At 36.3% G+C, this 144179-nt stretch overlaps 2 pseudogenes; both read left to right on the top strand.

Moving 5' to 3' along the window:
* The first annotated feature begins 50286 nt into the window (after positions 1–50286).
* Positions 50287–126848, top strand: LOC149138595 (transcription factor MYB1 pseudogene; annotated as a pseudogene).
* Positions 57615–58124, top strand: LOC149138596 (uncharacterized protein At1g03900 pseudogene; annotated as a pseudogene).
* Positions 126849–144179: the final 17331 nt, after the last annotated feature.

Here is a 144179-nt window from a genome sequence, read left to right as displayed (position 1 = left end):
GCAAAGTAGAGTATTATTTCATGCTCTGTTCTTTTGTTTTTGAATTATCGGAAATGCCGAAAACAGAGTATTACTCTCTGTTCATATTTTTTTTTGGTTTCGGAATTTATCAGAAAATTCTCAACATTGGAAACAGAGGATTTTTTCCACTGTATTTTGTTTGGAATAACCAGAAATTCCCGACATGCTATCAGAGCTTGTCCAGGCTCTTTGAAGACATCAAAGAAGCTGAAAGAAGATTTCTTGGTACAGCAAATTATCTAGCAAAGTGAAAATGTTGTCAAGGTATTTTTCAGATTAATTTTCTGTGTTGCTGTTGAAGAAACAATCAGTTATTTTAAGATACTCAATCAAATGGCAAGTTCAAAGAAGAAAGTCACAAATCCTGGTAAGAATGTGTCTCCCTCTACTCCCAAAAGAGAAGACAATCAACTTGAAAGCATTCTATTTGAGGCTTCAAGGTTTAATGGAAAATTTGATATGTGGGAAATAAAAATGAGGACTATCTTACAGTCTCAAGGGATTGAAATTTGAGAATCAGTAATTGATGATAGCAAGATGGATAGAGAATCTAAGGAGCACAATGCAAAAGCAGCAAAGACAATTTTGGATGGACTGCCTGATTCTGTAAAGAAGAATATAGGAAAATATTCATCAACAAGGGACATATGGGACAGAATTCATGAACTTCATGCAAAGGGAGCACTGACCACGACAATCAGTCAAGAAGGAAATTCTGAACCCATCATAGAAGCTGAAAATGAGAAGGTTGACCTCATCAAGCTTCAAGTAAAAGAAATGGATGAAGAGCTCGCCAAGCTTAAGAAGGAACTTGATCAAAGCAAAAGGAAGCATCATGAAGAAGTCATATCCATGACAAATCAGTTGAATAAAGCAAGGAAGCAGGAAGATATCTTGTCAAATCAACATGAACAAAGGCACAAGAGAGTGAACAAACTTGTAGAAGAGATTGGACAGTACAAGGCAGAGGTCTCCTCCCTTAAGGCTGAATTACAAGAAGTGAGGAAGCAGGCACAAGAAGCTGAGAAGAGAATGGAGAGCAGTCAAGAAAAGAATGAAGAAATATCCAAAATGAAGTCAGATATTATCTCTTTTAGAGTAGTAGCAGCTGAAACTACTTGTAGCGAGGAAGAAACTGAGGAACAACTTACAAAGAAGAATGATGAGTGTGAAAGATTGGAAGAAGAGATTGTCCTCCTTAGAAAGAAGGTTGAAGGGATGAACAAAATCTTGAAGAGCTCTCAAGCCTTGGATGATATGCTCAGCTATCACAGATCTCCATATGATAAATCAGGACTCGGGTATGTATGTGAACCCTCAAACAAAAATGAAAATGCTTTAAGCAAAGGAGATGTGAAGAAGGCAGAAAGAAATTGTGATGCCCCTAGTTCCAGCAAAGGCAAGGAGCAAAATCAAGGCTACAATAGAAGAAATCCTACTCCAAGTAGAAAACTAGCTCCAAGAAGAAATGTTGATGACGACAAAGATGCGAGAGGCAATGGTTATCAGCAAAGAATTTCAAGGTAGAAAGGCTTCAGAAGTACATCAAGGAAACCTCCATATACCAGGTATCAAAGTTCATTTTTGGTTATTGTTATTCCTGTTCAAACTTTGGTCATATGGCAAAAGACTGCAGAGCATTTCATAGAGATAGATGTTGTAGTCTCCAACAATCTCCAAGAAACAATTTTGCAAGAAGAAATCATGAATTTTTATTCATGAACAATGTTGAATGCTTCAAGTGTCATAACATTGGGCATATGGCACGTGACTGTAACTTGACATGGGCCTTTACACAAGCTAGACCCATGCAAAAGAACAAAGTTACACAAGTATGGAGAAGGAAGAAAATACAGTCCGAAAGTCCCTTGAGCTCTCCAGCCGATCTAAGTTTCTTTTGAGAAGATTCTGCCGAAAGAAGATAATGCATACACTAAAGGGGAGCCTGTAATTTTTTATCATTATTGTTGAACTGTATTAACAGTCATTCTTTGATGAAGATCTTCTTATAAGGAAGAGATATGGAATTAAATCTCCCATGACAACAGAGAAGGAGCAGGCTGCTGATATTCTGACCAAACCATTAGATCAGAAAAGTTTTGAGTTTTTTATGAAATGTCTGGGTATGATTGAACGCCCAGCAGTTGAAATTAAAAGGAGAGTGTTGGAATATTAATTCCAATTGCTGTGTAGCAGCATCAATGCGGGACATCGCCGATGAGTGATCGCTGATATCGCATCAACGAGCCGCAATAGAGGACTTACAAAAGAGTCGGCGTATCTGCGATAGAACTGCAGTGAATAGTTGAACAACAGAAGTTATTTTATTCATTTTTCCTGATCCGGCGCCCCACATTTATTCCTGATCTTTTAAACCACCGCCATTACCATGTTTTCACGCTTTAATTATTTTTGAGTTCCCGAAGGAGGAAAGATCAGATCCAGCACTACACCATTACTTCTCAACAACTGTATTAATGAGCAGAACGGCTGAAACAGAAAATAACCAGCCTCGAGCCGACGCAGCGTTTATCAGTTATGGGTTTCCACATAACTGACTCAAGAAGTACAGCAGGATGTCAAAAAGATCAGATTTTATTCATTATGAGTAGCAGAGTACAACAGAAACTTCATCAGCAAGTTAAAGCAGTGATGACACTTTCCCGCACTATAAAATGTAGACGCAACGGTGAAGAAAGAACAGAAGCAGAAATAGAAATAGAAATAGAAACATGGGAAATATACAGAGAGCAGATGAGAGCACGCAGCAGCATGAAGAAAAATATTTCCAGCACAGTGAAATGCACAGCAGTGCAGATTTGAATGTTTTTTGTTTTGAGATTGTTTACTGTGAGAAACGGTAGAAACATCAGTGTTGAAATAGCAGTGCTAAGATAGAGTTGCTGAGATAGAGTTGCTGAAACAGAGTGCCGAGACAGAGATGTTGAAACATCAGTACTGAGACACAGTGCTGAGACAGCAGTGCTGAGAGAAAGAGTTGCTGAGACAAGAAATGCTAAGACAGTTGTATATTCAGCAGCATAAATGTATTGAAAATTTTACACACGGCAGTGTAAAATATCAAGCAGACACAGCAGTGTCAATCTGGACAGATTGAAGTGCCTCTGAAGCAGGCATGTTGGAATTCCTCTGTTAAGAGGTAAATGTTATTTGTGTGGAACAGAAGCGTTCATTTGGTGAATCCATCTATCAAGAGGAAGGTGATTTTTAAGCACAGTGTTTGGTGAATCCCTCTATCAAGAGGAAGATATCTTTCAGCATAGACTAGTAAATCCCTCTGTTAAAGAGGAAGATGTTTTTTAGCATAGATTGGTAAATCCCTCTGTTAAGAGGAAGATGTTTTGTAATAGGAGTTGTGGAAATCCCTCTATGTGAAGAAGACTTAGTTTTATCAGTTAGTTTATTTTTATAAATAGAAGTTTCTTTCTGAGAGTTGCTGTTACACCAAAAGTCAAAAATAGTGTTGACTTAAAATCTCCGTTGCTGTTACACCAAAAGTGATTGACATCAAATCACCGTTGCTGTTACACCGTAACTCAAAAAAATACTTGACGTCAAAAATTTACGTTGCTGCAACACCACGAACAGCGTTGCTGCAACACAAGTTACAGCAATTGAAAAAAAACTGTGTTGTTGCAACACCAGTTACAACAAAGCGATTTTTTTTTTCTGTTTTCGCTATATTAAAACAGAGTATTATTTTGATCAGTTTTTGATCCTGAGGCAAAGTAGAGTATTATTTTATGCTCTGTTCTTTTGTTTTTGAATTATCAGAAATCCCGAAAACAGAGTATTACTCTCTATTCATATTTTTTTTGTTGTTTCGGAATTTATTAGAAAATTCTCAACAGTGGAAATAAAGGATTTTTTCCACTGTATTTTGTTTGGAATAACCAGAAATTCCCGACAGTCTCGAGCCTCTATAGCTATGACCATATCAAAAAGGATTGTTGAGGCTTATTCTCTGCCACTATAAATGGAGCATGCATGTGTAACTTGTATGAGGTTAATGTTGAAGTGCACAAACTGTTATAGAGGAGAGATTATTGTATATGGTGTAAATTGAGGACCTATGAGTTGTCTAGTGAATTGTGTATGTTTCTATGGAGCTTTGAGTCTATTTGGAAATGGAAGTAACGACCCGGTAAAGAGAGTTGAACCTATAGTGTTCCAACCATTTGTGAAGCAATCATCATCAATTTTTTGCTAGCTAAAGAGTGGAGGTGTATGTACCATTGAGTGCAAAAAATTCCGTGTGGAGCGGTCAGCATCTAAGCAGTGCGAATTTACTCTGGTCTTATTTATAAATTTCAAATTTTGAATTCTTGAAGCAAAACTGGATAGCAATATTCAGTGAAGAGTCACTGAGGAAAAGGCTAGTGATTATGAAAGAAAAAGAAAAATATGTCGTTTTACAACAACTTTTATATTTAGTGAAGATTGTAAAATATAAGGTGATTAAATAAATGGGAAAATCCAAGAGGTTGAGATATTAAAAGCAATAGTTAGAGTTTCTAGAGGTCTATTTGAGAGTTTGGAAGTGAAAAGGTAGAAAAATGCCTTAACATTGAAATGCATACAAGAATGCATAGATGACAACATTCTTCCCCTCATTGCAGATGCAAAGACTACAAAGGAATCTTGGGATAACCTTGAAATGACTTTTGGTGTAAAGGCGAGTAATCAAGTCGAAGATACTAGTATCTTACGATGTGTTGTAGAAGTGTTTGAAGTTGAAAATGAAGATGGATTTATAGCAGCAGATCTACAAAGAGATGAAGAGTTTGGCGATTCTCACTTGAAAGTGGATCACAATGTTGATGGTGTGTTACGAGCTGGAGTTGTTTTTGGCATAGATAATGTTGACATTGGAGAAAAAACTAATTCAGTGGATCCTGAAATTGAAATTTCTGATGTTAACTTTGATGAAGAACAATTCACTTGTGATGAGTGGCTTCAGATGATGCAACATAAACATGTTATTGATATGTTCTTATTTGGTGAGATAAGTCCACTCGTGTGTGGAAACCAAGTGGAAGAAAAAGTATTTCCAGACGCAGAGGTGTAGAATCGATATTATGAGGCATCAACAAAGTTGAAGATGGAAGAAGAGGAGAAAGCTCTCATTCAAAAGAAGAATGAACAAAACCAATATAGCACTACTACACCAAGGGCACTTTTAAGACATTTTTTTAAGACAAAAGAAATCTTTTGTCTCAAAAAGTCAATTTTTATTTTAGTTATTTTACATTAAAATTTAATATCAATTTAATTGTCTTAAATATAAAATTTAAGACAAAACAATTCGAGATAAAGACAAAACTTTATATTTAAGACAAAAAGAGTTTAAGACAAAAATATTTTAAGACAAAATGAATTTGAGACAAAAACATTTTAAGAAAAAACTTTGTAAGACAAAAATAGTTTAAGACAAACTTTATATTTAAGACAAAAATAGTTTGAGACAAATATTTTAAGACAAAATTTATATTTAAGACAAAAATAGTTTAAGACAAAATTATTTTAAAACAACTTTATATTTAAGACAAAAACAGTCTGAGACAAAAATATTTTAAGACAAAACTTTATATTTAAGACAACGGTTACTCAAGACGAAACCCATTTAAGACAATTAACAATTAAGGCAAAAACATATCAATTTAAGAATTGACTATGAGCATACCTTTGCTCCTGTAGCAAGGTACTCATCTATTAGATCAATTCTTGCTCTGGCTATGCAAATGGGGTGGAAGATCCACTAGATGGATGTAAAAACAACATTTCCAATTAGGGTTACTGAGGAGGAGGTGTACATCAAGAAAACATAAGATTTTGAGACATTTGAATGAGAGTCTCATGTGTGTAGACTCAAGCGAGCATTGTATGGTTTCAAACAAGCACCATGCCTTTGGTACACCATGATCGATAGTTATCTCACTGGTTTGGGCTTCACCAAAATTGAAGCAGATGCAAACCTCAATCACATCTTAATAGAAGGTAAATTTCTTATTATTGTCTTATATTTTGTTGATTTGATTTTAGTTAATGATGATAAGTTGATCATATCTTGCAAGGAGGACCTTGCAAGGTTATTTGAAATGCAGGATGTGGGTTTCATGGAGTGCTTCCTCTGGTTGGAAGTATGGGAAGACTACAAGGAATTTTTGTCTCTCAAGGAAAGTATGAAAATGAGATACTACAAAGATTATGCATGGAGAGATGTAATCCCACAAAGACACCTCTAGCAAACAATTGGAGGAAGGAGTATGTCACTTCAAGTGAAGAAGTGGATGCTACCATTTATCAACCACCGGTTGGCTCACTCATATATCTTGTGAACACATGACCATAAATGTGCTATGTAATAAACCAGCTAAGCCAAGTTATAGTTAGGCCAACCAAATTATTTTGGAAGGAAGTTAAGAGTGTTTTACGGTACCTCAGAGGCACTACCCAATTTGGACTATGGTATAGATGGGTAGAGGGAGTGAAGTTGTGTGGCTTCATAGATGCAAATTGGGCGCAAAGTCCATAAGATTGAAAGAGTACATCAGGTGGAATTTTCAGTGTTGGGTTTGCAGTTGTTTCTTGGTACAACATGAAGCAAAGATATGTGGCGCTCAGCTCGGCAGAAGTAGAATACATGGCTACAAGTCAAGAAACATGTGAGGCGATATGGATAAGAAAGATACTTGTTGGACTATTTGGTCAAATGATGGATCCAACTGTGATCTACTTTGATAATCAGAGTTGCATCAAACTCTCTGAGAATCATGTATTTCATGATCGATCCAAGCATATAGATATCTGGTATCACCATTTATTGGACTCTGTGCAAAGGCAGATAATGTTGCTACACTATATTCCGATGAGGAACAAGATGCTCGCATTTTGAAAAAACCTTTGTGAAGAGGGAAGTTGAGTTCCGTAGGTGCGGGATAGGGGTGGTTGATAATCCCTTTCTTGCTGATAGGGAGTGTTGAAAAATGGATAAATAAATTCTCAATTTGGTTTTTCCTTGATTAAATTGATAAAATTTGAATTTCCACATCAATTGACAACTTGGATGCAGTTAACTTTTGTGACATGGCTTGTGTCACTCAGTTTACTCGGTAAATTTGAGTTGGAGGAGATAGAGTTTAGTTAAGCATGTGGGATTTCCAATTTGTAGCAACCAAAATCAGTTATCTCAATTTGTTTTCAGTTAAACTAGTTCCAATTATTGGAGGATCTAGTGGAAGGTCAGTTGTGCAGTGGGATTTCAGTGGCGAGACACATGTGGATGGTGACTGCAAAGTGAGTTATGAATTGATGAATCCAACAATAGACCTAGTTGATGATGGTGAATCTTCCAATAAATAAATGAATAACATGTGTGATTTAGTTGGTATTATTATAGTTGATGATGGCCTCTTTGCATCAAAGATCAAGGCATTTAAGTTTGAGAATATTTTCAAAGAATGATATTATTGGTATTGACTGCACCTTATTTGGAGACATCATTTGTGTTGTAGGGGTTGGTACCTTTCCATTGGATGTGGTTGGTGATGTGGAGAATACTCACCTTCTATTAAATATTAATACTAACTCTAACAAGCCTATGGATGCTTGTTTACAAAGGGATAACCCTCTCAACTCAGCTCATTGGATTCTTTGTTTTCTCATGCTAGTTTTTGTTTTCGACCTTCATTCTCTAAGGGCTTGAGACTATTTTCTTCATTTATGTTACATGGTCCAGTGAAATAAGAATAATGGAGCTTGTCTCCACAACTTTTCCATTTCGGTAAGTTACAAATAAAAAGAGTCCAATTCTATAGCCAATAGAATAATAGCCTCTTGATACACCTTTGGTGAGATGCATAGCTCTCACCTATCATTGTAGCTCAATGAAATGGAACCTAATAGCTCTAGTGGGAAAGAGTTGAATTTTATGCCTAAGACACTAGTAGAAATAGAGTAGTTTTGAAGGCAACGATCTCCACTGGGTATTTACATTTTTATTGCAACAAACAAGAATAATCTTGGTGTTGGAGGAAGAGATGAAAGATCTTTACCAGAAACATAATATCATCGCTATCCCAGTGTCATTAGTTTTTGTTAACTCATTCAAATGCAGGTAATGTATAAGGATTTGTTAGTGTATATGAAATTTTCTCTCTTTCCAATAAAAAAATAGGCTCATCCTAGTATTAATATATAAAATAAGGTTCATTAATATGTATGGTTCAATGTCGTTTGATGATCCTATATCTTCAAAGGATATCCTTTTTTTTTAATTTTGTTTGGTTTAAGATATGGTGATACCTTTAAATATGAGGTAATTTTGGGTAAAATTAGAAGTGGAACCACAAGTTGGGGTTTCAATTTCATTTGTAGTAGTAGGTTACTTGAATTTTCCATCGAAATGTTTTTTTGTGGCCTAACATAGAATAATCTTTGGATGGAAAGGTTTGCGATGAGTCGTATGTTTTTTAGCCCTTCAACTCATTTTATTCTTTTTTTTTCATGGTATATGTTTTTCTCAACTTTCCTTTTCCTAGGGGTTGATACTATTTGCTTTATTCATTTGTCATGGCCCAGTGAAAGAAGAAGAATGCGACTTGTCTCCATAACTTTTCCATTTCTCTGGGTTACAAATTAAATAGTGCAATTCTATAGCCAAGAGACTAACAGCTTCATGATACACCTTTAGTGAATTATGCATGAGGACCTTGGATGACAGTATAACTACAATCTAGGTTTTTGAACTCAAGAGTTGGTTCTTACACACATTTAAAATCTACCGCTCTTCCCATTTGATCATTGTTTTCATACTAATGTTTTATATTCTAGATAATTTGATTAAAATTTCTAAGTTTGTCTAAATGTAGAGTTGAGGCTTCTATGATCCATAACAAGTTTATGATAGATTTTTCGGCGAAAATATGTTTTCTCATGTGATTTTCGCCGAAAAATCTATCATAAATTTGTCTAAATGTATTCATGATTTGGCAGGCATATTTTGATGTAAATGAAGCTTCTATATCTTGAAGAAAGACATTTCCTAGAGTGGACAATGAGGTAGTGCAAAAGTTTATATGTTGACAAATGCTCTATTCCTAGTGTTTGGCTTATTATCTTCAATTTATTGGTTATATCATTGTTTCCACTTCTTGGATCTTAAATTACTTTGTTCACATTTTATGCTCATATTTATTGGGCTATATTGATCTCATTTTTTTGGTTTTGCTCCAGATATCTTAGTGAATTATTGTCACTATCTTTTAAATCAATGGTTGCAGATTCTTCATAGGAATCATAAAGTGGAGGAAAATAGCAGCAACTATTTTGAGAGCCATGGTTATAATGTTCACCATTGTATAAGCACTTGAAATATCCAAAAACAACCCCATTATAGTTGGAACCAGATTCCAACAATCTAGCTAAGCTAGCATGATCAATAAGATCAAATGTTTCCCCCGATTGGGGTGAGAAGGAAGGAAGGTAAGGGCAGAAGGACAGCTCGTGGGAGCATCTGGACAGGGCGACCACTTACTGCCCGCATCATCATCCAAAAGGCCATGGTGGCATCATGCATGTCAATGGGAGTCTCAAGGCAATGGAGTGGAAGGAGTGGGAGGAGAGAGAAGTATAGAATTGGCGCCGGTAGTGGGATGGGAAGTCGAACAGGTGGGCTGAATTACTTGAGGGTGGCAAAGAGGAGAAGGAAACTTAGTATGCATCGAAAGGAAGAGGAGCACGATGCAGCGCAGGCATTGGGAGCTTTGACAGAAAAGCGTGAATTCGGGTATGTCTCCTTTGGCCTTCCTTCTGAATTTCTCTCTGATTTGCATGGTATGATGGAAGAGAGAGGTATGTTGGTAACCTTCGGGGAGGAAGGGAGTATGAGCGGGGTAGTCTTTTACTCTACCATGCAAAGTAAAGCAGAAGAGGGGGTTAAGCAGGGTGTTACAAAAGATGGGCGGAGGATGAGTGAACCAGAGGACTGCCCAGGGAGAAATGCCAAGGACCAGAGCGCTCATACTACGGTGAATAGTAGTAGGGGGCTAGAGATTCAAGCTAAGAAAACTATGAACCTGGCCCAGGCGATGGTTAGTATGACAGAGGGTTTACTTACCTTCCTGTATCCAGGAGAAGAAAATCAATGGAAACCTCAGAACAATGGAGACGATTGGAGTAGGGTAGGAGGGATTAGGGATAAGGAAGTGAAGGATGATGGAAAGTCTGTAACTCATAGAAATCTAACTTATGTTGATGAAAATTGCAAACAGGCAACAATAAAGGGGAAAATGGCACGCTTGGGTAGAGGCAGGGGGTGTGGAGGTAGAGGGCGGCAAACCCAGCAGAATAGAGCTGACCAGCCAACCTCGATGACTACAAGTCAGTGGCGAGGGAGGAGATCTATGAGGACCGCAGTCTAGGAAGTAGCGAGAGCCTACCGAGAGGGGACGGATGAGGACATCTGCCAATTAATCCAAGAAATGGAATAGCAGTTAGATCCTGAGATAGAGGAATGGGCAGACATCATCCATGACCCAGGCAACACCAGAGGACGTATGACGCTCTATAGGCAAGCCCTTCATGTGTACTGGGTGTTAAAATAGCTTCTTGCGAAGGCTCTTGAGCAGGTGGCAGGAGAAGTGGCAGCAATTGCCCAAGGAATGCTGAATCTCAAAAAGGAACTGAAAAATTTGCAAGTCATCATGATAATGCAGGACAACAAGTTGGATGAGATCCAACAGAGGTTGATTCAGATGACTCAAGCACCCAAGGACTCCATGGCAGCTCCTGTTAACGCAGATTTGGTCACTGATGACCAGAAGGAATAATCCTTCACTGTTTACTCTGATTTTTTGCGAACAACTCTTTTTTCAGACATTTATATGTTAGTTTTTAGTATGTTAAGTGTTTTTAAATGCATAGTGCATATAGCTTGGATGGAAAGACTGGTTAAATTTTGTTACTGGATGGCTTATAGCAAACTCAAGTGGCCAACAGACTTGGTTTCCCTTTTGGGCAAGTTGAGGCCACCGGAACACTGTATTTGGTTCAACTGGCTATTATAAATAGAAAAGGAAGGTACTACCACTGCCTACAAAAAAAAAACAAGATGCAATGTTTCATGAAGAGAATAAATTAACAGTGCCAAATTCGGGGATCTCATGTAGCCACTCTTATTCATGGATGATGTAGTGTAAGTCCATTACTTTTTTCTGAATTTGGATTATGACAAAAGGAACCTTCATTTGGGTTCAGGTTGTTCTAGCCCTGCAACTGGGAGTCCTTGAACTTGTAGAACATTGTACCATTGTAATATATATTGCAAATTATGGTTCTTACATTTTTTGTTTCTAGAGATGGTTAAAATTCTTGAATTTTTAGCAGCTTACTCTCATTGTTGAGAGATGCAGATTCTTTGAACAAGAACTATGGAAAATTAATATGTACCTTGGAAGCCTCAATATTCTTTGAGATTATCTCACCCTTAATAATGTATTTCTTTATCCAAGAGTTCTAGTAATTTTAAATATCATTATTTATTCTTCTAGGTGGATGGAATGCTATGTATTCCCACCTGCACATATTTAGTCCATCAAAATATATCTTAATGTCAATCCTTTAATGCACCACCAAGAACTAATAAATCGATGAAACTTAAACCAACCTGTTTCTAAAAATGGTATGCAGATGAATGATAAGCTTGTATTCATTTGGACTAAAACTACCTCACTTGATATCAACTCTCAAGTAGTTGATCCATCACAATCTGTAGCTCTTTCCACAATTAACATTGAATACTTACCATGAAAGTAAATATGAATCAATGCACAATAATACTAAAAAAATCCATATTTTTAGTTGTCGTTATGAATTTTATTGTTGGGTAAGGAGGATTTATAGTAATAGGCATTTTTGGTCCCACATTTGTTCAGCCAAGATTTGCGCAAGAATGGATTTTTGGGAGTCTCTCGATTTATTGCAGATTTGTCAAAGACCCACGGCCTTACCATCTCCACACTGGAGGAACCCTTCCAGTGGACTCACTATGCAGAGCTTTGAAAAACTATTTTCCCTATTAGACACACTATGCAGAGCCCCAAAAATCTATTTTCCAAGCTATGGGTGTGATAATTAATTAAAGAAACTTTGCTGACTACATTCAGTTGTTATGTGCTTAAACCCCATGATGGGAGAATAACAATGTTCAAAGATGATGAGTGAAGCCCAGTAGATTCCATATGGCCAAAGATAGATCCTTAGAAGGAGAGTCCCAAAACTGACCCTATCTTCCTGAATCATCATTCTCACTCATGGTTGAGGTTGCATCCACGCTTATGTTGAAGGGGTTATTTAAAATAGTCTATTAGATTTTCCACAACATCAATCAAACAAATCATGTTGAAACATAGCAACAAATTATGCTAGTGGGATAGAGAAAGTGTTAAAGAGTTGCCACATGTAACATCCCTCACTAGGGATTCCACGAAAACCCTCAGGAACACTAGAGATTTTTTTTTAAATAACATCTTTAGAGTGCACTGAACACACACTACCTGTAGACAAGAAATAACATCAACCATATATATAAGTAATTACAAAATTCAAAATATTTCAATAGAGCAAGAAATTCATTGAGAGTTGTTAATTCATTATAGTTCATAGTCTCTCTTTAGAGTTTGGACTTTAATCTATGAGACATGAAGAGAGGAGTATTTTTCTTATTAGTCCTTGTCATCTATGACATGGGAATATAGTAATCGATTGTATTAGTTAGCATTAGTACTTGTGCATATTAATCCAAAGTTTTTTTGAACTTTACCATGTTCATAAAATGACCTTTGTTTTCAAGCTATAAATTTATCAATTTAACTTTGAGGACCAATAAGATATTTGATGGTATTATTTGGCCTCTTGCCAAGGAATACAAACCATATCATTGATATTATTCATCTAATATCTCTGTTCCATGCATTTATTTGATTTGTATTCCCATTATTTGAAACTAATGCTAACATTAGTTTATAAACATTAAATTCTACCTATAACCATGGAAACACTGAAGAGGGCTAGATGGATGTTTGCATGTTGGTGTGGAGTATAAGGAATGAGACACTTTTTAGTCTTCTTATTCTTCTCCTGAGAAAAGTCAACGACTACCTTCATATTCAGTTGTAGCTCTAGACTTCTTAGTAGGGTGCACAACCTCTCCTCTGCTTTAGCTTGACAACCCAACTTCAACTCTAAATGCTTTAGCTTGAAAACCCAAATTCAGCTCCAAGGCAAATGATTTTATCTTTGAAAATGGAGTAGCTGTTAGAGTTGGTACCAATGGGATTTAAGACTCATCCAAGCCACCTAACATCTACATCTAAGCTTTGATCAGTGCATCTCAAACAAACTGCAAACATTGGTGGTGAGACGACATCCAAAACCATGATTGATAGAAACATCATTTGGAAGTATGTGATGTTGATTTTTGTGTAGCTTGGTAGGTACTCCAATCCCTAATGTTTGGGTGTTGGAGGTTAAAGCGCCACAGGCAGGCTTGGGGGCTTGGAACCCAAGTATGGGGTTTTCCGCCCATCAATGTTTGGGCCAAAACCATGATGATTTTTTGACATGTGATTGATAAGGATGATAATTCTCGTCAAGATGATTCTAACACAATGAAAATCATCTAATTCAAAGTTGTTGTTGAGGAGAAATGGATTTTTGAATTTGACAAGTAATTATTGGGTTTTCAAGTCATGTATATATTGTAACACCCTTGCACATCTTGGCATGCCTTAGAACTTGGAACATTTAGCATATTTGACATGAATTTACACTATCTAGCACATGTTAGAATTCCCTAGCATGCCTTGGCACTCACACCGTCACATGTAGCCTTACATTTTTTCACAACTTGGGAACCCAATCAAGTCCCTAGCTACTGCAGTTCATGTGACATTGGGAGAATATTATATGCTACCAATACTTTTTTACAATGTTTCAAATCATATGTGAATGGAGAGGACTTTGCAAAGGTTTTCTTTGAAGTGTCGAAATACTTCCAAGATCAAGTTGGCCTACATCAAGAGCCACGTTTACCCTTGAAAGATCTTATATAGAGAGAGGAACTTGTCCTCCACTATACACACTCACTCAACTCATTCTATGTGAAGAAGAGGAAGAAGAAAGGTCGAAGAAAGATTGAATGAAGAGGAAGTTGAAGAAATTGAAGTGCTTGGGCTAGTTCTCTCTCTTGTGAAAGTCGAAGTTAGGGTTTCTACCCTAGGAATATCTTTGGTTCGATCTTGAAGGAAAGAGAGAAAGAAAGGCAAGTGTAGGTCACTTAGGGCATCTCACTATCTCTAATTCTCAAGGAAAGGAAAGTGAAGAGAAGAGAAGGTTATACGAGGGATATCCAAGTCTGTAAGAGGAGGAACAACAGTTGCAGCAATTGTTGGGAGACAAAATTTCGGATCTGCAATAGGAGCTCGAAGTCCTTTCAGTAGGAGGCGGAGTTCATCTTGATCTTGGATGGTATTTATCTAAGTCACTAGGTCATGGTATCCGTTAATTGAACAATCTGTAAGAAGAGAAGAGATTTAAGGGTTTTCCCCTAAAGGTGAGGGGTTTTGGCCCTGGCTTGCAACCTATATACTGTGTCATTGTTCTTGTTGTTTATGTAGTTGTTTGATGTATCTCACAATGTAATAATAAGGAACAAAGCTAATAAGGGAAAAGGTAACACAAAAAATTATCAATTTAAAGAGAATTAACATATTCACTGACCTATTGAATTCTCAACACCTTTTTCTTTGCTTATCATCTATTGTGCATTGTTGGCTTGCATTGGGGTGGCCATGGTTACGGCTTCATGATCATTTTGGTTCCTATCAAATCTGCTCTGAGTTATTCTATGGCGACTCCATTGGCAGCCTTGTGCCATTTTCTTCATGGTTATTTTCAAGGCCCTCATCCTCCTCAAGTGGAGCACTTCCTTTTGTCTTTTGAATGAATAAAATGGGTCCATATTTCCACTTTCCACTTTCTATTTCATGAAATCCTCTTAAATCATGAATTTAATATTCATCTAAGGGTTTAATTGTGTCAACAACCTCATGGTATCTCCTCATGCAAAATTTCTTCCAGATACGAAGAAAAGGTCTCGAACAATATTCACATTGAGAAATGTAGTGCAAGCAAGAACTTGTACATGTTTCAAAAAAGCATAAATAAGACAATATAGGGAGGTATTGCCCAAATTGAACAACCGAGAGAATGAAATGCACAATAAGGATGAACTTACAAGTTTTCAATAGGTTGAAAGGAAATTGTGCAAAGAATCAATACAATCCTACGAACATGTATGGCCATATGGAGCAATACAACGGTTGTACAACTTCTGCCTTTATTTTTTGTGTAGATCATACACCTCATTTCGAGATGATTATGATGTCCATGAAATTGTTATTTTAGTAACTTTTAGAGGTTTCCTTGAGGTATGAAAAGCTGATTTTGAGAATAAATTACTTATGTATATGCAAAACTCTTTAATTCTCCCACTGCTTAAATCTTCAATTATTGTGTAATTGATGTTATGATATGAAAGTAATTTCTACATTATATTAAATTTAGCAATTGATCTATTTAACTCAGATCATATGGATAATAGTCACCTAGGGTTGAATTTTTGTAATGTAATTAACCCCAAATACCTCAAAAGGTGAAATGTGCCTCCAAATATGTGAAAATGTGTCCTTACCCTCAAAAGCTTCTACTTGAGGGGGAAACACACCTTCAAATAAATGGAATCTCTTCCATTAGGGTTATTTCTCACCCCTTCTTACATACAACATCCCCCAACCACCTCCTTGAAGAGGGTGTGCAACCTCAAGACTCAAGTGGGCCTTTGACCAAACCCATGTGTAACTTAGTGCTACATGGCATGATCTCAAGTTGGGTGTTCATATTGTAAAGCTCCCTTTTTGCTTAGATCCTTGATACACATGGTCTTAGGCCCTAGTTTTAACCTAAGAACAAGTATATCCATCAATGACATGACAAAAGAGAATGTAATACATGTAACCATTCCTCCAACTACATGTAAAACATGCCCGAATGGATCGTCATAGTGAAATGCATCTCTAGAAGAAACTTCATCAAACCAACCATACACCTTCTATATGCTTGTTCTTCCCTTAGATGATGAAGAGTTCTCATGCTTGATGAATTTCAAATGTGAATAACATCCCAAACTAGTACAACATCCCCAATAGTATTTTTTCCCTGCGCATCGTAGCATACCTCTAGAAAAAATGAGTATTTTTGTCACCCGCCTCTAACCATATAACACGGTTTTTTAGTTGCCATGTCTCCTCATTTAGTCTAAGGATGTATCATTTACGAGCCTCCAACTCCCATAAATCGTCAATTTGTGCCCATGAAAGAAATCCGACATCGAATAAAGTAATTTATGTGAACCATCTTTGCCTTAATCTCCTCTAGCTCTTTCCGATGTGCAACCATTTTTCTCATTCTCATCTCTCTACCACCCTCTTGAGGATGTCAAACTTCAAGGAAACTGCCTCCATCTAAGATAATCCATCATCTACAAATAGCTGGGACCATGATTTACGAACTATCTTGCAAAAATCCTCGTGAGCCAGCTAGGTTTTGTTGAACTTGAAGATCAATCCTTTCCACATCGTATTTCCCTTCCACTGTAAAATGATCAGAGCATGGCCAAAGAGCACTGTTGGAGAGACCGAGGATCACATATATCCCATCATGTCCAGGAGATTTGGATGAACTTAAAATCGGTTCAACCTTGTTGCAATGTGTTCAATACCAACCTTGTAGTTCCTCCAAGTCAACACAATGGGCCGTGGATATATATATCCACCATAAAATTTGTATATATAAATTTTTTGCTATGCATATCACATTAAAAAATTAAACTAAAACAATTTATAAAATATATCAAAGAAAATATCATTTTTATTATATCCATATAACTATATGTATTATAAATGTTTTAATATGTAATATAAATAATATTACAAAGATTTATCATATATCTATTTTAATTCTAAATCCACAAAGTGTTGAGGGGTTAAATTTATAAATGTGTAACATTTCTCAAGTTATATACTAAAAAATAGAGGATAAATTTCTACGTGTAAACATTTCTTAAATTATATACTCAAGAAGAGGTTTACATCTTTAGTGATTTGATTTCTTTTGATACTTGGTTTATTTATAATTAAAATGGATCTTTGTTGGTTTAGAAATTAACTTAGATCCATTTTAATCCTAGATATATGAAACTTGCAAAATAATCAAATCTCTTGTCAAAATATTTTCTCAAATTTTACACTTCAAAAATAATTTATACCTTTACAAATATCACTTTAAATGTCAAATAAATTTAACTTTAAAATAAATATAAATTAAATATACAACTTTTCCATTTAAATCTTTAAAAATATATTCTTTTTTATTACAACTCTTTTTTTTCCTCTTTAATAGTAATACAATATCTCCTGAAAATATTAAAAGTTTCATTATTTCAAATTTTATTTTTAATAAAAAATATAAATTATATATATTCTTTACTATTAAAAATATTATAATAAACTAATAAACATTATATTTTTAATGTACAAAAAATAAAAATAAAATTCGAACCCGCAAAAAGTTCAAACCTCTTAAAACTTATATACCCACTCGCAAGGAAAAAGCATCTATTTATCTTTTGCTTCCTATGAGCGCCAAAGTCATGACACATCGTTTCCCTCCCATCCCCTCCATGGAAACCCTTAGCTCCTACAATTAATTTGCTGGCATGCGCCCTCCACTCTACGAAAATTCCAATTCATTCAATCGATTTCATCTAATCTTAACAACTGAAACATTTGAAATATGTAGCTCCCACTGAACCTTTTGTATTCATACCATTCTCAACTGGTATTGCATTCGAACCCTAACGAGGGGAGCGTGTGGGCCTTTTCCTTTGTGTTATATCTAGAAAATATGATGCATATGTTAGGGTTTCGAACTCATACATGGTTGATTAAGTAGAAAGAAGCTGATCTCTCTCCACCAAGTCCTTTGACTCCCACAGTCACGGCTCCAACTGGCCCGGTCAGGCCCCTGAGGCTAGTCTAATGAAATGATAAGGGAAAGTTTAGAATGGAACTCATGGCCATCCACTCTGCAGCTCGTGAAAGGGCCTCTCAACATTGTTTCCATTTGCGGCCCAGGAAGAGCTTCATTTTAAATTAGGTTGGACGTCAAAATATTTTGTGGAAGATTTTTGTTTCTTTGCTGGAAAATACATAGTAATATATATCATTAAATTTGAAAAATAATAGTGTGTTTACTATGAAATACTCTGTAGAGAAATAAAAGGCTATGGTGTAGAATCTAGGGCATTTAAGATCATGTAGTTGATAGGCATTCAAGATGGTGTAGTTGATGCAGGCCAAAAGCCAAAACCCTTTTCTGATTTAATACCCAAATGCAGAGCCACATTTTTTTAGGGTCAAAGAGGGGATTCCACCTTTTCAAATACACGGGGGAAATGTCAAGGTCCTTGTGAGAGCTAAGGTGAGGGCAAGGTATCAGAGAAAAATGAATATTCAAAATTTTATCACCACTAGTAATAAGAACACCTCGGCTCTGTCCTTGCACTAGAGGAACTTTAAGAAGGTACCTTGATGCATCTTTCACACCTCAGCTCTATCCTTGCACTAGAGGAACTTTAAGAAGGTAGCATGATGCATCTTTCACATGTAAGTAGGGATTTAGAGCACATCCTTCACTCATGGATATTTGCAGCTGAATTGCCATTGGTATATAGTCTTTAACACAAACCTTGGTTAAGGGCTTTGATAAAAGAGTTTTTACTGTTCGAGCAAAAATAGTTATTTATACATAGCATGATCGTGTATCAATGATTTAAATTGAAGTCATAAGCTCTACTGAAGTCAATCAAGTGAATCTTTAGAAAAAGTATTTCTTATTCAATTTTCTTCCTGATTTAGTGCATTTCCCATCTGTAATAAGGCTATCAGTAAGATGAATCAACCTTTAAAAAAACCTGTTTGCTCATGTTGAACAAGTACTGCAGCCATGTATTTGATTCTATTGGCTAGGACTTTCTCTGATTCCTTATAGGAGAGATTAAGCAAAGTAATTGGTCTCCTATTGTACTCTATTTCCAAGGCCCCTTGGAACATGATTAAGAGTTCCTCATTAAGCACAAACCAAGTGATTAAGTAGAATTCATAAGGTAATGCATCCAAACGTGACTAATCGTCTTTTAGCCATTCTTCTTAGAGCTTCCAATAGTTCATGATCCTTGGCTTCATTTCTATTAGCATCACTCCTAAATAAAGATTCTTTTTATTAACGCTTAAAAATATCCTTTATTCTATTCCTATATTTTGTCATCACCCTACTATCCTCCTAATATCTTTAGTTGTGATGATGATGATCCAAGATCTCCTTACCAATCATTACTAGTGATAAGAACACACATAAGGAAAGATGTAGACACAGAATGGAAAGAAAACACTCTACTCATTACTTCAGACTCTGAGAGAGGGCTAATATAATATCAAAAACAACAGTGATTTCCATATTGGTTTCAGTTGGGTTTTCCTTGGTCAATTAAAATATATTTAATAATAGATAAACTAACTGCTCTAATTAAGGGCGGGATCTAGCTGCGTTAAAATAGTGAAGACATAGGTAACTAGCTATGAATAGGCTTCAAGGGTCATCATACATGGTTCTCTCAAAAACTTGTTTTTATCTTAAACATTGAAAACATTTTTTTGTAGTGTCATTTTCCTTGGTAGCAACTTTTCCTGAGTCTCTTTGACATTATAACTCTTAAAACTGAAAGTGAAACTTGATCTGTCAATACACTTAGGATTTCAAATATCCATTGTGGTAAAAATAACTGGCTGGACACTAACGAAATCCTGCACTAAGATAGATTGTCTAGATCTACTGGTGAAGCTATCATAAGGCCTATCCATCTGCGCTTACAGTCTAGCTGTTATTCTTTTTTGATTGGACCATACATGGCAACCCACAGTTTCCAATAGTTTTTTCTTGAGATTGATTTCTAAAATTTCCGATGTCTGAAATCTCCAAAATAGAATTCAAATGTTTCCTATTTTTCCTTTTCATGGCCTTGAGAGTTTTGGCTCTATCCCTAGTTCAGTGATTAGTCCAGTGAACAAATATTTAAATCATCACCAACCATTCACTGAGCTATTGGTAAGGATTGGTACATCCAACTCCACAAATGTGTTATGCCAACAAGTCATTTGAAGTGTACACAGCCAAAACCACATACTGTTCTAGCAATCAAAGTTGTCATTTAAGAACATCTTGCAAGTGGGCCTTACCCACTAAAAGTAGGACAAACTGAAAATCCATTTGCAGGTGGCTGCGGTGTATTTTCCATATCGGTGTGTATCAAATCGTAATAAAGCAGGCTCGGGCTGACTTATCTATTGGATGAAAGGGGAGGTGTCAGGTCCATTCTTTTAGTCTAGAAAGCTTATTAATGTGATATATTATTAGTGGACTATGTGGGCTGTGTTGTGGAAATTGATTACCACATGCAAGTTTTAATATGTTATTAACACTTTATATCAAGGTATTAGGATTATCTACACCTAAATAGTGTGTCTAAACTTATGCTTTAGATATCACATTTTAGTTCTATTAGGGAGTAACTTGTTTCTATGGAACATTTATTCCTTTGACAAATAAAATTCCCAATCAGGGGCTTAATTGTAATTCTCTCCTATGGTATGGCTCTTACCATCCTCACGCAATTGGTTTTTCACCTTTGACATTCAGATTGTATCAAGAATAACATCCTTACAATTATTGTTTTCTTGTTGTCTCTATTATTTCCCACCTACAGATTTGTAGTTCTGATTGTTTTTTCTAGCCCCATATTGAACTACTACTCGTAGACTCTGCAATGATTGAGATACTGACAAGTGACATAGTGGGAATACCAAACAACTCAAACAAAACACCACCTTTCCAGGAGCAATATCAGAAACCTGGAGGAGCTTTTTGAATGGAATCATATCCAGGGTGTCCAGCCTTCATACATATTACATAAATTATCAATGCTTGTAACAAGACGAAGAAGATGATCCACTTGTTCCGGAACACTAAATTGTCTGCCAAAAGGGAAAAGAAGAATAAAAGGCATTTTATTAAATAATGACTAGAGGAACCAACAAGTAAATCCTCTCTATATTACATAAATATTCAGAATTGTTGATAGAAAACCTTTTCCCATCAATGTCTCTGCCATCTAGCTTTGCTTCGACTCATTTCAGCACTGATACTGCGTAGGCATTTTTCCCTGCCAATGGATCAGCATTACAAAAAATTTGTCAGCATTCCAAGCTCCAACTATCATCAAATGAAATCATCACAAATTCATTCACCTACCTCTAATACCATGACTTCTTTTCTCTGTGTTCATAGAAGAAGACAATGTGCATAATTCATTATAACTTTCAACCCTTCCTTTAGCTCGAGATGTGTGAGGTTCCTTTTCCTTAATACTTGTTCATATATCCCCTGTCTGATGTCTTTTAGAGGCATTCAAAGAGCCCAGTCCCATGTCTAACAAGTTCCTGTGTGAAACATTCTAACTGTCAGAACTCACCTTATTTGAAATTATTGATGCCTGTGAGCCTTTTGTCCTTTGATTTGTGTCCTTAGCAGAATGTGTTTGATTGTTTCCTGTAAAAATAATCCCATTATCACTATCCTTTGTACCTTCAAATTTCATGCGTGTTTGAATATGCCCAACTAGCAAAGGATCTTCCTGGTTGTGGGCATAAAAGGGTGGAGAATTATAACTAGTATCTTCATTCATTGTAAACCCTGAAGCATCTGTCACCGCTCCCTCATTAAACTTATCCTTGTCAGTTCTAGTTATATGAGATTCCCAGTCATTGGAGATGGTCAAAGAGTCATCCTGATGTTGTGAGGTTGAAGAAGTCAAATTTGACTCAGAATCATTAGTATACAAACTATCAGGAGGTGAGATCCATGAGTCTTCATCACCTTGTAGCAGAAGTTCTTCATCTGTTACCGACTCCCTATTATTTTCATTCATTGTCTACAGCTTCTTCTAGAATATTACTACTTTGGTCTGCAGAAAACACTTCATCTTCCGCAAGTTCTGCCCTAAGTAAATCTAATTCTTGAGACCGTGCTTCCTGACTTTCTCCAACACCTTCAAGAGCCTGTAATAATAGGTTTAAAAATTTTGGTGTCAACCATTCTTAGACTAGCTCAGACGTTACACATAATAAGTAGCAGCATAAAATTAAAAGAGAGTAAAGTTTTAAAATTTGCATTTACTTTATGGAGAACACCAACATCAAAGCTTGCAGTGCGTGCAAGTCTGATTAAAGTTATATGCAACACCTTTACATTGTTTAGGAGCACTGGAACTGTGGTTATCAAAATAGGACAAACCTCTCCAAGCTTTAAATTAAGTGATTGGATCAACGCTTGACCCTGACCCACAGAGGTTTCCATCTTTTTTCCACCTTCCTTGTTGATAAGACCAATTATTGCATTTGATGCAGAAGCTAGCATGGACTCCAGGGGAAGAAGTAGCATGTTAACCTGCCAATGTCCAGATATGATGTTACAACATATTCCAAGGCCCTTTTGATGTTTGAACAAAAAAGCATCATTTATATTCAAATTTAACCTTTCTTTCATTTATATAATATGAATACAAGGAACTTGGAAGTAGAGTCTTGGCTACATACCCAAAGCTATATTACTTATCTAAGGTTAGTAATTCAGTTTGGATGAGTTGTCACAAATTTCGACATGATTGGTCAACTCGTCCTTTGCATCTCAATAGTACATTGAGCGGAACATACCAGTGAAAATTGATGCCAAATATTTCATTCCTGTTGTGATATCATGAAAAAATTTATAGTCTCTACTATTATTGGAAATAGTCTAATACCAAAATGCAAGGGAATCAGAAAAATATCAACAGTGTAGTTTACAAATTCACAGAGACAAGAAATGGTGGAGAAATGTCTTGTGGAAACTATAAAAACTATTAATTCATAGTTGTGCAATCATTGGGAATGAAAGCCTCTAGTCAACATAAGCACCTATGCAAGCTATGGCATTCATATAAATAGCCAAATCCTATCAAATAGGATTAAGGATTTGTAATTCTGATATGCTGGCGTTGGAAATCTGATTATCCAAATTTATTCTCGCTCGAATGGGTTGTCAAAAGAGAAGCTTCAATCATAAATATACTAACTTCTCTCCCTTGCATGGGTTGTCAAAAGAGAAGCTTCAATCATAAATATACTAATTTCCAAATCGTAGTTCTGTTGCCTAAATGTAAGGCTATTTTTGTACCCAAGGGATCTTCAAAATTAAAACTCATTTAGGCTTTCAGGCATAGCCACATCGTGAAAAATTCTGGAAAACTCACTCCCCTCCTTTTAAGGTTTTTAATTTAGAGAAAGAAAAAGATTTTTCATTTATATAGTCACATGATATCATTATGGATACAAATAGAATGAGACTAGAGAAAATATTTCTTTTAAAGCATAACCCCCTGCCTTCTCAAGGATCACTGCTATTTTGCTGAAATTACTTAGATTGAACATGACCTAAATGTTTATCTATAACTTTATAGGATTAAGGCTTTGCAATTCTGACATGCTAGCATTGGAAATCTGATTATCCAGATTTATTCTCCCTCGCATGGGTTGTCAAAAGAGAAGCTTCAATCATAAATATACTAATTTCCAAATCGTAGTTCTGTTGGCCAAATGTAAGGCTATTTTTGTAGCCAAGGGATCTTCAAAATTAAAACTCATTTAGGCTTTCAAGCATAGCCACATCGTGAAAAATTATAGAAAACTCACTCCCCTCTTTTTAAGGTTTTTAATTTACCGAAAGAAATTTTTTTTCCTTTATATAGTCATGTGATATCATTACAGATATAAATAAAATGAGACTAGAGAAAATATTGCTTGTAAAGCATAACCCCCGCCTTCTCAATGATCATTGTTATTTTGATGAAATTACATAGATTGAACATGCCCTAAATATTTATCTTTAACCTTATAGGATTAAGGCTTTGGAATTCTGACATGCTAGCATTGGAAATTTGATTATCTAGATTTATTCTCCCTCGCATGGGTTGTCAAAAGAAAAGCTTCAATCATAAATATACTAATTTCCAAATAGTAGTTCTATTGGCCAAATGTAAGGCTATTTTTGTACCCGATGCATCTTCAAAATTAAAACTCATTTAGGTTTTCAGGCATGGCCACATCGTGCAAAATTCCAGAAAACTCACTCCCCTCCTTTTAAGGTTTTTAATTTACACAAAAAAAAAAGATTTTTCATTTATATAGTCATGTGATATCATTACAAATATAAATAGAATGAGACTAGAAAAAATATTGCTTATAAAGCATAACCCCTACCTTCTCAAGGATCATGGGAATTTTGATGAAATTTCTTAGACTGAACATGCCCTAAAAATTTATCTCTAACTATATAGGATTAAGGCTTTGCAATTTTGATATGCTAGCTTTGGAAATCTGATTATCTAGATTTATTTTCCCTCGCATGGGTTCTGACATGCTAGCATTGGAAATCTCATTATCCAGATTTATTCTCCCTCGCATGGGTTGACAAAAGAGAAGCTTCAATCATAAATACACTAGTTTCCAAATCATAGTTTTGTTAGCCAAATGTAACGCTATTTTTGTACCCAAGGAATCTTCAAAATTAAAACTCATTTAGGCTTTCAGGCATAGCCGCATGATTCAAAATTCTGGAAAACTCACTCCCCTCCTTTTAAGGTTTTTAATTTACAGAAAGAAAAATATTTTTCATTTATATAGTCACGTGATATCATTACAAATATAAATATAATGAGACTAGAGAAAATATTGCTTGTAAAGCATAACCCTTGCCTTCTCAAGAATCACTATTATTTTGATGAAATTACTTAGATTGAGCATGCCCTAAATATTTATCTTTAACTTTAAATATCAAAAAATACCATAGAAAGGATTTTTCTACTCACTTTTAGTATAAAAGCAAATATCCTAGTGTAATCCCTTCTTCCCATTGGCTATCTAGGATGCAGTATTTTGTCCCTTTATTGATGAACACCTTTTTTTCTATTTACTAGGGTCTCGGCTACATTCCCAAAGCTATATTAATTATCTAAGGTTAGTAATTCAGTTTGGATGAATTGTTACAAATTTTGACATGACTGGCCAGCTTATCCTTTGCATCTTAACAACACATTGAGAGGAACATACAGGTAAAATGAATGCCTCAAGCCTTGAATAATTCCTCCAAACTCCAATCTAAACACATAAATTCAGATAACATTAGAATTCCTATTAGCATGAGGATGAGATAGATGAGAATTACTAGTGTGAGAATGGGAAAGAGGAGAATGGAGAAGTAGAATAAACATACTACAACTAATTTCATATAATAAAAAGAACCATCTAATTTAAAAAACAAATATTTAAAATAATTTATTTATTTTTTCTATATAGTTTTTCATATTTTCTCTAAAGAAACAAAAATATAATTAAAAAACATTTTAAAATATTATTAAAAAACTTTTATAATATATATATATATATATATATATATATAATAAATGTATTTCTTCATATTGTTTAAGAAAGTCAAAAAATAATGTCTCTAGAGAGAAAAATAAAATTGTCTATTAAAAAATGTAATTAAAAAAATAGTTAAAATAATTTATTTATATTTTTAATATATTTTTTCATCATTACTATGAAGCTTTTAAGAAATTTATTTAACACAAAAATATCTTTTGATCTTAAATTCAATTATTTTAAATAAAAATTTGCTCATCTTTTCCAACTTCTCCTCGCTAAGCATCCTTTCATCTTAAAATTAAATTTTTTCTTACTGGCTGAGAATCCTTTCATCTTAAAATTAAATTTTTGTCTTAACTTATTCACGTTTCAATTATTTTAAATTAAAAATGGCTTGTAGTTTCCAATTTCTGGTCTCTTATTAGCATTTTAGGGCTATGGGATTTCATTCTTTGGCATGGGAGTTGTCAGGGCATGGACGGTTAAGAGGGTTATAGAATTTCACTTTCTTCACACCAGAGTTATCAAGGCACTAAATGGCAAGACGAGAAGAACAACGCTACCCATAGCTGGGGTCAACACATGATTCCTGGTGCGTGACTCATATACATTTATTCATAGGCAAGCAAGGGAGGGTTGTGAGATGCATCCTTATGGAATCGATGTCCAATCCAAGAGGCACTCCTCTGTAGCCTCGTCTGTGGCAATCGATAACTGTAGATGTGAAATTCATTTGGACTGATTTTTCTTTTGATTCTTCTCCTTTAATTCTTTAACTCAAGAGACCTCTTTTCTGATGTAGAATGTGGTTTGGCTCCTTTCAACCACATCTCTCATGGGGTGTCGCTGCCAGGGAATGCCCTTTAAGCGAAGGGAGGTGAGGAGGAGGAAGCTCTCCTTTTCACAATCTATGTTTAGGTAATGTTTCTAGCAAGACAAAAGAGCATATGCTCATCGAAAATTTCATTAAGTTTGGGGAGATCAACAACATAGTCATTTACCCGCAGTGGAACCATGCATTTGTGTATTTCAAGCCCATTGAGCATGCCAAAGCAGCCAAGGAGCATTTGAGCATGCCAAAGAAGCCAAGGAGCGTTTGCATGGCTTGGTCATGAGAGGAAACTCTTTCTTAATTGAATTTACCGAGGCAGTAGGGATTTTACATTTCATTCCTCTTTGTTTGTTCCTCCTCTGGTGGAGGTATTTCTGTTAATTCTCCATACACCCTTAGCTTAGCTCAATATGGTGATAAATGTTCTGCAAACCCTTGATTATCTAAAGATATTTAATCTAAACACTATTTCCGAGGGGATTTTATCAAATTTCCTCTAAAATTTTGTTTATTTAAAGTATATGGGTTGATTTCTTTCAATTTCTTGTTTGGTTGTTTCCTCTTAATTCTTGTTTGCACACAAATTTGATTTATTTGCATATTTCAAAATTTATGGAAAGACAGGAAGATGCAATGATATTTCTTCTTTCTTTGGAGTACAACCAGGAAGACTGGTTCAAGCACTTATACATCCTAAAGAGCATATATTCTATGATATCTCTCATTAAATGTCTTCTCAAATATTAGGGCCCGGAAATGTATATTTTTGGAGACACCTACCAACACTTGTTGGCGGGTTTAGAAAATGAAGGTCTTCTTGCTCACCATGAATGAGACTATTAAAAAACCTTCTTGTGATAAATCTACTACTTTGAAGGATAGCATAGGCCCAAAATTTGACTGAACAATGTTGTTTTCTTTAGGGATAAATACTCTACTAAAGAAGTTAGCCTTCACCATTTTGAGGATAATAATGTGCCAGATCTAGGAGGAAGCTACTAGGGTTGTCCTACTCGTGAATGTGAACATAATGAAGAATCTGATTCTCAAAAATCAAATTGTGAACCATCTCATATTTTTTATTTTGACGGACAATTGATATTTGATCATGCAATCTCGATGAGTTCATTGCATTCAACTTAAAGAAAGGCCCCTCTATATTTTCTGATGAGAACTCATTTTGTGATGTAGGCAGAGAACAAGAACGTGTCACAGATTTGGAAAGGGGCTTCAAAATTAAAAAAAAATAATGAAGACTATTGGGGATGAAGTTTAATCACATCCGTATCTAATGTTGTGATAGGTCTGAAGGATACTTGTGCTATCATGAGAGGGACGAAAAATGAGACATGTTCTCCTTTGAATGGCAACGTTGATCCTAATATTACCCAAACAATTGTCTAAAATTAAAGGAGTTTGTTGTGATCAAGATTCATGATAGGCGTTGCAGTTCGTATGTCGCAATTCGACCTTTGTCAATTTATTTCATGAATCTGATGAGGAAGACAACATGAAAAATCTAGCAAGTGTTAACAGAGGTACACTACACCCCTTTTATGCACAAGAAGTTTAATTATCAAATGATCAATGAAGGTGGTGTTAAAGCTGCTGCCCAGTTCTATATTATAGCGTCCACCTAAACAATGAATGGGAATATGCCTTTGATTGCAAGGGCTAGATGTTCCCTAGATTTACAAAAGAAGAAGGCACACTAAAGGCCTTGAAGACAGAGTAACACCTATCCCTCAGCATTTATGATATATCACGAGTACCACTGTGTGTAGAATTAAAGGAATTTATTATGTGAGATATAAAGGATGATAATCTATGTAGATAATACTATCTTAATGAGTAGCTATCCATAAATTGTCTTCTAAGAAAGGCATATGACTGGTGAAGGAGAGGATCATCATCTTGTTGGATAGACAACATCAATAGTTGTATTTAAACTTCATAGTTCCCTTTGAATATCGAGAATGCAATCATTTGCAGCCTGCTATTAATCCAATGATTTTATAGCTTCATCTTAAGGTGATCATCTGGCCTTAAGTCATGATACAATTGATCCATAGTGAGGAAATATGTTTTGCATTCAGGTGTTTATAACACTATTCTACATAAGATCTGGATATGAAAATTAGTGTCCCCTGTACTTACTTCTTCAAGGCACCTCTGATTTCGAGGTGAGAGTTGCCTCAAAAGAGATTGTTCCACAATGCCATGAAATTTCTTCTTAACTGTTCTTCAACGTGGAATCTTCAGGTGTGTTGCATCTCTTATCCAAATTGCTGCAAAAAATTTGTTTATCACTGAAGATCCCTGTAGATTCTTCATAATAGACCACCACTATGTGTAGAATTAAAGGAATTTATTATGCTAGATACTGAGGAGGATAATCTATGTAGATAATACTATCTTAATGAGTAGCTATCTGTAAATTGTCTTCGAATCAAGGCATATGATTGGTGAAGGAGAGGATCATCATCTTGTTGGATAGACAACATCAATAGTTGTGTCCAAACTTCATAATTCCCTTTGAATATCGAGAATGCAATCATTTGCAGCCTGCTATTAATCCAAATATTTTACAGCTTCTTCTTAAGGTGATCATCTAGCCTTAAGTCATGAGGCAAATGATCCATAGTGAGGAAAGATTTTTTTCATTCAGGTGTTTATAACACTATTCTACATAAGATCCAGATATCTAAATCAGGGTCCCCTGCAGATACTTCTTCAAGGCAGCTCTGATTTCGAGGTGAGAGTTACGTCAAAAGAAACTATTCCCCAGTGCCATGAGCTTTCTTCATCTTAACTGTTCTTCAATGTGGAATCTTCAAGTGTGTTGCATCTCTTATCCAAATTTCTGCAAAAAAAAAATTATAACTAAAGATCCCCATAGATGCTTCATAATATGTTACCGTTGTGTGTAGAATTAAAGGAATTTATTATGCCAGATACTGAGGAGGATAATCTATGTAGATAATACTATCTTAATGAGTAGCTATCCGTAAATTGTCTTCGAATCAAGGCGTATGATTGGTGAAAGAGAGGATCATCATCTTGTTGGATAGACAACATCAATAGTTGTATCCAAACTTCATAGTTCCCTTTGAATATCGAGAATGCAATCATCTGCAACCTGCTATTAATCCAAAGATTTTATAGTTTCGTCTCAAGGTGATCATCTAGCCTTAAGTCATAAGGCAACTGATCCATAGCGAGGAAATATGTTTAGCATTCAGGTGTTTATAACAATATTCTACATAAGATCTGGATATCAAAAACAGGGTCCCATGCAGATACTTCTTCAAGGCACCTCTGATTTCAAGGTGAGAGTTTCCTCAAAAGAGACTGTTCCATAGTGCCATGAACTTTTTTCTTCTTAACTGTTCTTCAATGTCGAATTTTCAGGTGTGTTGCATCTCTTATCCAATTTGCTGCAAAAATTTTGTTTATAACTGAAGATCGTTGTAGATTCTTCATAATAGACTACCACTTTGTGTAGAATTAAAGGAATCTATTATGCCAAATACTGAGGAGGGTAATCTGTGTAGATAATACTGTCTTAATGAGTACATATCCATAAATTGTCTTCGAATCAAGGCATACGATTGGTGAAGGAGAGGATCATCATCTTTTTGGATAGACAACATTAATAGTTGTATCCAAAATTCATAGTTCACTTTGAATATCCAGAATTCAATCATCTGCAACCTACTATTAATCCAAAGATTTTATAGCTTCATCTTAAGGTGATCATCTGGCCTTAAGTCACGAGTCAATTGATCTATAGTCAGGAAAGATGTTTTGCATTCAGGTGTTTATAACAGTATTCTACATAAGATCCGGATATCAAAATCAATGTCCCCTACAGATACTTCTTCAAGGCACCTCTGATTTTAAGGTGAGAGTTTCCTCAAAAGACATTGTTCCACAGTTCCATGAACTTTCTTCATCTTAACTATTCTTCAATGTGGAATCTTCAAGTGTGTTTCATCTCTTATCCAAATTGCTGCAATTTTTTTTTTTTATAACTGAAGATCCATGTAGATTCTTCATAATAGATAATTCTTCAAAGGATAAGTTATTTGTCTGTCTTGTTCACAATTTCGATTGTGAATAAGACTGCAATACTGTCATAATTTTGCAGAATTTTCTACACCTTGTAAAAGGTCATAAACGATGTTGAGTTGTATATGATGAGTTGTTATACCTAGAGTAGTGCCACATGTAAGGTATCTAAAAAAAACTTTACTGCATAAGATAGCTTTAGGTCTCTTAGGAGAACCATTTTCTTTCTTGAGAGATCCAAGATCTGATTTTACTCAGGTGATTTCAACAGAATCTCAGTTCTGCTAATAAAATACTCTAATCAAAAGCTTTCACACTTTCACTTCCTGAAGGTACAAAATTACAGAGGAAAAAATCAATTTCCTTCATGGCTCCTTTGCTTTGCTTGATGGGGAGGTAGGAATAGGATTAATGAGCAATGAACGTGCTCAAACAAAAACCTTGGTACAATGAGCCTATTCGACTGTGAAATTATTGCTCTTGTAGATATTTATGCCTAGAGATCCAATAATTATGACAATATGTATTACCTGTGTCTTTCGTCATGGTCAAACGATGCCATAAGATGAAATAGATCTAATATCTTCATAATCCAGGTGACAAAAAAACAGTTGTCATAACTTCACTAAAATCACACAAGTTTCTAGAGAATTAAAGATCTTAAGCAAAAATGACTAAGTGGCTATTTTGCAACAACTTTCTGTGACAATTGGTATCATGCTGGCATATCTGTTTGGGTTGTTCCTTTGTTGGAGGGCTCTAGCCATTTCATGTAAGTTCCATTTTCGGTTGTGTTGGATGTTGGAGATTACTTTTACTTGAATGAAGGGAAAGTTTCCTATTAATAGATATGAATTTGCAGTTGAAGGGCCAGTTTAGATGAACTTTATAAACTGCTTTAAGCAGTGATTGGTCATCCTCACTCAACTGTGCTTCCCAGATGGTATTATGCCTCTCATTTTCCCAAGTTTCTCAAAAATCTTTGCATTCCAATTGATAACTATTTAAAATCATATTTCCTCTATGTTTTTTTCTCTCTATCTGATCTTCTTTCTAAGTGGGAAGTTGTTGAAATCATATTTACCCTAGAAGCTGTTGAAATCAGGGTAACATTTCAGAACAATTGCATTTTTATCATTTTCCATGTCAAACTCATGTATGTTTCTATTGTACCCTTCTTGACTGATTGCTTATCAGTCACATGAAGTTGCTGAGTCATGGATATCTGATACTGTTCCAATGGAGTTTTATCTTGTTTGTTTTTGAGTCTTTTGCAGTGTGCAGTCTGAATGTTTTGCATACAAAGTTCCAACAATGTATATGGATTTCCCATCAAGGTAATTTTTGTCACTAATTTGAATTTTTTTTCCTTTTAGAGTGTAGTGGAGACAAGAAATCAAAAACCCAGAATATAGTTTTCCAAGATCTTTGAATGAAAATATGCAATGCCTCTGACTGTAAGTCATATGTTTGCATAGTTAGGAATATGATAGACTTATATGATTTTTATGAGTGCAAGCTTCTGCGATTCATAATGTTTATAAAAAAAAAAATATCAGATAAATCACATAGATAATTTCCTAGTCGACGCATTATGAATCACACAATGTGGTTCATCATCAAGACTAAGATGATTTCGTGTGTGTTGGTGAATTTTCATAAACTGGTTGCTATTTTATTGCTTACTTGGCAACAATATGATTACAAAAGTAAAGTATACTTGCGGTGTATTTATTATATGCAGATTGGGATTGGGCTTCTTCTTTTACAACAGTTGAGTAGAATCAATGGTATTATGTTTTACAACAGTTCCATTTTCAAGTCTGCTGGTGAGTTTACCATCAACTTCCTGTTAGAAAGTATGGTACTTTTCATCTAGATTCATATTGTTCTATTGGTAAAAACATGATGTAATTGCAAAATACATTGGCATCATGGACTTCTAATTTGGATGGAAGTTGAACACAGGGAATCCTTTTTGTAGCTTTATAGCCTTTCATAATTAGAGGGTTTTAATTTTTCACCAAAGAATCAGATCATTCATGTGATCTTTATGACCCTTTTGATTTTAATTCTTATTGTCTATCACATGCTTGACTAAGAAAATTTGTATTGATTTCAATGTTTTATCATTTAAAATAGGAATTTCATCCGGTAATGTTGCAACCCTTGGACTTGGTGCTGTTCAGGTTGCTTTCTAATCCTGGGGCCCTAGTAATTGCAATGCATGCTAGGAATGTTTCACTATAATAAAAGGTTTGTTGTTCCTCATCTTAATCATGTGAAAGTTGTTGGACTGTTTATGTATAGGTTGTTATGACTGTTGTTAGTGTTGTGCTAATTGACAAAGCTGGTAGACATCTCCTTCTTATGGTGAGTAAACAACCTATTTAGAAGAGGATCTTTTAAGTTGGTCAATTCAAATTTTTTAGATATGACAGACGAGTGCTTTTCAGTTTAAAGATCTCACCTAACGGGAGAGTCACATCTAGAGCCACCTAACGGGAGAGTCACATCTTGTAACATTCACCAGTATTTTGGCGGTCACAAGTTTGTTGGTAAGCTCCACGTTTGGTCACAAGTTTGTTGGTAAGCTCCACGTTTAACTAGTAAATAACTTATTGAAATTTACATTATTACATTTATGTCTTTGTTATGTTGAAGTTTTGTATAATTGTATTTGTGTTTTCTTTTTACCAGTTTACATTGTCTGTTTCTCCCTCGGATTGGGGCTGTCCCATGGGTATACTAATATAAGATTTTGAAATCTTTTGCTAGAGATATAATCCACCTCCCTTTGCACCTTTTGGGGAAATTACAAGTTTTAGTAAGTTAAAAATATGGTCTGCATGATTATAGTTTTTATAAAGATTATAGATCATGTGTGAGTTTTTTTTTTTTTTTAAATCAATGGCTATAAATGTAGTTTTCAAGATTGCCATAACTCTTCACGTAATTCTTTAAAGTGTGCTAGCTCAATGGAAGAGTGTCTGCCTTACAAGCAGGAGGTTGGTGGTTCGATTCCACTGTGTGCTAACATGAATTAATCAACGGTTTTGTAGTTTATTTTTAATTAAATGTTTTTTATATCGATTTATTTCAATGGTGAGATATTTATGGATTCATTGTTTTATATTGTCTCTAGAGAGACAAAAGTGATCTTTAAATAAAAAATTATTGTCTCTAGAGAGACAATAGCTAGTATTAAAGACACATTGTCTCTAATCCGAGTGTTGTCTCTAGAGAGACAAAAATGAAATTGTCTCATGAGAAACAAAAATGAAATTGTCTCATGAGAAACAAAAATGAAATTGTCTCAACAGAGACAATAATGCTTGTGTTATATATTGTATTTATAGAGACAATTTTTTAAGACAATAATTTTTGAGGCACCTGCTTAATGACAATATTTAAGACAATACACAAGTTATTTTTTGCCTCAAGTTAAGACAATTTACTAAAAAATTGTCTTAAAACCCCCCTTTATGTAGTAGTGTAGTTTTGAAGATGTTTTTTCATATAAAATGAACATTGATTTTGTGTGTGCAGATGTTAGAATCAACCGCGAAGAAACAACAAAATATGAATACCAATTAAAGTTCCTTGAAGCATGGCTTGAAACACCATGTGTTGATAATGTCTGCATAGAAATTGCAACAATGAATATTGAAGACAACATGGACAATGTTGAAAACTAAAATGTCACTGAAATTTTCGTGTATTGGAGTTCTGAAGAGATAAAATTCTATTATGACATTATGTTGCAACAAATTGATAATCAAAAGAATGATGATAAAGAACAAACTATAGAATATGTCATGTGACAACAATCCACATACAAGCACATTTTTGAAGACGTAGAGGACATCCATGAACAACCTGAAATGACTTTCTCTGTATTTATGATAAACAAAGATATCGCAATAGAAGGGTTGCAACATCAAATGAAGAAACTAAAATTTGGAACCTACAAAAAAAAAAGAATAGATGAAACAATTCAGAGAATACATAATCTAGAAGAAAAGGAAAAACAAATCTAGCTAAAGAGCTAATGTCAAAGTTTTTGAGTAATTGTAAACCTATATGAGACATAGGCCAACATGCATGTTTAAATTATGTTAAGTCATAGTTAAGTTTCCATTCGTAATTAAAGGGGAGTGCTGAAAATAATACTCGCTTGTCAACTCACCAAACACCGCCTCACCCAACGTGGCCTCGCCGCCACTGCCATGACCTGCTCAGGTTCAAAAGACCACCACTGCCATAACCTTTCAACTCTTCATGAGCATCACCACCATAACCCTTTCGAATTGAAGGGGAAATAACCAACTCAATTTTGTATAAATGTAAATGAGACATAGAAGCCAGACGTAGAGTCCATACGCACGGTCAGAGTAGTTGTATGCAATTTTAGCTGTTGTTTTGTTGTTTCAATATTATGAGTAGTTTTTTGTTACCATATGAAAATGCGTGTTTGAATTATGTACGCCTTATTTTACTCTGATCCATCTCACAGTCTTTGCTTATAATATCAGAGTCTTTGCTTATAAATTGTATTATGCATTTCGTACACTCGTTGTAATATTTTAAATTTGATAATGAAACAATTGTGTTAATTAAATTATATTAAATTTGGTAACGAAGGAATATAAAAATAAAATCGTGTCCTTGTTTATTTTAATCTGCTCTAAACAATGACATTTTGGATTTTGTGCACCGTTATTCTCTCTATTTCGATTTTGTGCACTTTTGTTATTTTTCGTTATGTTCTCCGTCCGCTGGAGATTCGATGACCTACTATTTTATTATTGCCATTGCTTCAAACACACTTCATTTCCGAATTTGTCAACTGAGTTTAGACACTTCGATAAGGAATCCATCATCGATGTGACCAGCGGACAGTTGATGCAATGGAAGCAATGATTCGGAAACCATAACGAATCCGTCATCGATGTCACCAGCGGACGGTTGATGCAAAAGAATTAATGATTCGGAAACCATAACGAATCCGTCATTGATGTCATCGATGTAACCAGCTGACGGTTGACCCAAAAGAATTAATGATAAGGAAACCATAACGAGTCCGTCATTGCTGTCACCAGAGGACGGTTGATGCAAAATAATTAATTATAAGGAAGCCATGCCAACCTTACCTTGGATTCCATTTGTGCGTATTAAAATATTTGCATCCAAAGAAAATTGCACAACTCCTCCAATGGTGGTGGGAGGCCTTCAAAACACCTAGTTTATATATATATATATAATTTTTAATTATTAAGTAAGATAATTATTATTACTGAAATGCAAATTGATTTATTATTTTTATTCAAAGAAAATTATTCTACTTTATTTTAATAAGCTTTTCTATATATGAGAAAAACTAATTCTCACCTAAACAAATTATATATATATATATATATATTTTATGAGATTGACCACTGTCTTTTACGCCTAATTTTTAGCCTAGTCTAAAGAGGTTTCAAATTTACCTAGAAAATAATAGAAATTTAGATATGATTTAGTTAAAGTTTGGAGAGATTATTTAGAAATCTCAATTATATTGGTTACATATCAAGATTTTAGGTGTTTAAGGTAACCATTTCAAGATTTTAGGTGTTTAAGATTTTGACGATGCTAAATGCATTTGCCCTATATTATTAAAACTTTTGGAGAAAAAAAAACAGAAAGAAAAATTTGATACTCGGTAGATGCCTTGATGTTTTACTAGGCATCACTTTCATAGTGGCAAATAACCAAAGTTGCTCTGCTAAACTTACTAATAAAAAACCGATAGTGCCAGCTATATTCACATACACTAATCAGATATCATATCATATATTTACAAGAGTATTGTCTCAAGATAAGAAAACTATCTTGGACATACAATTTGTTGGTTGAGAGAATATCTCAACCACACACCAAACTAGGGAAACCACTCTTATAGAATAGGAACAGACTCTTTACATAGAAAGTCACAACTGAGACAAGTGCAATTACGTTTTCCAACACTCCCCGTTAATGACTAATTGTCTCGATATTAATTTGCAAGATCAACATCTGGTCAAGTCTCATAATTACACCTTGTGCCTTGCTCATGCAATTGTCGATGTCCATATAAAAGAATAACCATATAATGGAATCCATGGGTTCCCAACAACTGCAACTACTAGTCTACTAGTAAGTCCTTCACATACATGGTTCACCCAACCTTTCGATGAACTCCCCTTAGCTATATAATTGCACCTCATGGAGTCTAAAACCAATATGGCCCATGCAAGTGTATCCATCCAGCATGACACACCCTTCGAGGGTGTTAAAACTCTCTTACAGAGGGAACACATAACAAAGGGTATGAATGCCTCTCTGCGTCTTACAACAAGTACATAAAACATTTCAAGGCCACAACCTAACCATTAAAAAAGAGTATATGACAAGTATATTTGTTATAATTACAATATGTGACTCATACTACACTATGAGTGTGTTCCAAAAACTCACACTAATTCACACAAACTCGATTGTCCATCATCCTCCAATCTCTAATGCTTCCATTTTCAGTATCATGTTTTCTCCAATCTCTGATGCTGCTTTTCAATATCATGTCTTCATCATATCTGGTAATCAATAATTCCTGTAAATTTGTGTATTGTTGGAATGACCAGTTCCAACACACACTCATAATTGTGACAATAGTTGGTCAAACCATTATCACTTCAATGACAACCCAAAATACTATGACATTAACACACACAAAAATGAAATACCATATCATGCCATGACATACCAATACACACAACAATGCCTTTTAAATTGTAAAATCCAGCTAATTGTTGGCATCAATGGTTTTGCACCGAACAATCTTGTAGTTGTATGGTTTCCACGCACCAATGCCCCCTTTCTTATTTCAGAAATCTGCAACCAAAGGCAATCTTGCAATCTGAAAGAAGCCATGGTTTCTCATGTTCTCATTTCCTCATTTAAATTACTCAACTAGAACAATAAAATTTTTGGCGTGGATTGAGAATAGACAAGAAAATCTTGTGCATAAACACAAGCTTATTTTGTGTTATGACAACTCTAAAGAATTCTATTATAGTACCAGGTATTGCCAGAATTATCCATGCTGAAATTCCATTTTCCCTCAAGGAATTGATCGCCTTAGACAACCCAATTTCACGGCACGAACAACATATGCACTAGTATGAAGTAGAGAACATTGATCTCTAGTACTTTTCCATAACAGTCCACAATAAGACAAGGGATCAATAAAAAAAATCATGTACCCAACCTTAGCTAGAGGACTATGTCGCCTCTTCCTCGTTCAATTCCTCGATCTCCTATGCCTCATCCCAGTTTGATAGTGATTTCGCAGAGATACAACAATTCAACGTGGGGGCAATGTGCTTCAGAATTGATTGTCCTCACCATACCAATCCTTAATGCTGGCAAAAAAAGAATGATGCCATTGCGCCTCACTAATCGCTGCACATATCCACCAAACTGCTAAAAAAACATAAGAGGATGCCTTGACTCCCGTACTGGAAATCAACGTTCATAGGGCCACTGAGTGACCTAGATCTGCCACTCTCCTCTAGTCAATGCCCTGCCTCCTTAGAGTCATGCCTCCCCAGGTTTTGTGCAACCACCAAGACTCAGCCTCCCACATGAAGGCACCACCACCAGGATTCCAGTACGATGGGATCTCATCACTCACAGATCTCCACATAGACTCACAGATGTGCTGCTCCTCCACGATGGGTAGACTCACCATTGCTTGATCGCCCTCTGATCATCCACAGACCCACCAATGGATCGAATGTTGATGTTGCAGCCACGTCATGCCTCCTCTGATCAACGTCGTGCCACTCCAATTATCTCCATGAGCGGATACAACCTCAATTGCTACACACTGTCAATCCATGTTGGATCACCACTCTTACGCTGCACTTCACCATTGGCTTTAGGATAGCTCACGGAAGGCAGATCACTCACCAACATCACATCCGAAACCACTGCCACAGTGACCTCACTAGCACATAGCACGGATCAGCACTCACTTAACGACCTCCTGTACGCCACCGTTCGGCCCTTGCTCCTTCGCTGCCATAGTCCATTCTCTTCCAGGATGCATGCACAAATTTAATACACAAGGCATCTCACACAGTCCTTGCAGCTACACCACAACCCTTGATGCGTCCTCCACTGCTTGTTGTTTACAATATCGTCGTCTGAATTGGTTGCACCGCCCATTTGATTTCAACCGTCCAACACTACTTCTCCAAACAATTTTGCACAACACCATAAACCAAATGTCACCACACAGGCACAACAACGTCGGGTTGTGAGATCAATCAAAGCCTCACTGTCGATCTGTCATGATATGCGTTCTCACAATGATCACAATCTGCGTTGTCACCATCAGATGCCTTCGAACTAGGTAAAATGATTGTCACGATCATCAGGCACTTCTTTGACGCAACACTACCACGATTCTCATGGTCTCGCCATGATCGATCCTAAAACAGTTTCAAGATTTCCCCGAGATTCAAGAATCGCACAACCAGGATTTCTGAGTCCCGCATTGTAGCTCCATGCCAAACTTAATCCACACGCCCAAGTTGTTCGGTGGTCAAAAGTAAGTTCAATAGATGATGGACGAGTATTACCAAAAACACATTACACTATGCTAATTTTATTTACCTCAGTCAAGGATGGGCCAAGCTTCCTCATCCCACGATGGGCAGGAACACAAGGGGCGAGGGCCTCAGGGCCCTGATACCATGTTAATTTTCCATGAGGAAATTTATTTTTCATTAATCAAATATAAAAAATAGATTGTGATGGGGAAGCTTGGCCCGTCCTATGATGAGGAAGCTTGGCTCGTCCTGGGCTAAGGAAGCTTCACTTGTCTTGGGCTGAGGGAAATAAAATTAGTATTGTGTAATGTGCTTGAGGTAATACTTGTCTATCATCAGTTGAACTTACTTTTGACCACCAAACAACTTGGGAATGTGGATTAAGTTTGGCATGGAGCTACAATGTGGGATTCAAAAATCCTGGCTATGCGATTCTTGAATCTCGGGGAAATCCTGAAAGTGTTTTAGGATCCATCATGGTGAGACCAAGAGAAGTGTGGTAGTGTTGCGTCAGAGAAGAGCTCGACGATCGTGATAGTCATTTACCTAGTTCGAAGGCCTTTGATGGTGATAATGCAGATTGTGATTAGAGCCCTGAGGGCCCTATCCCCTTGTCAGCTTAGCCCATCCTGGGCTGAGGAAGCTTGGTCCATCTTAGGATGACGGGAGATAAAAAGTTTGATGATTGTTTTTTTTTTTTCCTTTGTTTGCTTTCCATCCTTTCTTGTTGTTGCGTGAATACAAATAGAAGTGTAGTTGTTGAGGCTCATTGATAGGAGTGAATTGTGTTAGCACTACAAGGAGTGCGGTCAGTGAAAGAAAAATTACCAATGATGTGCTGACTTGTGGATCTGACTAAGCCTGCTACGTAGCGAAAACATTTTTTGTGCCTTTTTGTGCATTGTCTGTGCCAGCTAAACATCAATTGTCCATTGACCAGTAACGTGGCATCATTTGTGGGAGTTGTTGTGTGAACCTGTGGCTTGGAGGATTGATCGGTTGCATAAATCCATAGAGGTTTATCTGTTGCTATTAATGGAAATAGATTTTCATTGGATCTATTGTGGTGTGGATTAGAGGGCAGCCGGTGGTACTGGTGTACATGCATGAAGCTTTGTGATTGGGCCGACGGAGTGGTGTGGTGTTATGCTCTTAACCTGCAAAATGATACCCAAATACAGAATATGCAAAGAAAAGATACCCAGAACAAAAAATAGCAATGATTTTATTATTCAAAGAGTAATGTTCACTTGCCTCTTCGAGGGGGCAACCTCCAATAGAGTAGAGCTCGATTACAAAATAAGACCCGATGCTCCTCGCAGGAAGTCTCTATCCTTTATATATGACTCAGACATGAAATACCATGGGCCAATACCGTGTGTTTTATTAATACCATCTATCTAATACTACGACCCATTTGCAACTAATTGTGGTTCCGTCATTAATTGTGGATTAACCACTTAAAATTATTAATATGGGCTTTATTGGCTCTTGACTATGACGTGATCCCATTACATAAATAAGGGGGTTAGGGTGGGACCCTAAAATGCCCTCCCCCTTAAGACTAGCCTTGTCCTCAAGGCTGAAGCTGCAGAAACTGATGAAGAATAGTGGCTGGTTCCCAAGTTGCATCTTTCGGAGAGGTGTCTTTCCATTTGACGAGGACTTCCTTAATCATGCGGCCACGCAGTTGCTTATCTCGTGTGTCTAGGACCTATTCGGGTTGAAGCCAGATGGACCCTTCTTCGTCCAATGCAGGTAGACTGGTCTAAATTCTGCAATTGTTCCCAATCACTTTCTTGAGGCATGAGACATTGAAAACTTGATGGATTTTTGCAATAGGTGGCAAGGCCAACTTGTAGGCCACTTCTCCAATGCGCTGAAGTACTTGATATGGTCCGTAGAATTTGGGAGAGAGTTTCTGACACCCCTTGTCTTTGAGTGTTGTTTGCGTATATGGTTGGAGCCGTAAAAAGACCTAATCCCCTTCTTGAAATTGGCGCTCTGAGCAATGGTGGTCTACCTGTTGCTTCATGCGGTTTTGAGCTTGATGAAGATTCTCTCAAACATGGGCGAGCATGGTTGCATGGTGTTGTAGGAGTTGATCCACTGCTTGTACTTTTGAGCATCCCTTGAGATACGAAGTAGGTGAAGGCAGGAGTTGACCATATACTGCTTCATAGGGAGTCATTTTGGTGGTGGCATGATAGTTGGTGTTATACCACCATTGAGCCAGAGGTAGCCATTGTACCCAAAGGTGTTGCTTTTCTGAAGTGAAACACCTAAGGTAGGTTTCTAGACATTTGTTGATGGCTTCGGGTTGACCATCTGTTTGCGGATGATAGGAAGCACTGAGTTTTAGTTGAGTGCCTTGTATTCTGAAGAGTTCCTGCCAAAAATTATTGGTGAAGATCGGGTCACGGTCGGACACAATAGAAGTGGGCGTGCCATGCAATTTGAAGATATGATCCATAAAAGATTGAGAAACCAAAGTTGGTGTAAACGGGTGGGGTAGGGCGCAGAAATGAGCATACTTGGACAGTCGGTCCACAACCACCATGATGACTGACTTGTTCCCTGAATTTGGAAGACCTGTAATGAAATCCATAGAAACCTCCATCCAAATTGATGTCGGAATGGGCAATGGTTGTAATGTGCCTGGTGTGTTGATGGTTTCCCCTTTGTGGCGTTGACAGACATCACATTCTGCTATGAAAGTAAGGATGTCCTTTTTCATGCCTGTCCAAAAAAATGATCTTCTGGTGCGAGCATATGTCCTCTGAAAGCCCGAATGTCCTGCAATGGGAGATGAGTGCAATTCTGCCAAAATGCGACTTTTGAGGGTAGATGTTGGTGATATTATGACTCTGTCCTTCTAGCGAAGAATATCATCCTGCCACGAGTAGCCCTTGGTGGAATTTGGGTCTACCTGCAATTGATAAATGAGTTGGGAGAGCCCGGGGTGTGAAAACCATTCCCTGCGACCCTCTTCAATCCATTCTGGAATGGGGAGGGAAATTGCTAGCAAAGTACTTTCCTCCTCAAATTGGCGAGATAATGCATCTTCTACACTATTGTCTTTCCCTTTCTTGTAAATGATCTCATAATCATATCCCAACATTTTGACTAGCCATTTATTTTGTTGTGGGGAGGATAGGCGTTGCTCCAAAAAATATTTAAGACTGTGATGATTTGTGTGGATTTGGAAACGTCGCCCCAATAAGTAAGGTTGCCAGGTCTCGACTGCATGTAAGATGGCCATCATTTCCTTCTCGTAGGTAGATTGGCCAAGATTCCTCCCACTGAGTTGGTTGCTTGTGAAGGCCAACGGTCGCCCTTCCTGCATTAAGACCGCCCCAATACTTGTACTCGAAGCATCACATTCAATGACAAAAGATTTGGTGAAGTTAGGTAATGCTAAGAATGGAGTGGAACACATGGCATTTTTTAGAGCTTTAAAGGCCTATTGTGCTTCCTCATTCCAGAAGAATGAATTTTTCTTTAGGAGTTGGGTGAGGGGCTTCCTTAGGTTGAGGCCATTCCTACATTGCCTAGATCTTTCTGGGGTCCACCTTGACACCTTCACGCCCCACAATGTGGCCCAAATACTCTACTTCTGCCATGCCAAATGAACACTTGGACATCTTGACAAATAATTTATGCTTGTGGAGTAGTTGCAAGAGTAGATCTACATGATGAAGATGTGTGGCCCAAGTGCAACTATAGATGAGGATGTCATCGAAGAAGATAAGGACAAGCCTGAGGTATGGTTTGAGAATGTGGTTCATAAGGCTCTGAAAAGTAGAGGGGGCATTACAAAGACCAAATGGCATGACCAGGAATTCATAATGGCCTTCATGAGTTCAGAAAGCAGTCTTGGGGATGTCGACTTCCTTCATGCGAATTTGGTGGTAGCTTGAGCGAGGATCCAACTTATTGAAGAATTGAAACCCATTGAGTTCATCCAGCAAATCATCAACCACCGGGATGGGAAATTTATCTTTGACTGTCAACTTATTGAGGGCCCTGAAGTCGGGACACATCCGCCACTTCCCATCTTTCTTGAGCACCATGACCATTGGGGATGAATAAGGAATAATGTTGGGACGAATGACACCTGCTTCCAAAAGTTCCTTGATGATTTTTTCTATTTCATTCTTTTGGGTGAACGGATATCTGTATGGGCGCACATTTGGGGGTTGGGCCCCTGGAACCAAGGTGATGCTATGATCATGTTCCCCTCGCGAGGGTGGAAGCTCATGAGGCTTGTCAAAGACCGGCAGATGGTTATTTAAAATCTGTTGCATCTCAGGATGAATTGGCAGAGGCTTGGCTTCGACTGACTGGATGGCATTAAATTGAGCTACAACTCCATGATTGCCCTTTTTAAACAATTTTTCCATCCTATGCGAGCTGATGATAGAGGGGGCTCCCGCCTGGAGTCAACGGAGGGTATGTGTGTAGTTGTTCTGCTTAAAACTCATATATAACTCTTGGAAATCCATTGTGATTGGCCCAAGAGTGCGGAGCCATTCAGCACCGAGGACAATGTCACAGCCACCCATGTGTATCGCAAACATTTGAGTTTTCAACTGATAATCCCCCATTTGAAGTTTGACATTTTCATAGCGGCCTTCGCATTTCATTGTACCTCCATCCGCAATTTGAACTTGGAAGTTAGAAACTACTCGTACAAAACAATTCACTGCTTCTGCGACTTTTTGATGGATGAAATTATGTGTACTTCCACTATCAATCAAGACTACTACCCAGTGATGTTTTAATAAAACCTCTGATTTTGAGAGTTTGAGGGGAAAAAATCCCTGCCAAAGCATGCAACGAAATAACTGGTTCGTTAGAGACATTGTCCTTTTGGTTGTCTTCTTCTAGCGGCTCATGTTCCTCCAGTGGTGGATCTTCCTCTGTTTAGCTGTAGTCAGTGGCATCAATTTGAAAAAATTTGGGTTCCTTGCATTTATGACCTAGGGAGTATTTTTCATCACAGTAGTAACATAGGCCTTGCTTTCTTCTTTCGGCCATTTCCGTAGGTGACACCTTTTGGACCTTAAGTGTTTGAGTCGTGTTGTGAGCCTGTGGGGGGCGACCTTTAGTGAAGAAATTTGGGCGATTGTATTGGGCTGCTAATGCACGTTCCACGTTACGAGCTACCTTGCAAGCCTCCATCCATGTGGAAGGGTGGTGCAGTAGGACTTGGGCTTTGATAGCTTCTTTAAGACCGCTGATAAAACATTCCATGTAGAACACATCTGAGAGACCCCAAGTGCGGAAGGCTAAGGCTTCAAAAGCTATAATATATTCATCCACTATACCACTCTGTGGGAGCTTAGTAAGATGACCCAAAAAAGATGATTCTTGGTCAAAGCGGTCTTGAAGACCTTTGGTGAATTTGGTCCAATTCTTAAAAGGTCCAGTGCAACGTTGATGACATTCCCACCATTGCCACCTTTCATTTTCCAAGTACATGCTCCCCAACATAACCTGAGTCTCATCATTGAAGATGCGATTCAGTTTGAAATACTGCTCCATTTGTGCTATCCATGCCGATGGGTGAGAACCGTCAAATTTATGCATATCCAACTTGGGAGGTCACTGACTGGGTTGTGGGTGGGTGTGCCAGATGTGAGGAGAGTGGCTAGACTCACCCTCATTGTGTTCATTGCCATTATACGCCTCCTCGTGGGCTTGCTCCTTGCCCTTCTGGCCTATTTTCTCGACCATGCTATATAGTCCGGTAAGCTGAATGTGGAGGTTTTGCAATGATTCTTCAAGTTTTTCCATCCTTTCATTGGCCATCGCTTGAGCTCTAGTCTGTACCATACACCAACCGGATTTTTTGAAAATTGGGACCGCCTTAAAAAAAATAAATTCACTAAGAAGTGAATGGTAACACCGTGCTCAGCTCGTCGTCTTGATTCTGATGGGCTAGATCATCAATAAGCGCCCCGAAAACTCCTAACGGAGTTTTACTCATCAATACTGCAATGGCCAAATCCTCAAAATGTCAATGCGGCCAAAAGTCCTGCGAAAATTATACCCCGGTATAGGAACCCTTCACAACGACTCCGATTTGGTGGACCTGAGAGATCTGAATGGCGGATCTGATAGCTTTGGGTAGAGGAGCAGACTGGTTCTGCGAATCTGATGGATCTAGAAGATCAGAATGGATGATCTGTGAACTCGAGACTGCGGGACTGATGTCTGCTGTTGCTGCACCCCTTTGCACAAGCGGATCTAGAAGAGATGATGTGTGATCCCCCGATAGAAAAGGGAACTATGGTCTTGACGAGTGTCAAGTGCTACAGATCGCAATATACATAAGGGTCTGGCAGTAGTACTTGGCCCAATGTTTCAGGGCTATAACTAAGGAGGATCGACCGTACCCTTAGCCGTACAACCCGATTACCCTATTGTACGAGTGAGTAATCTCTCTGAGTGTTGTTCTCGGTGTACTGTAGCCTCGAGACGACCGATGGTTTATCTATGGCGAGGTTTCAAGGGAGCCTAGGGGGCTTCCGATATACCCAGAGGGTACATGGAAGACAGTTCGTGTGCGGTTCTGTCTAATGCGCTACTACTCGAAGGGGTACCCACAGGGGTTACAAGGGAGTCCAACAGACGTGACCACCTCTTGTATTTCCTGTGTGCATGCCTCCCCAAATCCGCAGGTTTATGCGCTCAACGACAGATCCCATGGTTTAAAGATGCTGGAACATGTCTCTAGCCAAAGAAAAAAATTTTGCGAAGAAACGGAGATCCCACCAGCCTTGGAAAGTGCTCTGATACCACTTGTTATGCTCTTAACCTGCAAAATGATACCCAAATATTGAATATGCGAAGAAAAGATACCCAGAACACAGAATAACAATGATTTTATTATTCAGAGAGTAATGTTCACTTGCCTCTTCGAGGGGGCAACCTCCAATAGAGCAGAGCTCGATTACAAAATAAGACCCGATGCTCCTCGCACGGAGTCTCTATCCTTTATATATGACTCATACATGCAATACCACGGGACAATACCATGGGTTTTATTAATACCATCTATCTAATACTACGACCCATTTGCAACTAACTGTGATTCCGCCATTAATTGCAGATAAACCACTTACAATTATTAATATGGGCTTTATTGACTCTTGACTATGACGTGATCCCATTACATAAATGAGGGGGTTAGGGTGGGACCCTAACATGTGGAGACCTAGTGGAAGTGGAGTCCAGTTCGGGCAGAAGGTTTTGTGTTCTATTAAGTGAAAAGTTGTGGAGATTGCGTGCTACATGCATGAAGGTAATGAGTTGCATGTCGGTGTGAAGGCTGAGTGGAAGAGTGGTCCGACATTGCTGATGTTCTTGGTGAGAGCTGGCTGTGATTGTTGTGGATCGGTGTGGAGGCCAAAAATGAAAGTTAGAGTCAACAAAAGCTGGAGTCAAAGAGTTGTGTTGCTCCAGGGGCGTGTTGCGTAGTGCTGGGTAGAGAAACCCACATGACCAACAGGGTCGATGCAACCATAAATAAACAATTGATGCACCCAAAGTAAAATCATGATTGAGGTGCTTGAAATTGTTGGTGAGAGTGCCGTGAGTGCGGCGTCTACCCTCTCATGGAGCTGTACATGTACTAGGCTCTGTTCATAGTTGTGTGGAGGCTCTGGAAAATAGATGTCAAGAGACAGTGTGTTGAAGCTCTTGGTAGATGCATCCACATTGAGCGCAAGAGACTACAGATCAGTTGATCGTGGTAGCAGAGCCGATGGACTGCAGATCGCAGGCTAAGTGGATCGCTCGTGTGCTGGTCGGATCTGTTGCTGGAGTGGATCGAAGACTCCGTATGGTGATTGAGCAACAAATATTATCCTGTGTGTTGTGATTGTTTTGAACACTATTTGTGTTTGTATTTGGGGAGCTTCGGTGAGAGCTTGTGAGGTAGTAGTTTGTCGCTTGTGTGGAGAAGGCGTAGACATATTCTATGCATATTGATTGTTGGGTTAAATTATGCATTACAATATAGTGGAGTTGAACCAAATTGGCGAAAGGAGTGGAGTCGTGGAGCATTCAGTGTCAAATTTCTGGGTGGTCGAGCAGTCATTGGCCTCACATATTTCTGGTAAATTCGCATAGAGCATTATGCCTGCAGACTTGTGCTATTAGATTATTTGAGTTGTTAGTGTTGTGTTGTGTATTGGTGGTGACCTCCAACAATTGCTGCAAAGGGAGGTGTGAACGTCGTTTCCTAGAGTGATCTATTTGAATTTTATTTACACAGTAATTCTTGACGAAAGAGTGTGGAGAGGCCAAGTGCAACAGTAAAGCACTACAATAGAGCACTAGAGGTTGTGCCTTCTTAGAGTCGACTTGTGTTGAGTCATTGTTTGAAGTCCAATGGGATTAATGGGGCTGAACAGCGAAAGGAAGGAGTTGGATTCCTTTAATTTTTTCTGAAGGGGATCATTCTCTATAGGGGTAAGGTTACTTTTGTCAACTACTATAAGATCAAGGAATGGCCAACCGGCGTTTCTAGGAGGGAATTCACCCCTTTTCTTTCCACCCGAGCAAGATTTGCAGTATGCAGTGTACCGAGAGGTGGACTAGTGCTGTGAGGAACTGGTGTGGTAAATTACTCGAGGGGCTCCAGTATGTGAATATAGTTGGCACTATCAATTTTTTATCACTTACCTAGTGAAACTTGGTCTTGTTGATCTTACCAAGTAAAAGTTACCATTAAACCCCATATCATAGTATATCATAGTTACCAAATTCGGCTCTATTGCCGAAAAAAATTCGAAAAACTTCGCAGGTTCAATTCGATTTGTGAATTAATACGACAATTTGGGTTCGGTACAGTGCACTATATATTAGGTTCATTGATTAATATATTAAGACTATTGCATATTTCTATTCGAGATTCTAGCTTCCAATTTACGGTTCAAAACCCTTTCCAATTTAGGAAATGGCATAAGATTATGGTTACCAAATAATAGTGTTGCATGTCAGTTTGTGAAATAAGAAATTTACGGAAAATTTCTTAGCAAGTTTTTAATGAAATATGTCAAAATCTATAATTTCTGCCATAATTATGTTTATAGAGTAAAGAAAAAAATATATATGATATATGTAATCTATAAATTTGTAAATTGTAGATTTATCAAATTTAAATGAATATATTTTAAAAGTAGAAATATTGAATGAATTATATTAGTAAATGGAATTTTTTTAAGATGGACTTTCTTGATTAGGATTTTGACTAAGTATTAAACTATACCTATTAACATTTTGTATTATTTTGAGTAAGTATTAAGTATTAAATTACACAGATTAACATTTTTTATTATACAAAATAATAGATGTTACTCTATTATATAAATTAGAGGTGAGTTTGGTTTGAAAAATAAATGATTAGCAATTGGTAATATAAGTGTATATTTTTAAAGAATGTTTGCAAACACTTAATATACCATTTTATTATGAACATAAAATATTTAATAATCTGGAATTTATTTGATTCATTGTAATATATAATTTCTTGGAAATTCACTGTATATTAAGTATCATAGTTTATGGTGCAAGAGGGTGAATGAATCAATACAAAAATTCTTAAAACTTACTATTTTACTTGTTATTCCAAATATAAAACTAAGCTAATTGATCCAATATATAATTTTATTTGAAATATTTATAGTTCAAACAATTTAAAAAGTTTTATTGTTTTCATTATTATAATTGTACATTTAAATGATTTAAAATATTGGAATAAGAGGTATATTAGATATCATTTTTTGGGATTCAACTGCGTTAAGTCATTCATGTATCACCATTTCCATTAGAAGTATTCGTTCATGTATGACCATTTCCATGAGAGGTAGTCCTAATCATTGCATCTGGTGTGCATTTTTGAATAGTCCACTTAGCACTCATTGATTTTTGAATAGTTCGCTTATCACTCATTGCATCGGATGATGCTCAGAGGGCTGAAGTGGGATTGGAACTAGTGAAATAAATCACATAGCGTGAATCATCACTTTCAGAGCTTGCACCTGTAACCAGGACTTCTTGGGAGGTCAACCATACCAAATCACCTCTGGCTCAACCGCGCTTAACTGTGGAGTTTTCCCCACAATCAAATACACCTAACTTGCCACCCTATTTGCAAAACCTTGGCAAGTATTGTGCCTCATGAACCATTCAAGTAGAGTTCCCTTCACTCTTTTGAATTAAGTATTGGGAGTTTCGCAGTGCATTATATTAGGTATCATTTTTTGGGATTCAATTGCGTTAAGTAAGTCATTCATGTATGACCATTTCGATGAGTAGTCACAATTGAAATTTCTCATGATTTTTGAATAGTGCACTTAGCACTCATTTCATCACGTGATGCTCAGAGGGCTAATTGACTAACTTCTCATGATTTTTGAGTAATCCCCTTAACACTCATTTCATCATGTGATGCTCATAAAAGTGATGTGTGATGTTCACTGCAAATTTTTAAGTAATCAAATTTTTTTTTGTACCTAATTGAATTCGAATTTGAACTCAAACTTAGTAACTATGCTATATAACCAACAATTATGTTTAGATATTGGGAAAGAAACTCAAACTTGATAACTATACTCAATACCGCAACAATCACGTTCGATATTGAGAAAGAGCGTGGCCCAATGGTAGAGCGTCTCAGAAGAGATATGAAGGTTGCGTGTTCGATTCATGTTGGTTTTAATATCAGAAAATCTGATAGCGCACCTAACCAGGAATTGCTTTTCTTCTTGGTTTCAATGAGAGAGGAAGTCACTTTCGAACCCAGATTCGCGGAATCCCACGGTGCCGTCTGAAGCGGGAATAGTAATATCTTTGTCAAAACACAAATGCCCTCACCAAACAACACGTAGACCAACTATATATACAATAATCTATAAGAATACATGGATTTTTTATAGGAGGCTGCAAGAGAAAATAATTGGGCTCAGTCGTGGACATTTGTATAGGAAGCTGAGCTGATATGGGACGGGCTCCCGACTCTAGTAGAAAATACCTTCGCCGCAAGGCCTGGACAATCGAGGAGGATTCTGCTTTAACGGACTATATCAACACCCATGGTGAAGGTCAATGGCCATCTCTTCCGAAGCGAGCAGGTGATGAAATGCTTGTCCAATTGATTTTCTACTTCGTGATTTTGTGGCAGAATGAGAATTATTTCATTAGAAGAGACTTTAACAATCCAGGTTTGTCGTACCATACATAATATTCACGTTGAATACAGCCAATGTTAAATTCAATGAATTATAGTGATTACAGAAGCGACGTGTTCTACACATTCAGAAAATGTGAGATTTCCCCAAATAGCTTTAGCGTGAGAGTGTTCTATGATTATATATTTCAGGTTAAAAGTGAATCTACGGTAGTCACATATACATGATTGGTTGGTATACAAAGTGGCCGGTTGAATGCATATGTACCCGGGATAAGGTCACTTTAATTAAAGACAGCAAGTTAATTGCAGGTTTGGAGCGCTCTGGGAAGAGCTGTAGATTGCGCTGGGTGAATTATCTTCGTCCAGGCATCAAGCGTGGAAAAATTTCGCCCGAAGAAGAGGAGCTTATAATCAGCATGCATCGTCTCCTTGGAAATCGGTAAGTGCAAAATCCTTGAATAAATTTTCAGCGAGAGTCTGATATATGAGAGCCATCATTGAATTTTGATGAGAGAGCCATAGCTTCATTTAAATTAGGGTTTCAATTTTAATTTTGATGAAAGTAAGAAATGGTTTCAAACTACGATAAAGTTACCATAGCTTATCCAGATGAATTTAATAATTATTCTTTACCTCACAAGAGTTATAGGATTGATGAGCTAGTATGAAAATTTGTAATATAAAAGTTAATATATGCAAATTTTTCCTATTTATATTTAAATCTCTTTGAGAGACGTGAGAGATGTGTTGAGTATGCTTATTTTCTTGAAGTTCTAGAAGGCTTTTATTTCAAAGATGTTTCTGATATATTTATTTTTAGGGTTTTATCAAAAAATTTAATTATCAGTATATTTAATAAATTTATTTAAAATACATAAATTTTCATGTCAAATTAAACATTTGATGAAAATATTAATGTTTGAAAATTATCTATACAGTAAGTTAGTGAGTGTAAAATTTGTAAAATTATGTTAAAAATAAGATTGATTTTAAACATGATTGAAAATATAATATATATATTTTCAATGGTTTAAAATTATTTTTAATACAATTTTCATATATATATATATATATATATATATATATATATATATAAATATGTTGGTGGATGAAAGCAAATTTATTAGGTAGTACATAGTTAAATATTTAAAAATGTTTTGTGAGTTATTTTATATATTTTTTCACTCAATAATAAAAATGGAGTTTTGTAGGTATATAACTTACTAAACTAATTCACTAGAAAAAATTACATCTCATATTATAATTGATTGATAATGCAATATGCAATGTCAATCTATTTGTCGCTAAGAAATGGAAGGCGTCATTGATTTTAAAAGGTCCCAATTTTAATTTGCACCCTTCATTATGATTGAGATTACAAGGAACATGGAAATATACTATTTAAGAGAATCCCTTAGCTACTTTCTTAACTCTTTTCATAAGACTATAATTTTTTGTCTCTTGAAGAGGACGCCTTTACCGAATACTAAATAAGAATGAGAGAGTCTCTCGAAACAATGAGATAATTTACCCCTGGATGCGGGTGATTGAAGAGATGGGACAGGCGATCACCGACAGCCACCTGCCAGCCATGCGTAGAGGAACTGGTCACACATGGGGGAAGGGACACTCTCAACTGCGCGGGCTTGGAATTAAAGGCACTCAGTAGAGGAGCATAAATGCTCCGTTCACCTCCGCACGCAAAGCAGGGTTCGGCTCCTCGGCTCCCATGAATGCCACAGTAATGGCGGGAGGGCCTCGAGGCATAGGCAGATGTGTTATATATGGCTGTGGGATGGGATTCACAGTGCAAATTCAGGGACTATTCCGTTTGTTTATGCAGCCTCTGGCGCTGCTGGCCACTCCAAGCGTTTGCCTTTCTGTTTGGGCTACTCCCCTGCCTGCATATGGTCTTCCCGTGAGTGTTCTGGAATTCAATTTAGCTTTGAGCTCTATCCAGGCCTCAGGCATAGAGACTCTGTTTGGCCCTGCAGTCATGGTTCGGCCTCGACAGTGAATGCTCAGCTGTCGAGGCACCTCCTGAGGTGGGTCCTCGTGCCCCCCCTTCAAAAACACTCTTCCCATTGCTGCCATTACCATTGCCATCGCACTCATGGTGCAAACCCCCTTCGGTCCAGTCAATTCCTAGATGCCAGTGCTCCTGAGTCCTCTTCCTCGCCTGCCTTTGGCTCTGCAATTTTCAATTTCAACAGTTCTTTGAACCGTCCCGGATCAATGCCCATGTTTCGGTGCTCTTCATTGAGGAGACCCATGATGAAAGCGATTCCAGAGACAATTGGGGGACGATGCCAACTGATGGCTCCGCGAGAGCCATGGAGACTCCCTTTAGAGATACTGTGAATATTTGGGAAAGCCCTCTTGCTGGTCACTCGGGATCAGCCAGAACGAGGATGTCAAGATGGAGCCCGTTCCGATAGCTACGGAGGAGGCTCATGACATGGTGGAATTCGGGTGGTGCAGGGTAGTGGAGGAGGATCCTAAAGACTAGACACGACTTCTTATCAGGTCTCTACGGCCCGTTAGTGAGGGAATTCAGTCACTCTTGTTGTTTTCGGATATGCTCTTGTGTCAAAACTGTGGTGTTTTTGTCTCTGTGTCAATGCTGATGAGATATTGTCTATGTTTGGGTTCTGGAATTTTTTCTCTGTGGCTGGGAAAGTTTTTGGCTCCCCTGCGCAGGATTAGTTTGTTGTTCCACTGGCGCCCTTGCGTGGGTTGGTTTTTTGGTCGGGTTAGTCCACTGAGACTGCGGTCTCTACTGTTCCGTGCTTCCATTACCTCCAAGCAGCTGGTTCTTTTTGTTATGTAATGATGTAATTGTTCTCTGATAATGTAAATAATAGAATAGTTTTAACGAGAAAAAAAAACAATGAGATAATTTTCCATTTTTTCTTTGGCCATGTATTACTCCCTACTACCCCCATGGAATTTTCGAGGTTGATGGAAGTTTTTTTTAACTAACGCAACCTCATAGTCTCAATATAAAAATAAGGTTACAAAATTTCTTCTTTCCCAAAGTTAATGGAATTAGCTTTGAATACTTCCAACTCATCAGGAGTTTTTTGCTAATATAAGTTTTGTCTCAATGTGACCTATAGGTTAAGAGGTGTGCTCCTTCAAAGTCTAACCAATTAGGTAGGGCCATGTGGCACCTGTGTGGCCAATGGTTAAACCCTTCATCACCCTACCATGAGGCGTCCTTTGATAGTGCTATGTGTCATCCAAAAATTGGTCACCTCACCATTAGAAAAGGCCATTCCTTCATGTCGTGTGTCACAATCACAGTGTGTCATTTCATTAGTCTTGCCACACCATTTTATCTATTTCCCTTGTAATCCACCCATGGAATCCACATAGTCTTACCATAAATTCGTGGCATTTACCACTTTAGCCTAGGTCGTAGAACCCACTGGGCTTGACCCCTTTAGCACAATTCATCAATTTCCTTTGATATCCAGATTTAGAGGATATTAAGGTGTACATGCATTTTGCATTTTGACAAATTCGCAAGAGCCCCAGATTTTGACATCTCATAGATATATCTATACGTGGAACACCATTTGGGATTTTCTAGACTTGTGCCAAGCCATTTTTCTCAGATCTCTCAATACTTCCATGAGCTAAGATATTTGACTCTCATAAATTAATTTAGAGCATTGTGGCCCTTCCATATCCTTTGAATGTATTAAAAAATTTGCCTTGAACCTTATCTAAGCCGTCAACATTTTCCCAATTGGCATGACTTCTCATATTACACAGGTCCATAAATGTACTAATACCTAGTTGACATTTGAGTGCATTTACAAAGTACACATCTACAAATGAGTTGATTCACTCATATGCTTGAATGTTTGTCACTGCCCCCACGACAACTTCCTTTTACGAGTTGACTTCACAAATCATGTATTTCTATCCCACCATACTCCTTATGAGTGAAGTTCACCCTTCCACCTATGATTCTTCCTTGCATTCTACTTCTGAGGATGCTCTCACAACTCCCATATGCATATCCTAGCATACTCTTCACACATTCCATATCTATATTCCCAGTTTAGTTGACATCCCCCTTTCTTTATTCCCATCAATCTCTTTTGCTTCCAACTCCTCATTTGCATATTACATCTTAACCACACCAACATTCTCCATGAGGATAGACATAGTATGGGGTTTTTCCTTCACTCAAGGAATCCATATTCCACCTCCGTACATGTTGTGAAAACCATTAGACTGAGTTTGAGAACTCGTGGCATATTAAATGAAGCACCTTGAGTATATTGTTTTTAGTTACTCCAGCTTATATCTCTGAATCTCTGTCCACTCCTCATAGCCTAGCCACTCCGTTTACAATTCCACAATTTTTAAATGAATTAAAATTCATATTGACTTCTACAAGAGGGTTAGCAGAAACAGTTGTAGTTGGCCAAATCAATCCCATGGTAGAGGGAATAAGCTTCAACTTAGTTGTTTCTTATGCATCGTAAGCCCCGTGAATACCATGAATCTTTAAATTCTTCAAGGCCATATAGCATGCCTCCCCATCCTCCCACCCTTAGTCATTATATTTAATTAAAAACTTATATATATATATATATATATATATATATATATTAATTAATTATAATATACATTTGTGTACTTATTTACGTCGTAAGGCGTTCCTCTGGGAAGAACTCCCCTCCCATGCCACTTTGTACCTTCCTATGTCATCGGTGTTAGACAATTAAGTTATTGTCTGCCATCGAATGATTATTACAGCCCTAACCATCTCACGAGTAAACTGTTTGTTGTCAAGGCTTCCATTTTTTAAACTCATCCCTATTCATCTTCTACAATTGTATCCTATATAGCATGTGTTCCATTTAACCAAAAGTGTAGTGACAAGGTCAATTCGTAGACCTATGTTTTACAATTTATCATTGGGTTTTCTTTGCTTTCTTTTATAACATTGAATTGTAGGTTTTATTTTACACACGTGGAATTCGAGTACAAGAAATCTATAATATCCACAACCGATTGACTGATTGGACCAAATAATATTATTAATAATAGTAGTAATAAATAAATAAATAAGCGGTATTAGTCGATGATTTTTTTTTTGCGCCAGGTAATTTCTCATAGTTTCTTCTGAGAAACCTAGCTATAAAAGGAAGAGGATCAAGAGGAAGGCATGGAATTTGGTTATCTCTCTATCGATAGTTGAAAGCTCAGACGAGTTTTCGAGTGAGGATTTTCAGGTGAGATCCTCAACCTATATTTGGTGGGATTTTATCTCAGCCTAGTTGACAATCCAACTTTTGTGGTCCCTCCGATTACCCTAGTTGGTCAAGTTTTTATTTTAATTATGAATTTGGAAGGGGTTTCATGGATATTTTTTATGCGGAATTCAGAGTATGGGCTTGAAATTTTATCTGAAAATCCATTAATAGTTTGTAGCCAAAATATTTGATCAAGTTGACTAAAAAGAAAGACCTTTGCATTCTATCTAAATACATTGTAGTGTCGAGGGATTGATATTTGTATGAGCATATCTCCAGAGTGAGGATTTAAGGAGCATTCACAGTATTCCCTAAGAACCAGAAGGAGATATAAATAGAAACAAGGTCGAGCACCTATTGGCCAATCAACAAACTCCTCAGAGCATGCATATCAACCTCCTTGTTGATGCAAACTCATTGCATGACTGACACAAATCAAACCACAGGCCCCTACTTCTCGTGTCACTCTATTGGGTTGGCTCCCTCAGCACAGGGGAAGACCAAGAAATGCAGATTGCAGACCTGTGTCATAGAGATCGAAGTAAGGACTACCCATGTACAATCTTTCCAATACTCTTGGTGAAGGACGCACCTGCAACACTATCTCCCACTATGTTTTCACCAAGCCGCTGCCATTGTATGTGTTGTAAGCCATATTTATAGTTCAAAATCCATGGTATTGTTGACCCTTCAGTTTAGACATATCCCTGGTCAAATTTTGTAATGTTGGACTTAAAGCTTAATAAAATTATAGCTCGTGGATTCCATGTAGTTTCGTTTGATATTAGTATTGGAATTTACTTATTCAGAATGGAGTTGAGGGTTATATTATATGTGAATATGATGTTGTGAGGGTCAAAATATTAAGTTTATTACATTGGAATTGTTATTTCGTATTAAGCACTATAGTTTTTTATTTATTAAGCCTATTACAAAATCAATTTATGACCTTCTACATGTTGGAATATGTAATTCCTACTTGTCTAAGTTGTGTCTTTCTAACTAGAGGAGTTTGTTCCCAACTATGTTCCTAGATTTGTGTGTGGTTGAGATATTCTCTCAACCAACAGATTGTATGTCCAACACAGTTTTCCTATCTTGGCACAATACTCCTATATATATGTAATATGATAATTGATTAATGAAGGTGAAGATAGTTTGCGCTATTCATTTCTAATCATGATATCAAAGCCCTGAGGGATTGGCTCCTCCTCGGCTTGGCCCGTCCTGTGCTGGAAAAATAAGATAATATGTTTGTATTGTTTTAATATTTTTTTTGTCCATTGGATATCTGTTGTGAGAATCGATCACTTTTCCATAAAAGACATGCGCTCAAAGTAATAAGGTTTGTTGATATATCCTCAGGTGTTGCAATTGAAGTGACAATTAGAATTGTAAAGAGGAAGTGATAAATGAAAGATTGGAGATCGATGCCTATCACATTGATGAGGGCTTGTTGAAAAATCTAGAAGGCATGGCGTGCCATGGAGAGAGGTGGCTTTTTTCGTTGATCCGATACTTGAAATCCCACTGTTGCAATTGAGTTGGAAGATATTGCAGGTCTAGGTTTCTCTTCCGTAGGAATTCTGTGATTTTAATATATGTCCTATTTCATTTTACTTCATCTTTTTAGTGGGCTTTAAATGCCGGGGTTTGTTAGAGTCCTGTCGCTGCGGACACATAGTGTTATAATTTCTGGATGATTTCAATAATCGAGCTTCCTTTCTTCGGTAATTATATTGCCTGTATCATGTGAAGAGTGGTTTAATTTAAAGAAAAATGGCTGGGAATGACTGGATAAATGGATATCTCAAGGCAATACTAGATGTTGGTGCCATATTTACAAAAGTTGAGACTTGACCTGCGCTTACGGTTGGTGATGGCAGAGGCAAACATGCCTCATCGACCTTGAATTTACAGAGAGGAGTGAAGCCTTCGACTTCAATGTTTCCCTTTCCGATCACGAGAAGTATATTAGGAGGGAGCAGAAGAAGGAGGAGGGCGAAGAGAACAAGGATGGAAAAATTGAAATTCACCCTCTTGTAATGAGACTATTTGTATAAATTTCAAGAATAAAGCATATGCAGGTACAGACATGCTTTTAGCTATAGGATTAGTAGGGAGTGTCTCAAGCATGGGTACATAAAAAGCATCTCTTGCCCCTCCCTCGGGAAGTGGGAGAATCAGTCCCCTCTATCTCCCCCACCTAATGATACAGTGATAGCCAAAATTAGCTCTACGATGATTTCCAGACCAATTCAAAACACTGGACGAAAGTTTTCAAGGGACACCTCAAGGCATAAGCTTGAGATGAACCTACCTTTAAGCATTTCTTCTGGTTCAACAAAGACTACTTCTGCTTCTGGCTAGGCAACATTCTAAAGAATCTATTGCAGTTTTCTTCACTTTATGCAACCCCTCAGATCTTCTGTAGTGATCAGTTTCTCATGGAGTTGACACAGAATGGATTGGGCCAGTGGTGCGCCATGAAGATTTGTTGTGAAGGCATGAGTTTGAGGCATTAAACATTGATCTTGGCAGAGGAAGAGCGTTCAATTCCCGGATTAGTATGGGGAGTTAGCAAGTTGGCGATCTCGTTAGAAGTATTTTAGCTCAATTCTCATGGAGGAGATTCGAGTTGTGTTAGATGACAGGGTGAATTCTAGGCCTGCTGCCAATGGGGATGTGGCCATGGCCCTTTCTGGACCTTGGGAATGTGTGTTTGTTCTACCTTATGCACAGTGCTATGGAGGCCATCAATTTGAAATGGGGGCTGGTTAGCTTGGTGATGGACGAGCCATAACACTTTTGCAGTTGGGTTCTAGTCTCTTTAGTAATCTTCTGCGATGCTAAAATGTGGTATTTATAAATTTTTTGTAATTAGAAGCATTGAGCCTAGTGTTATCACTCTAAAATTTCCCTATATTTGTTATCTTCTGTCAAAGAAATATTAGAGGTAACCACAAACCTACTTTTGAGATCAGGATCTAGCCTTTCCAATGCTTAGAGATGGTTCTCTCTTTATGATTTAACTTTGTTTAGTTGATGGATTTTAGGCTAGTTATCGAAGCTTTGATGGGGTTTTGATTTTGATTTGGTGGTGGAATTACTGACTTAGATAGATAGAGCGATTTCCTTTACCATTAGGCTATGGGGTCAAGTGTCAAGAAAACAGGACTGAATCAAGTTCTAAAGATAATGTTTACAGGGCAATGTGGCTAAGTGAATTCCAATCTTTTAGGCTGGATGGTGAAGTGGTTTTTAATCGGGGTCAAGGAGCAATTAAGGTTTCCTCAAACCGGATTATGAGGGAAATGGTAGAGGTCAATCGAAACTAGGGAGCGACGAAGGATTCCCTACTCTGGATATCAGAAGAAAATATTAAAATGATTAACTGTTCAACATAGAGTGTACTTAAACAAATTATGTAATAATATTCCAGTTACTTCACTGAATTTAGATAACATGCAAGTATGTGAAAAAATTAAGAAGATAAAAATTTGACAAACAGAAAATACTTCACTGAAGTGTCCCAACACATGAATCCTGTAATGCAATATCTTTATCACTCAGTCCAGTCTACTGACTTGAAAAAAGGGTACAGTGAACCCTTAGGTTTAAGATCAATACAACTATAAAAATATCAAGAAATCCACCCTCTATACTTCAAATTATGAAGTATTTATACAAAAACTTATTACAAAATATCCCAAACTGCTTTGGGAACTATTATAGGAAAAATAAATATCTTCATGCAAGAAGATAGAGACAGATATGTAACTGCTGCAAGCTGAACTTGTATATTAGGCTCTGTTGTGACATTTTTTGTTGCCTTTTCACCTTTGCAGTTTGTCTTCCACACTGACTGTTCTTTTTACTTTTCCCTTTGACTGATAATCCTTCATCTGATACTCTTTAATCTAGCTGATTTTTTGTTTTTCTTTCACTGTTCTGTATTTACTATTTACCTTGCACCTTTACAGTAGATCATTTACTTTTTTCCAAGTCTTTGTATCTGGTAATTTAATATTTATCATTCTTCTGTAGACTTCATCTGCTTCTGTGTATTTTTCAAAGGTGGGCTTGTTTACAAAAAGGTGTTTTACCTCATGTTGGAGGTAAAATAGGTTCTCAAAACTATGGTACAAAATTTTTCCTATAGGCATCCATTTCATAGAGGAATTATTGGCTCGATCTCTTGCCACTTCTCTGATTTTCCTGTTATAGTCTTCATGTGCAATTAATCTGTCATTTATTACGAAGGGATTTGGCAGACCTTTCTGCCTCAAAGCATTAAATTCAACCATGAACCTACCTATAGTCAGCTCCATGGTTTGGCATTTTTCCTCAAGCTCATCATTAAGTTCCTCTTGGTTTGTACCTTCTTCACGTCTAGTATAGTGCCAACTGTGTTAGCTATGTCCAGATCCTACAATTCATATTTATTCTTTGAGTTAAGGAATTGGATTATTCTTGGGGCTTCTTTTGGCATATCTCCAAGTTCGGCCATAACTCTTTGAATTGCTTCTATAGCCTCTTTGACTAAATCATTTTGTTCAAAGATAACTTGTATAGATGGCCAAATATCATTGACAGAGTCAATGATATTGGCCCATAGCTATTCTATTGCTTGGGCATGTGGCTCCTTCAATGTTAATTCTTTTTCCAAGTTTTTTATTCTCTTAGTCAACTTGATTGACTTCTTTACTTCATTTTTATGCATAATCTGAGCCAGTTTCTTCTCATCCTCTAGACTTGTTATATGTTCTTTGAGTTTATTTATTTCATTGGTCTGAATGGACATGTCCTTCATGGCTTTGACCAGTTTACTGGCTTCATCACTTAGATGAGTTGGTGTTGTTGTTAAACATGTTGCTGATGTAGTTGTTGTTGCAGCTCGAAGTGTTGTAGATAGTGGAGTTGTGGGGGCCAATGAAGTTGCCAAAGTTCAAGGAACTTTTCTAGCAACTATAGGAATAACAGTGGAAGTGGTTGTCTCAAGGCTGGCCTGTTTCAGCCGTATCAAATTGTCCAATTCATTCTCCATTTCGTTCATTTGATCATTTAGCTGAAGAATGAGATCCATTATTTCCTCCTGCTGGGTTTGGCTCTCTAAGGCCACCTTGGTTTGTGGATGTTTAGAAGGAGTCAACCTCAGTTGTTTGTTCAAAGCAACAATATCCTCATTTTTCTTCTTTATTAGTTTTTTTGCTGCCTTGATGTCACTTGCATTATATCCAATCTCAATCACAAAGTCTTCTAGTGACTTGATTCTGTTATCGTGAGGATGCCTTTTCTAGCTTAAGTTGTGCTAGATGTTATCCAGTTTCCTTTGAAGTTTGTGCATAGTCATTGCTTTATTAATCATTGTGGAGTAAATCATTTCACCTACCTACTTATGGAAATCAATTTGGTCATTTGGGTGAACATCCCTAGCCAAAACTTCAAACTCTGTCTTTATGTAGTCTGTTGATGATCTAGGCTACTAGATTGTAGGCTGCATAAAGGTCATTTACATCTTACCAGTCATAATGTCAAAGGTTGACGTTTATCTTTTTTGATTGGCAGGTGTTTGCTTGAAGTACTAGGCATATGTTTCAGCTTTTAATGCCTCGTTCCTCAACTTTATTTCCTTGTACTTATCTTTTATATCTTTCTCTTTATCCACTAGTTTATTGGATGAAGAGACTTCAATGCTTAGTTGTTTTTCAATGATTTGAGTGTTTGAGGTGGAGGGCTAATGAGTTTCCTCTGAAACTGTTGGACCTTTACTCTTTCCAACCATTGTGTTAGTATCACTCATTTCAACTGTCTCAATGGTGTCTTCTTGCTCAGTTATAGGATTAATCTTGGGTCTCTTCCTGTAATTGATTTCAAACATGTCATCTGTAGTGTCCATCCCAGAGATAGAACCTTCTTCCCTGGTTCTTTTTACATTTCTGTCCTCATTTGCTGGAGTCTATAGAATAGGAGTAATACCCATCTATTCCTGTAGGGCTGGAACCTACAAAAAGGAACTAGTATCAATCTGCTTTTCCACATCTGTTAAAGTATTCTCCACATCTATTAAATTTTTCTCCAACCATTCTGGCTGGTTGGCATATCTTTCAATTTTTGGCCTTGGCTGATGTATGAAAGGAATTAACTTGAATTTGAGCCTTAGTTTGTTTATGACTCCATTAAGGTCATATTGCCACATGAAACTGCTTTTGAAGTTCATTTGCTATAAGATTTTCTTTACCTCTTGTCCAACTTCCCTAATATTACAAATAAAAGGGCCAAATTGGTTTTTGATCTTAAACAGAGTTTTCTTCCTAGATGACAAAAAATTAACCTCATTAGAGTTTATGATCTACCTGAAATACTCTAATGAAAATATCCTCATGGGGAGGTATTTGGGCAACTTTTAGGGAGTGAGTTGGCCTCCATGTATCCTCATTTCTGTGTGGTCTTGGTGTGAGGGGAGACTATGGCACTTTGATTGGGGACATAGCAAGCTTGGAAGAAGTGGATGATTTATGGGAATAGGTGTACCTGTGGGAACAAGTATTTGGGTGAATCTGATTCCCATAGGTGAATGTCATCATTTTGGTTCAGGAACTTATCTTTACTCAGCAGTGGAGTTTCAGTAGGTGGCTAGGGGAAACCATGTCTTTAATTTGAAATTCTATGTGGCTAATGGGAGGTGGTCAATATCTAGGTGAGGGGTTTGCAGGGATCTTACATCCAGAGTGCATTGGGAAGCCATAATTTGGTCTATTCAACTAAATTACTTTTTCTTTGGATTTAGGAGTAAGGTTTGAAGGTCTGGAATAGTGGGGAGGGTAATTATAGTTTGTAGAAAAGGCCTTTTGGATTGACAACAAGGTTTTCTTTAGTCCAGCAAGGTTCTTTAATTAATTTAATTAATTAACATTTTAATAATTACTGTGCATAGCTTAAATTACAGGGTCGTTTTGGTTGTTTCAAGAATACCTCGAAATTGACGATTTGGTACGTAGACAGGGTTTTTTGGTAGCAACAGAGGTTTTTGAGGCTTCAATTATCTATTTGCTTCTTCAATTTGGCATCTGCAGCATCTTCTGGTTTCAAAAAGTGGTTAAAATGGTTGCGCAGAGGTTCAAGGTGTGAGAATTGGTTAACAAAGGTTTTCAGCGAAAATGAGTAAAAAGAGAAATGGGGGCTTTTTCAGCATTTTAAACAAAAACAGTTACCTTTTGGCGCGAGATTTGATAAATGAAGAGTGGGCAGTTTTCATTTATGCAGGGAGGTGGTTTTAGGCCATATCACGCCGCTTTTGGGTGGAGCGCGATATTTTTCGCGAGCATGCGATATAACCTGGTATCGCCACGTAGCAAAATAGTGTTCAGCCAAAACCATGAATCTCGCGTGCTTTTGGACTTTTAACTGTCGGATGATGAACTGCACAATATGGATGTGTGCCATTGGATCTGGAGGTAGCAGATTAAAGGGCTATGGCATGACGAAGTTGCATGGATGGACCTGGGGAGTGGGGTCGGGTTTTAATTACAATGAAATGTAATTAAGTAAAAAGTAATCATGGGATTTTAATATAAGCAATTGGTTAATAAAGGGTGGGGACCATGGGTTATACGGCGGAGGTTTTAACTATACACCAAGGTTTGGTGAGTTAAAAGGGTGTCGGGGAATTATAACGTGGGGGACTTTAAATACATAAAGTGGGAGTGTAGGAAATAACTTAGGATAAAGGGGTTTAATGGGTTGTTAAGGGAAAAAGGAAAATTAATAAAGGGGGAATGTATTATTTTGTGATGGGAATGGGTTTCACACTAGGGAAAGGGGTTTTGGGAAGGGGGAATGATTTTCAAAGGGTAATGTCTAGGGAAATGTGTGAAACCAAGGGAAAAAAGGTGAACATGAAGGGAAAGGGTTTTTACAAGGGGAAATGAAGAGGGAGGGGTGCTTTAGAACAAAGAAGGGGACAACATTAGGGGATGGAAACTAATGAAGGGATAATGAGGGGAAATTAATAAACTAAGTATGTGGGGATCTAGTGAAATGAGTGGAAATTAGTAAATAAGCTTTAGTGACTATCCTTTCTCTTTGACAATTCCTCCTGCACATGAAACATAGGATTAAGCATGATGAAGGTGCTTTTGACTTAGCAACCTTGTGCACTTGCCAAACTTCTTCTACCTACCCTTTATTTACCCTGGCATTTTCTCTTCATTCATTGGGTGCATTTGAGCTTGCTAACCCTTCATTTCATTTTCTTTGATAAGAAAACTATCTAATTCTAACCTTATAAATTCCAATGGCTTAGATTAAACTGATGAGCTCATTATTATTCTCTTCCTAGTTACTAATCTACCAAGATTAAACAGTTTGGCTAGATCTTGATTCTATATCTATCAACATGAAATTTAAAGAATCAATGAATCAAGTGTAAAATACTTTGACCATCATGGATTGTGGCATTTTTGACAAGCTACACAAATATTATTTTTCAAAGCAAAGTAAAAAAGAGTGGCATTTGAATTTGCACACTTTCATGATCCATTCTTATCTATTTTTGGGGTTCATATTTTATACTTTTTTGATCTTTTTCTTTCTTTTAGTCCTTTGATTATTCTTTTAGTACTTACCCTCTTTACATTTATTTATTTATTTTTAATATGGGAAAACATTTTTCAGAAAGAAAAAGTATGTACAATATTACAAGACTAACCATAGCCAATTCAAAATTATGAATCCTATTATTATAGGACCCTAACACCTATCTAACTCAATGCAATGTTTTTTTGGTTAGAATTAGTTACTCTAACAAATCATGCAGGTGAATCCAAGACAATTAAACCAGAAAAAGAAAGAAGAGACCAAAAGTGCAACAAATATTGATTTTGTGCAACAATGGCACTAAAAATTAGGTGATGATGGACAATTACGTTAAAGTGTGTGTGTGATTTTATGGAATGTAATCATTAGCATGATGCATTATGAGTCACACATATTAGTTGTAAACAAGTCTAGGATGTTTTGTAGTGGTCTTTATAATGTATGTACCTGGTAATGCCAAAAGTTGGAGTTGTGTTGTAAGCCTTGTAAGGCATGTGTATCCCCATACAGTTTGTTGTGATCTAAAAACCACTTTTTATTTGCAGTGTCGGTTTGTGGTAAGCCAGAAAACACATGTAAGAGTGAAGTGGGACAGATATTCCTATTGGCATGGTTTAGGGTTAGCCGAGAAAACCCTCGGCCTGATTGAGTCAGGTCTTTTTTAGCCTTAGTGGCTAGAGTGCCCTAGTGGTAGGTTTGTGGCCCAGAGTGGTTGGAGTGCCGTAGTGGCAAGTTTGCAGCCCATAGTGGTTGGATTGCCCTAGTGGCAAGTTTTGTGCCCAGAGTGGCTGGAGTGCCTTCATGGTTGAGTTGAGCCTTCGTGGTTGTGTAGAGTCTTGGTTGTTGTGTTGAGACTTGGTGGTTGAGTTGAGTTGTGGTGGCTGAGAGCCCTTGGTGGCATGGTTGAGGGTGATCCGATAAAACCCAGAGCATGGTTATGGGTAACACGATAAAGCCCATGATGATATTGGTGGGGGATTTATAGGTACAGGTATATATATGTAGTTATAATGCTTGACAGAACCATGTATGCGAAGGGAATCCTAGTACACTAGCGGTTGCAGCAGTTAGCACCCATGCATTACGGTGGATTGTTTCTCCTTTATATGGACATCAACATATTATTTTGTTATGTTTGACCACAACTAGACTTTGCAGATTGATATCGAGACAAGTACATATTAAGCGGGAGTGTTGGAATATGTAATTCCTACTTGTCTCAATTGTGTCTTTCTAACTAGAGGAGTTTGTTCCTAACTATGTTCCTAGATTTGTGTGTGGTTGAGATATTCACTCAACTAACAAATTGTATGTCCAAGATAGTTTTCCTATCTTGAGCCAATAATCCTGTATAGATGTAATATCATATTTGATTAATGAAGGTGAAGATATTTTGAACTATTAGTTTCTTATCAGTACATCATTGTGTTTGAACTGATAAGGCATACAAATTTTAGGGAAATAGTAAATTGTCAAGCTTGGCATTGAATTGCTATGTATTAGAGTTTTTACGCATAATTTTCCCCTTTTTATGTATTTTGAAATCCTTCTCTTGTGCAGTGGGACGAAATTCTCGCTGGAATTGTGCTTTTAACCTTCAATTAGGCAACTTCAAATCCACTAGGAGGGTTTCTTAGGAGTTTTAGAATGTTTTGTTGGATATTCTACATGAAATTTTATGGCCAGGTTGTGTTCCATGAGAATGGGGTTTGGGTTCAGTTAGTTTTTAGGTCGATTACCCTGGAGAATCACCCCCAGTGGGGCTGAGTGAAATGGATGAAGAAGATGGCTATATTGTCAGATTTGCCAAGAAAGTTGATTATGCTATGCTGGATGATGACGAAAAATTTCGGCGGGGTTTTAATGTGGGAGTGGGTGTTCATGTCGCCATGAACTAGGCTTCTTCCAAGCAACCATTTTTTTCAGGACAATAGTAACAAGAAGGTATGTTCATGGTTTTATTTTTTTGTTGCTTTTGGTTTTATGAAATCCTGGAATGGGTTTGTGATATTTTGGGCTTTGTTGAACTCTATTTGAGTATCAATTATCGAGGTTGTCGTAGTCTACATTAAGCATTGGGTTGGGGAGGAGTCATTGATTATCTACAGAGGGATTTATATTTTCGAGCAACGTTACGGGTGAAGATGCATGGGAATTGTTCCATATGACTATAGATCAGATTGTTCGACTTAATATGCTAATTCCTAAGAACTCTAATCTATATAAGTCACTAGTGAAGGACTTCACGATAGCTGTTGAAGGAGGGGAATGCCAATTTTAGTGGAGTCAAAATGTTACAGACATTCAGAACAGTGGATCAACCTTTTCCGCCTTTTATTTTGGTTACAATAATTCTTAGCACTACTAGTACCGGCCTTGGAAGCCTCATCCAAATCCTAAGATTACAAAATTCCCACTCACCAAGTTCATTTTTTCTGTTTACACATATTTCATTGTTGTCTTTTTTAATTTATCCTCTGAAATATACTACTATAACAATATTATTGTAGGATGCTATCAAGCCCCAGTATGAAAGAGATGTTTCCTTTACTACCTTGTTACGTAAAAAAAATAGATTTTGACTTTGTCAAATTACACAAAATAAAAAAAATAAAATTAACTGATATATATTCCTTTAAAAGTGCAAATACAAAATTTTTAGTTTTCTTTAATTTAAATGAAAAGAAAAGTTACTCATATCAATTTTACATTACAATTGATAGAATTACACCTATCATATGTAAATTAATAAGGTTATAAGGCTATGGATCATGTCAATAAGCCTTCAAATTTCTCTAGTACTTTTATTCTGTTAAGCTTCTAATAATGTAGAGCATATGAGAAGCCTCTAAACTACAGAAAATTGCATTTTAAATTTATCAAATATTGAGAGTATAAAAAAGCATAATTCAATAAGCCTTCAAATTTCTAGGATACTGGAAATTGTTTTTTATGTGCTCTTATTCCGTTAAGGTTCTAAGAATGTATAACAAATTTCTAGGATACTGGAAATTGTGTTTTATGTGCTTTTATACTGTTAAGGTTCCAAGAAGGTATATAAAATGATAAATATTGGAACTTATGTATAGCAAAGGCTAAATCTTCGAACTTTTCGGCTGGGAAACTTGTGTTTAATGTTCATCAAATATTCAAATTATAAAAGATTATAATTTATCAAATAAAAAATAAAAATTATGTTGTTTCTTTTGGTTGTGTAATATTAAAAAGATTTTTATTTTTAAGGGTATAATTTTATTTTTTAAGTGATTGGGTATTTTTAATTCATAATATATTTGTAATGGAGATGTTTTTAGTGCGACTTTTTTGACTTTCGAGTGCTGGAAAAATTTGAGTGTTATTTAAACTAGCTTTTTTATTGTATAAATGGATTCAGCACCCTCAAAAATCCATATGGCACCTTGATTGTGCTGGGGTTACCTACAAGAGGCAACTCATATTTGTAATTGAGATAAATTTATATTACTTACCTAAGTAATAGATTTAGGAAAGGAAAATGGGAAAAAATATTTATGAAAGAAAATTGGAAAAAAATGAAATGAAATAAACAAAAAAAGAAATTTGGATTTTTCAACAATTAGTAATTAGTGATTATATAAAAATTAAAACAAACAATAGATTTCCTCTTAAAATATTCAATAATCTTGAAATTAATTTTTAAATAATTACCTTTTTTTTTTTTCATAAATTATAATAGAAAAAATAATAACATACCAAAAAAACATATTCAATTAATAAAGTTACATATAAATATATTAATGTATATTTAAGATAGATACATTATTTTATTTTCATGATCAAGTTAGTTGAGTTAATCTCTTAACCATATCAATCCCCGAAAGGGGTAAACTCTCTTGAGGTGCAAACCACTTTTAGAGTGAAAAGAGATTTGATGGTAGATCCGAAGTTAAAATAAATTTAAGCTAATATTATATGAATTTCACATCTTTATATATAAAAGTGTTCACAATTTTAATTGTGTTAAAACTTTGATTTAATATCAAGAGAATAAGCCTGAAATATTTTTCGTAGTAATGAGAGAAGGTTTAGATATATCTCAAAAGTATAACCTTTTATATTTTAAATTTAACTAAAAAATGTTATAAAATTAAGTTAAAATAAAATATGTATAAAATAATTTGATTGTAAAATGAATTGTGGTTTTTGGGCTTGTAGTATTGGTAAGCCATGTTATTGGCACATGGTAGTGTAACAAAGCCTATTTACAAGTTAATAATATCTATGGTAAAACATGAAATGTTATAAAATTAAGTTAAAGTAAAATATGTATAAAGTACTTGGATTGTGCAATGTGGTTATTTTTTTTGTCATATTGTATGGATAAACCATTGTATTGTAACAAATAATATTTTTATGTTAATAATATCCATGGTAAAGTGAGAGTAAATATCTATGGTTAAGAATATTGTTATATTGTATGTTAATAATATCTACGGTAAAACGGGGAAATGTTATCAAATTAAGTTGAAATAAAATATGTAGAAAATGTTTTGATTGTGAAATGTGTTATATTTTTTGGGCATATGGTATTGCAACAAAGTATATTTACAAGTTCATATTATCCATGGTAAACTGGGGGTAAATATCCATGGTTAATTTTTTTTTTATATTGTATGTTTATTGTAAGTATTAAGCTTTTATTTGTTTATTAATTAAATTTAAATATGGTTACAAAATTATTATTAGTCCTTGCCCAAGAAGGAACTAGAATGTATTTTCCCATTGACCATTATTAGTTTAGCATTAATCACTCCATCTTCTAATGTTCAAGTTTGAAAAAAAAAAATTATTTTCAATAATATTAAAGAAAAAATTCAAGAGGGTTGAGATATTTTCGGATTGGGATTTTTTGAGATCAGGCTCTGCAACTTGATCTAGGGTTGGTGCTAGGGTTTTGGCGTTGGGCACCATGGCGAGATGCACAGGGCGGAGTGTTGCTCCCTCCTATAGTCAAGTTGTTACAGATAGAAGCAAGGGCATAGGAAAGCAGAGTTTCAAGAAACCTATGGAGAAGGAAATAGAGGCAAGAAACATAGAAACATTGGGAATAAGCAAACCTCATGAATAGGAAGGGGAGTAGTAGGAAGCTAGTAAGGAGAAGGAAAAAGGGGGTAGTAGTAAAAAACCTACTTCAATAAGGACAATTGGGGTCTGCAAACCCAAGTCGAACATCATACCTCGGGTCATCTTAAGCGACCCAACGCTACAAGCACATAGGGATGATATGACAGAATATGAAGCCATATGCAAATTCATGGGGATATGGCCGACGGAGAGGGAGTTGCACATATGGATAAGGAGCCAATGGAAGCCAAAGGGGAAATACACCTTCATCTAGGATCTAAGGGCTTCTTCACAATAATATTCACAAGCCTAGAGGATAAAGACAGAGTTTTTGAAGGAGGACTACATTTCTTTGTTGCGGCAGGCCTCTACATGCGACCATGGATGATGAAATTTGTCCTGGAACGCGAGACATTCACATCGGTACTGGTATGGCTCAGACTATACTCCCTTCCTCTAAATTATTGGCTACTAGAATCTCTAAAAACAATAGGTAACAAACTGGGGCATTTTATAAAGATCTCAAATGCCACTCTAAAAGGAAAATATACCTCCTTCCCCGGATAGGTGTGGAAATGGACTTATCTAGAGCACTTCCGGACACGATAATTTTAGAAGTATATGATGAAGAATGGGTGCAGGCGGTGGACTATGAGCACATCCCATTTAGGTGCTGCAAATGCCATGAGCATGGGCATCTATATAGAGACTGTCCAACAAACAACATGGAGAGAAATGTGAAAACCACTGTGGATAAAAATCCTGAGGGTTTTACCAAGGTTGGGGGAAAAGGGAAAGGCGGAAGGAGACCGTAAAAGAGGACCAATGAGGAAAGACAACTGAGCCACAATAGCTTTAAGATCCTAGAAGAAGAAGAAGGAAACAAAGAAACAAACCAGGAAATGGAAAACATTATAACTGAGAAGGAAAGGGATGACAACATGGAAGATATCATAGATAACAACCAACAAAAGGAGGATCTGCCAAGCAGTATGGAGATAAATAGGGACCATGAGGTGGCACCAAGTGGTGCAGGAACGAAGGACCATCAACTGTAGGAGATTCTAGATAGGGAAAATCTAGATCTAGAGAAATTTCTGGAATAAGGGATGACCAAAGGAGTGAACTCCCTACCAAAAGAGGATTATGATAGGGTTCAACAGCTCTTCCTATGGAGATCATAATCGAAGGGATCTAGAGTCAAAAGAAACCATGAAATATAGGAGCATAGAGGGGTCAAGATGATGGAGGAAACATAGGCACAATCTCCGAAGAACCCAAGCAGGAAAAGAGGAAGAAAAAGACAAAATGAGTTGTTGAACGAATGTGGGAAACTATTGATTAACTCATTTAAGATGAAAGAACTCACCAGTTATTCCTTTACAAGCCTTTCTTAATGAAGCTCACAACCTGGAATATTAGAGGCATAGGAAATAGAAGGAAACAAAGAAATCTCAGTAATAGAATAAAAGAAGAGAAAAAAGATATGATTTTTATCCATGAGACAAAATGTTCAATGGATAAGATTAGAGAAATTCATAATAAATGGCTAATGAAGTATGAGTATCTAGAGGTTAAAGAAAAAAACTCAGTGGGGGTGATTCTCACATTGTGGTTATATCCTCAGAAATTTGGAATCCTTGATGTTGAGGCATCTACGAAATATCTTTCTTTGTTATGTCAACCTTTAGATGATAAGGAGATATACACGGTCACAAATGTCTATGGACCTCAAAAGCAAGAAGACAAACTCAAGATTCTCACCTCCCTTGAGGAACTAAGAGTAAGACACCCTCATATGCCCTGGATTGTTGCAGGAGATTTAAATATGATAAGATCTCTTACAGAGAAAAAGGGCGGTATCAGATATCTAGGCAGAGACTCCATGGCCTTCCAGAACTTCATAATGAACATGGGGTTAGTGGACACTGAAACAATAAATGGGACCTTCACCTGGAACAAAAAGAGGGGAGGGGCTTCACAAGTTGCCTCTAAACTAGATAGATTTATTATTTCAGAGGACCTCTTTCTCTCAGGCTCTGCCATGACAGCTTCTATTCTTCCCTTTGAAGGTTCGGACCATTGGCCTATATAGTTCGAAGCCACTTTTATGGGTACACCAAGAAACAGACCTTTCAGGTTTGAAAATGCCTGGCTTTCTCACCTTGAATTCACTAGAAGCTTAGCAGAAACTTCAGGAGATTAATCAGATCAACATCATAGAGGGCTTTACCGAGGAGCGGAAAAAGCTAGCTGATTCTTTGCAGGAAGAATGGGAAGATAGGTGCTTGCAAGAGGATATTTTTTGGAGAAAGAAATCAAGGATACAGTGGATTAGAGTGGGAAAAGAAACATGAAGTTCTTTCACAAATCCACCATGGATCACAGGGCACACAACAAAATCACAAAGCTCAAAGATTCTCAAGGGAGAGAACTAGTCTCTCACAAAGACATGGAACCTGTCTTGGTACAACATTTCCTCAGTATAGCAGAGAAGCCTCTAGAGGATAGATCCAGCTTCATCAACCATTTCACTCAGTATATCCCTCAGCTGGTTACGAGAAAGGACAACCACAATCTTAACAGGCGAGTGTTGGAAGAGGAGGTCAGTGAAGTGATGAATGAAATGCAAAATGGAAAAGCTCCAGGCTCGATCGATTTAATGTAGACTTCTTCAAAGCCTGCTAGAAAACAGTCAAACAGGATATCCTTCAGGTGGTGGAAGACTCACGAAGATCCAAAAAGGTTATAAAGGCTTTTAATGCTTCCTTCATAGCTTTAATCCCAAAATAGGAAAAAGCCATGACTATGGATCATTTCAGACCCATAGCTTTATGCAATGTGGTGTATAAAATCATTTCCAAAGTGATCGGCAATAGACTCAAACCCCTCTTACCAACTCTCATCTCAGAGGAGAAAACGAGCTATGTGGAAGGAAGAAAAATCCTCAATAACATCATCCAAGCACATGAGGTGGTACACTCTCTCAAAAGAAACAAGCAAGTTGGTATGATCATTCAGCTGGACCTAGCGAAAGCTTACGATAAGCTAAATTGGTCTTATATAAGGGTAGTTCTAAGAGCCTATGGCTTTGACCAAAACTGGATAAGATGGGTTATGGCACTAGTTACCACGACCAGTTTTTCCATCCTACTTAATGGCACTCCTTTATGATTCTTCACACCCTCTAGAGGTCTCAGACAAGGGGATCCGCTCTCACCCTTCCTCTTTGTTCTCCTGATGGAATGGATAGGAAGGGCGATTAAAATGGAAAATGTTGAAGGAAGAATCTAGGGTATCAAACTCAACTTGGATGGAGTGACAAACACTAATCAACAACTTGTGGATGACACAATATTGTAGGGCATGCCCACAGTCAGGGAAGCCAGAAGGATCAAACATATTTTGAATGACTTTGCTATGGCAGATGTCACAGAGGTAAGCCTCAACAAATCATTTTTTTTTCTTTAACACTGACATTGCTATTTAGAGAAACATCACTAGAATTCTTGGGTTTCAAAGGGACTAGCTACCTTCTAAGTATATGGGCATACCTCTCAAAAATAAACTTGTAAGCGAGGAAGTGTGGGAGCTAGTAATAAATAAACTTCAGGACAAGATCAAAAAATGGACATGCAGGTCTTTAAATTTTGTGGGGTGCCTTGTACTCACACAGGCTGTCCTGCAGGCAATTTCCATCTTCATGCTCTCAACTCTTCCTACTCCTAAAGGAATTAAGCAACATATCAGGAGCATATAAAGGGATTTTCTATGGGGTAGAGGAGAAAAGAAAAAGAAATGGACTTTAGTTTTCTGGGACAAGATCTACAAACCCAAGAGCCATGGTGGCTTGGGGCTTCATGATCCTGAAACCCTCAGCAGAGTTTCAGGAGCTAAACTCTGCTGGAGGTGGATCAAGGAATCGACAACTACCTAGGCTAATCTTTGGAAACAAAAATATGCCAAGAATTGGAAGGAGAAGTGTGACATTAGAATGTAAGGGCATATTAAGGGCTCCCACATTTGGAAAGTTGCCTGGGAAAATAAAGGCATTGTTCAGCAACATAGTTTCTGGAGATTCGAGCTAGGAACCTAGCACGATTTTTGGAGGATAACTAGAAACAGGAACCCAACTTGTACAAGGAGGAATTAGTAGCTCTCAAAAATGACACGGAGCACAAAGGTCTACTTATGGTAAATGAATTCTAGGACCAGGTAAGAAACAATGAAAAGTGGAGGATTTGGAAGGATCTAGGCCATAATGAGGAGAGCCCTATGAAGGCCTAGTCAGACTCTCTTGCTTAGGATCTAGAGCATAGGAGGATTCTGGTATCCTCCTTGCATAATCAACTAAGATGGGGAAAGAACATTGAAGGAAACTTTAACCTCAAAGAAGCTAAATAGGTAGTAACAAGATTTAACTGCCTAAACCCTGATCAAGTTTGGAAGAATCTTTGGCAAAGCCCCCACTGGATGAAAATAAAGTTATTTATTTGGCTAGCTCATCAAAGGAAAATTTTAACTTCGGAGAACCTCCTCAAAAAATTCTTCATTGGACCTTCCAAATGTTACCTTTGTGGCTCACAAGAGGAGACAATGGATCACCTTCTCAAACTCTGCCCTTTCACCTCTACCGTGTGGGAATGGGTGGCCTCAATATTTAGGCACACTGAAAGGGATAGACTCAACATCTCCAACACTTTGAAGAATTGGAGGAAAAAAATCTTAGGGAATGAAATCATTAATAAAGCCTGGACTTTGGTTCCAGGCTTTGTCATCTGGGATGTTTGGAAAGAACGCAATAATCAGATCTTCAAGAACAAAGAAAGCAAGCCCCAACATATAATTGACCAAATTCTAAGGCAGCTCAAAGACACAATCAGTAGCTCGTTAAAGAAACCTTTTAAGGACACTGCCCTGTCCAAAGATGCGTATATTCTACTGCATTTGGCTCTCCAGTCTATAGACTGGAAATCTTGGTGGATTCAAATTCACACAATGTCATCATTGAAGCAGATTCAGAATTGATTATTAGAGCAACCAGGAAAATATGCAATGGTACATCACCAGATAAAATGTTGAAACACTAGAGGCTATCGCAGGTCTTTCGCTGTATCTACACTCACCTGCAAACCTTAAGAATTTTAAGCTTTGTCCATGTGAAAAGAAAAGATAAAATGTTAGCTGATCGTTTGGCGAATGAAGGAGTGATTAATAAGGAAAGGGACACTCGACATGTTTGGGAGTTGTTACCACCAGGAAAACTGTTAGAAGATTGTCTCTGTCAGGCTGCCAAAGATAGGAATTGATGGATTGACAGGATGGATCGAGGAGGCTCAGGAGACAGGCGGGAGGATAGGGAAGCCTATACTATTTTCCTGTTGTGTGGCAGCAGTCCGCAATTGGTATTGGCATTAGTATTCCATTGGATTTGAGTGGTTGGTTGTGATCATCGAAGGAATACCAAGGATGGAGTGGCGTGAGGCCCGATTCTGGAAATGTTGTAGGTTTGATTGGCCATCGATCACTATAAGGATCGATGTTGATCCTTTGATTAACGAAGTATGGTTATATATGAGTGTATGTGAGTTAAATTGAGTTTGGCAAAGAAACTGGGGTTTAAGCGTAAATCCATTGTTAAGTAGAAGATCAGTGGTGTAGGTAGAAAGGAACGAGAATCGTCGAATGGGATAGATCGACGATATTCGTATGGCGGAAGAGCGCGAAAGTTAATTCGAGAGGGAAGTGGTTTCTGGAACCTTAAGTGGTATTTCGGGCGTGGTCTAAGTGGCAAGTGGTTTTTCAAGGAAGGGCTTCGATTCCACTCATCAAGCGAGATGTAGCAGTGAGGAGGAGAGAGTAAACCAATTTTTCGGGCGGTTAATCCTTGTGCTACTTGTCCACCCGAAATCATTGTGGACCGTTGGATCCACGAAGTGTAGATTAATGGTGGAGGTTACGTCGTGCAAGTTGTTTAATCGGTAATTGGAGGAAGGAGAAGGAGTTGGATTCCGATACGCTGATTTGCAATTAAGTCAATGAAAGAGATGGACTACAGGGATCAGGCCGATCGGAGATCGGTGTTTGGAGAGTGCAGTGATAAGGCGATGGAGCAGAAGTGCAGGCCCGCCGATTTTTATGTTTGTGGGTGTAAACCCTTAAAAAACCGACCTCTATTTTTTATCAAATGCCTACTTATCCTTCTGAAGCGGACATTCCCCATTGGTTCAACTTCGAAAATCATATCATTGTAGTATTTCATTCCCCAGAACAATGCATTGTCATCTGTAAAGGCACCATCAAAGACATAAACAAGATTGGCGATATCTTAACCTATTAGCATTTAAATGAAAAAATTATAAGGTGCCGTCAGAAACAGTGAAATATGAAAAGATAGGGGAAAAGGTTTGAGTTAATTATTCAGAGATGCATATGGATCAAGTAGCTTATAGTTGAAGCTGAAAAATTGGGTCAAGCTGTTGAAGTTTCGATGTTGAGCAACAATATTCCAACCATTGTAATTCATCATGTAATTGAAGTTTGTGGTAGGATTTCCACTCTCTAATACTCTTTGTAGTTGAGCTCGGCATGCCATTGTATTCTAATTGGGCACATGTAAGAAGTGCACTCTACGAGAGGAGATGTATTTCTATTAGTGGGTGTTTGTACACCCAAACTCATCAGATGTGTGGAATATCTCGTGTAATAAATTGTAAGTGCCTGATATCTGTATCCTGTCAATTGATTCAATTAAAAAAGAAAAAATTAAGAGGACTCTTCCAAAGTGGATAGGGTTGACATACTCAATACAAGCCCTAGAAGAATTGATATTGTTGTGGTAGCCACAAGAACGTCTAGGGAAAGAGACAATAGTGTCATATTTTTGACATAACAACTGAGAGTCCTCTTAGCAAGACACTATGAATATATACACATCACATTCTAGGTCAATGCAATAAAACAAAATTCACCACGTTACATTGATTTCATAGGAACTCCAAATTGGAACTAATCTGAATTTCATTGATGAATTAATCATTCCAGCTTTATTAATTACTAAGCCATAAAACATTGGATAGTCATTATCGAGTTTTTCTCGAATTGTCAACTACACATAACATAGGGATTTCCTTTTTAAGGAATGTAGATCTAAAATATTAGATTTTCACTGCATACTTTCATTTGGAACATTATTTTGGAGTGCGTTAAAAATCACCACTAAAATTCTATGAGAAAAATCATAAACTTTAGCTACAAATGACATGGGAATGAAACACCAAGTTCTTCAATTTACAGTAGCAAATGGGAATGTGTTTCCATGTTTGTCGTCTTTGGTAAAGTAGGATTACGCTTTTGTGATGAATGAAGACACGTTGTATATGGTCAGGGTTAACAATTCTTATCCTAGGCTGAAAGGAGTCTACAAACCCCACTTTGTGTCATAAGAAGACATGAAGAAAGGATAAGCTAACACACTCTACACATGGCATCGCAATCTGAAAAAACATTCAATTCCATAATTGTTGCATATTTCAAAGTGGGATTCTATACGTTGAATTCATCTTCTATGAGATTTGGAATTTCTGATACCATCAGAGAGGAGGAATGCCTAAAATATATTCCTTTTTTTTTTCATTGGGGTACCCCTTATAGAGGATGGATGTTTAGAGAAACAACGTGATCTGACCTAGAGTGATAATAAATCCCATAATGAAAGCTTGGCTTTAGCCATGTGCCATTATCATATTCATCTCGTCCCATGCTTATATTTGATCACACCTACTTTGGCTTCACCTACAAAACAACAAATATTTCCAGACCTTGACATGTCTACAATCGAATGAATTACTTTGAGCATACATACTAAACATAACAAGAGTTAGAGGAACATATAGACGTCATTTGTCTTTGTCATAGTAATGTTTGTTCATTTGGATTATATTACAGGGCTCACCAATGAAGGATGCATAAGTTTTGAAATAAGGCTTAAGATCTAAAAGTAAATGTGCTTCAAGCAATGTTAAGTACATGGCGATAATATGTAATCAAAAGGTGAGGCTTCACTAGGCACTGAACTTGACATAGAATGTTGGTCTCAACCAAGAACTGCATTAAAGTCATTGGATACAACAACGACCTAGTCTAGATAAATGTATATAGGAGTAACCTAGTTAGGGTAACTTGATATAATGGTTATCCAGTTCAGATAATTGCATATACTGGTGACCCAGTTGGAAATAACCTTGCTTTAGAGGAATCCAAGCTTGAAAGATATAGTAGCCATGGATCCCCAAATGCCAAAGTTGAGAGATTTATATGGGAGGAGGATGAAAATTGGTTGAACAATTTGCTACTTTTGGAGGCAAATATGACATGGAATTTTCTTATTGGATGTTTATAAATTGACACCAAAAGTACTTAGACTTTAATGAGTCATCTCTGCGAAGATTGAATTTAAAATTGTTTGGCTGGATTGTTGCTACAAATGAGAAAAAACTACAGTCCTACTGTATTAGCCATAAAATTTGGCAGATTCATTGTATCAAATAGTTATGAAGCCATATATTAGTTGCACCCATTGTTTTCCTATGACCTTTTTTAAGGAAAATCCTCAACTAATATTTTGTAATGGGAAAGAATTCACAACTGACCAGTATGCACGTCCCTCCCCCTAAAGTCAGGTTGAGAACATGGGTGGGTTCTTAACACATAGTTGAGAACATAGGTGCCATATATGGAATTATGTTAAACGTGGTTCCATACATGGAATTATGTTTTAGTTTTACCAAAGTTTTTGAGGACCGATTTTGATTATTAATCACATCCTTGATTTTTGCTCCAAATGTTGCAGTTGACACTTTCACTGTCAGTGCTACTCTTTCCTACGCCTTATGGCGACATTTGGTGCAATTGCTAATATTATTATTATTTGCACTACATTTATAGATATATGTATTTCTTTCTTAAAAATTCAGTGAAATTAGAAAATTAGAAATTATATGTTGCATAATTTTTTATTTTTTTTTAATCTAATTGATATGATTCTTTACACTTCAAAAGTAATAATTTAAGTGATTGTTGTTCAATATAATATCACATTTTCAGCTCATGAAAGTATTATGTAAAGAATGAGATTCAAGTTTCAAATCCCCTAGAAGTAAGACCAAGAAAAAAATATACAATATCACTTAAACATTCTTAAATATTTTCAAAATAGATTCCTTAATATTAATCTCATAATTCAAACCATTATTATTTTAAAAATACCTTAAATTATTTAAACCAATAATTTTTAGTTTAATATGTATTATAATAAAATTTGATTTTATTTAAGTTAAATTATTAATTTTTTATCTATATCATAATATAATGGAGTGATCGACAATAATATATTTTCTTATTTGTTAATTTTTTATAGTCCTTTTATCTTAAAATAATGATTAATCAGGCACATTTAAACAGAATAAGTGCTATTGTAAACTTTATGTTTTATTCAAGTAAATAAGACCAAAAAATAAAATAATTATTAATATAAATTTAAATTGAACATAGTATATTTTAAAATATTATTATAGTTAAATAAATAAAACCGCTTCATATAATATAAAAGTATTATACGTGCAAAGATGGCATCTGAGTTCCTTCATGCAACAACTAGGGTTCGGCTTTAGGCACTGTTGCATCTGCACGGATTCAGTTGTCTTCTCCAGATTCCTCCTATTAGCTGCCATGGCAGGCTTTGTAGCCACATGTTTGGCTTGTTTTGTCTTTCTCCAGCTTCCTCCTATTAGCTGCCATGTCAGGCTTTGTAGCCACATGTTTGGCTTGTTTTGTCTTTAGTCACAGATGGTCCTTTGCCAGCTAATGGCAAGCCGGATTTCAGGCCCCTTAACTATATCCTAGTTTCAGGTCCAGCCATTGTCTCTCACGGTCAAGAATGATATATTCAACAGTTTTCTTATGTTTAGGTTCATGAATCTCCCACCCTTTCCTTTCCCATTGGCTCAAAGGTTGATGAGCAATCAAGTTTCCTTATTAGTTTTTTTTGTTTTGTTTTGTCCCTGGCTTGCGGATCTTCACTCCAGTATAGTGAAAATTTCCCTATGGTGATCAGGAAAGAAGTTTTCGTCCAAGCTTATGCTAAGGGATTTTTTTCTTGTTTGGACATTGTTGAACATAAGGATCTAATCTTTGAAATCGATCCATGGCTTTGGGGTGATGATTGTTTGTGTATGAAACTTCGGTCTTCTGCCTTCGATTCATTGACAGAAATCCAAATCTCTAATCCTATCTTGGTGAGGGTTCCAAACATGTCAGTGCACCTATGGAGTTTGCGGCTTTCCTCTCTTCAGACAATTGGGGCTATTTTAGGAATGTTCTCTTTTTCCCTAGTTAGACTCAAAGGAGAAGCGCATTGCTACTTGTCCCAAAATGGAGCTTAACCTTGGATTTACTAAAATTATTTTGAGTAGAAAATGTTTTTTTACTTTATTTTTGCTTTTATTTAGATTATGAATGTGTACAGTTGTTCATTTCCCAATTGTGATATAAAACTGTTAATATGAAAATCCTTCCACCGAGGATAGTCTTGAAACATTTCCTCTAGCTCCTCCCCCTCCTCAAGTAATTTTAGTGGTGGATCAAAAACATCAAAATTAGGTCTCTCAAATCCCATATCATGCAGAATTGGCCTAATGATAAAACATGCTGAATATTGAAGACTAGAAGAATGTTCAGAAAATTCCGGACCTAAAAACACTAGAAAGAACTCCGCGTACTTCAATAGAGGTATGATCAATAGTAGGAATGAAGGAGAAGAAAGTCTGGCAATATGCCAGCCAACGGTCCCAATGAGTCACATTGAAAAACTAGATTCATTATGTATTGCTTTTCATTATGTATTGCTTTTTCTTATTGGGATGCAATTTGTTCACGAAAATAAATACATTCCTGAAAGTTTGAGTAATTCTTCCAAGAATCTCACAAACTAATATATATATATATTTTTGGACATGTCCACAACTTCTAATTAAACTTTGTTGCCAATGTACTAAACTCAGTTTTCACAGCTTTTAGCCCCACAAATTTTCAATTCAAATTAAAATATAATAGATATTAATGTATATCTGATATATTATTTAAATAACAAAACAATTAATCATATAAATTTATACTTTATTTAATACATTCAAACATATTATTATATTTACATATTGATATAGAATAAATTTTAATCTTTTCCCAATTTCATAAATCATATGATATCAAGTATTTTTACCATTTATAATATTTAATAATGTATTCAAAATAAATATAATTAATGTAGATTCATATTAATTTTGGATCTACTAAGTATTCATAAAGATCAAATTTCTAAATATGTAAATTTTTTTAAGTGTAAAATTTGAAGAAGTATTTTCAATTTTAGAGATTTTTTTTTCTTTTTTCTTTAGTAGATCTAGAGTTAAGATGAATTTATACCAAATATTAATAATATTATTATATTTTATAAATTTCATATATATATATATATATATATATATTTTTAATTTTATTAATGCACATAATTACAAATATTTGAGGCATTTTTCCTTCACATATTTTATAATTTAAATTTAATAATTTAATGTGATATATATATATATATATATATATATATATATATATATATATATATATATAGACCCCAAAAAATTTGTTGTGAATCTATATATATTTATTAATTGAATTTTAATTTATATGTTGAAATGGGTCTATATATATAAATGTGTGTGAGACATTTTATAATGAAATTAGATATTAAGCAACATCATAGGATAAAATTTTTTTTATCTATATAATCTTAAGAAAGTTGAAGATGAAAATTTATGTATCTTAAATTTTCCATCTTATACTGGTAAAAATGAACAATTTAATATTTTCAGTAATTTTACCTTTCTATTATTTTTTTAAATAAACTTACTTTGTATTTTACTATTATACTTATTTAATTTAGTATTTTATTTTGTGCTTTATTATTATACTTATTTAATTTAATATTTTATTTTAGAGACACTATAGCATCTCTTTTATATTAAATTAACATTTAAATATAAACCGTTATTGCTTTACAACAACTGCAATATCTCTAACTACGATGATACATCAAATGACTAAATCTATATAACTTTGTTAAAATATAAAAAAATACAAAATTAGTAGAAGTTTTTGTTTCCTTTTCCGCAAAGCCCAAAGTCCAAGCACTAGCCAACTCCAACGTAAGATTGGGAGAACAACCAATCTACTTAGGATATGTTTTCACTATACCTGTAGCACAACATTGAATGGAAGTATTAAAGTTAATTAAATAAATGTATTGTTCGAACACATTCTTTTAAATCATTAATATTTCAATGTTTTATTCTAGAGAGTGTTTGTGAGTTGTTTTCTCGTCTAGTTGCAAGAATTTGTTATGGTTATGTATTGTACGTACCCATTCCTATAAATATGGAATAATATTTTGTATTGTTTTAATAATAATATCTCTCTTGTGGAATGTTATGCATTGTTTTGATATGTTTTTTTTAGTATTAGAGTTCGTATGAACCTTGAACTCGACTCCCTTATATGAGGGCCTAGGTTCACGATGAGAGAATTGTAAACGTATATTTCAACAAAGAATACTTTGAAGTTAGTGTAAGAGTTGCAATGTATTTCATGTTGTTATGTTGTTTGTCCACTATATCTTTATAATTTCAACGTAGAGATGGGAGGTAATGTAATGTTTTTCCTAGTGTTTTGTTGTTTGTCTATTAAATCTATATAATTTTATCTGGGAAGTAATGTTTTTAGAATTTGGTTTATAATTTTTTCAATTCATTATATTAGATAATTTATTACATTAGATAAGAGATTCGTAAAAGTCTCACAAAAATAGTGTTTGTTAGTGAAATCATTAGAATTGAATACAAATCTTGTAAGGATGATACTTATATACAAAATCAAGGAAAAAATCAGAGTGGGCACACCTAGTAGTGTTATTGACTGAGTTGGTCCAAGTCGTTAGTAATGATCTAGGATGTGTGTGTTGAATTTTCTTACTGGTGGTAAAACTTCTTAATGTGGATTGAATTGATTCTAGTATGAAGACCATCCATGCACTTCATTACATTGATAATAGACTAATGGTAAAATTGAACAATGTAAATCACAAAAGGAAAGAATGTTTGTTGAAGCTACTACTCTCTATCAAGAATTTCGAGCTGACAACTAAAGTTAAATAATGTACAGATATCTTCCTCCATGGTTCCATATAAAATAATGATCTTACAACAATGTCATAATGAAGTTAATGTAAATGACTAAACAGTCTGGAGATTTAAGTAAAAAATAGAATAATTTAACTACCTTATCTTTCTCATCAATTTCTACATTCATTTTAGTTAATTAGCATATAACAATACTAAATATGTATAAATAAGCAAAAAATTCAATACCTTTTTCATATGTATGCTAGCTACCTCTTCAAGTATATTGTGATTGTGAAGGATTTCATCATATAATTGCATTTCATTTTACTACATAAGCATGATTTGTTTCTTGTTTAATAATGTTAAATAAAAAATCAACTACAATACGTTAGGGTGGAACAAATTAACTTGACTCGATCAAGTGACCAATGGTTTTGGACTCCAGGTAGATAACATCCCATGGTTTTGCCTATCGTATTTATATTTAATGTATCCTATTAATAGGACAAAAAAATCAATGTTAACTTGTCCCAGTGGCCATTGATAACAAAATAATGGTGCATTTAGACACCACAATTTATTTTGGTGTTCTATGATCTAGACTAGTGGTATTAGAGTGGGTGTGATAATTCTTGTTGTATGTATAGTTTTGTTTCCAATATGTGAATTTTGATTTCGGAGACTTGTTGTGTGGAGTTATTGCGTAGATACCTTGTGAGAGGACTATTGTGCTACATATCTACATGTAAAGTTGTGTCAAAATGTTGAACACTTGAAGGACCAATTAGAATGTGACCTGTGGAGAACTCTTCATGTGAAGAAGCGAGGTTAGCATAAATCTGATCAAATCTAATGTGGACCAACTATTCAAAGTGAGGTGGCATGTGAATAGACAAGTGAACTATGAGTTGTTTTATCACATTAGATGGAATAAAAGTAGTAATCCATATCCAATGATATTTAAGTCAGGCGAGGAAAAGCCAATCGAGGTTTTGATGAGACAAGGACATCAAGTAATTGTGTTGGAGTATGAAAGAGAGGGGTTGCTGGAATCAACAATCGTGAATGTTAATAAATATGCCCACCACACTCGACAAAATTTTCTAACATGCAACCTCCTAGGTCTGAAAAAAGATGAAGGATGTTGGGGGGGGGGGGGGCACATCATCGTATTAAATGGGGTGCTAACAAGATCATAGATAACATCAAAACCAACATTTCCAAGGCCAAGGATACTATTAAAAATAATACTGGTAAGACTTTTGAGACTTTCAAAGATGCAACCTCTTTTTCCCTCAACATTGCAGTGACTATGAAACATAGAGTAGGAAAGGCCATGGAGTATCAATCATATCATATGTATGATCAAATTTGATAAGTGTATGATTAACCCAAGGACAAGGTATCAAAAAAATTGGGCTCTATCAAAGGTGCTAGCACTTCAATGAAATAGGTTGTTTCTTTCCATATCCCCAAAAAAAGAAGGGGAAATGCCAAGTATTTGAAAGATGGAAATACTAGTAGATGTAGAGTGTGAGGTTCTAGAGTGTTAGGAAGTGATCACTGTCAAAGTCCCAATCCTTGATACTAGTGCGTTCCAAGTTAAAAATGAAGCCGTGGCATATGGTGCAGCAACAAAGTATGTCATTCTTGGTGGTGAAGACAACAAGAAATGTATAGGTAAACTAGAACAGGTAGATGGGTTATTTTAATATGGACATCAATGTCATACGTGTATTTGATCGAGGAGGTTGAAACATCAAAAATCAAAGTACTCAAAATTTGACAGAATCTACATCATGTTGAAGAGCTCGATGGCAAATTTCAAATGGTTTGAATGAGACCTCAAACCGACTTGTATGACAAAGATATGGATGTATGAAGTTTTGAATAAATAATTAAAATGGATTCAATGAAGCTACTATGTCGAAACACCAAAGAGTGCCACGGGGAACTATAGGATCTTGACATAATTGTCTACGTAATGGTCTAGTACTATAGTACAAATGTAGCAAGTCGACATGTGGAACAACAAGGAGATGACATTTGGCACTCATGAAACTCATGTGGCATTGCGTTGCCAGCTGAATCATGTCACGCGACATCTTCACGTAGTGTCTATGTTAGTGATTGACTAGTGATGTGGCCCAAAAAGGGATGTCATGTGAAAGGCCTAGTTGGTTGGTTGGGGTCAACATATGGTTAAATAAGTCCATACAAGTTGTGTTTTAAGAACCTTATATTTAAATATATATATATATATCAAAAAAAAGTATATATAACCAATGCTTTATATTAAATCCAAAATGGGAGGTCCATTGATTTTACTTTAGGACCTCCCTCACATCAAATGAACTATGTTTAACATGCAAACCAATTTTTCTATGGATAATCTCGTTAAAAATGTCCACGACTACGTTATTTAAACCATTATTTTATATATAAAGGGTGGTGACCCATGCCTATCTAAGGACTTAGTTGTTGAGGAGAGTCACACAAAAAAAATTGGGGGGATCTATCGACCCTGTACCAGCGAATTAATTTCAAGATAATATGAATATAATGCAAGGAATCTTCAATCTTTGTAGCATGTTTTAAGACAGGGGATCTTAGATGGGTTCATAAATAAAAGTGATAGAAACCTATGGTGTTTATAGTCATGCTTTAAGATTTTTTTATATGAGTCCATTGGTGAAGATAGAGTTTGCATTTGAGAAGTGGATATTAGCATCATGTTTAAAGCCCATATATTTCATTAATTCTTTGAAAAAATTTGAGATAAAGATTCACTTTTAAAACTTATTCTTGTTTACTGTCAGAAGTTGCAAAATGACGAGAGAGACGTACTAGCATTGTGTTTTTTGGGATTTCACTAGATGATTTGAGGGGTCATTGTTTTAATCTTGCGTGTGTTATCAATGTGTTGAGGAAAATTAATTACCTATCATTTAATTTTCAACCGGGGGTTTCGTAAAACTTGCAAAGCATGCGTGTATTGTATATGCTACAAATTAACTTCCAATTTAGATCAATCTAACTACGAAACCAAATAACGACAAACAAAATTGATTGATTATAATTCAACAATAAATTCAGAGGAAATTATAGTACAGTGCATGGAATTGAAATCTTAATCTATCACACTTGTAGGAATTGAAATCTTGATCTACCACACTTGCAGAAATGAAATAGCATGAAATTAAATCTACTCTAAGGGATCATGTGTGCATTATCAAATCAAGATCCTATAAAATGAATAATCAAAAACACATGATATGAAATAAAAGCAAAAACAATCATTCTTAACCTCTAGATATCAAAGAGAATAAAAATAATAAATCTTAATCTATAAAATCATTAAATCTTAATCTATGAAAACAATAAATCTCACACATTATAAGTGGCCAATGCAAAAACATGAGGGATGGAAAGTTGAGTGGCTCCAAATACAAGCATAACCAAATAAAAGTGAACATCACTCATGGGCATGGTGCCAAATCCAAATTCTATATTCAAAACGTAAGCATTTCCCCAACTTTACATGTGTTTGAAAGGAGGAGACTCTCCTATTTATACAACAACATAAGAAGCTACTGCATTAATGGAGGTCCATTATTCTCTCCATAGATCCCTATAAAATCTCATAGAGTTACAACTCAAATAGATAATGATGAGACGCATGTCCTCTTTGACCTTTATCCAAATCGTGTTCCATATCTTGAAGGAAATTCGAATTTGAGCATTGGAGGCAACATAAGGGTGCCTTGGAAGCTTCCAAATGACCTACACATGTCATGTAACTCAAGACACTTTTAAGTATTAGCAAGTATATTTCATTTTTCTAAGTTGTAACCATTTAATTCACTTATAATACTAGAAATCATTAGCTTTTGGAAAAAACTAATGAAACCCATATAATTATGAAAACGGAGGGTAATGAAAGGTTATATGGTCAACGAGTTGTGACGTGAATGAAATGGTGGCAATAAAGGTGAAAGTGGATGATATTTTGAATACATTTTGGATACTCTACATTCCCCAAAACTGATGTTATTGCATGTCCTCATGCAGTCTATTGCATTGCTTAATCATGAATTTATTTTGAATGAGCTTGGCTTATATCAATTGTCCTTAAACTTTTCATTTGTCAATTTCATTTCTTTTTAAAGAGTATTCCTTGTCATACATTGAATTACAACATGTTTTGTTTGTCCTTGTGTGACAACCAAATCTTAATTGGTATTGGTTCTTGTGCTTCAATACCTTGTTTCTTTTTGTTGCAACAAAATTCATTGAACATATTTAAGAATGCATATTTGAATTAGCGATATGATATGCTCATCATTTAGGCATTTATTTGAAAATCACATAACTTTTGAACAATAATGCAATCATAATTGATTAGGAAAAGTATGTTAAGATGAAATTAAGTGAAATGGAATGAAGTGATATGGATGTGATAATAAATGGATGTCCCTTCCCCCAACTGAATGTGTTTATGGGTTTTTCAAAAGAGAAAGGAAATATGGTGAAGTATTTTCCAAAAATTATAATTTTAGTGTTCAAGGAATTCTATGTTTAAAAGCTAGAAAAGAACATACCTTTACTTACCTAGGAAGTGGAAAAACTGTGCATATGTATAGGAGTTGTAGCTATCGCTGGATCATGGAATAGAATGTAGAATTTCATCTTGTTCTTGGTTGCATAAATGGTGGATGAGGTGGTGAAAGTGGATTCTTTATTGCTACTACTAAATCTATTGTATCTACTGCAAAATCGTGAAATGATATAGTCTCCACCTACTTTAAACCTCAATGGTACAATTCTAGTCATGCGAATAAATGTGTTGTTATCAAGCATGAAGAGAAGTCATTGGATTACTGATCATTGATGAATGTCATTAACTAATGCAAGGAAACTTGACATTAATGTCAATGATTGCCAAGGTACCTAAGTACATCATGCAGAGTGTGAATAGATGAGCTGATCTCGAGCCACTTGCAAGATCTAATAATCAAGGGACATTGATGTATTCCCATGATTATCAGCGAGAGAACATGGCGTTGATGCATACAAGCCTCAAGGTACTAATAAGGACTCTAGCCATGAACCTAGATAATATGTTGATGTTGATAGGTTAAGAATTTTTAGAAGGGAGGCATTTAATGAGTCCCCCGTCATCTAACATGAGTATGGAATAATGATATTGGAAGGACTATGGATGGAAAATTTGAATCAATAAAGGTTTATTTAACGGAAAGGAAAATGACAAGAGGGTAAATAAGTGAACGGAAAGCAAAAGGACCAATCAGCATGTAAGTGAGTTGAATATCTCTATGAATGAAAATTTTGAATGGAAAATTTGAAGGAAACATGCGACTCTTTTCAAGGAAAATGGTGATGACGATGCTTAGCAGAAATGCTTAAATAGCTTGTGAATTTGGAGAGGAAAATTTATGGTATTTATGGAGGATAGAAATGGATTCAATTGGTTCATGTTTCTTGAAATTAGTCATAGAAAACCAATCGTGCACAAATTGGCCTCCTTCAATTCTTCGATTGTCCTAGAACCTGAAAACAAACATGGCATTAATATTGCAATAAGATGTAAGTGTGTTCAAAGAGAAGTGATTAATTTCTCTAGGTACATATGAAAATTTTTCATAATTAACAGGTTCATGACGTGTATACATTTCAAATGGTTAGTACAATTTCACAATTGCGATAATAAATCCAATTTCTAAAAAAACAATTTCCTCAATTTATGTTTGAATCATAACATTTCATAAAAAAAAAGAAATATTATTTGCAAATGCATAATACTTCCTGCAAAAAATCCTCAATAAAAAATTCATCAATTGATCCTACGGATAAAGCAACTTTATAGTTCTTCTTCTTTCCTTCATCATGCTTGAAAACATAGTCATTAGACAAATCCAATAAATTTTGTTCATGATTTTCTGATTAGAATGCATTGTTGACAAATAGATCACTGAGTTAAATACAGAGCTGTATAATTCTTTTATAGCTACAAAATTGTTGTTCAGCTGGAGAATTGCACAGTTTATGTAACTAAAATCCTAAACAGAAGTTAAGTACACACAATTATGCATTATTTTATGAACAAATAACCAATCCACTCTTCAAATTGATCAATGCTTCTTCTAGCTCACATCAGGGCAGTGCTCAGGGTAAAAAGGATCATCCCAAGGTCAGTTCATCTACATGCAAGCCAGTAGCTACTGAGAGGCCAAAAGTAGAGTTTCCAAGCCATCAAATCAATGCCAGGATATAGTTCATGAGGGATCATGCATTAATAGGCAAGTTTATAGGACTCTGGCCAACTGAGAAGGCACTGAGAGGCTGGATAGCCTCAAAATGGAACCCAAAAGGCCACATTACTCTGCAACTAGGGCCTAAAGGTTTTTTTAAGGCCATTTTTAACTATTTAGAGGACAGGAACAGGGTTCTGGATGGAGGGCCATACTTCTTTAACGGTGTTGGTCTGTATCTCAAAGGTTGGGTAGAGCGGTTCAACCGTGACAAAGAAGATCTCAGCTTGGCTTCGGTCTGGATAAGGCTTTATTCGCTTCTTGTGGAGTATTGGGAGGAAGACTCATTACAAGAAATCAGAAATGCGCTGGGTGAGTTTATCAAAGTGGCAGAGGAAACAAAAACCAGCAGATACACCTCATATGCACAGATCTGCGTCTACATGCACCTCAATCAAGCCCTGCTGGATGTGGTAAGTTTATTTCATGATGATATTGAATGGGTTCAGCTAATTGATTATGAGCATGTACCGTTTCGGTGTAGAAAATGTCATGATCTGGGCCACTTATTTAGAGATTGTCCTCTAAATCAAAAACCCTCTGCCTAAACGTCCTCGGACAAGCCTGCACCTGATGGATTCACCAAAGTGGCTAGCCGTAGAAGAAACCACAAGAAATCGGCAACTAACCCCAAGATGCATCTAGCCAGCTCTTCCAAACCTTCGACCAGCAACAGCTTTGCAGCTTTGGCAAGTGTTGATGATCCTGATTCTGAAAGCCCCTCGCTTCCTGAGAAGGAAACCAATAATGATAAACAGGAAGCGCAAAAAGACCCCTTATCGCTCCTAGAAGATCCACTGATCAATAAAACTATCTCCCATACCCAGATCAAAACCCCAGTTTGGAACTCTCAAGGAATGGAGGTCGATAATACAACATTCGGTCCTAGAACAGTAGTAGAAGCAAATGAAGAGCTACAAGGATCGCAGTACATGGAGGAAGAACCTGAGAGCATAGACATTGGAGAACTTGATATCCTAAGCCTAGAGCACGCATGTAAAACAAGGAGCTTTGAAAAAATCCCAGATCGACAAGTAGACAACCTAGTGGATGTCCTATCGCGTGCTCAAAAACATCACCCTCTTGTTGTTCAGATTGGGAGTCCTTGGGATGGAAAGTTTATTGCCAAAGATAACAAAAAGCGTGGGAGGAAAACCGATCTCCAACGAACTATTAGAATAGGAGAAGTGCTAGTGGAGTCAGGCAGATACTCCAAGCTAACTAAGTACTTCCCTAACTCTTCCCAATGAAGCTAATATCTTGGAACATTAGAGGGCTCAATAGCCCAAGGAAAGGCAGACTACTCAAAAACATGATCATGCAAGAAAAACCTCAAATTCTATTCTTGCAAGAAACCAAATGCAACTCAACTGCTTTGGAAAAAATTGCAGCGAAAGCCTGGCCAGGTGGTCTAGTAACTGCTGTGGATGCTCATGGGGCATTTGGCGGCCTTGCAATTATATGGGATGTGCGCACTATTCTGCTCAACAATATACATGCAAATAAAAGCTTCATCCAAGCAATCTTTCACATAAATGGAACCAACATTTATGGGAACATGACTAATGTGTATTTTCCTCAGGAGACTACGCAAAAAATTGAAATCCTGGATACCCTTTCAGAGCTCAATAAAAATAGGTTGCACCCTCTTTGGATTTCCGAGGTGACTTCAACATAATTGCAAGGTTGGAGGAAAAAAAGGGAGGAAGTTACAAAGGAAACAGAGATGGGAATCACCTAAAAGATTTTATACATAAAAACTGGCTTATAGATATCCCCTCCAGCAACGGTGTTTTTACATGGAATAACAAAAGATAAGGGTCGCATCAGATTGCTTCTCACCTGGACAGATTCCTTCTATCAGACAATGCAATTCATTTGGGAGGAGAATTTATGGCTTCTAGTTTGCCGATATCGGGTTCCGATCACTGGCCTATTTCCCTTCAATGGAATCGCCCTGGACACAACATTCGACGACCTTTTCGTTTTGAAGCCTTCTGGATGTCTCATCCAGACTTTAATAACCTTGTCAACTCAGAATGGAGAAAATTTTCTCCTCCCAGTGGCTCCAAGATGTCTCAATTTCAGCAGAAGCTCAGGCACCTCAAAGGAAAAATCAAACATTGGAACCATACGTCTTTTGGTAACATCTTCCAGGCTCAAAATGCCCTCAATCAAGACATGAAGAATTTGCAGCAGAGGATCATAAACGAAGGGTGATCTGAGGACCTGTCAAAATAGGAACAAATTCTTGAATCACAAATTCTAGAAAGGGAAAAACAGGAAGAAACCCTATGGAGACAGAAATCAAGAATAAAATGGTTGAAGGACAGAGAAAAAAACACAAAATTTTTTCACAGAACCACTGTTCAGCACATAATGAATAATAATATATCCCACATTCAAAATGAGCAGGGAGCAAGAATTGAAACTCATGAAGGTATTGAAAGTGAATTCCTCCATTATTTCAAGCAAGCACACCAAGAACCAAATATAGACAGAACGCCGGCTATTGATACAATTCTGAGGAACATTCCCAAATTAATCTCAGAGGAGCATAATCAACTCCTGCTCAGACCTGTAGACCTTCAGGAGGTTGAAGAAGTTGTGCATCAATTGAAAGCTGGAAAAGAGTCTGGATGGATTCACCTCCAATTTTTTTCACAACTTCTGGGACCTAATCAAACTGGAGGTTTGGCAAGTGGTGGAGGAATCACGTACAATAAGATGGATGTTCCCTGGTTTAAATGCCACATTCATTGCGCTGATTCCCAAGGAGGTGGAGCCCAGCACTCCTAATAAGTACAGGCCTATTGCTTTGTGCAATATAATTTATAAAATTGTTTCCAAAGTTATTGCTTCCAGACTGAAATTACTGCTCCCTCTCATCATCTCGCCTGAGCAATCCGGCTATGTAGAAGGCAGGCAGATAATGGATGGAATTATCCTAACTCATGAAATAATTCATTCGCTAAAGCAATCCAAGAAACCAGGTATGCTGCTCAAAATAGACTTATCCAAGGCTTTTGATAGTTTAAGTTGGATTTACATTCGGAAAATTCTAACAGCTTTTGGTTTTGCTCCTCCTTGGGTAAGGTGGGTTATGAGTCTATTATCTTCATCTTTCTTTTCTGTGTTAATCAATGGTATACCCTCGCCCACCTTTCGTCCCTCCAGGGGAATTAGGCAGGGAGATCCTCTCTCTCCCTTCCTTTTCGTTATCATGGCAGAGGGATTGGGTCGCAGCATCAAAACAACCCTGCAATCTCAACTCCTCAAAGGCTTATCCTTTCACAACTCCCCTACCTTTTCTCACCAACAGTTTGTTGACGACAACATGCTTTTCGGCCATCCCTCTGTTCAGGAAGCCCGTCAACTCAAATCTCTTCTGTCGGACTTCTCCGAAGCCTCTGGAGCCAATGTCAATAAAATCAAGTCTCAAATCTTCTTTTTCAACACTCCTGTTATTACCCAAGCAGCCATAGCGCGTATTCTGGGTTTCACCATTGCCGTTCTCCCCTCCAAATATTTAGGGGCGCCTCTAACAGCCTCGGCTCTCAAGCACTCCTCCTGGAAAATCCTCTTAGAAAAGTTAGAGGCTCGACTCTTCCTTTGGACTCATAGGACTCTTAACTTGGCCAGTAGATTAGTCCTCATAAAGGTTGTTCTTCACTCCATGCCGCTCTACCTCTTTTCTATCTTGGCCGCCCCCAAGTGGGTTCTCAAGGAAATCAAGAAACTCCAACGTTCCTTCTTATGGGGAAGTTCTGGACCCACCCGTAAATGGGCTCTTGTCAAATGGGATAAATTTTGCCTTCCGAAATGCGCTGGTGGCATTGGTTTGAGGGATCCGTCTCACAGTAACGAAGTCATGGGAGCCAAAATTTGGTGGAGATGGCTCTCTGCGCCCTTCACTCCCTGGGCCTCATTATGGACCGCCAAATATGCAAGCAACTGTCCAATTGAAGAACGAATACGAATGTCAGAAGATAGCATGGGATCACTGATATGGAATTCGGCCAAACAGCACAGGAACCTAATTCAACAGCACAGTTTTTGGGAAGTCAAGAATGGCAACACAGCTAGGTTCTGGGAGGACTCCTGGCAGCAGCTGCCAAAGCTCAAGAACCTTCTTTCTCACCTGCAGCTTCCGGAGCAGGATTTGCATGAATTAGACAAGGTCAGAAACTTTTGGAATACCTCCTCCATACAGGATTACAGATGATGGATTGAAGCGGATCAGATCCTAAGGCATGGCACAGAACAGGCTCAGCAAGCTCTTACATCAGAATTACAAAAAAGGAAAATACTTTTTTCGGAGGAAATGGATATCCTTAGGTGGGGATATGAGGAAAAAGGCACTTTCACCACAAAGGAAGCCTACAATATAATCATCAAGGAGCGTATAGTCAAAGATGGACTATGGAGCAAAGTATGGGACCCCTCCAACTGGCCGAAAGTTTCTACCTTTCTCTGGCTCCTATGTCAAAATAAGATCCTCACATGGGATAATCTCAGAAAAAGGAATTATCATGGACCTTCTAGATGCCCCAACTGCAAGCAAGAAGAGGAATCCATTAAACATCTTATGCAATCTTGTTATACTGCGTGCAAGCTATGGGAAAAAGTTAGCTTTCGCTGCCAAAAAGAGGGCAGAGTGCATGGGGATATCATAGCTACAGTCCGCAACTGGAACCAAAAACCTTATCAAAGCAAACTTCTAAACACCCTGTGGAAGCTTATTCCTGGATTCCTGATGTGGAACATTTGGAAGGAAAGGAATCGCCGGGTATTCAAGGATCAATCCATGCCCATGGAAAATCTCTGGACCATCATTTGCCAAAATATCAAAGAATCCCTCTCCATCCTTTCTTGGTCCCAGGAAGATCTTCCTTCTCTGCCGCAAGAACAATCCATCTAGGCAAATTGGAATATTCAATTGAATCAAGAGCTTATCTCCAAAGGAAATCTACCTTCGCTAGGTCGTCTACCCACAAAGTGGATCCCTCCTCCCAATAATATGATAAAGCTAAACTTCGATGGAGCCTCAAAAGGCAATCCAGGTAATTCAGGCTTTGGAGGGATCTTCAGAGACCATCAGGGAACTCCTCTTTTGCCTTTTTTTGGTTCAAAAGGGTGGGATACTAACAACTCAGCGGAATTGGAAGGCTTATGGCAGGGTCTTATCTTAGCTCAAGACAAAGGATTCTTTCCGCTAATCATAGAAGGGGATTCTCAGATCATTATAAATATGGTTTCCAAAATCATGCAAGGCACTCCCTCGCACAAGGTAAGTAACAGCTGGAGAATGGCAAAAAGGATTGAGCTCATTGATATCTGGCTTTCTCGACACAGGGCCATTTCTATCAAGCATACCCGGCGAGAAGGAAATAAAGTGGCAGACTTTCTTGCAAATCTTGGAGTGGAATGAAGGCTGGAACTTCATATAGGATCATTCTCCAGCATCACCTCAGCCTCCCAAATAATGAATTACCACAATATTGTAAAGAATCACAGGCACCAGGTAGAAGACACACACCCGGATGCGGGTGCATTTACATTATTTTAATGAAGGGTCTACGCCACACCGGTATTTGGTCCTGTAGGTGGTAGGATAGCACATCCTGCCAAGCTCTCCCGCATGTTAGAGTCGGTCTAGTAGCCCTCCACCAGAGATCAAAGCTCTTTGCATTTCATGATTAGGTGTCCCATCCGTGTGATCATGTTGCATTCCGTTAGGCATGCCATAATCCTGGTGGAAGGAGTTTGTGTCGTTATTCCCCTCTTGTTTGGCACTGCTGGTTCAGGTTTGTTCAAGTAAATAAAGTCCTCAAAGGGTCATTCATCTTGCTTTAAGTTTTAAGGTCTTAGGTCTAGGGCTGAGTCCATTTTTGTCTTGAGAGGTCATAAAGGACTAGCAGGCCAGAGGGATGTCCTTCATTAAACATTTCTCATCATTGTACAGCTAAATTTTCACTTTGTTCTCAAAAACTCTGTTTTTGAAAACAAAGGTCATTATCTCATTTTTTGTAAAAATACTCAAAATTTCAAATTCTTCAAATGTTGAAGTGCAGCCTTGGTCTCCTTTGGCAAAGCATCCTTGAAGCTATCCCTGCAAAAATTTTCAGAAGAAATCATCATTTCAACCAATTTTTCAAAGAAAAGAAATCAAAGGTCAAAGCCAATTAAATCAAAAAGTGTCAACATTCAAAACATTAGAAAGTGGGTTTTGGGCAACTAAAAATTAAAAGGAAGCCTATAAAAGCATGCCACTCCTCATTTGCAAACTCATTTGCCTCTCACAAGCTAAGTGTAATCTTGCAAAGGCGATTTTAGGAGTTCTTGAGCAAGTCGAGCAGTTTCAGGGGCGCGCTACGTGTCAGGAGAGGCGCGCTACGCGTCAGGGGCGCGCTACGCGTCAAACAGACTTTTCCAGTGTTAATTTACAAGTGCGCTACACGTCAGAGGCGTGATACACGTTGGGCAGGGCGCGCTATGCGTTGGGGATTCAGCTCAAAAAACTACCAGCAAGTCATCAAAACGACTTCTCTCTCAGGCAAAGTGTAGGTAGGCTTCTCCTCTATGCCTAAATTTGGTTGTGCACAATGAAAAAGAGAATTAATGTGTTCAAATGCTATGTAAATGATAAATCAAAACCCTCTCTTGTTATGGAAAATTTAAAGTTTCAATGGCACTGGAGTTTTGAATTTCTCTTGCTGTCCAAGGTTTCCCTTTGTAAATTCCTTTTTCCCTCATTTTCATCACTTTTCTCCCTCAAATTTTCCCTTGAAATTTCATCATTCTCCTCTTTAAAATTCCTAAAAGAATATTTAATTCCTAAAACCCTACTTCACTTTAAAATCCCATAATTTGGTAATTTCCCATGTTTGTTTTCCCTAAATTCCTTCTTTGTGTTTATTCTCCCTAATTCCCACATGTTCCCCTATCCCTAATAATTCCCTTGTATTTATGTCCCCTTGGTGACAGCATTTGAAAAAGTCAAAAAGAAGTTAATTGGGTGCCACGTCAGCAATATATTTCAGTCATCTTGCCTTCATAACCATGTCAGAAACCGAATCAGATTATGAGCAGAGCTATGACAGTGGTTCAACACTAGAGGTAAAAGTGCCAAGGAGGCATCATAAGGGTGGTAAGGGTGGTCGGCATGTTAGAGAGGAGCCCACTTCATTGGCTCATTTGCAAGCTTGTCCAGTTGCAATGTCATGTTTTCGGTATCAATCATGCTTTGGATATTGTGAGAGGATCTCACAAATTCAACACCATAGAGAGCTGGTCCGCTTGTTTGTCCTACATTTGCACAATGGCCATGTTAACCTTGCAGGAGTAGATTTCACCTTATCACCTGAAATGATTGCTCAAGCCACTGGGATACAAAATTTTGGGGAGGAATGGACCAAGCGCAAGCTGCTAGACAAATTTCATTATCAACCATATATCAAACCTGGATGCATGAGGCACCTTACTGCTGTTTTTCCTTTCAGATTCCTAAGGGATGAGTATGCACCCTTGATGAGGCTCATTATGCGCTATTTAACTTGTGAGGGCAGATTTTCACGTTTATATTCGTACCATATCCATTTATTGATGCATTTCACCTGGGTACGAATGATGAACATTCAATTTTTCATGTGCCGAAATATAGAGAAGATGGTGCCCGTAGTGCAAAGGAAGAATCCTGCACAGCAGCTCAAAAGTATATATCATTATGCACTGATCGAGATCATAGTGATGCATCAGTTGGCACAGCAGTGTATTGCTTGGGAGGATTTCATTTCTCGTGATTTCTTCATGGGGCCACAGCCACCTCCCGAGGTTGTCCGTGATGAGGGAGGGCCTTCACAGTAGTTTGATATTCCTGAGCCAGAACATGTCAGCACTCCTCCAGCATATGTTACATATCAGAGAGGCCACAAGGTCTTCTTTGCATCTGCACGGCGAGTATTATCTCCACATCAGGTGGAAGGGGTCTCACCTTCTTCATCAGCACAGCGATTGTTATATCCACATCAGGTGGAAGGGGCCTCGCTTTCGACAGCAGCACAGGTACAAGAGAGAGGCAAGCAGCTCAAGATTGATGAGGGACCATCAGGTGTTCCAGGCATAGATGTTGTTGACCTTGATATCATTTCTCCTAGCCTAGAGTCAAAGGAGATCATCCAGCAGCTAAGGGCTGAAAATGACTTGTTGCAGCAAAAGTTGGAGATGGCATATTGGACAATTACTTATTTAGAGCAATGCAACAAGCAATTAGAGGACGAAAACTCTCTTGATGAATTGCGGAGGATCCGAGAAGACCGAAACTTGGCTCGCAAGAGACCCGGTGATTTGACACCTAAGGAGCAAAGCTCTATGCTCATTCAGGTGAACACACATTTAGAGAGGTTGATAGCAAAGGCAAACAGGGACAAAGACATGCTCCGCCTCATGAAGAACCATTATTGGGCCCGCATGCATGTATGCAAAGCAAAAATGAAGGTACTTAAAGCACACTTGGCCAAGGCACTAAAACGGAGGAAACGATCCGATCCGCTTCAAATTTTGGCTGAAGCCACCTTGAGGGAGCATGGTGCTCAATGATACACCTCCAGCTCAAAATTCAGGAAATTTGGAGCAATTTTGGTCAATTTTGAATTTTTTGTGCCAAACACAGGTTTTTGCCCTCAATGCGTAGCGCGCCGCGCGCTACCCTTAAGTTGGGGAAGTCCATTTTAGGAAAACTCAGCATTTTTGGATTTGACGTGACAAATTACACTTGCTCAACCACTGCCAAGAAATTTCATGAAGATTTGAGCCCTCAAAAGGTCAAAAAACAAGCAAAAAATGACCTTCTGCCACTTTTTGGACACGCAGGAAGCAGTCTTGGGAGATTTCAATTTTTCAGGGGCAAATGATCACCAAATTGAGAAATTCCACTTGGGAAGGAGAGAAGACATCCAGACCTTTCCAGCAAGCCCACTTGTGACTCATTTGGATGTGGGGAAGTGCCTCACAAATGGCCTGAAAGGCATGCTACGCGTTGGGAAATGGCGTGCTACGCGTTGGGGAAATTGGCCAGTTTTGCATCTTCAGCACAGGAAAACGCAGCAGTGACTAGTTTTGACTTTTTGGTCGGCTTTTCATCCCCCTTGATGTATTTGATGTAATTTCATGATTGACATGACACTTTTTACCTATTCTAGAAGATTCATTCATAAAATGGCAAAAAATTAATGAATGAACTGGTTTCCTAGCTTATAGAGGCAAGTTGTTTTGATTGCCTAGATTGTAGTGCTCAGTTTAGAATTGGTTGAAACAGCTCCTAGGATGATGAGCTCGACCCCTAGAGGCAAGGAAATGTCTTAGATTGCCTATATTATGCTCTTTCCTAGTCATTTTCATGGTTGGACTCTTGAGGGATAAGCTTAGACTGTTTTATACTTTGTATCTCTGCAATTTTGGCAAAGGAAAGACCAGGGTTTTGCAGCACTATTTGGGATTCCTGTGGTTATTTGTGTTGATGGTGTGCTTCTCTCATGTACTTGTAAGTGTGTTATGTGTATCATTTTCCTACTTCTCTTTTCTGCACATTAAGTAAATGAAGTGTTAAGGTAGAATTCATAGTTTATATGCTCTGCCTTTAAGTTTTCTTAATATCTATGTTTTCCTCTGTCTAAAGAGAATTCTCGAAAGCTTCTTGCTCTCTTTAGCTCCTCACCGATAATTTCTGTCCATTCACTTAATTCAAAGGCATCAAGACAATCTCCTACCTTGCCCCAAAAAGACCTCTGCAAAAATTGTGTCTCATCCCCGCAACGAAAATTGTTGTGCTCAGTTTTCCACCAAAACTCTAAAAATTTAAAATCAAACTTTCCCTATTAGTTTACTAGCATAAAATCAGTGTTCTTTATTGGTCATCTCTGCCCTTTGAAGACCTTTTGCCGAGATAGACCCGGAGAGAGCCCTCTCCTGCCCCGTAGGGCTAGCTACGAGGCTAAGTGGTTTGATGTTGCCTTGGATTTTGTCTTTTTCAGCCTGAGGCTGAATTCAAGCGCTAACACCACGGATGAAGCATGATTATAATGAGTACCTGCAGATCAATTGGCATTCGGAATTGAATGCGCAGTTTGTTCGAGACACTTCACCTGAAGTTCCATTTATGGCTGCCTCGGCTCTCTCTGCTATTATTTACCTCTGGCCTCCCTACATTAGCCTGCCTCAGATTTTGCATCCTTGCAATGCTTCGAAGGTGGCGTTGAATGTCTGGTTCATAACTCGTCACTAGCTCCCTTACACCGGCACCTGCTTTGTTTCGCCCTGCTCTTCATCTCCTTCAAGCTGCCCTGTTACTTTGACAATGGTGCGTCATCGCTATAGTTGTTGCCGAGGTGGTAGTCGTGGAGGCCGTGGGCGCTCTCAGCCTGCTCCCCCACCTATTATTCCTCTGGCTTTGGCTTCCCCTCCCTCTGACAATCGCAAGCCTTTTCTGCACAACTCTTTTCAAACCACCCATTTCAAGTTTCAAAGTCGCCTCAATCAACCTGTTCTCTCAGCCAGCATCACTGTAATTTTTGCGGAGGAAGAAGCTCGGCCTACTGTTTCGGTGAATACCTCGACAACGCAGTCTCAGGAGGAAAGCGCGCAGCAGGGGGAAGACGTTGGCATTGTGTTCAATTGTGGTGATTTGCAGGCTGGAGGAAATTACCCTGATGTCTCCAAGCCTCCAGACGGCAACCTACAGGAAGTCCCAGCCTCTGTTCACCCGGCGAGTGGTTCTGGTGGCATTCGGCGTTTGGCAGCTCTTCCAGGTGGCAGCGGTTTAGCTAATGAGGACATTGTTGATGACTCGTGGATGGGCAATCCATGTCCGGTGGAGAAGGAAGCTCCGGAACATGAAACTGATGCTTGAAGACTCCTGGGCCATGTCTAATTCCCTGTTCCTCTCTTTGCTCTTCAGTTCAATGTGCTATGCCTATATGGCTTTTGTCAATGTCTTTTTGTATCAGGTCTTTAGTTCTGCTGTTGTATCAGGTCTTTGGTTCTGCAATTTTGCTTATGGTTATCTGGGCAGTTTAGATAGTATGGTCACAGCTTTTCTTCTGTCCTTTTCTGTGGTTTACCAACATGGCCAGTTCTCTCTGTATGGCCTTGGGCTTTTGTATCTGGTTAATCCCAACCCTGGGACAGTTTGTATGTACTGTTGGACAGTCTCGGATCTCCTCTGAGGTCTTGACCACATTGTAACTGTATTTTTACTTTTTATCAATAGAATTAGCCTTTACTTAGAAAAAAAACATTCCACTAACATCAAAATATACATATATGAAAAAAAATTAATACGAAATTTTCCATGGTTGAAAATGAAAATTCAAAACATTGCAAGTGAATATCTGAAATGATATGAACTGATACATGGTTTTGACTCATGGTTTTGACTCGGTAGCAACAACATATTCCGAAGCTAAGTGTTGGCACTACGCATAAAATTCGTAAAAGTTTTCTTTGCTGAAGCTTCTCCCCTTTCAACCGCAAGAGATCTTTTGCATGGACTCAATCAAGCTTTATTTGTTTCAACGATTTGCAAGATCTCAAGGCTCTAAAGAACCTGGAATATCTCCCGAGTGGTTACAAATATGAGAAAATTGTTCCTAGGTATTATGACTCACCCCGTTCTGAAAAAACAAACATTTTATTTATTCAAAATTTGCTTTCATTTGGTCACAAAATTAGTTTTAAAATGACGTTTCAAAACTACTACGTGTTTCCTCTACTTCAGGTAACTATTTCTAACGTTGGTGGGTTCTATCAAATACAAGAAAATCTGCACTCATATGGTGCAGTATGTATGTGATTTATCACTCACAACCCTAGTTCTTCATTCGGGGTAACATTTGTAATGGGAAAAACAATTTTTCGATGTTATGTGACCATACGCAGTGTGGAAGATGCCTGCATGGATTTTTCTGGACAAAAGATTTTGGTGGGCGTAGAGATGCGATATCGTTATGTCCTGGGAGCCTGACTTGAGCGAGAGTGTGGGAAAGAAATAGATATTAATGCTCAGAAACAAAACAAACGTTTTTAAACTTTTCAATTGAGTGCTATCTGGAGGGATTCCATTTTTTGGTTTTTAGTTTTTGTTTTTTACACAATTTTTTTCTTCAGAAAATTACTTGACGAAACATGAGTTTAACTGTAAAAATCTACACTCACATTTTTATTAGTCATGTTGCTCCCCTGGACTGTAGAAAAATTAAATTTTTGTGGCATGGATCTCCCATGGCCTCGTCCTAAAACAATGAAATCCTTTGCCCTGTAAAATGGAGTTAGGTAACTAGATATGAAGCAAATTACATCAAATTCAAAACAAGAATTATCTTTTTATATTTATATTTTTTATGATGATGGATTTTTATATTCCAAGATAACGCAATTTTTTTCTTTACAGGTCATATGAGAGCCTAAATTGTCAATTTATTAATTCTCTTAAAAAAAGGAATTGATGATTTTTATTTAAATATTTACATTTCCCTTATTCAAAAAAATGTTTTTTTTTTTTTCATTATTGAAATTCTAACATGATTTTTTTATTTTTCAATTATTTAAAATCAAAACATCAATTTCTTTGTTGAAAATATTTATGATGTTAATGAAAAAAAATACAAGAAAATAAATAAAATCTAAAGATTTAAAGTTCTAAAAAAAATGCAATTAAGAAAAAAATGCAATCAAGCTTGATTTTATTTCCTAAATTTTTTTATTTTTAAGTATATGGGTGTTTCCAATGGAGCCATTTTTGTAACAAAATGATATATATTCTCATATGTAGGTTTGAAATATATTCTTTGATATGTATCCATATATGATAGACCAACTATCTTGATTGAGATGATGTCAGAAGATACTGAAGAATGAAATATTGGGATCCAACGAATGTCTTGAACCAAGATCCAATATAATCTTGTCTTCCTTGGCTTCATTCTATCATGCCATGCAAGTCCTCACATATGTGATCTCCATTCATAGAATCTGTTGGTAGGCATGCATGAAACATTTCAATCTTAGGATCCAACAACTACTCTTTATCAATGGGCATCCATGATTGTTGGACCTTAAATATTCTTGTTTTGGTTGTTGTTCTTCAATGGCAGTTGGTGAATCATTTTCTAATACCTCAACATTGTAAGTGAATTGAGGTTTTTTATTGGTGGGGATTTGAAATGGTTGTTCAGGTAGTGGAGTGGGAATGGATCTTTGCGGTGTTTGTGTGTGTGGTAATGGAAAAGGTTGAATTGAGATTAACTAAGGGTGAAACTGATGTTGTGGTGGAGTTGAAAAGTATGGCTAACATTGATATTAGTATTGAGGATAGTGAGGGAAAGATTGAGTATATGGTGGATTTCCTCTATATGTCTCTTCCCAACCCTGTTTCGAAGATTGGTTTTGAGATTGGGATTGAGATCACCAAGGGTTTCCAAGGAGAAGGTGTTTGCCAATTATGTTGTGCATAAACCTGAAATTGTGCACTAGGATATTGCATCATATTGGGATGATGAGGCTGCCATGGTCATCTTAGATCTTGATTCACTCCATTATCCTTTTGTTAAACTGCCTTTAACACTGGTAATGATGGGCAATCTTTAGTGGCATGTGATCTTGTACAAATTTTACAAATTTTAATCTTATCAAGTGGACATTCATGCAAAGCAAAGTTTTCAACTTTTTGCTTGTTTTGCATTCTTAGCATCTCAATTTGTTCATTTAAATTACCAAGAATGTTTAGCAAATTGTTAATTTCAATTTGACTTACCAATCCCGTTGTCAACTTACTTTCCCTTGCCATAACTAGATCTTGAGGAGATCTTCCATACTTTGCTTCTCTTGTTGATATGTTCTTGAATAGTTCACAAATCTCTTGAAATGACAATTAATAAACATCTCCTTTTCCCACCAGGTTAATAAGATCAATTGATTCATCCTTTATAGCATTTAGTAGGAGAGTTTTTAATATGTTTGATTCTAAAATATGCATTTTAGATATTTTGATATTATAAGTAAATCTCTCCACTAGGTCTTCTATATTTTCATCCTCGTTTTGGTTCATCTTAAATATTTCATTTCTAAGGCTATGGTGTTCATAATGATTTTTATATTTTTCAAAAAATACTCTTTTCATATCATCGCATGTCCTTATAGAATTTGTTCCTAAAGTCATGAACCATCTAAGAGCTCTATCCTTCAATGCTGTTGGAAACAAATTTATTTTTTGAATGTGTAATGAGTATCCATGAGATCTACAAATGATTTCAAATTCAAAAAGAAAATTTTTCAGATCTTCTGATCTCATGCCTTTGAAGTTAGGAAGTACGAATGAAGGGTTGTTCTTCATTTGAACATTGACATCAGTTTCTTGAATGGGAAATCCGAAGGGATCTCCATCCATTTCTTCATCCTCCTTTGTCATCTATTCTACCTGCAAAAATAACAATTCATGATGTGGGTGTGTGGCTCTTGCTACACCATGTGATATAGTGGGGGTGGTAGGTGATTGAAGGCTATATATATATATATATATATATATATATATATATATATATATATATATATATATATATATATATATATATATATATATATATATATATATATATATATACATATACATATACATATACAAATACATATACATATACATATACATATAGATAGAGAGGGAGAGAGAGAGAGAGAGAGATAATAAAAATGATATGCAGCTAAATGATTCATGCATCTACATGATTTAATCACGTATCTATAAAAAAAAACTAAAAAAATGAACTCTAGACTGAAAGCTATTTCCTATGCATACATCCCCGGCAATGTCACCAAAATGTTGAGACAAATTAATTCCCTATCATTTAATTGTCAACCTGGGGGTTTCGTAAAACTTGCGAATCATGCGTGCATTGTATATGCTAGAAATTAACTTCCAATATAGATCAATCTAACTACAAAACCAAATAATGAAAAACCAAATTCACATATTCTAATTCAACAATCAGTTCAAAATAAATTATATTACAGTGCATGGAGCTGAAATCTTAATCTATTACACTTGCAGGAATTGAAATCTTGATCTACCACACTTGTAGAAATGAAATTGCATGACCGAAATATACTCTAAGGGTTCATGTGTGCATTATTAAATTAGGATCATATAAAATGAATAATCAAAATCACATGATATGAAATGAAAGCAAAAACAATCATTCTTAACCTCTAGATATGAAAGAAAATAAAAAAAATCACACTCATACTCCAAAACGGGAAAAGACATGGAAGAAATAAATCTTAATCTATGAAAAATAATAAATCTCACACATTATAGGTGGCCAATCCAAAATCATGGGGGATGGAAAGTTGAGAGGCTCCAAATATAAGCATAACCAAATCAAAGTGAACATCACTCATGGGCATGGTGCCAAATCCAAATTCTATATTCAAAGCATGAGCATTTCCCCAGCTTTACACATGCCTTTGAAAGGAGGAGGCTCTTCTATTTATACAAAAACATAAGAAACTACTTCATTAATGGAGGTCCATTATTCTCTCCCTATATCCCTAGAAAATTTTATAGAGTTACAACTCAAATAGATAATGATGAGACACATATCCTCTTTGACCTTTATCCAAATATTCTTCCATATCTTGAAGGGAATTCGAATTTGAGCATTGGAGGCCCATAAGGGGGCCTTGGAAGCTTCCAAATGACCTAAACATGTCACAGGCCACTTTTAAGTATTAGCAATAATATGTCATTTTTCTAAGTTTTAACCATTTAATTCACTTATAATACTAGACATCATTAACTTTTGGAAAACACAAATGGAACCCATATAATTATGAAAATGGAGGCTAATGAAAGGTTATCTGGTCATGGAGTTGCGACATGTGAGTGAAATGGTGGTGATAAAGGTGAAAGTGGATGATATTTTGAATACATTTTGGAGACTCTACACAATGCTTGGCATGAATTTTGATATAGAGACACAGTTTTCAGAAGTTGGTCATTTTTAAAACCAAAAGTTGTAGAATAATGAGGCATATCTATTGGTGTTGTGCTTCATAAGTTTTGAGTTTATAATTGATTTTTTTGCATGAAAAATAATGTAAGTCTCATTTATTGTTGATTTTCCCTTTTCGAGATTTATTAAAAGGGGAACATGTACTTGTATATTTTGTATGATCTCCATATGACGCAGCAAGGAAGCAAGATCGAAATTATTTCAAGGAATTCTTTGTTTGAGCATGCACACACAAATTCAGATAGTGTGGTTAAAAAAGTACCATTTTTCCACTTTATGTGAGAGTGATAATATGTACTTTCATATTCTCTATGATCTTATATGCTGCCAGAACGGAGTAGTATCTAAACTATTGCAAGGAATTCTTTGTTTGATCCTGTACATGTAAGTTGATATGGTGGGGTGCTGAAAGGGCCGTTTTGACACTTGTAGTGAGCTTGTACACGTAAACAAAGATGGTGTCATGACAAAGGGGTTTTCTTTTTCCACTCGAAGTAAGAATTCACTCAAAGGACAACATCTTGTTGTAGGACATACATTCCTACTTGAAGTGAGTGTTCTTTGGAGAACGTATCTTTGGAGGAGAGACACTATCATTTAAAGTGAGAGTTATTTCCTTTTGTACTGAAAATGAATATAATCCTTATTAAAGAGTAACTAATGAAATGATTATGAATTTTAGTGGAGCCTAGAGACCTAGCCCACATAGGGTGATCTCAATTACCAACTCGGTGATCTCTTATCTTATGTGATTGATCTCTTGTTTGATGTTTTCTTATTCATGTTGTCTGTGTAGTTATGATCATTAAATGCTTTAAGTGATGAATATAGAGACTATTAGCACATGCACAATTTTAATATTCCATTCGCTCCTAGCATATTAATGTTATCAGGTCAGAAGATCACTATTAAGAATTTAGGTCCTATTCAAGGGCTTTCAAATGGATCATATTTGGGATCCATTGCCTCTCAAATATAGATCAATAATGAATAGGGAAAGGAAAGGAAAGAGTATAATAATAAGTGAAGTAATAATAGTAACCAATAAAAATATTAATTATAATGGAGATAATACAATTGGGCATGTTGTTGTGAGACATGGTAGGAATGTGTACCCAAAAGTCTACAAAGATAGGGGAAATGAAGGATTATTTTGAGTACCCAAATATTTAGGGGGTTGGATCCATAAAAATTTCCTATTCAAGTGTAAGGGAGGGATTGTTAGGATTCACCTTGACCTGGGAATGATAGTCTATATCTAGTGGTTTTGGGAACATAGTTTTTTGCTCCAAGGAGTATTCAAGTTGTATTGGGATGAAAAGAAGCCTATAAACAGTATTATTAATCTTAACTAAAATGTGCCAAGGGTTGATGAAGTGTGGGCTATTTGGCCATTGTAAGGAGCCAAGGGTTGAGCAAGTGTGGGCTCCCCAGTTTGCTTTTCTAGGGATTTTGTCAACGACTAATGGAATCACTTTTGGGTTTTTCCCTAGAGTTGGAGTTTTCCTAAGGTATTTCTTGTAATTATCAATATTTTTGGTTGCTTATATATTGCGTTCATGATTATATTTTTTCACAAAGGTTTATTTATTTATATTAAGGACAAGAATGAGGAGCAGAGTTCAAGTGGGAAAGAACATCTAATTGCTCAAATCAAAGAGATGGAATTCAATTTATTGGGAACATATAGGAATTGTAGGCCATGTACAATATAGAGGATGTATCCCTTGAGCTTGTCGAGTTGTAAAAATGAATTCATTTTGGTTATCGCTAGCAAAGCTCAAGTTTGAAGCTCTCTTGGAATAACAATAGAGATCATGATCTCTTAATAGTGGGGTCAAGTGAGGAAGGTATGATCAATTTGAAATCTCCTATGGTGAGGCATCTAGTTCTGAGTAGTGTGTTGATTATGGAGGCCAACTAGTCGTAGAGTGAGTGGTAGCATTGATGGTGGAGCTGATGGTTGTGGAGGCCATGGTGGAAATTTGTAGATAATAGGCACGCTTGACAATAATAATAGAAGGAAAATAAGTGAGTTGAGCTGCCATCAATTGGTTATCATCATGAAAAGAAAAAGGAAGAAACCATAAGTGTGAGGCCCAAAAGCAAAGAACAATCTTGGATGGATATCTCTAGTGAGTGAGATCAAATAGGAGACCCATATTGCTATAGATGCTGTATTTTCTAGCTTCCTAGTGGATTTATTTTTTTTTAGAAAAGAACCTCGACCCCATGTATTCAATGGGAACATTGTCACTATCAATTGAGAAGCACAAGTGTTCACTAAAATATGGATACAAGAACATGTTCCAATGAAATCCCATAGGAATGATATATTCGTAAGTGCCAAGTTGCATGCACATGTGGAGTATGAGATTGTTAGACAAATAAATAAATTTCTTGTCGATATATATGATAGAGGAGAGCAACAAGTATGGAATAATTCAAAAAGAAAATGTAAAATGTCTATGAAATGTACAAGATGGAAAAGGTTGGGCCTTGTGAGGTGGTAAATATTTATATATTACGTTGGTGGTTTTTCAAAATTGACGAGGGTAATGAATAATGGATGTATTTAGGAGATATGGTATGAACTAGGTGTGATATAAAGAGAGATGTCAAGTAGCGTGACAATCCAAGTGAAGATTTGGATCGGGTGAGATATAAAAGCCGAGAGAGTAGTCGTAATGAAGCAAACGAATGAAGATGGAGTAGTATAGACTGAACAAACCCGTGTTTGATGTCTTGGACACCCTAAGGGTTTTGGTCCAAGTAGTGAAATATTGTCATAGGTAGGTGTATTCCGCTAGGAAGTTACAAGAATTGATGTCCAGGCATACATGTCATATAGGGGCATGAATTGTTTTAAGCCATCAAGACTTTGATCAAGCATACATACAATGTAGTGGAACATGCAATCATCAAGATGTGGAATGGACCACTTGGAGAGTTATTGGAGTGCAGGGGTATAAGTATCTAGCTTGAGGGGGGAAATGTGAGATCTCAGGTATCAGATGGTTGATGAAAGGTTGGGACTAGGTCAATCTCCATGAGTCAAATTTAAGGGGGATATTGTTAGTGTAGTCCAAGTAAACTTAACTCAGTAAAGTTACTAGTTGTTTTGTGCTCCAAGCATATAAAAAATAATGGTTTTTCCCATAGTATATTTATTTAATGTACCTTATTTAAAGGCCAAAAATCTCCATTCTAGTAACAATGTTTTTAGACACAAAAGGTATAATCAATTAGTGTGGAGAGATCTAACCTTCGAGACATCCCATTTCTTATCAGTGGTACTAGTAAGGTTATTCCTCTTTTCATTCAATGCATTATATACTCGATGCACTAACAATAGTCATGTCATAGGATTCCATAATTTAAAATCAATTATTTGATTAAACATCTCTTGCTAGAACTTGGCATTTTTTATCCTTTCTGTTGACTCTAGAGTTGAAAATAATTATATTATTTTGTATTAATGGAGAAAATGGTTACATAGTTGTAACGTATCTCCCTAGTTTAGGATTAGTTCCTAGAGTTTATGGGTTTCGTTGCAACTTCCTAATTCCTAGTTTTGTACTTAAATGATGTAATATTTCATTCATGAATAATAGAGTGTACGAGAGTGATCTCTCTATTCTGAGTGTAGTCTCCAAGTGCAGGCCTCACCTGTGAGCTACATCTCCTTCATTTTCAATTCTGTTCACATTTTATCTTGGTATCAGAGCTCAGATTGGGTGAGCCTAATCTTGTATCACCTCTTGTGACTGAAGTGCCTTTGTGGCCATCTTGCCTTGTGGCAAAATTGCCTGTGTGGTTTGAGGTGCCTCTATGGCCACGTGTACACAAGAGCTTTGTGCTCAATTGAGCAGGTGGACTGCAGAACACCTGGCTTGGATTCAGATGTTTTTCATTTTTTCTGAACAAAAGGAGATTGGTGCGTTTTTTGCGCTGACAGTAGTGCCAAAAGCAGAATTGGCGTGACTGTTCGTCTATTAATCACGCCAGAGCACCAAAATACCAGATTGACATGGAATATCCTGGATCTCTCACGCCAGGAAATTTTACTCTAACTGATTTTATTTGGGCGCAGTTTTCTCTCTCGGGAACGCGCCAATCCACCTTCAAGGGGATCTGCGGGAAGCCTCATCTTCGTTTGGAGGAGTAGATCGGAGAAGTTTCAGATCTATCTGGGAGAGGCAGATCGGATCAGTTTTGATTAGATCGATTTTTTGGCTGTATTGAAAAACAACGATTTTGCTCATTGGAGCGGAACTGATCTTGCTGATTTGTCAGATATTGCCGGATCTGAATCAATGAGTAGATCACGAGGTCAGCAGATTGGTGACAGATCGATTTGAAAGTTATCGATTTTTTGTTGCTGTTGGGTAGATTCATTTTTTATAGACCTGATCAAAAGAGTAATATGATGGAATCTTACCTCCATGAGTTTGGCAAACTCGATGGATCGAACTTCACGAACTAGAAGTTTAAGATCCAGACCTTGCTTGAAGGTGCGAATGCTCGGTCCATAGTTACACGTGATGAACAGAGGGTGAATGCGAGGACGTAGGAGCAAGACTAGGATAAGTGAGAGAACAAGGCGGAAGTTTTGCTGAAAATGTCTGTGAAGGACAACGTTGTTCCACACATCAGAGATTGTAAAACGTCCGCGGACATCTGGAAGACCATTAAAAATCTGTATCAGACCCAGAACACAAGCCAAGTTATGGCGCTTAAAAGCAAGCTATTTTCGATGAGGATGAACGAAAATGAGACGTTGCTTCATTTGTTGCGCGAATCAAAGATGTGAAATATGCATTGGGAAACATTGGAGAGGCGGTGTCTGACTCTGATCTTGTCTCAATCACACTAAACGGGATGCGAGATGAATTTCAAATGTTCATCACTGGATTAGCGGCAAGGGATAAAGTCCCACATTTGATGATCTGACAGGGATCTTGATGCAAGAGGAGGAGTGACAACAGAACTTGAACCCCCAGAGTGATGTTCTTGCACTGATGGCGAAACGGTGATCATTCAGAGGGAAGCAACCACAGTAGCAATCACAGCATAAAGAAGGAACATCGTAGAAGAGTCCACATAAAGGTATGATTGCAAATAATTCTGTAAAGAAATGTTATTATTGTGGAAAGAAGGGCCATGTGCAGAATGTATGCTTTAAGAAGTAAGTTGATGATGCAAAGAGGAAGCGGGTAAAGCACAGAGGATACTTTATTGAAGAAGGTGTTGAAGAAGATAAAGATTTCAGTCATGAATTTTGACTGTTTATAGTTGACATGCCCTTTAAGCATCTGATGAGGATGATATATGGTATGTTGATTTCGGAGCATCCTCTCACATGACAGGTAAAAAGGAATTTTTTATAGTCTTGAAGAAAGTACATACGGATCAAAAATCTATTTAGGAGATGATAGTGGATATGAGATTAAAGGTTATGGGGTTATTCCAGTCAAGTTACCAAATGGAAAAATTAGTCATCTTCAAAATGTTTTATATGTACCCGTAATTAAGAAAAATTTGATATATGTATCCATGATAACTGATCAAGATATGCAACTCGAGTTCTTCAAGACTCATTGTGTGATAAAGGATTGCAGGGATGAAATAGTTGCAACAGGCGTGTGTGTTGGAAGCCTATATAGACTAGATGTGAAGAGTATATCAAAGCAAGCCATGGTTGTAGGAGGATCGGCAGTCGAACAACTCTGGCATCAGAGATTCGGTCACTTGAATTTGCAGGACCTCATGCTATTGCAAAGAAAAGGTATGGTTGAGGGGCTCCCTATCTTTCATAATATTCAGTTAAATTTTGATGGCTATGCCTTAGCTAAAATGCATAGTGAACGGTTTCCTGTGCATGATAGGAGGAAGGAAACCGACATTTTAGAACTAGTGCACACTGATATATCCAGACCTATGCAGACAAGGTCACTAGGTGGAGCGTATTATTTTTTGCTATTTACTGATGACTGCACTAGATACTCATGGGTTTATTTTCTGAGTAAGAAAAGTCAGACTTTCTAGTGCTTTAGAGAATTTAAAACCTTGGTGGAAAAACAATTTGGTAAGAATATAAAAATTCTCCGATATGATCAAGGGGGAGAATACAAGCTAGGGGAATTCATGAAATTCTACAAATCTCACGGATTGTTCAGCAGTTTACAGTGCCACACACACCACAGTAGAATGGAGTTGCAAAACGCAAAAATAGAACCTTAGTGGAGTGCGTAAGGAGCATGTTACAAGGTAAGCATCTATCTAATAGTTTTTGGGCAGAAGCTATTAATACTGTTGTATATTTGAAGAACAGAAGTCCTACCAGGTATCTTACCTTCAAAACTCCTTTTGAAGCTCTATATGGATTCAAACCAGCAGTAAATCATCTAAGAGTATTTGGGTCAAAAGCATTTGCCCATATACCCAAAGCTGATAGGAAGAAATTAGATCCTAAAGCTGTGAAATGCATCTTTGTTGGTTATGGCATAGAATTTAAAGCATATAAATTGTTCAATCCTGAGACTCATAAGATATTTGCAAGCAGGGATGTAGTGTTTCATGAACAGGTACAGGAACAGAAAGATGACATTGATGATGATTGGCACATTCCATTGTTGATGGATGAAAATAGCGAGGATGAAAGAGAGCAGGAGCCAAAAGAAGAGCAAAAAGAAGAAAAGGAAGAAGGTGATAAAGCAAGCCCATTTAGAGCTGAAGAAAACAAATTTGAGGTATGTCCCCTACTAAGGAGATCTGGTAAGAAGACTCAAAAACCATTAAAATGGAGAGACTATGCTTTGATGTCAAATGTTTTGAACATTGTAGAGCCCACTAATTACAAAGAAGCTAGTCAATTTAAGGAGTGGAGAGCTATAATGAATGAAGAGATGGAATTAATTCTTAGAAATGACACTTGGGATTTAGTTGAAATGCCTAAGAATAAAACACCCATAGGATGTAAATGGTTGTTTAAACCAAAAATGAATGCATATGGAAGTATAGAGAAATTAAAAGCTAGGCTGGTTGCAAAAGGATATTGGCAGCAGGAAGGTATAGATTTTGATGATACTTTTGCACCTGTAGCAAAGTTAAATACAATCAGAATGCTTATTGCTTTAGATACTAAATATAATTGGGACTACACCAGCTTGATGTCAAATCTGCAATTTTAAATGGTGAATTAAAAGAGGAAATTTACTTAGTACATCTAGAAGGGTTTGTAAAGCAGGGGCAGGAACATCTTGTTTGCAGATTGAAAAAGGCTTTATATGGTTTAAAACAAGCACCCAGGTCTTGGTATGAAAAGGTTGATTCTTTCTTTTTAGAGTATGGGTTTCATAGAAGTTTGAATGACCCAAATTTGTATACAAATTACAACAAGCAGGGGCAGATTATTCTGATTTCTTTGTATGTAGATGACATGATTATAACAGGAGATGCAGATGATTTAATCAGAGGAATCAAAAGGCTTATGGCCCAAGCTTTTGAGATGAAAGAACTTGGAAAACTTCATTACTGTATGGGATTAGAAGTATGCAGAGATACTGGGAAAACTTTTCTTACCCAATCGAAGTATGCTAGAAATCTGTTAGAAATGTTTGGTATGGATCAGTGTAGATCAGCAGCGACACCTTTGCAGCAGAATCTGAAGTTGAGCAGTGACAATGGCACTAAAGAGGTTGATGCTACAATGTACAGACAGCTAGTTGGCAGCTTGATATATCTTACAACAACCAGACCTGACTTAGCATACTCTGTTAGTGTGTTGAGCCAATCCACGTCAAAACCGCTTGAAAGTCACTGGGTAGCAGCAAAATGTGTGTTGAGGTATCTTTGTGGTACTGTTAACTATGGCATTTTATACACTGACGCATCTGATGTTTTTTAGCAGGTTTTTCAGATTCAGACTGGGTAGATAACTTGGATGATCAAAGGTCTATCATAGGTTACGCATTCAGCATAGGATTCGGGGACATAGCATGGAGCAGCCAAAAGTAGAGTACTGTAGCTTTGTCTTCATGTGAAGCCGAGTATCAAACATTGTGTGCAGCGACATGTGAAGCGATCTGGTTGAGAAGGCTTCTCAATGATACAGGAAAAGAACAAAAGAATTCCACTTCCATCAAAAGCGACAACCAGAGCACCATTAAATTGGCATACAATCCAGTGTTTCACAAAAACACCAAACACATAGACACTCAGTTCCATTTTGTCAGAGAGAAAATACAGTCAAAAGAAATTACTGTTGAATATTGTAAAACTTGTGACAATATGGCTGATATTTTTACAAAGCCTCTTGCACGTGTGAAGTTTGAATTGTTTAGAAGGATGTTGGGAGTCCAGGACAACCCTTTCTCCATTAAGGGGGGTAGTTGAAAATAATTATATTATTTTGTATTAATGGAGAAAATGGTTACATAGTTGTAACGTATCTCCCTATTTTAGGATTAGTTCCTAGAGTTTAGGGGTTTGGTTGCAATTTCCTAATTCCTAATGTTGTACTTAAATGATGTAATCTTTCATTCATGAATAATAGAGTGTACGAGAGTGATCTCTCTGTTCTGAGTGTAGTCTGCAGGTGCAAGCCTCACCTGTGAGCTACATCTCCTTCATTTTCAATTATGTTCACATTTTATCTTCTAGAAATCTCCATACATATATATACATAAAGTGTTAAAATATATGCATTGAAAAAATTGCTCGTCACATTTACAAAAGCAAACACCTCTTTCTTCTTGACTTCTACATGGTCCCTCGAAGCAGATCGTCCATTACCTCAAATGCGTTGCACAAAAAAATTTGGACTGAATGTGGCCTTTATCGAGAAAGGTGTTTCACTAGCGCAACAAAACCAACACCAATAGAGCCTGCAGCCCCCAAAAAACTTAAAACTTTGGATGCAATCACATGCAGTAAAACATATATATATATATATATATATATATATATATATTATATATATCCACTACAAATTCGTCCCACCAAATCAGACAAAACTACAAATAAGAACCCTAATCGAAGACAAAAATGTAGCCTCCACGGGTTGTAGCTTTGCTGATCTTCTACACTGGCGGAATCAAACGGAAAAGCCTCCAGGGGTTCGCTCATATCATAGGGTTTCTTTTTTGCTTCCTTTATTTTTGGCTCAAAACACACAGACCTCAGTGCATGCACAAAATTTGGTTAACGAGGGATTAAACTACGTCTATGAGCGGCGTGATTTTGCAACCAACACCTGAGAGAAAGACATATCATTTATGATGTGATTTGACTCCTCTAATTAAGCTCTGCTCTATGATGATGGACAAAATTCAAACACCACAACCACACAACAGATATGGCCATATTTTCCTATCATATGCAATGAAAAGAGCTTGTCATTTACTCATCTTCACTCTGAGACACTGGTTAGTACTAAATAGACCGAAAAGAAATATAATTTTGGAGAAATAATAATCCAAGATAAAACACTTTGGGAATAAAGAATTTACAAAGTAAAAGAATATGAATAAAATATAATTAAAGAAAAATAATCATACAAGATAATAAATAATAAATGAAACACTCAAATTAATCGAAACAGTCATGTTTATAATCACTCATTCTATAGTTATAAATATTACATGGAAACAAATAAAATTCAGTCATGTTTATAATCACTCATTCTATAATTATAAACCTGACATGAAGAACTACCTTGATATCATTATACATACTGTCGAATAATAATCATTTTTATAATATAATTTTCCACTTCTAATAACCATTGCAACAATAACATTGATGCAATAAAGTCTCATCACCCAGCAGAATACGCAAATTAATCTAGTTTCAAATCTAAACACAACTGCCTACCAACACAATAAACAAATTAACCAAATTTCAAATCATAAAACATCTTCTTAATAAACAAATTTTCTCTAACTTAAAACATAAAGTATATAACATAAAAGTGTCATTGAAAATTATATCCCTAAATTTCTATTGGAAAAAAACCTAAAACAATTATATATATAGAAGAACAGCTCGACTAACACCATACTTTAGGATCACTCAACATATTTTAGTACTATATCATGATTTTTTCTAATGACGAGAAGAGTGATAGCTGTACTATACCAACTCGATTTCTGTCCATCAATTAATTTATTATACATATAGTCAATGGTCTACGTGCCATTCATGGTAAAGGCAGGAAAACGTAACAAACAAACGCCAAATATCTATTCGATAGCTTCCACTTGCAAATTTATATAAATACAAATCGTTGAGCTTGATAGCCACCCTTATTTAGAGAAGTTAGAACTGCCGAGAGGAGTCCAAGAAATCTTATTTTTATTTAATAATGTGTTATTTATTTTATTTTATTAAATATACAGTGATGTAATCGGAAATTTTTATTAAAAAATATATTATTTTTATTGATTTATATATTGGCTAATTTTATCATTATTTTATTTATCTATTATTTGTTTTCAAAATAAATTACCTATATTTGAAGAAATATTAATTAATAATAATTTTATTTAAATATTTTCTTATGTGTATTAGAAATTTTAATTTTTTTCCTGGGTAGTTAATTTTAATTGGAAATATGCTAAACATTCCACTCAAATGTACTTTGCTATCGACCTTACATTGACATTCATATCATTATTCAGATTTATTCTTCTTCACTTTCATTCCCACCTTATTCAGATTTATTCTTCTTCACTTTCATTCCCACCTTCTTGTTTTCTTGTTTTTCTTGTAGGTGACAAGCTTTGAAGAGAGGGGCACCATTTACGAAGTCAACACTTCGAAACACCATCACTCAAAGCATCATCGCATTAGGTAGACCAAAATGGTAAGGGAATGTAGAAAAACCAAATGTACAGGCCGACGAGTAGAGTGTACGCCCCTCCCTCCCTTGCATGGACAAGAGAGGAGTTGTTTGACCAGGATACGTCAGCTGACATCCATCTTTTGGTAGCTGCAATGGAGGCAAAGGAGCAAGGGTACTTGGGTTATGGACCTTGTGGAGTCAGGAACTTGTTTGCATGCCACCTCTAGAAAATGAAAAAAACGAGAGGAGCATAACGCCCAATGGTAAAGGTTGGCATCCAAATATTCAATTCTAAAATAATCGTCCCACATTGTGAAATCTCTCAGGATCAATCGGTATTAAGTTCCCTCTTGTCTCTCTGACTCCAAAATCCACTAGTACTGAGATATGGACTCGTCGCACTAGTTTGGCTCTCCTCTTCATCCCGCCCTTCAATCTTTTGCCACTCCCCTTCTGACAAGACTGAAACTAAAGATACAAGAATCTTGAAACTAAATATGATAGTCAACCAAGGCCTTCTAAAAACACTACCTAAGCCTCCAAAGGGGAATCCCCCAACAACGTGGAAGTTCTTATGGCTGTCATGGAATCAGAGCGTCCTCCTTGGTTGCTAGAAGTATAAGATAATCCTTTTGCATACTTCGACATTTTAGAGCAGGAGAAGAAGAGTAAAGCCAAGAAACACGAGCCTCAGGATGATCTAGTGCCAAAACAATAGCATGACCAAGAATATAAGCACCATATGCTTTCTTCTTCCTTCAATTTACACGGTTGTTTAAGTTTTTCTCGTCAAACGAGAGGACACCCTTTTTTTATGGCCTATATTCAATTTTGTCTTAAACTATTTTCTGCTTTCTCTCAGGGACTATTTAGTTTACCTTCCAAGATTATACAATCCTTTTCTAGTTCATTTGAGACTAGATTTAGCACTCTATAGGCATCTCTTCGTCTCAACACTAGTCTCTTGAGTTTACTACAACTTGTACTCTATGTAAATTGTTTTTGGTAATATTAAGCCTTTTCCTTTCTTACAAAGAAGAAAACAATAGACAAAAACTTCAAAATTTTATATATTGGCTTTGTTTAATATTATAATTTTTGGAGTTTTTGGTCAAAATAAGGTTAGATAGTGTTTTTCTTATTATTTAAAATATATTTTTGAATGCATAAATGGATTCAACTCATGAAAGATTCTTTAAAACTTTGATTGTGTATTACACAAATTAAACTTTCAATTCCTACAATATGCCTCGAAAACCTCTAAAACCTAGAAAATTTACAATACAATTAATATATTTTTGTTATTTGAAAAATATTCAATTTCCATTATTATTTCTAAAGTATTGGTAATCTAGCAATAACTTAACAATAATAAAAACTTTGAGGTATATCATCCATTACATGTTTTTATTATGTACCTATTATTTTTGAACTTGTTAAATGTTATTTTAAATTGTCTATCGTATAGAGAGAAGAACATTTTATTAAGATGTGTCATTTGGTAATTGTGGAGTTGACATTTGTCCCTTGTAAAATAAAAATAAAATATTCTATGTATATATATAGAAAGAAAATGTTGATCAATTTGGCTTAACTTGAATTGTATACGTATTAACTTAGGTTAACTGCTTCATGAATTCATCAAAAATATTTTAACATTGTATAGAATAAAATATTCAATGAATAAATTAAAAAACTATTTGAAAGTTAAAGAATAAAATAAAAAATATCAATTCCTTCCTAACAAGAATAATAAAAGGGAGATGTGTAATTCATTGGATTCTTAATATAAAATTGTTGATTTAACTGTAGATTCACAAGCTCATGTAATCTACTAAAACAAGATACAAGAATCTACTTCTATTCTTTACAGTGGAAGCACATAAAGATCGAGAAAAACAATAACAGACAAGAGGAATAACATCAATGGCACATAACACAGTAAATATTCGGGGAAAGCTACAACTCAAAACCCCACTATGTGTATTGCATTAATCCGGAAAATCAAGATCATATTACAATGCTTGTTCTCACAAGAATTGTTGAGATTTTATGTTTCACAAAATAGGAAAAAATCTCTAATGTGTGACAACAATAGGAATTTGTTGCTAGATTAGCTCCAGGTTGTTGGGAGAGAGTTAATGCATCCTATATTTGATGTGAGAGGATTTATGAGGCAGTTAGATTCTCCTAGCTATAAAACAGGTATTCATACGGATTGTTTTTTGGGTGAGAGTTTGTGAGGAAAATATTATTTTGTAATCTCCCGTTTGATAATAAATAATTGCCGATGCCTATGCTTGGTGGACGTAGACCAGAATTGTTGGGTGAACAACGTTAATCTGTTGTCTTCTGTGCATGATTTATTTGCTGTGTATATTGTTTATTTATCTGTTGCACACCTTTGCCTCTAACAAATGGTATCAGAGCATGTTAGAGGCATCGTGTGAGCCTGCAGAAGCTTGCGTGGAGGTGGAGCGCATACTCCCTTACCTGCTGGTGCGCAGTTGATTGCTGGTGCGTGGAGGTATTACGCTGGGCAAATCAAATCAGTATACACTGGTGCGTATGTGCTTGCTGGTGCGTATGTTCAATTGATTGTTGTGATTGTTGGTGCGTTGGGCGTAAACCAACTGCGGATGCGTGGAGGCCAACAGACCAGACAACCTGCGTGGAGTTGATTGCTGGTGGTGTGGTGGTATTGTGTGCTGGCCATGTCCCTTTGCTGCGTGGAGTCCCGGAGTACTGGTGCGTTGAATGGTGCAGTGGAAGGTATTTTCTAAACCTGCGTGGAGACCTGTGTGGACCTGCGTGTGCATGAGGGCTGGTTTATTCATTGTGTGCTGGTGTTGCTGAATTGCTGGTTTATTCATTGCGTGTTGGTGCTGTCGTGTGATAACTGGTGCGCATGATTGCATGTGATAACTGGTGTGTATGATAACTGGTGCGCCTCAAATTTGTGTTGATGCGTGATTAAGAATGTGGTGAGTTCTTTTTTATACATGTACAGCAACCCGAAGATTGCATATAAAAATTATCATTAGATTTGGAGGTGCAATCGGCACTCATTTAATTTAAATCTTCAGTTATTTGCTGTGAGGGAATGAAATTTCAACGCGGCCCGCGTGTGAATCTTATCCAAGTAACCTAACCAGCACTTGCGAGCAGAGATGGCTCTGTTCCCATAAATTAATGTGTTATTGGATTGTTAAATTCACTCGTTAGTTTAAGTCTGAGGCTCAAGGTGTTGAAGAGAAATGTGGCCGCCTCCTTAAGCCAGTGATTTTCTCTGCCAATTTTTTTTTTGTTTGCCCTGATATTTCATTCCATGAGGCGGCTTCTTTTGACAGCGTACAGAGGCCACGGGACTGTGATGATTGATTATTTTTTATTTCATACTCTCAGAGAGTAAGGCATAGGCAGTTTTTTATATTAATTGCTGGTATTTAACAGTTGGTGTTTTGGAGATTATTGTTTTTTGGTTGATACAAGATGGCGAAAACTCAGAGTGCCCGGTTTGAAATTGAGAAGTTTAATAGAAAAAATAACTTCGAGATCTGGAAGGTGAATATGTACGATTTTCTTGTCCAACATGGTGTGGCAAAGGCATTGTTGGGCAAATCCAAACAGCCTTACAACATCACAGATAATGAGTGGGCCAAGATGGATGAAAGAGCAATAAGTGTTATTCGCCTGTGTCTGGCGGATGATGTCCTGTTTAATATCATGTCGGAGACAACAGCTGCAGGTTTGTGGACGAAACTGGAGAAACTGTACATGACCAAATCCTTAACCAATAGGATTCTCCTGAGGCGACAGTTGTACAGTTTGTGAATGAAGGAAGGTACATCGATTGCCAATCATTCGAATGCTTTTAATACTCTTCTGGTGCAATTACAAAGTATAGAAGTAAAAATTCAATCCGAGGATAAAGCTATTACTATATTGTGCTGGTTTCCCGAATCATGGGATCATTTTGTTACTTCTATAAGTCTTAGTTCATCAGGAACTATTGAGTTTGATGATGTAGTTGCATCTTTATTATCAGAAGAAACAAGGAGAAGGTCGCATTCAGAAACCTCTACATCAGAAGCTATGATGGTTAGAGGTCATTCAAAAGAAGGACGCTCCAGTAGGCCGAGCGACTCACGTTCAAAGTCGAAAGGGAAGAAGAGTAAGGTAAAGTGTTGGTTTTGCGGCAAATCAGGACATTTAAAGAAGGACTGCTGGAAGCGACAACAGCAAACTTCTAAAGCAGATTCTTCGACAGAGAAGAAGGAGGCAAATACGACAGATACAGGTTCGACATCTGGTTTAGGTATGAGTGATGAAGTATTATCAGTTAATGTGTCAAGTCGTGGGAAACATTGGTTGTTAGATTCTGGTGCATCAAACCACATGTGTATTCATAAAGACTGGTTTAAGACATATAAATCAATTGATGATGGTGTTGTGTACATGGGTAATGATGTAACATGTAATATTGTGGGAATTGGGAGTATACAACTGCAAATGTTTGATGGGACAACTAAAATGTTAACTGATGTGAGGCATGTACCAGATTTAAGGAAAAATTTAATTTCATTAGGAGCACTTGATTCAAATGGATATAAAACTGCAATTCAAGATGGAGTAATGAAAATCTACAAAGGTATTTTACTAGTTATGAAAACTAAGAAGGTAGGAAATCTATTTTAGTTAGAAGGAAGCACAGGGTCAGATCATGTGTCTACGGTGTCTGAACATGACAGTAGTTCCATTCACTTATGGCATCAAATATTGGGGAATATGAGTGAAAGAGGGTTAAAAATTTTGGTTGATCGCAAGCTACTTCCAAATCTAAAGTCTAGAAAGTTAGATTTTTGTAAGCATTGTCTGTTTGGAAAACAAAGTAAACAAAAGTTTAAAACAGGCAAACATACTAGTAAAGGAATACTTGAAAATATCCATTCAGATTTCTCGGGTCCAGCCCCTACAACCTCATATGGTGGCTTGTCATATTTTGTATCATTTATTGATGACTTTTCTAGGAAAGTGTGGGTCTACATGTTGAAAAGGAAGTCTGATGTTTTTCAGTTTTCAAGCAGTTTAGAGCATTGGTAGAAAATAGCACTGGTAGAACAATAAAATGTTTAAGAATTGACAATGGTGGTGAGTTTACTTCCAAGGAGTTTGACAGCTATTGCAAGGATGCAGGGATCGAGAGACATAAGACCACGGTTTATACTCCTCAGCAAAATGGAGTTGCTGAACGCATGAATAGGACTCTTTTAGAGAAAGCGAGGAGTATGTTGAGTAACGCTGGGTTGCAAAAGGAGTTGTGGATGGAAGCGGTGGCAACATCTTGTTATGTGATAAACCGATCTTCATCGATGGCGATAGGCTGCAAGATTCCTCAAGAGGTATGGAAAGGTCACCCTTGTGACTATTCTAAACTCATAGTATTTGGTTGTGATGCATATGCTCTAGTGCCTAAACATCAGCGAACTAAATTAGATCCAAAGTCAAAAAGGTATATCTTTGTTGGGTATGGTGTTGGAACAAAGTGATATAGATTGTGGGATCCTACTACCCACAAAATCATCATCAACAGAGATGTAAAGTTTAATGAATCCTCTATTGAACAGTTAGATGTAGATAGTAGAATGAAACAGGATGATGTATCTGACTTTCAACATATTCAGTTTGATAGCATTTCTAATGATAGTCATGATGACGATAGTTCAGATACTAGTCATGAATAGGTTTTAGAATCAGAACATGAACAGGGTTCAGGTATAGATCATGAACAGGTCTCAGATACTGATCATCAAGAAGTTCCTACACATGGTAGTCAGCCAATTGAGGAAGTGCCAGAAACATCCTTAAGGAGGTCGACAAGAATCAAACGGCCACCGAGAAGGTATGATGATTATTTTACTTCAGTTGCATTTACTGCTAATGACGATGAACCTCTGTGCTATCAGGAAGCAATAGAAGGTTCAAAAAGTGACAAGGGGAAAGCAGCCATGAAGGACGAAGTGATGGCCTTAGGTAAGAATGGCACATGGGATCTGGTTGAGCTTTCGAAAGACTGGAAAATTTTTGTAAATTTTTCAAGCTGAAACGGGGTGTGAATGATACGAAGAGACAAACAAAGAGAGGCTGGTTGCAAAAGGGTTTTCTCAGAAAGAGCATTGAATTTCATGAGATTTTACACCAGTGGTTTAAATTGTTTCAATTAGAATTGTGTTAGCATTAGTGGCTTTGCTTGATTTAGAGTTGCAACAATTAGATGTTAAGACTACATTTCTACATGGAGACTTAGATGAGGAAATTTATATGGAACAACTGGAAGGGTTTGTTCAGCATCGCAATGAGAAATGTGTCTGCAGGCTCAAGAAGTCATTATATGGCCTCAAGCAGTCGCCTCGGCAGTGGTATAAGAAGTTTGATTCTTTCATGTTGAGTCAGAAATATGTTAGAAGTGAATATTATCATTGTGTTTATTTTAAGCAATTTAAAAATGGCATATTCATTATCTTAGTATTGTATGTTGATGATATGCTTTTAGCAAGCAAAAGCATAGAAGAAATCAACAGGTTGAAGGCTCAGATGGCAAGGACATTTGATATGAAAGATCTAGGAGCAGCAAGACAGATTTTGGGCATGGAGATTTTTAGAGATAGGAGCAATGGTAAGCTATGGCTATCACAACAAAAGTATATTGAGAAAATATTTTTGAGGTTTGGTATGAATAATGTGAAGCCTGTGTCAGTCCCTTTCGCTTCCCATTTCAAGCTTTCTTCGAGTTTATGTCCTAATTCAGATGAAGAAAATGAATTTATGTCTCGAATTCCATATGCTAATGTAGTAGGGTGTTTAATGTATGCGATGGTGTGTACGCGACCAGATATTTCACATGTAGTTGGGGTTGTCAACAGGTATATGGCAAATCCAGGTAAAGAACACTGGTCAGCAGTGAAAACGGTGCTTCGGTATTTTGGAGACACGAGTAGTTATTGTATCACTTACAATAAGAGTAGTGAATTTGTTTGCGGGTATGTTGATTCTGATTTTGCAGGTGATTTGGATAAGAGAAGGTCAACATAATGGTATGTCTTCACTCTTGCAGGTGGAGCAATTAGTTGGATGTCTAAGTTGCAGAACATTATTGCTTTATCCACCACTGAAGCAGAATACATTGCTGCTTCTCATGCTTGCAAAGAAGCGGTTTGTTGAAAGGTTTGTTTGGTGAGTTTGGTAGGCTGCAAGACAACATCAAGTTATTTTGTGACAGTCAAAGTGCAATAAATTTGGTTAAGAATCCGGCCTATCATAGTACATCAAAGCATATACCGATCAAGTACCATTTTGTAAGACAGGTTATCACTGAAAGGGGAATCTCTCTTGAAAAGGTACATACAAAGGAGAATTGTGCAGACATGTTCACGAAACCAGTTTTGTTAGAGAATCTATGTTGGTGTTTGGCTTCTCTTGGCTTGCAGAAAAGATAAAAATAATAAACAAAGAGGGTATCAGGCTAATTTCTGTCAAGGTGGAGATTGTTGAGATTTTATGTTTCACAAAATAGGCAAAAATCTCTAATGTGTGACAACAATAGGAATTTGTTACTAGATTAGCTCCAGGTTGTTGGGAGAGAGTTAATGCATCCTATATTTGATGTGAGAGGATTTATGAGGCAGTTAGATTCTCCTAGCTATAAAACAGGTATTCATACAGATTGTTTTTTGGGTGAGATTTTGTAAGGAAAATATTATTTTGTAATCTCCTGTTTGATAATAAAGAATTTTCGATGCTTATGTTTGGTGGACGTAGCCCAGATTGGTTGGGTGAACCACGTTAATCTGCCGTCTTCTGTGCATGATTTATTTGCTGTGTATATTATTTATTTATCCGCTGCACACCTTTGCCTCTAACAAGAATAATCCCAACACTAAGTAAAATCAATCTCCTAGCTCACAAGCAAGCTCAAGCCAAATCCAGGCCTCTTCTCTGCTCTACAAGCTCCCTCTTTCCTTGCACCTTGGTCAAAGAATTCAGATGAATGCAATATACTTTGGTCAACCTTGAGCTTAACCTGCAAAAGTATATCCTATCCTCCGCTTGATGACTTCCTTTGCCCAATAATTAGCCAAATTTCCAAGCCACCAAACTTCTAATTCTTTGCACAATTCTCGAGAGAATTAGCTTGTATTTAAAGGGAAACTCCTTAGTTCCTGAATTCATGCACCATCACGACAACTTAGAAAAATAGAAAACACATAATACATTGTCCCTGCACTCTAGTCTCAACTGGGTATTTCTCATAATCGACATGCATGTGTCTCTGATGAAGGAATATTCAGTTAACTCGTACTAATGCATGAACTGACTCTCACTAATGTATGAACTGACTCTTAACTCACTAATGCATGAATTGACTCTTAACTCACTATTAGTTCCCCAAACAATTTGGAACTAATTTAATTGGACATACTTAACTAATTATAGGTCATACATAACTCATCGTGGACCCCAATAATATAGGGAGGACATATACATGACTTCAAAAGACTTCTAACTCAAAATTCCTAAGCTAATTAAATTAATTAAAATTAAATTACAATTTAATTCAAGGACAAATTAAATTGGAATTTCTCGATTCTATTTTTAACATTTCTTTTTGCTATGTTCAACAAAAATTAGTGTGTCACATTTAAAAATATTCATAATAATAAAAAAAAATCAATGTGGGTCATCAATAATTATTTTAATATGTTAGATTAAATATGTTAATAACAAAAGAAATAATTAATGTAGTCAATGTAATCCATAGATAAAATGTCTCAATTCACATGTTATATAAAATATTTAATGTCATATATATATATATATATATATATATATATATATATATATATATATATAGATATAGATATATATATACTAGATATTGCTTCAAAAAATATATGTATATATCAAATACCAACTGAACAAAATAAGTTTAAGTTTGCACCTTGCACCTGAAAAGATTTGATCCTTCTAGGCTCATTGTAAGGTGCATCTATACTAATCTATAGAAACTCAGAGCATTGAGGAAGTTTCTTTATACAAGTATTTGTGAAATGACATCCATCACCAGATAAATTAGAGTTATAGAATTGATGTGTGAAAGCATATTATGGATTTGAAAACAATTGAAACTTAACAAATATTTAGATATGGGATAAAAAGAAAATCCTTTTGGTATTTTCTTGGTCCTAATTATGTTAAATGGAAAAGAGGCATTAAGTTAAAGTATCTCTAAAAATTCATGAGGAAGATACAACGTATCGAAAAGAAATTCTTCAAATAAAATCTCAAAATTAAAGGTAATACACCGTGTCATATCTTTCTCATTTAAGAAAGTATTTCACCCATTGAAAGCATGGTTATTAATAGGTAACTTATGTATAAGAAGAAGTTAAAGAACATAGATGAAAATAGGTTTCTTATATTTCTTCTAACTCCAGGGAAAATCACTATATGTAGTCCAGGTGGGAATGGCATATGGAGGCGCAATAATGGCTACGTCATTGGAGGATAAAGGATAATATTTTTTCACAATAAGGGTACTATTACAAATATTATTACGTCAAAATTGAAGGAGAAATTAGGGGGTAACAAAGTGACAGAGAAAAAGTAAACTATGATTATTATGAGGAGATCAACCCAAAAAAACAAAACAGAAATCACCTCTCCATATTGGCTAGTGTAAAGTAGAAAATAATCATTGCTAAGAACAAATTTCAATGAACTACTTAGTGAAACTAGAAATTGAAAGAGTCTATCAACAATAGAAGAGTTGAAAATAAAAAAATTATCTCTTAAATTATTCATTTTCTACACACCTTCAATCTAAATTTCAATTTTTTTTTACATCACCAATCTTATTAACCTTTCAACTCAACAAAAGTATAGTTAACATGAAATGTTTCTTTTAATGCTTAACAAAACTATGCTACGGTGATCCCCTAATAAATCTTTTAATTTATATAGACCTACCACTTTAAATAAATTTCATTAAGACCATTTTAGTTTTAATGAACATTAATAACCAATCATTATCGTAATAAACCATTTATCATTTATCTTTTCATATATATATAACACTTTTCCATTATCCTTTTTATTAATTGTTTTTTAAGGATTTTAGACCTGACCAAACACAATTACTTTTACTTTCCTCTTTGACCTCGAAAGTCATATTAATTTTACTTTTCTATATCATAAAATAAGAAAACCGATCCCCACTTCATATGGTAAAAATAGAATGCAAGATTTGTGTCAATTTTTTAAACATGTCGAAACTGGTTTCAATTGGTTAACTATTCATCAATATAGCATAAAACAGTTTCTCATTAGTTGACTATATGGCTAATTAGTAAACACAAAGAATACTTATACCGAACTAATAAAAAAGTGCAAACTTACTCATATGGTATCAGAAGACATGGTAATTAGACATATGGTAATAACCATGGCAGATAATATCAGCACTAATTTTATTGTGTGTTTGCAGCTGGTCACTAATAGCAGGACGCTTACCAGGACGTACTGATAATGAGATCAAGAATTACTGGAAGACTCATATGTGCAAAAGGCATGTGCTTGATAAAACCATATGTTTTGATAACATGAAGGAGATAGTTTCAAATAAAAAGGTAGCTGAAATGAACTCTGGTTCCCTAATCGGGCCAACAGCCGTTAGACCGCAGGAAGTATCGGTTACAGACCATCACTCTGATCAGCTCATTAAAAACCTCCTGCTGAGCGTCGACACTGACGACTTTGACACATCCAATCTGTCGTTAGACTTCTTTCCACCTTTACCTCCACCAGAATTTTCGACAAATTTCACCATCGATGATTGTGAAATTAAGGATGTTATGATTTTATTTTGAAACCGTGCATAATCTTATTCAGGATAAAGTTATAAACTACCAGAATTGTAAAACTTCCTCGTCTAACAATTGGACTACATCTTCCAAACTTACTAACTTACTATGGACTTACTATAATTATAGTCAGCGTTTAGAAGATAAATAACGAGCACCGGGAATAAGGTTCCATGAGGATTCTAACTCGATGTTATTTGTTTGCATTGGAATTCGATCGAATAGGAAGCACAAAAATAAGTTAGCCCAGTATACAAAACAATATATGCGCGCCAATATTATGTGACTATGAGTGGCAATGACGAGATTTTCCCGTTACCAGCCATGGTTATAAATAATCCACTAACCAGAATATAGAGAAGTATTTGAATGTTAATATAGAGATTTCTTCATTTAGTAATTGTAATAAAAAGTTATTATTTTGTAATATTATTTATATTAATAATATTACAGAGGGGATATTTTTGTGATATTATATTTTTTGCTTTTTAAAATGTGTTCTTTTTAATGAGTGAAGTGTATTAAATTGTGCAGATTAACCAAATTCAAACTTACTATTTTATAAAAAAAATTATGCTATGGTTAATAAAATTTCAAAAAAAATATAATAATATATAAAAATAATAAAAAACAACTATTACTCTTATATTCATATACTTATATATCTAAATAATAAATATATATTTAATCTATGATAATTAATTATATTTTTTATTGGTTTAATATTACATTTCTATAAATGCTAAGGGGTAGCTCAAATATTGATTGAAGTAATGTGAGTCTTGACAAAACTTTCACTAATAATTGCTTGTGTTGGTTGCTGAGTTGGAAATAAAAATAATAATAGAAATAAAGTATATCTTTATAAAGCTAAATCTGAGTATTTCTTTTCAATAAAAATAAAATGTCAAAATAAGTTTATCATATATATATATATATATATATATATATATATATATATAGATAGATAGATAGATAGTGTAAAAACAGATTCATGTAATTATCTGCTTATTAATAAAATATTTATGGATATTTCCAGAGGAAAAAAAAAAAATATATATATATATATATATATATATATAGTTATTAACTTAATATTTAAACTAATATTTTTATTAATTTAAAATATTAATTTAATTTAATATTATAGGGATAAAAAGTATGCCAAAATGTACTGAGAAAACGAGAGTGATCAGAGATAATGCTGCTTGGCAAACCAAAGTATGGCCAAACATGTTGGAAGAAGAGATTTGTGGTCTAAGTAGCAGAGGTAGTCTTATGACAAAAAAGAAAGATAGCCATCTTCGAGAAATGATAGACCACTACACAAATAGCATCAAGTTTGCAGAAAGTAGTAGGAAGGCCACTTCAAAAGTCCATGGAAATGGATTCCCAAGGACCAGAGGGAATTGTTAATGGTTGATACAAACCATGCTTACGATTTGAGGGCTTAGTTTTAGAATAGAGAGAACATGCGAGAATGAATTTTTCCACTTTCTTGGGTAAGGCGGGCCAACAGAAGTGGCGTTTAAGATTTAGGATGGTCTTAGTTGTGCCAAAGTTCCCTCCGCATGAAGAGGCATGTGCTTCACTGATGAGAAGGAGATGATCATCAGATTGTGGCACACATAGTTGGTTAATTTTATAAACCAACGATCATAAATGGTATAATCAAGAAAGGGAGTTTGGTTGATGATTGTAGGTTGCTGCAGAGCTTCCTATATCTCCCCAAAGACCAAATTTGTGGCATACATATCTTTCCAAGTATCATATGCAGCACAACACACCTCTTGAATGCGTAGGACCTGAGTAGGCGATCAACTTAACAAATCACCCATTTTATTTGTTGTCCTCTTCTTAAATTTAATCACCAAGTGGAATTGTTGAATGCAAGAAGCCCACTTTAGATGGTGTTTCTCATGAATCTTGTGTTGTGAGTTGATTAAGATCTGTGGATGATGATTTGTATGGAGGATGGTCTCTTTACAAAGAATAAAATGGTGCCACTACTTCAAATATTGCACTAAACTGTGTAAATCCTTGTCATATGTGTTGTACATGAGCTTAGCATCTACAAGCGCCTCAATATGGTATGCCATATGGTGGACTCCTTGTTTTAGAACAAACCCAATGGTGAATTGAGAGGCATCAATTTCCATCTCAAATGGTTGATTCATATCTAGAAAATGAAGAACAAGGGTTGAACATAATGCATTCTTGAGTTGAGAAAATTGTCGCTCAGATTCGACATCCCAAACAAACTTTGCATGATTTGACAATTGGTGCAAAGGGGGAGCTAATTGTGTGAAATGAGAAACATATTTTCTGTATAAATTAATACCTCGCATGAAGCTCTTGAGATCATGTGCATTGGAAGGTGTTGGCGATTATGGCAAAGCCTTTACCTAAGAGGGATCTGGGTGAACTCCTATGTTGTCAATAATAAGTTGACATATTGAATTGATGTTTGTCCAAAATAGGATTTCTTTACTTTGACCTGAAGTTGATGTGTTTGCAATAATTGATGTATGTTGTGAACATGATGAAGATGGTCTTCCCGAGATTTATTCAATACCAAAATATCATCACGGTAAATGACCATAAACTTACCCAAATGTGCCCAGAAAATATCATTAATGAATCTTATAAAGGTGGCTCGTGAGATGATCAGTTCAAATGGAATAAACAACCATTCAAATAGCCCAAACATTGCTTTCAAAGTATTTTTGCATGTGTCAGATGTACGATTATGAAATTAATGGTAGGGTGCAGTCAAATCCATCTTTGTGAAGAAACAAGCCCCATGTAAGTGGTCTAACAAATCCTCAATGTGGAGTAGGGGGTAGTGATTTTTAACAATGGCTTTATTAATGGCCTAGTAATCTGTCACAAGATGCCATTCAGAAGTATCCTTTTTGTGAATAATAAAAGCTAGAGAGACACATGGCGAGGATGGAGGTTGAATATGATTGGAGGTCAACAATTTTTCAATTTGGCATTCTATCTCAGTGTCTTATTCAGAAGCGAGGTGATAAGATGGGGTATTAGGTAACGAAGCATCAGGAATAAGATCGATTTTATGTTCAATAGAGCATGCTGGAGGTATCCCTGTGGGTTGGGTGAAGACATCTGAAAATTCCTGGAGTATAGGAGCCATTGCAGGAGGGGCCAGATTGGTGAGGTTGTCTGGCTTGATAGGGAGATTCAAGCACAAATAAACAAATTGGTTTAAATTGACTCTCGTAATGGATCTTTTCTAGTAGAAGGTTAGGTTGATGTTCTAGCTGAGGATGTGAGCACATAGGTGAGACCATCGTGAGGCAAGTTATATTGGTGATCGTTGGCATGACTAAAAAACATGTTGGGCTTATTGGTACAAAATTCCCAGTAAAAAATCGACACAATCAAGAGGAGAAACCTAACATACCACAGTATCATGGAAGGGGCTAATAACAAAGGTTACAACAGATGGTTGGGAGATGGTAAGATTAGGACTATCATTTCGGATGTAGCTAAGTTGATAACGGTGTGGGTGTGGAGTGGTGGGAAGGAAAAGGCGTTGAACCAATTCCTATGCCACAAGATTCTTTTGACTCCCATTGTCGAGACTAAGAGTGGCCAAATCATGTTTGATTTGAAAATTATGGGTAAACATAGGTGCAACAGAGGTATTTGTTGTGTAGCAGTCATGAGCATGAGAGAGGGGTCAACCTCGGTAGGGTTGTTGAGAGAAACAACTACAAGTGGGGTAGTGGAATTTGGTTGCTGGACCTCTATAATAAGAGTCTTGTTAGGGCATATATTTTTCAGTACTTTAAAATATGCAGAAGCATGTGAGTTGGTATTATGAAATGTACACCAGGGGGTATTTTGAGGTGTGGTGGATGAGGTAGAGGCTTTATTAGAGGAACCAGAGGGAGATATACCATTTCTGGATTGAGGAGATCAGATTCAAGGACTTACTTTGCATTCTATAACTAGGGCCCGAATAAATGCCTTGTCTAATGAAGTACTAGGAAACAAATCAACTTATTGGTGAAAAACCATTAGCAAACTAGAATTAAATTTGATAATTAGTACCTCTTCTGGATCGGAGATATGCAGTTGAATGCACAACTTGCACAAGACATCAATGTAATCTTGCACTGATTGATTTGGTAGTTGTTGAAGATGTAAATATTTGGCAAGGATATTTTGGATATATCATAGGGTATACAAGCATTCTCTTAAGGCCAGGAAAAATTTATCCCAAGATTTTATAGGTGTTGATATGGTCTTTGTTGGTTCTCCAAGTTTGAAAACCAAGGACATATTCTCTAGATGAGTATCCCACCATGTTTGTGCTAGGCCTTCAAATTGTAGATTGGTGATTTGAAGTTTCTTTTCCTCTCCTATCATTGGACATGTTCTGAAATAGTTTGAGAGACTACAAAGCCAAGAATTAACACCTCACCATTAATTTGGCTTGAGAATTTGGGTAGCTAAAAGCTTGTATCGATCTGTAACTGCCCTCGAGGGCATTACTTTTGCTTCAAAATAAATAGCTCTTGAAGATCCATGGCTAAGTCATGGACAAGTGAGTCTGTAGTTGACGGCTCTTGACACCGAGGCCTGATTTTCATCCACCAAATGGATTGAAATCTATGAGACTAAAAAAAAATCTTCAAATATGGAGATGTCTTCCAAGATTTTTTTCTTTGATACCAATTAATCTACATGCAGATCTAAAAACATGAATTAGAGAATCACATAAAAAAAGAGAAGACAATAATACGACAACTTTGGAAACAATACCATCGTTTATTATGAGGGAGAGATGAGAATTTTATAAACAATGCAAACATTCTCCTTATTTTTAATTTTTTAATTACAAAAGATATTGCATAAAAATAAAATATATTATTAGATAAAGAAAATACAATGATATGTTTCCTTTTTTCCTAGTTTTTTAGATGTTTTCGTCTTTTCTACTCTTACATCTTTCCAAGGAAAGGAGTGCACTTTTTCTTGGTTTCCCAATCAACTAAAACTTTATGATTTCTATGTCTGTCTTGGTTTTTGAGAAGAATTAATTTGTAATAATAAGTTAAAAACATATACTCAAGGAACAATTTTGCTAATTGTGTTATGTTAAATTTGTTCAAAAAGGAATAGAAGTATAAAATTATGCCTTTTTATTTAATTTTTTTAAGAAATGATATTTTTTATTTTGTACGGACATACACACACACACACACACATATATATATATCATATTTTTTGGATATTTTAGTTGTTTTTACGAAAAAGATATGCATAATGCATATCCTTTTCGGAAGAACAACTAAAATAGCTATAAACTATAAGTAAAAGTCTAGATGTTATCATTTGACATCTCTAATAAAAAATGCTCATTTGTGGAAAAGTTTCATATACACTTGATTACATCATAATTGAGAAAAAAACCAGTTAAGAAATTAAATTCAATATCAAAACTCTATTGGCATCCAATTTCACAAAGATTATATTAACTAGACACTCTTGATCAATGCAACATAATAGATAAGGAGTGCAAATCATTTATAAAGAATTTACCAACAAAATTAAACCCAATCATTACCACATCTCACAAAGAAACACTCCAATAAAATATGCTTCATTTTTAATATTAAACATAAATAATCCATCAATAAAATCACCTTTAGACGATAAAACATTCGAGGGTAGATCTTGAAAATCATCATTCATGCAAAGATCCAATTTTGTAGTTGACTCAAACTCACTAGACACCATGTAGTTTACATTTGCAATGACTTTCTTGATCCTCAAGCATTGATCTCAACTCATGATTCCAATGCATAATAGAGTAAAGCTTGTGAGAATAATATGCAAACTTTCCCAATTTATATTTCTTTTACATATATTTATTTTTCATTGATATTTTATTTTTTTAGTTTTGATTAGGAAGTGGATATGCATTCACTATATATATGTTTCCTTTCCTTTATATGGGAAAATCACACATATATATAGTGAATGCATATCCACTCCCTAAGAACAACTTCAATAGCTATAAAATAGGAGTAAAAGTTTATATTTTATTATTTGGCATTTCTAATAACATTGCCAATTCATATATATTTAATTACATTACAATTTAAAAAAATAGTTATAAAACTAAGTTGATTATTAAAAATATATTTGCATGTAAGTTAAAAAAATTATAAAAATATATATTCTTAATCCATTAATGGAAAATAATAAATAAAGATTCGCTAATAAATCATTTGGAATATCTCAACAAAACTACCCAATATCCTTGAAAATGTCATCTTATATAAATTGAACCTAATCTTGACAATATCTCTGAAAAAAACGATCGAATAAAATATACTTCATTATATCTAATATTGAAAATAATAATCCGTCCATAAAATCACCTTTGACCAACAAAGCATTGGAGGATAGATGTTGAAAATCATCAACGAAAAAATTAACTAGATACCATGTAGTTAACAATTCCAATGACTTTTATTCATGTACAAAACTGTATTGGTCCCATCTAATCACGCCAATGCAGAATAAACTAGAGCTTCAGAGAATAACATTCATAATTGGTTCCAACTAATGACGCCAATGCAGAATAAAGTAGAGATTCAGAGAATAACATTCCTATTCAAATTTTGTATATGAAAAATTTTCCATTTAATTTTAAATTTCTTTAACCGATGTGTTAAGTATGCTTATTTTCTTGAAGTTCGAGAAGGCTTTTCTTTCAAATATGTTTCTGATATATTTATTTCCGATATATTTTTTTTTGAGTTTTCATTAAAAAATTTACTAGTATATATAATAAGGTTTTTTTAGGTTGCATAGATTTTCATGTAAAAATAAGTATTTGATGAGAAAATTAGTGTTGGAAAATTATATATAGAATTAGTAGGTGAATAATTTGTAAAATTATTTAAAAAAAGGAATTTTATTGTAAAATATTGAAAATCATATATACTAATTTTGTTTGGAAAATGAATGAAATTTTTGTAGGATTTTGAGAAAATCTAATATAATTTTTGGAAATCTATGTTATAGCAGAAAAATTTCAGGATTTTGGGAGCCCTAGAAGTTCTTGATGGTGTTGAATCTATTTCCACCATCAATATAATGATTGAAACACTCACATGATTAAATTTGTTAGGAAATTTCTTACTAGATTCTGATGAAAATTTCTCAGTCCAAGCAAAATTGTGGCCTTGGTAGAGAACACGCACACACATACATATATATCTATATGTGTGTGTGTGTGTTCTCTACCAAGGCCACAATTTCACTTGGACGGAGAAAGTAAGAAATTTCTCAAGAAATCTAATCCTGTGAGTGTTTGAATCATTATATTGATGGTGGAATATGTGTGTGTGTGTGTGTGTATAGTTTTATATTTATATGTAAGTTTCTCCTTGAATTACAAAAACTACATTTGGTAGTACATAACTATATATTCAAAATGATTTTATGAGTTCTCTTATCGGGCAAACTTACATATTTTGTTATAGGGACTCTAAATTAGATAACAAAAAATGGGGATTTATAGATATATACCTTACAAAAGTGACACACCAAAAACCAAAATTTATATGTCATACTATAACTAATGGATAATGTAATCATTCATAACTACGTAATGCCAATCCATTTATCTCTAAAGAATAGGAGAAGGCCTAATTCAACCATTTATTTTTAGAACTTCCAAACATCAATTTACATCATTTATTGACACATAAGTGAGTATTTTGTGAAGATCACTAGGTACATGGAAATATGTTATTGAAGATAATCTTTTACCTACTTCCTTATTTTCTTTCATATGACTTTCTATTTTTCTATCTCTCATAAAGGAGCCCTTCACTGAATCTTGAATAAGAAGGGAGTCTTACCAAATGATGCACAATTAGGAGAGAGTCTCGCAAAATAATGAGAGAAGTTACGCTTTTTACTTTGGCCATATACTTCTACCTCCCAAACCGACTTTTCCAACCTTATAAGAAGTGTTATGTTTAACTAAACCAACCTTCATCGTCTCATTATGGAAACAAGAGTTTCTCTCCCAAAATTATCTAAATTTTCTCTCAATTCAACCTCTAAATCCAAAAATATATCTAAACTTATGATTATATGTCCGCTCTAAAGTTAAAATGAATATAATCTTACAATTATATAGTCAATCTTTTAGCCATATGTCAAAATTACATATACAATGTGGATTTCGTAATCCATGTCTCTTCTTATAAATTATTTTGAATTATTTGGTACTCTCGTTACGGCAGCGCCTAACCAGCCATATATCGCGTATTCAATGCACCCGGAGATGCACGCGAGATAATCCATTAACACACGAATTTGAAAACTCGTCACTAAATAAAAAAAGGCAATTTGCATGTTAACGGGCTATGTCGCGTGCATCTCCGGGTGCATTGAATACGTGATATATGGCTGGTTAGGCACTGCCCTCTCGTTACACCCCTTCCTATCTATCTCCGTCGGCATCTTTGTGCAGAACTGTTTTGTAACAATAAGTCAAAGCTACACACTCAAGAACTAACTATGTCAATTGTATTATATTAAGTTGTATTATATTAAGTTTGATGAGGAAGGGATATAAGTATTAAATTATTACTATTATTATTTTTAGTTTTAGAATTATTATTTTAATCGGTTCGAAATAATGAATTTATTTTTTATTTTATTTTATTTGAATTTGTTTTAAATAATGGTATTTGTTTGTGTACAAATAGACATATATAATATAATATTTTAATTTTAATTTTTATGTTATATTTAGTTTAGTGGTTTAGGAAGAGGATATTAATTCACTATATATATATATATATATAGATGGGAAAGGAGTATTGTTGATTAGAAATGATAAATAATAAAATATAAATTCTTATTCATATGTTATAGTTATTGTAGTTGTTTTCACAAAGAGAATATGTATGTTTCATTCTTCCATATATATATGGAAGGAAAAAAAATATATATATATATATATATATATATATATATATATATATATATATGGGGAAGGAAAAAAAAAATATATATATATATATATATATATATATATATATATATATATATATATATATATATATATATATATATATATATATATATATATATATATATATATATATATATATATGCCAAGATATTATAAGGAAAAAAAGGATATATATATATATATATTCTCTTCATGAAAACAACTACAATAACTATAAAGTATGAATAAAAAATTAGATTTTATTAGTTAGTATTTCTAATCAACAATGCTCCTTTGTCTATAAGTTTCATATATATTTGATCATTTTATAATTGAGAAAAAAATACTTAGAAAACTAACCTTATTATCAAAACTATATTTGTAACCAAGTTTACAAAAATTATATCAAATAGATACTATCAGTTGATGCAAAATAAATGAGTCTCTAATCATTAATCTAGAGTCTGCCAACAAAACTACCTGCCAATATAGATAGGCTTACAAAATGTCATCCATTATAGATTGAAACTAATCCTGACAATATCTCGCAAATGAATACTCGAATAAGTTATGCTTCAATATTTCTAATAATTGACATAAATACTCCATCAATAAAGCCACCTTGTTCCAGCCAAAATCTGGAGGGAAGATCTTGAAAATCATCAACCAGGCAAAGATCCATCAATAAAGTCACCTTTTTCCAACCAAAATTTGGAGGTAAGATCTTGAAAATCATCAACCAAGCAAAGATCCATGTTTTCTAGTTGACTATAGTTGACTAGACACCATGTAGATGGAAATTACAATGACTTTCTTCATCTACAAAAACCCACCTGACATTAAGAATTGTTCCCAACTCTTGATGCCAAAAGAACAATAGAGTAGATATTGTAAGAATAATATTCATTCAAATTTCACCCAAAAATACACTCCCAACCTCTAAAAATTATAATCCATATCCATTTTCATCCTCAAAATATATTCTTGAGGAATGAGCCTAATAATCTCCGTAAAAGAAGGTCAATCCATAGATGGGAAGGTAAAATCTTTAGCCACTCTAAATAAGTTCTTCTAAGAATGGTAACAATAATCATAAATATCCTTCTTACAATTAACATGAACCGAAAATATAAAATTATGAGGAGAACAAATGTTTCCATGTAACCCAAATTGTCAATAGTATTTGCTAATATTTTGTATTACATCAACGCTTTTGAATGGGATGAACCTTCCACGCATCTAGCTCCCCATTTGGTAGAAAAAATGTTTTCTTGAGTTACCACATCAATCAAACCAAGGCCTCCCTCGTCCTTAGGGATTGTGTAGAAATATAAGGGAATATTGGGAATGCTCCAATATCCACCTTATTTTTTTGTATACATAAGGATGTGTAATCTACTCAAGTTGGGAGAATTAAGTCTTCCTAAGTAGTTAACATGTCACCTAGTAAATATGAGAGATCTGAATAATTTTTATCATCATTGATAGATCACCAGCAAAGGCAAGATCTTTGACTTTTCAAAGGAAATATCCTTCAATTTTGAAATAATTATACGTGTTGCAATATATCTAGGAAAAAATCCCACATAGTAATTAGAGAAAGGTCAACCACAAAAGGAATGGCAATATATATTACAAAAATACTTGGTTGAACAAAAATCAAAGTAGTTGGATTCCATTTAGGTTACGAAGACCAGAAAGCATAAATTCCATTGTATGGTTATACATGACAGGCCCTTATGCCTCATGGAATATTAAAATACTATCTCTAGCCGTTGGAACAATCTCTCGATCAACAAAGATCAATAAGAGGGATTTATCTACATTGTGTTCGTTAACCTTTTCATCCCCATTAGGTGGGGAGATATGTCTATGCTAACACTAAAAGATGGTTGTTTCCAATAGATATTAAAGATCATCCACTATTAGAACATAAACATAAGGGGATAATGAGAATCTTTACCCAATGGACTTGTGAAGATCAATGTAGGGGGACAACACATTATTCTCCAAAATAAAAGGAGAGGCACATTCAAACAAAGTGTTGATAATGTCAATAAATAATTGTCAAAAACGAAGGAAATTCAACGTATCTATGATAAATTTGTAGTGAATATGACCATAAGTTTTGTCAAAATCAATTTCTAGAAGAAGGGTCTACTAACCTATATCCCTATCCCATATATAGCCTCCCAAGTTTATAATATTGTATCCAAAATAAATTGTCCCTAAAAAAAACCTCTACATTACTGGTGAAGTAAGTTTTTAGCCATATCACACACCCTCAATGTTATATCCTCGACTATAGTTTTGTAGGAAATGATTGAAAAACTAATCAGAGTCTACCCACAAATAATGTGTCTTACTGGATTCATTGAAATAATCTTTATAAGTCTCTCATTAAGAAACTTATAATAGCCACATGTTAAAAATTATTTCTCAACAAGACTACAAAATTTATCTCGAGACACACCCCACATCATTGTGTAAAACTCACAATGTAGACAACCAACACTAGGTGACTTCCTATTTTTCAATGAAGAGAGAGCAAACAATAACTCTTCTTTATAAATTATTTATCCAACATATCCCAACATCTAATTGAGACCTTAAAGGGGACCACTCTATAGCAGGAATCCTTAGTAGAGACAATTGAATATTATAGATTGTAATAAGATAAATATTTTTGGAAATGATAACTAAACATACCTCAAATCTCCAATGGATTAGAGGTTCCCTCTAATTGATATAGACCAAGAAACCTATGATCAACCAATTTTTCTTTAGAAATTCAAAGAATAACTTTGATCTCTCATGATTGGATCCAGCATAATAGATAATGAATTCGATCCCATCTAGCAATATATTCCTCCTCATTATGAACCACATTCTCACATTGTGTTGCATTATGCTACACAATGATGTTATGTAAGTTTTTTTCAAAAGGAATACATACATATTCTAGTTTTTTCTTGCATCCCAAATCTCTCTCTTATTTTTTTGTGGAATCAAGTCACCCCATCCATTTATCATCATTATACAATGGAAAATGACAGTTTTCCATTATAAAATCCAATCTCTATCCCTCTAATACAAGGAGAAAGATACCAAACACTATGATGAAATGCACATAAGTATGAAGACTTTGAATGTGACAGTAAACTTCAGTAGAGATAAAGTTTTGGATTTAGGTACATGCCCTAGAAAGATAGAATTGAAAGTTGGAAGGTGATATGAACGTGTGGCATCAATAAAAAAAATCAACCAAATTCATTATTAGAAAATGGAATGACATCACTCATTCCTTAAAATTAGCCCAACCTAACCTGAAATCTAGAAGAGTGCTATGTAAAAAATTTCCATGTAAACTATGTGTTGTAATCCATCGCTCTCCTCCAAAAATTTAGATAAAAAGATATATGTGGAAGTTTTACACTTAGGCGAGGCATGCTTATATATATCATTCATCAGTAAAAGGACACCTTCTCTCCAATAACCATCCCATTTAACTATATTAAAATAACCTCTAATAAACTATTACACATATAATAGAGAGTCCTCCATCGTTTTCCACATGCAAGTGTTATTAAAACTAAAATTTGGAACATAAGGATAAGAAATGCCAATAAATATCTCCTAAAATAGAAGAGTGACCCACACAAAATGTCTATATGGATCACTAGTTGATGTTGTAACAAAACTATGCAAAAAAATTGAAATGGGTATTTCCACCCTCCTCTTTGATGAATGAGCAAAAGAGGACCACATTGTAGACATAATTCATACAGTTATAAATCTCAAATCCAACTATTTTAACATCATACAAAAGCCATTATCTCTATCTAAACATTTTGCAAAATTCATTAAACAAGCTACATACTACTTACAATCATCACCTTTTCAACATTCAATGAAAATAGTGGGATTCATTCAGGTTAAAAGGGATTAGCTTATGATCAAAATTTGTTATTCATTAGCCTAGAATAATTCCTCTTTGTTGGCATTGTTGTGTTGGAATTGATGTTAACAAGTTCATGCCCGTGATCATACTTTTTATATCCATGTGTCATGGATGCTCCCTTGGTGGTCCTATAGGTTGGCATTAATGAATGGACAATGAGATAGATGTCTTACCATTATTGTCAATTCTTGAGGTCATGCACTTATGTCAACCTCATGATGATGTAGTTTTGTTGGCTTAAGGGGGCCTGACCTAGGTTCAACGTTAGTTAGCCAAACAAATCCCTACACTATTAGCCCTTCTAGCATCAGTGCAAAGAACGTGGACCGAAGTCTCACCTGAAGCAGTATGGGGGGATGTTGAAACCAAGTTTCCACACCCTGAGAATGTCGTGATGTCAGTTTATTCCTTTTATTCCTGTTTTTGCGTTGGCCGTTAAGTTATAGGGCTCTGTCATCCTAACCCCTTATTCCTCCCTTTGATACCTTCGCGAAAGGGATTGTATGGCCTTCGCATAGCCCTAACCTTCGATTCAGATACTTTCGCACTGCTAAGTCATTGTAGTGCACAGATTGTCAAGTTATCCTAAGAATCTTACTTATCTTATTAAACAAGTATAGTTAGCACCGCATAAATAGATGTTCTTACTTACATTCAGTTACACAACGTAATTGCATTCATTCAAGCATCATATAAGCATTGTAAAGGAAATCCATACATAAAATGACAAGATGCATTAATCGGAACAAAGACACAGAATTTGCAGAATAATTCTCTTTATTAATATCTTCAAGCAATCACAGACTCTATCAACCATGCACACACAGCTGCAGGGGTCCGTGCACGTAATTGCAGACTTCTATCCTAGGCCTCTGCACACTCAGCTACAGAGTCTCTACCTATGCTACAACCCGAAACTTAGACTTCTTACTTCAGAGCTATGACTCTCTTAGACTTATCTAAACTACTTAGAGCTTACTTACTTAGCTCTTTTAATACAATCCCATGGTTCGTGAACCATGGGTAGATATTTTACAGCCGAATTGACTTTAAAAAACTAATGGCAGACAACCCTTTATGACTCGTGACACCTTCACGCTCTGTGACCAGAAAATGCCGAGACTTTACTATTTTATTGCAAAATTCGACTCAAAACATGGGCTTTTAGCCCCAAAACTGTCCATGGGGGATCTCGTTCCCAACAGGTCCCCAACACAAACATCGTGACTTGCCCTCAAGTCACTTGGCAGGCACGAATATCTTTGTGCGAAGCCCTTTCAGGCCGACCCATATGACTGCAACCTGGATAGTGCACTAAGCTACAGCCTGCTTCGTGTCTTTGACCATTTGCTCAGTCATGGCTCTTAAGCTGTCATCCTAAAGATTTTGTTGCATCACTTGAAGAGTCTCAAGCTTGCCTTCATTAGACCCTGTCACCGTGTAGGCCTCATCTAACCAGGGCTTTAGTCTTGTCTTCAGCACTACTTCCTTGTGCAGCGCTGCATCCAACTGTTCCTTGAGCTGCTTGGCCTCCTGCAGCTTCACTAGCCTTTGGTCAGTGCGACAGTTCGTGCTCTACCCTTAACCTCATCATAGAATTTTTGTAGCTCACACGATTACGTCTCGAATAGCAAGACATTGGGGTCCTCTTACAAACTTGTCAAGACCTCAAACGACTACTAAAAAATATGCTTGGAGTCTGCTACAGCACTATCCATCGTCAGTACTACTTCTGTGAGAGTAGTTGCCTACTGCTCCTTGACTTCTAGTGGAGTTGAAGGCTGGGCCTTCAACTGCAACTCTATGATCTGTAGGTTCAACTCCAACTAAACCTTCACCATCTCAGTGTGAGTGTCGTGCACCCCTATGGCCAGCCTGCGGATGCACACCTGCATTGGCTCCTTCGGAATGGCCAACTCTGGGACCATTTGGCATGCCTCCGCGATGACCTGCATAATGCTCTTGCTCTGATTGATCGCCTCGGTCTCAACAGCGATGGCAGAATCTCACTATAGTTCCATATGCTCGTTGTTCATCCACTGTTCACAGATCACTTGTAGGGTGCAGTGCTCACGGGCCCTCAGCTCTACAATCACTCCATCCTGCAAAAGGTGGATTGGTGCCAGATTCAACCCTACTCCCTTTAGAGTGATGATAGTGGGCCTGTTAGCATCATTCTCTATGGTCAGTGCTTCGTCAAGTAGCACTATCGCACTGGAGGCCTTTGCGCACAGCATCTCGACAGCCTCTAAAGTCCCAATGGAAAGCCAGGTAGACACCATGCCAGCCTGCAGTGTGTGGATCTACAGCTCCTGCAAACCTATTTGGATAACCCCTACGACGATCTGCTACTGCTGCTCAAATTGCTGCAGAGCCTCCGTGGTGACATCCCTCACTGTGTCACCGATATCATGCAAGTCACCCTCTATTAGCATGATAGGGCCTAGTGATGTCTTGGTCGCCTTTGATTTCTTCCTAGACCCTCCTTTCTTTGGCTCCATTGGGCGCTTCATGTGAGCGGACATCTCTTGTGGGTCTGCGGTGTGCTGCTCATCTATCTCAGGTGAAGGCATCCTTGCGCCTTTGTTAGAGTGACCTATCTACTTTGTTGTCTGTTGCATAGTTGTGCACTCTGCCTGGGCCTTCTCAATGACCTCCTTCTTTCTCTTTTCACCCAGCTGCATCATCTTTATCTTGGCCTCCTCCTTCTTTTTTTGTTGGGTGGACTTGTTTCCTCCCACTGCCAAGTATATTGTAGAGCGCCACTCTACTGGCCATTGATCAAGTATCGCATCAATGGCATCATCCGTTGCCAAGTAGGGAAAGTCATACCATTTCTGTGAAGGGTCCTTCCGCACCATGATGGATACATGATGGAAGTCTGCTTTAAATTCTACGTAGCCCTACAAGTTTGCGTACACCGTAGGTGACAATCATAGTTTGCGATTGATGACCATGCAGATGTTCATCTCCATCAATATCTAAAAGATCTTGCTGTCCTTCACTCACTGTGCAACCTTGGTCGCCCACAGTGAAGTGTGGTTCACTACTTTTAGGAGGTATGGCGTGACCGAAGGGAACTGACTATCCTTTTACAGCTCCGATGCTACCAACACAATTGACAGCAAGAGCCACGCATAGTGGAATGTCTTGCTGAGCTCCTTTGCTTCATGACAGTTCGCTAGGAACTCACCGTGAAGGTATTCTAACCAGTTGAACTGGACTCCTTCAAGGCACTGGGCTGCTAGTGCGATGACAAGCGTCGACACTTCATCGGCGTGACACTTCCTCATCACATTCCATACTAAGATCTGTGTGGCTACCTTAACAATAAGGTCGCAGATGTTGGATATAGCATATCTGCGTGATTTCTTCACCAGTTTAAACTTTTCTTTCATGAAATTTGTGAGGGCCTGCTCTCCACCTTTTCTACCAAATATCATGGTCAGATTCTTACCTATATACGACAATCGCGTTATCCTATGAATCAGTCTATCCGAGATGGGTATTAGCTCCTCTTGCCACAGACACCCATCATGTAGCAAGCACAACAGCTACTTGTTGAGTGTTACTGTCACCAGGGTGTACTTGTAGTGCAGCACCCAAAGCAGGTTGAGCAACCCTGCCTTATCTACTCCTCTGAGCCACCTGCATGGCTCCAATGTTGTCATTTCTGTATTTGTACCAATGACGCAGATCATCAGTTGCTCGATCACCAGGTGTGGGAACTTCTCGTGGTCGGGCAACTTCCAATCCTTGAGTTTTAGCTACAGCACCCATGCCAAGTGCGGTCTGTCGAAAACAATATCATCCAGCAACAGAGCGATTTGCAAGGGGGTATTGCTTTCATCGATGTCTTTCGGCACCTTGGTCTTGGGTTTGCACAGAGGGACATTCTCAGGCAATCGAGTAACAGGGTCCGCACCGAGGACTTCAACATCCTCTACTTTGACTCCCATATCCTCATCATCCATTGAGATGTCTTCAATTTCTTCCTCCTCGGACGCCAAATTTACGGCCTTCCCTTTCTCCTATGGGGTGGGTTTTGGTGGGTTTCTCCTTGGCGATGTGCACACCGGTATGGCAGGTTTCTTGCCCTTTCTATCCCTTTTGGTCTCCTTGGTGGGGGTTGGCTTTGGTCTCGTTGTCCTTGGTGATTTAGGGACTTCGGCTAGTAGTTCAGTGACCTTTGGAGCAGCTACTTTTGCCTCCATCTCAACTTCCGGCACCGACTCCTCAACTTCGGTATCTATAGCTTTTGTGGGTGTTGACATAACATTTTCCAATAGTGCTCGTGACATCTTCAGTAAGTTTGCAAATGCTGGAGTCTCTTTCAAAGCCTCGAAGAATTATCGGTTCA

Source organism: Pinus tabuliformis, chromosome X (assembly GCF_031772625.1).
Source record: "Pinus tabuliformis cultivar Carrire ecotype Pingquan chromosome X, CPIR1, whole genome shotgun sequence".
In the NCBI taxonomy this organism is placed as follows: domain Eukaryota; kingdom Viridiplantae; phylum Streptophyta; class Pinopsida; order Pinales; family Pinaceae; genus Pinus; species Pinus tabuliformis.
This window is presented reverse-complemented; position numbering and strand designations above follow the sequence as displayed.